General features: G+C 37.9%; 1 protein-coding gene and 1 pseudogene across 1 annotated transcript; one reads left to right on the plus strand and one right to left on the minus strand.

Annotated features, from left to right (window-relative positions):
• Positions 1-10871: 10871 nt before the first annotated feature.
• LOC149196480 (uncharacterized) lies at positions 10872-11705 on the minus strand. The gene has a single exon (XM_089408298.1). It carries the CDS (start codon positions 11703-11705, stop codon positions 10872-10874), a length of 834 nt encoding a protein of 277 aa, XP_089264424.1.
• Positions 11706-13092: 1387 nt separating this feature from the next.
• Positions 13093-104868, plus strand: LOC149196481 (kinesin-like protein KIN-14R; annotated as a pseudogene).
• The last annotated feature ends 39311 nt before the right edge of the window (positions 104869-144179 follow it).

Consider the following 144179-nt stretch of genomic DNA (forward strand, 5'->3'; position numbering starts at 1 on the left):
CTCCTAATCTGAGTTTTACAATTAATTCTAAAATCCTCTCATCTCTCAATTATCCTAAATCCCTCATGTTCTCCTACATTCAAGAAAATTTACAAATATGTCTCACTATATTCAATTATATCCTATTCCCATTAAGATCACTTAAAAGCCTAAATAATTACATTAATTCAAAACATAGGAACCCCAATTCCTTAAAACAAAAGAATCCCTATGTCTAGTAAAATATAATGATTTTCTCTGAGCCGAATGCTCCTCCATCAAGTAAGGAGAGGATGAACCACGTCCTACATGCATGCAAACCAACACTGGTGGGAAGGATCCTATTTGTGGGGAAAGGTTCACCACATCTTGCCTGCATGTCAACCAACAATCGTAGGGAATGAGCATCCTACATGTGGGGAAAGGATGAACCACGTCCCACTGACATGTTAATAGATCACTATATGCATCTATCACTAGGGTATCCACAAGAGAAGGTGAACCACTCATCCTGCTCATATGAAATAGGGGAAGGTGAACTACTCATCCTGCTCATATGCCATAGGAGAAGGTGAACCACTCGTGCTATGCATATGCCATCAATAGTAGGGCAAGGTGAACCACTCGCCCTACAAATGTGTGATCTTACACATGTCATTTGTCATAGGGGAAGGTGAACCACTCACCTTTTTCATTGTGCATCTATAGGGGAAGGTGAACGACTCACCTTATGGTTGCACATAGTTCAATAAGAACCCCAGGTTTTCAAGAGCCCCCATAGCTCAATGTTCCATCTTATCCAAAGATCCCTTCATATAGGGGATAGAGCCAGACTACTTTCTGAAAATTAAGACTAGATCTAGGTGATGATATTGATGACTTGATCATTAATGGAAGCCTCATAGCTTCACCCAACATCATATATCTTTTAATAAACATATTGATTACTCCTTATTGCTCAGGAAGATCACAAGCCTAAGCTTTTCTATCCAAAGTGCAAAGTGTCCATTTGACAACTTGCTCATCATGAGATCCATCTACTTTGTAGATATAAAGGAGGACCTCAAGTGATACACCACTTAGATCTGCCCATATTATCAACCCAGCAAATTCCTGTGATCAATTACGGATCATCTTATTTTAATGAGCAGTTGTACATGAAATTTATTTGAATCAAGGAATATAATTTATAAATGAGAGGAAACATCAATAGCTGTATAGATCCTTTGAATATTGAGAATGTGACCAACTAATATTAATTCGGGGACTTTATGACTCCCTCTTAAGGTGATCTTCTAATGATCTTCTCAAATGAGAGATGAGACTTATCATGAGGTTACAATTTTAGGGGAGTTGTACCTCTTATTTAAGGTGCTACAATATATGTTTCTGGAATATCATTGAAGCTTCTTCTTAATAGGCAACTCTCCAAAAGATAAGCGGTCTTGTTCACAACTTCGATTGTGAACAAAACCATAGCTATAAGATTGTAAAGAAAATGTTCAAAATACTAGACTGGGAGGAGAGCATAAATGATGTTGATATCATATACATGACAGAAGATTATTACTCCTTAGGAGATTCAGGTTAAATTTTGACCTTGAATTGTTATGCTCTCCTCGTATTGCAATTTTTACCAAGATATTGTCACAACATTGCTTCAGGTGTACTAAGTTGATGTCAATAAGATCACAACCATATAACCCAAGATCAATCATAGTTCATACTTTCCTCAATCACTCGCTTCATCATTGAAATTGGCACTATTTCGCTTGATTGCATGATCCATTGTTGGTAAGATCTTTGTTTGAAAATAGACCACACATAAGGGTATGCAGGCCTATTGTCTTACTATCCATGAGCATCCCTAAAATATAATCCCTTCATGGGTATAATTTGTGGCCTTTACTATATTGGAGATTAGTATTTGCTAAATTAAAGATTCATTTTTGCAAAGGATAGTGAGTAATTTCATTGCCTTTTTTTTTTTTTTCAAAATTTGATAAATATTCCTCCCAAACCTATAGCTGGTGAATAATTTGAAGAAGTTCCTTGGTGTCACCATGCTCAAACTTATGGAACAGAACAAGAAAGTGAAAGAGAGATGTAAAATTGGTTAGAACATAGATTTGTTACTGATCACTAAATCTTTAACTAATGATCCCATAATGTTAGTAGATAATCGTTCCTTCAAATAATGATCCTCATATGTCTTGGGTTATTTTTGTTTTATTCCACCTTTCATGGCGCTGATCTGTAATGTGGAAGAATTTTTTTTATGAAGGTTGGCCACCAAATTCATAGGACTCCAATTGATGTCCTTCTATCCAACTTCTAATTTCTAGGCTTTAAGCTCTCTCGCAATGGTATACATATATTGATGGAGTGTCCACCAACTTCATACGGCTCCAATTGACACCCTTCATTTGAACTTCTAATTTCTAGTCTTTAATCTCTCTCCCAATGTTATATGTATATTGATCAGCTTTTTTGGACTATCTATATAAGCAGCTAATCTTTCACTTGATAGACAATGGAGTTAGCAGCCTGAAGTTTTCTATTGCATTATTACTTTAAAAGGAAGTCACATAAAAAATAGAAACAAATTCCATGATGAGGTCTGTTAACAAATGGGTCCCATCTATTCCAGGTATTTATTAATATTAAGCAAATATTGTCTCTGCCAAATGCATTCCACATAGTTCTACACATACTCATCTCTTAGAATCAATACTGAACCATATTCATTCAATTCTTCAAAGGTTGATGATCTAAGAGCACACTTGGACATCAAGTTCTCAGGTTGAAGTGTCTGATTAGATATTCATTTAATAATTATTCTAGGTATGAAGGGGATCCTTTGAGTCTAAATAAAAAAAAATATCATAGAATTTCGACCACTGAATAGATTTCTATCTTCACAAGATTTCAACGGTCTAACGTTGCTACTGAATAACTCAAAGGATTAGGAAAATCAAATTGATCTGGTTGCTTCCTCAATGAAATTCTCCAGATAATGACTGTGTTGTAAATAAAATACAAGAGTTCCTTGATGTGACAGTGGATCTTAAGAGATGCCAAAAATGATCAATGAGCCTCTATTTTTCTTCTTTAAGGGATGAAATTATAATGCTCGAGAACTGATCAAAGAGGATGAAATAATTCAAGTAAATGTTATGAAGGTTGAAATGTTGTTAGAAAAGGTCTGACACAACCTTTCCCCTTTTATTTCTTTTAGCTTGCATATCCTTAGAATGTAAGCAGCCCTGGATATAACCTAGTCTTGCATAGGGTTTCTTAGAGGCATGAATAGATATCTTTGACCACCATCTTTGTTCTTAAATATACTCCTGACAAATCTAAATATTAGAAAATAAGAGTAATTCCGAGGTTTTTCCTTTGAAGGGCCACAATACCTAGAGTAGAATAGCACATGCTACCAGAGGAAATTACTTCATGATCGCAGGGATCTTGCCAAGTTGCAGAATTTTGCCTTAATAGAGAGTTCAGTTTCCTCCTTGGGAATTTGGAAACTTCCTTCCAACAATATGAAATTTTAGTGACAACTTCTTAGTTAGAGAGGGATGCAGACACTAGCCAGCAAGAATTAATGCCCAGCAAAAATCCGTTACGCAAAATAAAGTTAAAGGAACCCGAATGTTGCCTTAAAAAATATTTAATTGGTTTTTCATCAATTTATCCCACAAGTTCGTAAATTTCATCCTTCACTCTATTTCTAATTAATTTGAGAGATCTTCTTGAATCTTTACCTTCATATTTGCAGGGAATGAATGCATGGATACTTGTCAAAAACCTTCTTTTAGTGATTTCTCCTTTCTTGGGCTTGTCCTTACCTGTGCTCTGATACCATGTTAAGTTTGGTTAGCATGTTCTTTGCATGGGATAGTTACTTCAATTTTACACATTAGCTTGATTATCAATTCATTTCTTATCATAATATCATAATATCAGATTGACAATGACTAAAGAAAAAATATAAAAGATAGATGCAGAGGACAAGCCAAGAAAAGAGTACACACGAATATGGCTCAAGCTAGGGAAAATTTCCAAGATGGGGAAAACCCTTAATCAATTCTTCAATTATTAATATCAAATTTTTAAAAAAGGGAGAGTACAATACTTTTAAGGTCAAAATGCCTTTCCAATGAGAAGAACTCATGATACTGAATTTAGATGCATAGCAGTGCAGAAAGGTGCGATTTTGGAAAGACAAATATTCATGATGAAATTTCTATGTTCTGGAGTCATGGAGAGGGTTTGATGGAAAATGGTCACATCCTTCTACCATTTCTCATCGATCCTTTCTTCAGTTGTGCCTTCCTTTCTTATGCAAATCTGCACATATATAAAATTCAATGGATAGTGTAGGAATGATAACTGATGAGGGTTCCTTCTTCACACAACAACCTTCCTTCTAACACCTTTCCTCTGACTAGCTGTTGGAATGGGAAATGATATTGTCCCCTATCTAAGAAATTAAGTCCTATGACCTCCTATCAACCTTCCAAACCCTTGTCTAAGATTGAGAAGGCCTGTGGCTCTCTTGGAGCACACAGCTAGGGTTGCGGCCTATTGAAGGATAGAGATACCCAAACATAATGAGCCCAAAACATTAAACAAAGCTCCTCTGAAGTGACCTTGATGGAGACACAAGGATACCCATATAAATAGTCCTAAAACCCTGCAGCTGATTATCTGAGGGAACTCATCCCTTATGTAGAGAATAAATCAGAAACAAACCTTCCTCAAACCTACAACTTTCCTACTTGGAGAGACTCGGTCCTAGAGTAGAAGATAACCCACAAATAATCCTCCCTCAGACCTACGGCTGCCACAAACATATTTTCCAGCAAGTTGTTGTGTCCAAAATGAGGGAGAAGGCTCCTTTATATATACAATTCGATGTGGTTGAACATATGTGACTCTTGGGGTTTATTGAGTAGACATATAGGAGGCCCACCTTGTTAATTTTACATAAATTGAAAATCACACTTCTCCTTAACCAAATTTGATGATCTTTCGATCGATTTTGGTTCTCTCGATTAGAGGAATTCAATGCCACAATTATCTTCCTCAAAGGAGCTTTCCAAAGTGGTATTTGGCCCTAGCTGCCAATTTTAACATAAACATCCTTGACAAGGACTGAAGAATGATATTTATGGAACAACCTCCATTCACTCGAAAATGCGAGTATATATTTTTTAAGAGCAACAAATAACTCAAATCATAATTGTAAATAGTTCAAATCATATTATCGTTTCCTTTGTTTATTTTCTTTGAATAGGTATTTCTGCCATTCACTATCTCTGAATTATTGAAGTAGGGCATCATAGCTTCAAGTTGTTCCTTTTTAGGATTCTTAATTCCCTTGTGATTCATTTCTTCATTTCAACCATGTTGAGATGATTGAACAGAGTTAGGGTCCATTTGTTTCATATGAGTTTTGTTACCTTGGATCCTCCTCTTATGTGGATTAACATGGAAGTGTGATTCACATTCTAGATGCAAGCCATCTGTAAGCTATACATTTTCAGCTAAGACCCCTGTAACAAAGCCTAATGTGTTGTTGCCACCTTCAGAAGTTTCAATCAGAGAACCTAAATCCTCCAATATGTCACCCTGAACCTTTGTTTCTGGAATCTCATCCTTCCCTTGTAATATTTTAGCTTTAATCAGCTCTTCAACAACTTCATACTTCTACATAGTTAGGCTCACTTCAGTAGTCTTTGCAATCTCATTCTTCCCACTTACAGGTTCAACCCCATTTGGTTCTTCAACAACTTCACAATTCAACAAAGTTTCACTGTCTCTGTCATTAGTGGTGTTTCTAATTCGTATATTTCCATCTAAAGGTTTTGTTTCCTTTTGATCTTCAACCACTTCAAATTTCTACAGCGTTAATCCATTCACATGACTTCTTTTAGAAGAATTTTTTGAATCAGTTTTTGTGATTTAATTACCATCCTTGGTAGATTCATCAATAGGTTAGTCTTTTGGATTGTTTGAAATTTCTTGTTTGAGGCTAAAAGGTCTTTCACTAGAATTTTACATAAATATTTTTCATAATATACCTTTTTTAATTATGTCCCAACAGTTCTCTCTCTACCCATGTACTTATCTATATTTGCCTTCATGTTTGCATGTACCAATTTCTCTTTTCTTGGTAAAAATTAAGGTGAGATGTTGTACAAACTTGATTTGGATCACTTTCGAATTCTACACTAGCATAGCTCTTTCTCCTCCCTAACTTGGGGTATTTTGCATGAGTAAGAGGTATCTTCTTCAGCTCAACCTTTTAATGGAGTTGCTTCATGATAGAATGATGGCATGGAAGATGCTTTAAATGTCAAACTTTTCCTAAGAATCTTTATCTCAACTTATTGCAACTCCTTTCATTTAACTTGCAATTGGTTTTTCTTCACTTGATTTGCATTCAAATTTTCCTCTAATTCTGTGAAAAACACTTTACACTTCTCAACTCTCTCATTACATCTAAAGTCAAAAAACAACTCTAGAAGGAGAACATCTTGACTTGCCCTTAGTATTTGATTGATTTTTCACTTGCAGTTGAGGAAAATGTGGAATGAGCATATTCCTCCTGGGTGGAATGAGCATCTTCCTCTAGCTTTGTATTCACTTGCCTAGGAGGATTCACATTCTAGTCATGTAGATGCATATTTTCATAGAGAAAAGGATTGCAGGAAGCTTGTGTGTCTACCTCACTGACATCTTTCCCATTTTAGAAACTGAAGAAGATGGGGTATAAGAACCAAAACATCCTTATTGCAATTGTTATATTCTTGATTTGCACTATGGAAATCAAAATCTATTTATAAGATATATATTTTTTTTTTGTGTAAATTTGACTACTGCTATTATATTATACAAAAATTGTTACAAAAGAGTACATCCGCCATGCTAAGATGGCCGCCACTGAACATTTGAGCGCGCTATGACTGAACATAAACCTGAAAACTGTGGAGCTAAGGAGCTGTCCACTGACTCTAGACCCGGACACATGACAAACTAGTTACACGCAGATAACAAACTAGTTACACGCAGATTGCTTTCTGTCCCTGCCAAAACGACACGGAACTTCCCAACGATCCAAAGACAAGACACGTAACAGACATTGAGCTATGCTACCCGCTCCCATTACAGACTCAGAGCTACCATTCATACCCGTCCCAAGACACTTGACCGACATTACATACGATGATAAGTATCATGCAAAAACCATGAAGCCACCATTCTGGAACTGAAAGCACAGCCAAGCAGAGGACTTACTCATCCATGGAGGTGGACGGTTGTTCCTCCACCACTCGGCAGGCGTAGGGATCAGAGGCGCTCGAATCCGTGTGGGGAGGTTCATTGCGTGCAGGCTCGCTTGTTCCAGCCGTTGCTCCCGCAGTCGCACCCGAGGCTTCCGCAGCCGGGGGTAGAAGGTCCTGATTTGCCAGAGAAAGGCAATCCTGTTGAAGTTGAGTGTCCTTTGATTCATTGAGATGACCTGAGAAGGGTGAGCTATTCAGATTAACTCCTTGGTTGGCCAGGCGATCTGCTACCTTGTTGGCGGATCTCTTAACATGTTGGAAGATAATGCTATTGGGGCTCCTGAGCCTGTCCTCCAGTGCTTCAAGTCTGCTGAGCAATCTCCAACTGGAAGCTACTTTGGCAGCAGGTGATCCTGCCTGAATTCGAATGGTTGCGTTGATGAGGATCAATGAGTCGCCTGCAGCTACCAGTGGATAGTATCCTTATTGATCGGCTATACATATGCCTTTCCATAGGCCTTCCAGTTCTGCAACATTGTTGGTTTCATTGCCTATGGAGCCAAAGATAATGTGCTGAATGATACCTTGATCATTTCGAATGACACTTCCGTATCCAGCTGGTCCTGGATTTCCTTTTGCTGCACCGTCGAAATTAAGTTTGAAGACTGATGATACTGGGGGTGTCCAATGAACAGGGGAGCCAATCTTGGGAGGGGATGAAGAGGGGGCAGAAGGTGGGCAAGCAATGTGGAGATCCCATAATTTCCAGACCTGTAGCTCTTGTGGAGAAGAGGGCCAGTCTGTTTCTTGCCATGTTCTTATCGCCAAAGTTTCTTGGATACTTTGTTTGAATAGTAGCCAAAGGATGTCAGGAGGGCGCTTTTTATTGTTGAATACTCTGTTATTCCGTTCCTTCCATAGGGACCAATAGAGGAATCCTGGGATGAGAGCCCACAAAGAGTTTAACAGCGGACTTTTATACGGCGATTTGTGCCAGGTTCTCAGCAGGTTTGCGATATCTCCCTGACGGTGTACTCTTCGATGATTGCATCGTTCTATTTGATTCCAGAGATGGGCTGTGAGGGGGCATGTCTCCATGAGGTGCAGTATGGTTTCCGACTGGAGAGCGCAATTTGGACATATTGATGGCCCAATGAATCCTCTTCTCTGCAAGTTGTCCCAAGTAAGGATGCGTTTTTTGCTCAACAACCATAGGAAGGTTGAAACTTTGGGCCAAAGTTTGGGCTGCCATATATTATTCCATAGCGGATCTCTGTTGTTTTGAATTGGAGCATATCGCAGTATATAAGCCTCTTTCGTGGTGAAGGTTCCCTTTGTTGTGTTCCCCCATCTCACCTTATCCTGCTTATTTGACTGCTTGATTTTCCTATGGTTTAATTCTTCCTCAATATCTGCGTGGGTCTCTTCTTGCCATCCCGGTTGCCATGAGCAAGCTGGCTTCCATTGTTGGTAATCGCTGTTTGCCTGTTGTTGCCAGAATTGGGAGATGCGAACCAAACTGTGGCTTTGCATGTAAGTCTGCCAAAGTGGTTTGTGGAAAATCGTGGCAAGCTTTGGAAGTTGTTGCCACGAATCTTCCCAGAAACGCGCTGAGTTACCGGAATGAACTTCCCAGAAACTGTACTCCTGTATGAATGCACTGTGTAGCTTAGTCGCATTCTAGATCATGGAGCCAGAGATGCTTGGACTTATTCTGATGAGATCCTCCCATTGACTGCCAGGTGCATACTTGGCTTGCCAGAGTTTTGCCCATGGAATTAGAGGTTTGACCAGCCAGTTCCACCAAACTTTCACGCCCATGGTATGATTACTTTGCATTGGATCCCGCAGGCCTAATCCTCCTTTTGATTTAAGTTGGCATACTTCTGACCATTTAACAAGGGCCCATTTCCTGTTGAGACCTGTGGATCCCCATAGAAAGTTCCACTGAAGATTTCGAATGGCTTTGAGTACCCACTTGGGAGCAGCTAATATGGAAAAGAGGTAAAGAGGCATAGCCTGGAGCACGGACTTGATCATTACAAGTCGACTGGCTGTGTTTAGCGATCGGTATGTCCACGATGAGAGTCTGGCTTCCAGCTTGTCCAGGAGCGTGCGCCAGGATGCATGCTTGAGAGCAGAGACCATAAGAGGAGCACCCAAGTATTTGGACGGGAGCACTGCAATGGTGAAGCCAAGGATGCGCGCTATATTCCTTTGAATGGAGACAGGGGTATTGAAAAAGAAGAGCTGAGATTTAGAAGCATTGATGGAGGTCCCTGAGGCTTCAGAGAACAGCTCGAGCAAGGCTTTGAAGGATTTAGCTTTAGAAGAAGAAGGATGGCCAAAGAGCATGGTATCGTCGACAAACTGTTGATGAGATAAGGGGGAGAGGCCATGAAGCGTTATGCCTCTGATTGCTTGAGAGGAGATAGCATGGTGTATAAGGCGGCTGAGCCCTTCCGCCATCAAAACGAAAATGAAAGGCGAGAGGGGGTCCCCTTGCCGGATGCCTCGTGAGGAGCGGAAAGGCAAAGATGGGGAGCCATTGAGAAGAACCGAGAAACAGGGAGATGAGATAAGGCTCATGATCCATCTAGTCCATGTTGCATTAAAGCCAAAGGCTAGCAGCATCTTCTGAATATACTCCCAACTAAGCTTGTCAAAGGCTTTAGATAGATCAAGCTTCATAATCATACCAGGTTTCTTTAGGATTTTTAGGGAGTGGAGCACCTCATTAGAAAGGATGATGCCATCCATGATTTGGCGACCTTCGACATAACCCGTTTGTTTCGGAAGGACAAGAAGCGGCAGGAGGGGTTTGAGCCGATTGGCCACTACCTTGGAGATGAGTTTATAAATAACATTACAGAGGGCTATGGGCCTGAATTTGTCAGGCGTATTGGCTTCTTCCCCCTTGGGAACCAGAGCAATGAACGTGGAGTTGAGAGAGGGGAGGAGCTAGTGCATGGAGCGAGATTCTTCCACTAGTTCCCAGACCTCTGCGTGTATTAGTTCCCAGAAATCATGAAAAAAATTTGCAGTAAAGCCATCAGGTCCAGGAGCCTTACCATCTTTTAACTGTGCCATTGCTTCCTCTACCTCTTGCTTTGTGACTGGTTGCAACAAATGTTTGTTGTGTTCTTCTGTGATGAGCTTGGGGATGTGCCTAGTGACCTCTTGTATTGCTGCTGTTCTGCTTCTGGTTTGTTCCTTGAGTGCTTCCTGAAAGTAATCCCTTAGATCTTTTTCCATATCTTCATGCGTTTCTAATTTCTCCCCTTGGTTATTGTTGATGAAGGTAATGTTATTGTGCATTCACCGTTGAATGGTAGATCGATGAAAGAATTTTGTATTTTTCTCACCTTCTTTTAACCATTTTATTCTGGATTTTTGGCGCCAGAGGATTTCCTCTTGAGATATCCGAGCTTCTAATGCTGTCCATGTGGCTTGCTCCTTGTCTGCCAATTCCTCTGTTCTGCCTTCTAGGATGATTGTTTGCTGTATTGTGCTCATTTCTTGTTCCAGTTTTTGCCTGGATTCCGTGATGTTCCCGAATTGAGTTTTATTCCACACCTTCAATACTTGTTTGAGATGTCAGAGTTTCTGTTGAAATATGAACATCTTTGCGCCTTCTGAAGGAGAGAATGATTTCCATGCCTCTTGGACCACCTCTTTGAATTTGGGATGACTGGCCCAAAAGGCTTCATATTTAAATGGTCGATTGCTGTGTTTACCAGGTCTCGTCCATTGCAACATGATTGGCCAATGGTCCGATCCCCCCTGAGGTAGGATGGAAGCGTTAAAGTCTCCGCCCAGGTGGATAGCGTTGTCTGAGATGAGAAAGCGGTCAAGTCGCGAGGCAATATTGTGTACTCCCCTGCGCTTGTTCGTCCATGTGAAGGTGCCATTGGAAGTTTGTATGTCTATAAGCTGATTACTTCGAATGAAGTCTTTGAAACCGGCGCTGTCATCTTCTAGCTTCATGCGCCCGCCTTTTTTTTCTCCCAGATGAGTGATAAGATTGAAGTCGCCTCCACTTATCCACAATGGGAATTGTCTGGTTGAGTTTAGATCTGTTAATGCTTCCAGCACATCTAGCTTGTGGTGCATATCTTGTGGGAAGTATGTATTGGTGAGGAGTCCATGAATGTCCGTTCCAAGAAGATGAAAATTAGCTTGAATGAAATGGTGGGTTGCATGAAAGTCTTGTAGCTTCAGGATCTGCGGATTCCATGCAATGGAGAGCCCGCCCGACGCCCCTACTGTGTCCACGGAAACTGATCTAATTCCGCTCCAGGCTTTGCGAAGGATCTTTTCAAGCGCTGTACTAATACTTTTTGTTTCTTGAAGGAATACCACTGCTGGTTTTTCCAACTGTATCATATTCTTCAACATTCTATGTTTCGAAGGACTGTTGAGCCCACGCATGTTCCAGGAGATAAGCTTCATGGGGAACTTTGGGGGTGGGGCTTGTAAAACGTGGTCAACTTCGGAAATCTCCCAGATTCCATAAGTATTTCTCCTAGAATGATGGTTCTTTGCAAATCGGTTTTGCGTCCCCTTTTCTTGGTTTCTTTTTGGATTTTCTTGCCGTCCCATGGACTGCCTGCTTGTACTCCAAGACATTTGTTGTGCTGAGCTTTGGCAAGGACTCCTGCAAGTCTGTCTATTTCCCATGGGGGAATTGAATTATATTCTTTTTGCTTGCAGGCCTCTTCAAGTTTAAGTATATCCAGACCATCTATACTTACCATTTCTTGATCTTCCTCCATAATAATGGGGATGTTCTGAGGGTCTTCTGTAGCCTCCTCATGCAAACTGAGGGCTAGTGCGGCATCAAGATCCATGGATGAGGGGTGTATATCAGCTTCTATGGTTGGCATTTTGGCATTCGAGTCAAGAGGAGCATTGGCCATTATAGAGGAGGAAGGATCCGAGGGGTTTTTTTGATCCTTGGATGATGATGGCTGCAGAGGCGAGGCGGGGGATACATTTGGCTGTGAGATTGAGGGATCTTGAGGAGCGAGGGCTTGAAATCTGTTTTGGGAGGCTAGCTTTTTGGGGCTTGAGGTAGTAGCAGCCTGTTTTTTAGTATGTCTGCGTCGAGAAGGCACTTTAATGAAACCCTCAGAGTCTTTGCTGGGTTCATTAACAGAAGATTTGAGCTGGGAGGTCAGAGGGCAGTCTCGGAACAGATGACCATGTTCATGACATTTACGACAGCGGAATGGAATATGTTCATAATCAAGAGGTTGAGTCCATTCATAGTCATCGTGAAAAAGACTTACCGAGTCTGCAAGGGTCTTCTTGAGATGCATTTGGACGCAGAGCCTGGCATATGAGGTGAATCTTCTGTTCTTGGTTTCCTCAGCAACTTTTATAAAGGTGCCAATGCGATCGTTGATGTCCTTCATCGTTTCTTCTCTCCAGTACTCCGTGGGGAGACCATACATGTGAATCCACACTGGAGCGTGACTTAGATCTTCTGTGTCTGGATTGAACCTCGATTTCCAATCTCGCAGGAAGAGACCTGCGGAGTTGAAGAAGTAAGGGCCTCCTTCAAATACTCTTATTTTGTCCTCCAGGCAGGTGAATATAGTAGTGAAGAAGCCTTTAGGGCCTAGTAGCAGCGATACATGCCCTTTGGGTTTCCATTTGGAGGCGATCCATCCATATAAAGCTTTTTTTGTTGGCCAGAACCCGAGAAATTTTCCAATGAGTGCATGATCTTGCATGTATTGGATTTCGCCATTGATTCTATGGCTGGGAAGCTCAACTTTGATTCGTTCTTTTGCCTTGGGGATGCAAGTGGCCGATGTTGCCTTTCGCTGTGACGCTCTTGGAGTATTTGTCTCTTCCCCTTCCGTGTCTGGGTGTTGTACTGAAATGTCAGGCTGTTCGGAACTTTGGCCTTGTTCTGGAAATGAACCAGGTGGAGGCGAGGAGAACACGGGTGCACCGCCATTCCGTTGCTGTTCAATTGAAGGAGGGGGGGGCTTGAGATCCCGCCCCTCCCTTCCGAGAGGACATGACGCGATGTCCTATATATTCCAGAACCGTTACTGCTAGCTATTCCGAGTATGATGACGTTCTGAGAAGGTCCTATTTATAAGATATATTCAACTGGCTAGAATTTTTTAAAAGAACTTGATTTCTTGGCCCTTGAAAAACTCAAACAACATTGAAATGATTTCCTTCACTTGGGGAGATCCAACTAAACCTTACTACCATTATAGATTTTATCATTTGGGTAAATTGATCTGATATATTTAGTTATTGTAATTTGATGATGCGGTCCAAAAATCAAATCACAGATGGTAGTGTTATGAAACCAGCTCAAGAAAAGATAGAAAAGATATATCAACGCCTTAGAATTTAGCCTCTTTGAGGGGGCAACCTCCTTTACATTACATAAATGAACAATTCTTGGATGATACAAATGATAAAACCTCCTTTCTATATATAGGAGTCTAAGGAGTCACAATATAACCCAGCCGACCTAACAATAATAATATAAAGCCACAAAAATAACAATAGAGGGATTCTATGGGGCACAGTAATAACAATATGGGGATAATAGGGGCACAACAATATTAATAAGGGGTACAATTACAATAGTAATGGGGTAACCACTAGTATTATAGGGACTCAACATGCCCCTCTCTTTCAAAAAAGTGTTGTCCTCAATGCTTGAGTAGTTCTGGATACTTTTGTATAAAATTCTCATGCTCCCATGTGGAATCTTCAGCGGATAAGTTCTTCCACTTGATAAGATACTCCAAAATAGATCAATTTCTTAGCTGTCGAGTTCTTGTTTCTGTGACTGCTTTCGGTTCCAATATAATTTTTCCTTCCTCATTAAGTTTTGGCAATATTGATTGAACTGGGAGCTTGTCGCTTATAACCTTCTTTAAACATGAAACATGGAAAACCGGGTGCAATCGAGAAGCTGCAGGAAGCTCCAATTTGTATGCCATAGTACCAATCTTTTGCAACACCTTGTATGGACCAGAATACGTTGGTGATAATTTATTATCCTTCTTAGCTTGCTTGAGGGACATTTTCTTATATGGTTGTAGCCGTTGGAATACCCAATCAACTACATCAAAAATTCTTTCGCTACGATGTTGATCTGCCTGTTGTTTCATTCTATTCTGTGCCAACACGAGGTTATCCTTTAAGAGTTGGAGGACTTGTTGTTGATGTTCGATGTGATGTTCCACTGCCTGAACCTTAGAATTTTCTCTTAAATATGATGTCATGGATGGTGGGTGATACCCATAAAGTGCCATAAATGGGGTCATTTTTGTTGTTGTATGGAAGGAAGTGTTATACCACCATTCAGCCAGAGGTAACCATTTGACCCATTGTGTTTGTTTATTAGATACAAAGCAATGAAGATATCCTTCCTAACATTTGTTTACTATCTCAGTTTTCCCATCAAATTGAGGATGATAAGATGAGCTACAAGCTAAGTGAGTACCAAGAAAAGAAAATAATTTTGTCCAAAAATTTCCAGTGAAAATGGGATCTTTGTCACTTACAATAATCTTTGGGTTTCCATGTAGCTTTTGAATTGTTTCCATAAATGCAATAGAAACTGTGCTGGCTTTAAATGGATGTGATAATGCACAAAAGTGTTCATACTTGGTAATTCTATCAACTACCACCATGATGACACTCTTTCCCTCAGACTTGGGTAAACTTGTGATAAAATCCATTGAAACCTCCTCTCAATGTTGGCTTGGAATGGATAAAGGTTGTAATAGTCCCGGTGTCTTAATTGTTTCAACTTTATTTTGTTGGCAAACCAAACATTCTGCCACAAACTTTTGAATATCTGATTTAAGGCCATCCCAAAAAAATTCCTTCTTAACCCTGTGGTAAGTTTTTAAAAATCTTGAGTGCCCTCCTAAGGGAGAAGTGTGCAATTCTATAAGAATATTTTGTTTTAGCTGGTAATTCTTGCAGAAGTATAAGCGATATTTGTACCATAACGAATCATTTTGCCAGCTAAATGTATCAGACGTACTGGAATCTTGTTGTAACTTTCTAATAAGTGCCCACACTTCTTCATCATTCTTCCATTCCTCCCTTGCTTCGTTTATCCAATCTAGTTGGATAATAGAAATGGCGCACAACAATGCTTCGACATCCTCATCCTTTCTTGAGAGTGCATCTGCCACCACATTTTGCTTCCCTTTTTTGTAGATGATTTCAAAGTCATAACCCAACGTCTTTGTGACCCACTTTTTTTGCTCTTTCAGAGGATAATATTTGTTCTAAAAAGTATTTAAGGCTATCATGATCCGTTTTTACCTTGAAGTGTCTTCCCATTAGGTAGGGTCGCCATTTCTTAAGTTCATGGAGTATTGCCAGCATTTCCTTCTCTTAAATATCTTTGTGTAAAAACTTTCCCTTGATTGGACGACTTTCAAAAGCAATGGGTCTTTCATCTTGCATTAGAACAACACCAATTCCATTTCCTGAAGCATCACATTCCACAATAAAGGTTTTTGTGAATTCCAGTGTAGCTAAGACCGGTGCTTGGCACATTGCCTCTTTAAGATGTTCGAAGGCCTTTGTTGCTTCCGAAGTCCATGAAAATGCATCTTTGTTCAAAAATGTTGTTAGAGGTGCTGCTATTCTCCCATAATTCTTAACAAACTTGCGATAACATAGAAAATTTTAGGGGCGAATGTTCGCCCTTTGGCGAAATTAAGGGGTTTTAATTTTTTAGTGGGCCAATATTTTGTATCATAGTACATTTTTACAAATCACCTCAAATAGCCCACCTTATTTTAAGGGAGAGGGTAAAAAAGGTAAATTTAGCCCTTGAAATTAGGAGTTACAACCTTCCATTCGCCCATTTTCAAGAATAGGTTTTATTTAAGTGAATCCTATGGGCCAAAGGCCCAAATACCATATTTATAAAAGAGGTATGGTAAATTAATAAAAGTATAAATAAATGAGAGGTATGGTAAATAAATAAAACATTTTTTATATTTACTCCATAAGTCACCTTATATACATGCAATGGTGTAAACAAATAAGAATATAAGTAAAGTGGAGGTATGGTAAATAAATAAAACATATTTTTATACTTACTCAAAAGGTATGGTAAATAAATAAAAATATAAATAAACTAGACACATGGTAAATAAATAAAACCTATTTTTATATTTAGTCCATAACCCTCATTCTATTTATGAAGGCTCAAGAAAGAGGTTTTATTTAAGTGAATCCTATGGGCCAAATACCATATTTGTAAAAGAGGTATGGTAAATTAATAAAAATATAAATAAACAAGAGGTATGGTAAACAAATAAAACATTTTTTATATTTACTCCATAAGTCACCTTATATTTACGAACACTCAAAAAATGCGTTATATTTAGGTGAAACCTATGGGCAAAATACTATGGGACAAATACCATGGACTAGATTGTTATTAATACCATGCAAAAAAACATTATTAACCCTAATATTAGTATTAATAAAAATAAAAATGGCACATGGTATTGACCCATGGGATTCACCAAAATGGCACATGGTATTGACCCATGGTATTCCCCTGGAATGTAGCCTATTTAAATGGGGGAATTAAACCAGCATAGATCCATCTTTACTCTGGATCTACTAACCCCCGAGAGGTATCAAATATCGTGATATGCAAACTAGCATAGAGTGAAAAAATATTTGATCTGATCAAGAGTAAAAATGGATGTTTTAATTTAATGTACGTTAAACATTTTAGCTTGGTTAAAATAAAAAATAAAATAAAAATCAACTATTAATTTTATTAATTTTTATAAATTACTAATAGTGATTTTTAAGCTCCACGTCTATGATAACCCATGGTATTGACCCATGGTAATACCGTGGAATTCATGTGAGCATAAACTATTTAAAGGGAAATTCTATCATCCTAGATCCATCTTAATTCTGGGTCTACCAAGTGCTCAGAAGGATAAATAGATTTCATCCCCGTAAGAGTGGTAGATGTGGAGTTAAGATGGATATAGCTTGGATTTTATGATAATGAAGATATTAAATAGACTTAGGAAATTATATTGTAAAAACATCTTAAGGTGAATGGTTAAACCATAGACATTGGACAAGTATATTTGTATACTTTTGTTTTAAACTGAAACAAATCCAGGGCTAAAAGGAATGGATTGATTGCACTAGTCATCCTTCTATAACTTTCCAACATATGCTGGAGTAAACAGATTGTAATTTGGGTAATTTTTCTAATTGCAAACAGGAACATACTTGTGTATTGGAAGGGTGGTTACGAGGTCCCTAGATGTGATGAATTTGAATTTTTCTTGGTTTTATATATAGTATTAGATTTTTTCTCATGCTTTCTGTGAATGGCACGGGTGAATTTTATCCTACACCCACTAGGTTATCGATATGTAATTTTGGTAATTTTGATTTCAAAAGATATTTTAAAGAAATGCAATGATTTCATTTGTGTATTCAATAGACACAAGATTTTATAATTGAGTAAAATATTCGCCATGCCTGGTGAGAGATTCGCCAAAAAATTATATATACATATCATATTATTGATAAAATCACCTTCCATTTTTCCTATATACCATGGAGATTCACCCATTTATTATACATGTAAATTTGGGGGGTTCTTAAAATTTTCCCTCTGCGATAATACCCTGTCAACCCGAGAAATCCTCGCAGATGCTTTATGGATGTGGGGATTTTCCATTCCTTAATGGCTTTAATTTTGCTAGGGTCTACCTTAACCCCTTCATGAGATACAATATGACCCAGATGTTCCACCTGTTGGACTCCAAAGAAACATCTGGATATTTTTGCATATAATTGTTTTTCCTCCAATAGTTGTAGCACACTGTGAACATGTTCAACATGATCCTTCCAAGACTTGTTGTAGATTAGTATATCATTAGAAAATACTAACACAAATTTTCTAAGGAATGGTTTGAAAATCGAATTCATCAAACCTTGAAATGTTGAAGGTGCATTGGTAAGGCCAAAAGGCATGACCAAAAATTCATAATGACCCTCATGAGTTCTAAATGTTGTTTTCAGAATGTCTTCAATCTTCATTCTAATTTGATGATATCCTGAATGAAGATCCAACTTGGTGAAGTAAATTGATCCATGCAATTCATCCAGTAATTCATCAATGACAGGAATGGGAAACTTATCTTTAATAGTGAGCTTGTTGAGCTCCCTATAATCCGAACACATGCGCCATGATCCATCCTTCTTGTGCAGCAATACTACTGGAGCAGAGAAAGAAATTTGACTCGGTTGAATTATACCAGCCTCTAGCATTTCTGCAACCATATGTTCAATTTCACTCTTTTGGGCATAGGTATATCTGTATGGCTTGATGTTTGGAGGAACACTTCCTGGAATCAGATGAATAGCATGATCATGATCGCGCATAGGCGGGAGACCTTTGGGAGTCTCAAATACCTTGGAATGATTGTCCAAGAATTTTTTGAGGTCTGGAGAAATAGATGATTCCAATGTGGAAACATCTAGCGAATATAATTGTGCAATTACACCTCTTTGTTCCTTTTCTAGAAGCTTTTTCATACCATTAGAGTTGATTATCTTTCCCGGTTTCCCTTCAATACCCCTTAATTCAACTTCCTTTCCTTCCTTAGAAAATTTGAACAAAAGTTCTTGAAAATTAAAAGCTATTGTACCCAAGGATTGTAGCCATTGGACTCCTAGTACAACATCAGCACCTCCCATTGGAATGGAAAGCATTGGACTAGTCAATACATATTCTCCCACGGATAGCTTGATATTATGGCACTTTCGAGAGGAATTTATTGTTTCTCCATTTTCAACCATCACTTGACACTCTGGTGCTGGATATAAGAAGCAATTCAATTCTTTTGCTACCTTACAATGAATAAAATTGTGGGTACTTCCTGAATCAATCAACACTATTACCTTTTTCTTCTTGATTTGTCCTTCTATCTTGATGGTTTGAGGAGTGGTAATTCCCACCAATGCATTACAAGATATGGTCGGATTCATTTCTTCTTTATCTAGGCTTTGTTCTTGGAGTATATCCTCTTCTTTTGACCCTTCTTGCTCATTTTCTTCTTCCTCTTCACAATCTATGTAGAATAATTTCTTCTCAACACACTTATGACCTTTAGGTTCTTTGCTATCACAACTATAACAAAGCCCTTTTGCTCTTTTTTCTTCCAATTGTTGTGGTGTCAACGTTATAGGTTGTGGAAGACTAGGGGCAACAACACTTCCGTATTTATAGTTGTGAGTGGTATGCTTCCTGGTTGCCATAATTTTTCTTTCAATTTTTCTTGCTAACCTAAATGCCTTCTCTAATGAATCAGGTTCCCAAAGGCGAACATCATGTTGGATATTATCCTTTAAAGACGCTATGAACACATCAATCCTATGCTCCTCTGGAGTATTTTTTACCCTTATGTTCAATTTTTGGAACTCCTCAATGTGCTCCATTATTGAACCCTTTTGTTTGAGACTTATCAATTGGCTAAAGGAAGTGTTTCTTTTTGTATCCTCATAATGTGCTATCAATTCTTTCGTAAAAATTTCCCAAGTGATAAATTTTTTACGAGAGAAAAGCCATTGACACCATACAATTGATTTGGTTCAAAATATAAAGTTGCGATACGTACCTTTTGTGTGTTTTGCACATTACTGAGATCGAAAAATTGCTCCATCTGTAATATCCCTGTTCCAGGATCCTTGCCATCAAACTTCCTCATATCGATTTTTGGAATATGGTGGGTCTTCAATCCAACATTAGAGTCTATGGAATCATGATTAACATTTCTTTTATTCTCATCATGAGTTTCCTTTACTATCCTTTCACCATTAGTAAGCATTTCTTGTAGAAACTTTGTTAAATCTGTCTTCAAATCTTCCATGCTTGTCTTCAAATCTATCTTCAAATCATCCATCTTAGCTTCCGCGTCAATCATCTTAGCTTTTACGCCTTTCCTTAAACAGTCCATCTTAGCTTCTACACCTTTCTTTAAACCATCCATCTTAGCTTCTACATCTTTCTTTAAACCATCCATCTTAGATTCTGTTCCTTTTTGTGCAAGGGACAGTTGTTGCACTTGGTCTTGTAATTTTGATATATCATGTTGAATTCTTCCTCTTCTTCATGAGTCATGCTAAAGCTTTCAGGTTCCTTACTAGGTGTTTGCATTTTCTTTCCTCGGGGCATTAGTTACCGATAATAATGCTCTACCATGCCCTTTGAATTCATTCGAAATAAATTTCAAACCAATCTGAAGCAAAAATTTAAAAGAATCTACACACCTTTTTTCACTTTGTAGGAGCTCGATATTGCCTCTGATGTATCTTTGTACATTCAAATCATCTAGTTCTGAAATTGTGACCTGCAGTAGCTCTCTTTGTCCTTTTTCCAATGCCACCAGTCTGATCCAAATTGGATTCTCCAAGGAAGAGTTATGTGAAATCTCCCACAGTGACCTGATTATAGACTAGTTCAGTAGAGTGAACTTGTACGACATGCCAGGAGTCACTGTTTCAACCTTTGGCTTGCAAAAAATATATAAGAAACTACAGTCTGTGCTCTTTCTATAACTTCTTATGAAATTTGAATCCAATGCTGAGAGAGAAAGTTATGATGATTTTCCCCAGGTCACTTGTTTGGAATGTAATTTAGGAGTCTGAAAAAATACCAACTTCCTCAGATCATATCTTCGCAAATATAGCACGAAAAGCTCTGCAATTTGGAACCAAGCTTTAGCATGATGTATTCTCAAATGGGTTTTTTCTTAGCTTCTGTGATGTCGCAGAAACAAATTTATAGCGAAAATTCCACGATGACTTGTTTGGAGCAGCAAAACCCTAAAATCCAAAGCTCTGATACCAAATGTTATGAAACCAGCTCAAGAAAAGATAGAAAGGATAGATCAACGCCTTAGAATTTAGCCTCTTTGAGGGGCAACCTCCTTTACATTACATAAATGAACAATTCTTGGATGATACAAATACAAAACCTCCTTTCTATATATAGGAGCCTAAGGAGTCACAATATAACCCAGCTGACCTAACAATAATAATATAAAGCCACAATAATAACAATAGAGGGATTCTATGGGGCATAGTAATAACAATATGGGGATAATAGGGGCACAACAATATTAATAAGGGGTACAATTACAATAGTAATGGGGTAATCACTAGTATTATAGGGACCCAACAGGTAGGAAGACTTGAGTATCTCAAAAGTAGTCTTCATGCGGCTATAGGCAATGCAAATGGAGGATTTTTGAATTCTCAAATAGTTTTGTTGATTGGTTTGTAGATCAGAAGGAAAACTGCCAAATGTATAACAGAGTATGGAAGGAGGATTGAAGAGCATACTAGGGAGTATGAATTGAATAAAAATGAATGCCACAAGGCCTTGATGTGCCTTAACGACCATAATTTTCAAAATGAAAATCTGAGGGCTAAACTCGATAAAATGTCATTTCATGTTGAAGGTCTAGGTCGAACAAATTGATCTTTTTGTTCCCATTACTGATAAGCCAAAGAATTGGAATTATCTAATGCAAAAATTTCCTTGTTACAGATCAAGTTATATAAGGCTAAACTTCTCAATTAAGGGAGATTCAAGACACATATCAAAGGCATAATTAGTTTTGGGCTTCATCAGTTGAAGGCATGAAGGCTAAAATTCAAATAACTTTGGTATTGAATAATACTGGCATACAAATTTAAGTTGAGTCGTCTTCCTGTACTCCACCTCGTTCGATGTTCAATGAATAATCTTGTCTAATACTTGGTAGCAAATACTAAAGAGATATTATGATAACCTTTCGGAAGGGGCACATAAATGTGTCAGTGTTATCCCTGACATTGCTGGGATGACATCTATTGTGCAATCTCTGTGTAAGTGTGATAAATATTCTGTTTTTGAGATAAAATTTTATTAATTTTTATGAAGCTATTAAGTTTTACAGTGTGAAGATCTCAAGAAGAAGCTCAAAAAAGAGACAATGTAAAGGAAAAAACTTTAAAATAAAGTGTTGAATCTTACAGGCAACTTGTTGATTTAATTCGTTTTATGCATTGCACAAGGATTAACAGGTTAGATAACGTGATTTTTTGGTCTTTGTCAGGAAATATCAAAGCATTGTGTAGATGTTGTCCATTGAGTGATGGAGAAATATTAGCGAGAGCTTCTCCAGTGGTATAATTTGATACAATTATAGACAATGAACCAATCATCCTGTTAATGGTTCTTCAAAGAAAGTATTCAAATTTGATCGTGTTTTTACCATTTAGTACTTACTAATCGAGAAAATCAAGGTAAGATGTACAAAATAATATCTTTTGGATCTGAAATTTATTAATAATAAGTTCACAAATTCATTGATTAGAGCTATTTCTATGGGCAATGGTTATTTTTGTCAATACTGCACCAGTTTTCATGTCAGTTTTGGATGGCGATAATGTGTGTATCTTTGCGTATGGGAAAACTGGAACTCGGAAGACATTTATCATGGAGGGAAAACATGACAATATGTGACTAAACGATCGAACATTGGAGGAGTTATTTCATGTACCTAATGATAGAAATGGATTATTTAAATATGATATCTCAGTAAGAGTATTGGAAGTTAACAATGAGCAGATTCATGAGCTACTTTCATCCCCAACTCATCCAAGGCATACTATTAAAAAGTAACTTCTACCTTTCTTTGTGTTTATGTTCATTTCTAGTTTCCTAAAAAAATATGAGATAGATTTGATATATATATTGTTCTATTCTACGAAACAATTTTAGTATATTTGATTGAGAATGACTTAGTGGTCTGTTAGGCTTGAAGTAAAGCAAGGTAGCGAAAAGTGTCCATCATGTTGCAGGTCTTGTTGAAGCATAAGGTCTCTCTGCCAGCTACATGGTGGGTGGAATTGATCCTAAGGATATCTTGAGATCGACAAAGGAGAGGTCAATATTTATGAAGAATGGAGGAATAATTTTCAATTCGTAATTCAAATGAAATCCTGTCATCAATTTTATTGTTAGTTATTTGTTCATTTGTTTATGTTTTTTAAGGTTTAATGAAGTTAAAAATTGGAAGAAGTTGGTCTGTGAATTTGGTTTCAGAACCATGGGGATTTTGAGACATTTAGGGGCCTTTGACTGTCATTTAGGGCCTAATGTTGCAATGATTCAACACCTCTCTTAAAGCCTCACTTTGGCTTAGATCCGGTAGTCATTTCCAATCAATTTCTAGATGTTGCTCTTATACCATGTTGAAAATTGACCCTAGTATTTGCACTTTGTTAGCATGCTTATCTCAAGATGGGAATCCTTCCAACAAAAACCACTTTCCAAGTCATTTCTGTTGGGAGAAAGTTTGGAGAATGTTCCATGTCACTAGAACTAACAAAACCTCAGTGATAGGACTTTTCTAGATAGCATGTACCACACTAGGAACCAAAACATTTTTTTTAGCTAATAATGGAAGTAGAATCAATGCCTTATACAGTTTAACAAGTATAGTAGATCAAACTTACCCAGCAATTGAACCTATGAAACATAGTTGTGTAATTACAAGTATGATACACACAAACAAACAAATATATATATACATATACATATATATATATATATATATATAGAGAGAGAGAGAGAGAGAGAGAGAGAGAGAGAGAGAGAGAGAGAGAGAGAGAGAGAGAGAGAGAGAGAGAGAGAGAGAGAGAGAGAGAGAGAGAGAGAGAGAGAGAGAGAGAGAGAGAGAGAGAGAGAGAGAGAGAGAGAGAGAGAGAGAGAGAGAGAGAGAGAGAGAGAGAGAGAGAGAGAGAGAGAGAGAGAGAGAGAGAGAGAGAGAGAGAGAGAGAGAGAGAGAGAGAGAGAGAGAGAGAGAGAGAGAGAGAGAGAGAGAGAGAGAGCTATCCCCTCAACAAACTCAGTGATTCAATGTTTTTTATTCTTTTTTTTTTCAACTATGCTGCTCTCCATAAGGAATTTGAAACAGGAGGTACACACACTCTCACATTACAGATTATTGTTTTTTTCTTTCAACCTGCACAACTACAAACCTTATGAATACAAAAATAAATATTGTAGTAGAAATGCAATAAAATGTATTTTATTATCAATGCTGAAACCATTGGAAGATGTCATTGACAAGGACCAAAAGAATGACATTTAGGGAACAACCTCCACTCACTCCAATATACAACTAGGTATTTTATAAGAGCAATTGAGAACTCAAATCATGACTATACGTAGTTCAAATCATATTATTGTTTGCTTTGTTTATTTTCTTTGAAGGGATAGTTCTGCAATCCTCTCTCTTTGAATTCTTGAAGTAGGGCTTAATAGATTTAAGTTGTATTTTTTTCCCATTCATTTCTTCAGTTGAACCATGTTGAGATGATCGAACAGAGTTGGGGTCCATTTGTTTCATATCAGTTTTTTTGCTTGGATCCACCCCTTACGTCAATTAACATGGGAGTGTGATTAACTTTCAAGATGCAAGCCATTTGTAACCTACAAATTTTTAGCTAACACACATGTAAAAAAGCCTAAACCCTCCAATATGTCACCATGAACCTTATTTTGTGGCATCTCATCCTTCCCTTGTAATATTTTAGCTTCAATTGGTTCTTCAACAACTTCATACTTCTGCACAGTTAGGCTCACTTCGGTAGTCTTTGAAATCTCATTCTTCCTACTTATAGGTTTGGTCCCATTCAGTTTTTCTTAAACAACTTTAGAATTCAGCAAAGTTTCACCATCTCTATCATTGGTGGTGTTTCCAATTCCAATATTCCCATCTAAAGGTTTGGTTTCCTTTTGATCTTCAACAACTTTAATTTTTTGTGTAGTTAATCCATTTATGTCACTTCTGATAGAATAATTTTTTCAATCAGTGCTTGTGATTTAATTACCATCCTTGGTAGATTCATCAACAGGTCAGTCCTTTGGATTGTTCGAAATTTCTTGTTTGAGGCCAAAAGGTCTTTCACTAGAATTTTACAGCAAATATTTTTCGGAAGATGCATTTTTCAATGATCTCTTAGCAGTTCTCTATGCATCCATGTCTTTATATGAAGTTTTCTTCATGTATGCACGTACCCATTGCTCTTTTTCTGGTCCAAATTAAAGCTAGATGTTCTACAAAACTTGATTTGGATCACTCTAATATTCTACACCAGCATAGCTCTTTCTCCACCCTAACATGGGGTATTTTGGGTGGGTAAGAGGTATCTTCTATAGCTCAACCTTCAGTGGAGCTGCTTCACAATAGAATGATGGCATGGGAGTTGATTTAAATGTCAAGCTTTTCCTAATCATGTTTACCTCACCTTCTTGCATCTCCTTTAGTTTAACTTGCAATTGGTTTTTCTCTGCTTCTTTTGCATTCAATTTTTCCTCTAATTTTGTGCAAACACTTCATGTTTCACTCTCACATTACATGTAAAGCTAAAAATAGCTCCACAAGGAGCACTGCTAGAATTTCCTTTAGAATCGTTGATTGATTTTTCACTAGGAGTTGAGGTAAAAGTGGAATGAGCATCCTCCTCCTAGTTGGAATTAGCATTTTCCTCTAGCTTTATATCTACTTGCATGGGAGGATTCAGATTCTAGTCATGTAGATGCACATTTCCAGACAACAAAGGATTACAGGCAACTTGTGTATACAATTCACTGACATATTGTTCATTTTAGGAACTAAAGAAGATGGGGTATAGGAACTAAAACATCCTTATTGCAACTGTTCACTTAAATCTTGGATTTTCACTATTGAAATCAAAATCTGTTTATAAGATATCTTCAATTGGCTAGATTTTTTTAAAAGAACTTAATTTCTAAGTTCTTGAAAATGTCAAACAAAAGTGCAATGATTTCTTTTGCTTGGGGAGATCCAACTAAACCTTACTACCATTATATATTTTATCATTTGGGTAAATTGATCTGATATGCTCAGTTATTGTAATTTGATGATGCGGTCTAGAAATCAAATCTCAGATGGTAGCAAGTTCTGATTGTCTCAAAAGTAGTCTATAATGTGGCTACAGGCAATGCAAATAGAGGATTTTTGAATGCTCAATTCTAGATATTGAGGAATGATGAAAAGTGGGAACACGACATATCAGAGATGTTGGTAGAGCCATCCTTGTACTTCTTTTAAATACTCTTGTGATGGATTAACATTAGTTTTGTTGATTAGTTTGTATATTAGAAGGAAAAATCACAAATGCTTAGTAGAATATGAAGGGAATATTGATGAGCTTCCTAGGGAGTATGAATTGAAGAAAAATGAATGCCACGAGGTTTGCATGTCCCTTAATGACCCTAATCGTCAAAATTAAAACTTGAGGAATGAACTTGATAACATGTCATTTCATGTTGAATGGCTAGGTGGAACAAACTGATCTTTTTCTTCTTATTACTGATAAGCCAACGAATCAAACTATAAAAGGCCAAACTTCTCAATCAAGGGAGCTTCAAGAGACATACCAAAGGCATAATTTTTTTGGGCTTCATCAATTCAAGACTTGAAGGCTAAAATTTAGATAACTTTGGTATTGAATAATACTAGCGTACAAATTTAAGTTGAGTCTTCTTCCTGTACTACACCTCGTCAGATATTATATGAATAATCTTGTCAAATACTTGGTAGAAAATACTAAAGTGATATTATGATAACCTTTCAGAAGAGGCACATAAATGTGTTAGTTCTATCCTTGACATTGTTGGGATTTCATCTACTATGCAATCTCTGGGTAAATGATAAATCTTATGTTTATGAGAAAACCATTGCTAATGTTTTATTAATTTTTATGAAGCTGTTAAGTTATTCAGTTTGAAGACCTCAAGAAGAACTTGAACAAAGAGACAATGTAAAGGAAAAAGCTTTAAAATAAAGTGTTGAATCTTACAGGAAACTTGCTGATTGCATTCATTTTATGCATTACACAAGGATTAGCAGGTTAGATAACGTGATTTTCTGGTCCTTTCTAGGAAACATTGCAGCATTTTGTAGATGTTTTCCATTAAGTGATGGAGAAATATAAGCGAGAACTTCTACAGTGGTAGAATTTAATACGAATAGAGGCAATGAACTGAGCATCCTATTAAAGGTTCTTCAAAGAAAGTGTTCAAATTTGATCATGTTTTTAGTATTTATTAATCAAGAAAATCAAGGTAAGATGTACATAATAATATCTTTTGGATCTGAAATCTATTATTAATAAGTACACATATTCATCGATTAGAGCTATTTCCATGGGCAGTGGTTGTTTTTACTGATACTGCACCAGTTGTCATGCATTTTTGGATGGGTATAATGTGTGTATATTTGTGTATGGGGAAGCTATAACTGGGAAGAAATTTACCACGAAGGGAACACATGACGATAGGGGAGTAAACTATCAAACATTGGAGGAGCTCTTTCATGTAGCTAATGAGAAAAATCTATTATTTAAATACAATATCTCAGTAAGCATATTGGATGTTTACAATGAGGAGTAGATTCATGATCTACTTGCATCCCCAACTTAGCCAAGGCATACTGTTAAAAAGTAACTTCTATTTTTCTTGATGTTTAAGTTCTTTTTTAGTTTCCTAAACAAATATGAGATATATTTGATACATATACTATTCTATTCTATGAAATAGTTTTAGTATATTGAATTGAGAATGACTTAGTGGTCGGCAGAAAATGGAATGCTCTGCAAACTAAACTAGGTTTTGAGTTAGGTTTGGAGCTGGTAACCATGGTGGGTCATGGATGAGGGAGTTCTGCTCCCTCCTACAGTCAAATATTTATGAACAGAAGCAAGGGAACTGGTCTACATCACTTCAAGAAACCACCGAAGGTGATAACTAAGGATATTAACACAAGAAACATCAAACCTCACGAACATAAAGAAATTCATGAGGAAGATAGTAGGGAGAAGAGTAAAGAGGGTAGGAGTTAGAAAGCTATGCCCACGAGCACGACATGGGTCTATAAAGCTAAGTCGAGCATAATTCCTTGGTTTGTTTTAAGTGACCTAGTGCTAGAGGTGCACAGAGAACACATGGCAGAACGTGCGGTCATCTGCAAATTTATGGGGATTTGGCTGATGGAGAAAGCCCTACATGCATGGATAAGGAGCCACTGGAAACCAAAGGGGGAAATAAAGCTTCACCTTAGATCCAAGGGCTTCTTTACTATGGTGTTCACAAGCCTAGAATATAAAGACAGAGTGTTCGAGGGAGGACCGTATTTTTACCCTGTTGCAGGCCTTTACATGTGACCATGGGTGGTGAATTTTGTCCCAGAATGAGAAACGTTCACTTCAGTACTGGTATGGATAAGAATATACTCCCTTATTTTAGATTATTGGTTGTTAGAAAATATCCCATAAACAAATTAAATGGTGTGTATAATATCCCATATACAAATGATACATAGATACATCCTATAATAGTATCCATGTCCACAATTGGGCAGTGACTAATTTTTAACTGGCTCAGATTTGGGAAACCCCCATCTGGGTTTAATCACGCAGATGCCCTTTCTCTTTGGGTATAATTAATCACCAAGTGGACCTTTAGAATTTATGTTTTAAATTGGGCATCTGCGTGATTAAACCCAGATGGGGGCAGTCTTTTTCTTATTCTTCTTGTTCTTAAGACCTAGCGACTCTTATAAACATCATATAATAATGTATGTTTTTAACTGATATACATTATTTTGGGTGTTTCCTTTCTTTGATTTGTATTTGTCCTTTGGGCAGTGACTGATTTTTAACTGGCTCAGATTTGGGAAACCCCCATCTGGGTTTAATCACGCATATGCCCTTTCTCTTTTGGTATAATTAATCACCAAGTGGACCTTTAGAATTTATGTTCGAAATTGGGCATTTGCGTGATTAAACCCAGATGGGGGTTTCCCAAATCCGAACCAGTAAAAAATCAGTCACACTTGATTTTGGGTGTTTCCTTTCTTTGATTTGTATCTGCTTTGATTTGAAATTACATGATGCCGAATTTGCAGCCATCAAATACAACATAGGTGTAAAGGACAGATACAAATCAAAGAAAGGAAACACCTAAAATCAAGTGTGACTGTTTTTTAACTGGCTCAAATTTGGGAAACCCCCATCTGGGTTTAATCACGCAGATGCCCTCTAATTTATTTTCGATAGCCTTAGAAGGCTATCGAAAATAAACTAGGCAATTTTATAAAAATATCATATGTGACTCTAAGAGGAAAATACACTTCATTTGCCCGAATATGTGTGGAATTGGACTTATTTGGAGCACTTCTAGATGAGATAATTTTAGAAGTGCATGATGAATAATGGGTGTAGGTGGTGTACTATGAAGATCTCCCATTTAGGTTCCATAAGTTCCATGAACACAGGCATCTATACAGAGACTACCCATCAAACAAACTTGACAACAACACAAAAACCACCACAAGCAAAGATCCTGAGGGTTTCACTAAAGTGGGGGGCAAAGGGAAAGGAGGAAAGAGGTACCAAAATAAAATCTACAAGGCCGGGAAATGAAGCCACAATAATTTCAAAATATTAGAATAAAAAGTTGGAAACAACGGGGTAAACTAGGAATCAGAGACTAATATCAATGAGAAGGATAGGGATGCTAGCATTGAGGACATTCCAGAGAACAACCAGAAAAAGGATGATCTACTGAACATTTTGGAGCTTAGTAGGGACCATGAGATGAACCCAAGTGAGGCAGGAATGGAGGACAATGAGTTGTAGGAGATTCTTGAGAGGGAGAACTTAGATCTAGAAAAGTTTCTGGAGCAGGGTATTGCCAAAGGGGTTGACTCCCTGCAAAAGGTGGAGTTTCACAGGGTTCAACAAATCTTCCTCTAGAGATCCGAATCGAAGGGCTTTGGAGTCAAAAGAAACCATGATAGCCAGGAGAATAGAGGGATGAAAACAATGGAGGAAACACCGAGACACTCTTCCAAGAATCTGTGTAGGAAAACAGGAAGAAAAAGACAGAATGAGAAGTTGAATGAATGTGGAAAACTCATGATTAACTCAGGTAAGATGAGATATCTCACCTGCTACTCCTTTATAAAAATTTCTTAATGAAGCTTACAACCTGGAACATTAGGGTCGTAGGAAGTAAAAGGAAACAAAGAAATCTGAGTAATAGAATAAAAGAAGAAAATGTAGATATGGTTTTTATTCACGAAATGAAGTGTTCGATGGACAAGATCAGAGGAATACATAGAAAATGGTTAAGCAAGTATGAGTATCTAGAGGTTAAGGCAGATAACTCGGCAGGAGGAATTCTTACGCTTTGGGATACCTAGACCCACACCAGGAACTATTTATCGCTGGTGATTGAACCTTTGGGTCGGAGACTTACATGATTACAAAAGTCTATGGTCCTCAAAAACTAGAAGAAAAACTCAACCTTCTCACCTCCCTAGAGGAGCTAAGAGATAGATATCATTATATGCCCTGGATTCTGGTTGGGGATTTCAATATGATTAAATATCTTACAGAGAAAAAAGGTGGCACTAGAGCACTAGGCATAGACTCCATTGCCTTCTAGAAATTCTTAAACAAAATGAGAGTAGTGGATGCTGAAAGAATAAATGGCACTTTCACCTGGAACAACAAGAGAGGAGGGGCTTCTCAAGTTTCCTCTGAACTACACAGATTCATAATCTCAGAGGACCTTCTTCTCATAGGCCTTGACATGTCAGCTGTAATCCTTCCATTTGGAGGCTCAGACCACTATCATGTCCAGCTTGAAGCCACTTTTATGGGTACACTGAGGAACAAACCTTTTAGGTTTGAAAATGTCTAGCTCTCTCACCCTAACTTCACCAGCAATATTGACAAATGTTGGATAGAAGATTTCCCCATTCAAGGCACAAAAAAGTTTATGTTGCAACAAAGACTTAAACATTTCAAATCTAGACTCAAAGATTGGAACAAGAAAGAGTTTGGAAATATTTTTAAAGCCAAAAAAGAAGTTGAATAGAAAATCCAGGGGATTAATCAAATCATAATCACATATGGTTTTACCAAGGAAAGGAAAAATCAAGTTGAGTCTCTTCAGAAGGAATGGGAAGATAGGTTCATTCAAAAGGAGATATTATGGAGGCAGAAATCAAGAGTGCAGTGGATTAGAGAAGGGGAGAAAACACAAATTTTTTTCATAAATCAACATTTGATCATGGGGCATATAACAGACTTTCAAAACTCAGAGATTTTCAAGGGAAATAGCTTGTCTCCCACAAAGAAATGGAATCCATCCTAGTACAACACTTCCTTATCATTGAAAAGGAGCCTCTCTTGGATAGGTCATGGTCCATTAGCAGTTTCACAAAGTATATTCCCAAGCTTGTAACAAGGGGAGACAATCATAATATTAACATGCCAGTGTCTGAAGATGAGGTCAGTGAAGTTATCAATGAGATGCAAAATGGGAAAGCTCTTGGTCTCGATGGCTTCAATGTGGACTTCTTCAAAGCATGCTAGAAAATAGTCAAACAAGATATCCTTGATGTAGTGGAAGACTCCAGAAGATCCAGAACGATTTTGAAGGCTCTTAATGCCTCCTTCATAGCTTTGATTGCAAAGAAGGAAAAAGCCATGACACTAGACAGATTCAGACCTATAGCTTTATGTAATGTGGTGTACAAGATTATTTCCAAAGTGGTCGCTAACATACTCAAGCCCCTTGTTCCAACTGTTATCTCAGAGGAGAAAATTGGTTATGTGGAAGGAAGACAGATTGTCAATAACATCATATAAGCTCATAAGGTGGTACACTCACTTAAGAGCAATAAGTAAGATGGCATGATCATACAGCTTGACCTAGAAAAAGCTTATGACAATCTAAGCTAGTCTTACATCAGGGCAGTGCTGAGAGCTTATGGTTCCATCCACAACTGGATTAGATGGGTTATGGCCCTGGTATCCACAACTAGTTTTTCAATCCTGCTTAATAGATCACCCTCAAGGACCTTTATGCCTTCCAGGGGTCTTAGACAAGGAGATCCACTCTCCCCCTTCGTCTTTGTGCTCATGATGGAAGGGCTAGGTAGAGCGATAAAAAGTGCAAGCATTGAAGGAAGAATCTAGGGACTGAAACTAACCATAGATGGAGCTGCTTCAACTCACCAACAATTTGTGGATGATACTATGCTGCAAGGCATTCCCATGGTCAAGGAAGCCAAATCTTTAAAAAAAATATTGAATGAATTTCCTATGGCTACTGGAACAGCGGTAAGCCTTGACAAATCAAAAGTCTTCTTTTTTAACAACTGACATTGCCATTCAGAGAAACCTCACGAGAATTCTAGGGTTTCAAAGGGACCAGTTACCTCCTAACTACCTTGGAATGCTTCTTACGGAAAAACCTCTGAGCAAGGGAGTGTGGGAGCCGGTAATTTACAAAATTAGAGACAAGATCAAGAAATGGACTTGTAGGCCTTTAAATTTGGTAGGGCATCTTGTGATTACAAAGGTTTTCCTATAGGCCATACCCATTTTCATGTTATCAACTCTTCCTACTTCTAACGCAGTTATGCAACATATCAGGAATATTCAAAGAGATTTTCTTTCTGGAAAAGGGGAAGAGAAAAATAAGTGGGCTTTGGTAGCTTGAGACAAGCTTTGCAAACCTAAGGCCCATGGTGGTTTGGGACTTCATGACCCTGAAATGCTCAGCAGATTATCAGGAGCCAAACTTTGGTGGAGATGGCTCAAGGAATCAGCTACCCCTTGGGCTAAGCTTTGGAAGCAAAAATATGTAAATAACTAGCAGGAGAGTGATCATATCAGAAATTCAGGACTTATCAATGGCTCCAACATTTGGAACCTTGCTTGGGAAAATAGAGCCACTGTCCAGCAGCATAGTTTCTAGGAGATTCGAGATGGGAACCTTACATGGTTTTGGGAGGATAATTGGTAGCAGGAACCAAATTTGTTTATAGAATAATTAATCGATCTCAAAAATGATAATGTTAACAAAGTTTTAGTTATGGCAAGTGACTTCTGGGTTCAAGTATGAGATAATGATAAATGGAGAATGTGGAGGAATCTTGGTTATAGTGAAGAGAGTCCTTTGAGGTCCCAGGTAGATTCCCTTGCTCTAGACTTGGAGCAAAGGAAGATTTTTGTGTCTTCCATGTCTGGCCAACTAAGATGGGGTCGAAACATCGAAGGCACTTTTAACCTCAAAGTAGGTAAACACATGGCCCTAGGTTTTGATTATCCAAAACATGATTAGATTTGGAATGACCTTTGGAAGAACCTGCAATGGATGAAAATCAAATTGTCTATGTGGTTGGTTCACCAAAAGAAAATTCTCACATCGGAGAATCTTCTCAAAAGGGGATTTGTTGGCCTATCTAAATGCCATCTATGTGGCATACAAGAGGAGATGATGGAGCATTTACGAAACCTCTACCCCTTTACCTCTATAATGTGGCATTGGGTGACCTTAGTCTTCAGGAAAACAGACGGGGATAGACTCAGCATCACAAACACATTAAAGAATTGGAGGAAACACTTCTTAAGTAATGAAACCATTAACAAGTCTTGGACTCTCATTCCAGGCTTTATTATCTAGGATGTATGGAAAGAATGCAATGGTAGGATTTTCAAGAAAAAAATAGGTTCGACCCAGAGTATCATTATCAAAATTTTATAACAACTTAAAGATACAGTAGCAACCATTATTTGGAAAATTCTTGAGGAACTCCCTTTGCCCCAGGATGCTGACATACTGATGCAGTTGGGTCCCCATTCTCTACTTCCCCAAGGCACTGACAAGGGTGTGAGCAAAACAACTATTGGCAAAGATATTTGGCAACCTCCTCCTCTTGGTTCTGTGAAAATCAATATAGATGGGGTCTCTAAGGGAAACCTAAGGATGGCTAGCTATGGCAGTGTCATAAGAGATGAGCAGGGGCCCATAAAGAATATCTTCCATAGTCATTTGGGGACTGTCACAAATAACATGGCGAAGCTTATGGCCTTAGAGCAGTGCCTAGAAACCCTAATGGAGGCAAATTTACACAATGCGAGATCTCATTGAAGATGACTCTGAACTGGTCATTAATGTAGCCAGGGAAATGTGTAATGGAATGGCACAAGGAAAGTGTCGAAACATTGGAGGCTCTAACAGGTCTTTCTGTTGGCATTATGATTCAAGTGTTGTCCTTGATGGTAACTCACTCAGAGGTTGGTACAGGTGATGGCAACTTAATCAGAGGACAGATCTTAGTACAGCAGGCCAAGAAAGTTCATACACGCAGGTTCATTAAGCCCAAGTCCCGTATACACGCGGGTTCACTATATACCAAGTCGCGTGTACGCAGGTTCGCTATATACCAAGTTGGGTATACATGCAGTTTCATGAATAGAAAAGAGCGTACATGTCGGAAAGCTTACTTTTGGTCCGTGATAGTTAGTCCTTGGAATTTGTGCCTATGGTTTTGGACCATGGAGTCTCGACAGACGTGTTGATCCCTAGTATTGAGTTGATGGTATTGGGTTACTATGGTTTTGGACCGTGGTATTGTGAAGGGCCTAAAGCTATATAAGGAGAAAGATCATTAGGCCAAAGTGCAAGAGTCTGTGAGTGATGAAGATCTGAGGAAGTATAAGATCCAAGTGCTGGTTATGGGTTGGTGATCTGAACCAAGGTTTCACTCATGTGGAAGATGACAAATAATGGAACGAGATCTCAAGGCTTGGAATGATTATCTTCATATGGTATGGCTATGGATAGATCAGATCTATTGACGCATGTTTATTGTTATGATCTAGGTATGTTTTGATGTCTGATATAGCTGCGGAGTTATAAGTTAGAATTTGCAGATTTGTACGCGGGTTGGTTTTGGTAAAAGAGCGTATACACGCAGGTTAGGTTCATCCAAGTAGCGTATACAATGTGAAGTATGATATTTGAAGATGGAGTTGGATCTGGTTGTTGTTATGTTGTCTGGTTGTTGTTGACAGGGTTACAGTGATTCAAAATTGGGTGTTTCAGTGATTGATGATGCAGGTTGTACTGCCATGGTGATTGACTTATGGATCCAGTATGAAAATGTATGAAACGTGGTCCCAGAAGATCGTAGGCCGGCACCTACGTATTGGTAAACATATCAGCCAGTACAAGAGCCAGGGGGTTGTAGCTCCCTTCCAGGAGCAACTGGAAAATGAGAGAAGGTTGTAGCCTTCTGTAGGGTTGGCACCTACGTACTAGTAAATGGATCGGCTAGTACAAGAGCTATCAGGGTTGTAGCCCTCTGCAGGTTGTAGCCTGCGTGCTGGTAAATGACTGCACCAGTACATTGTAAAAGAAGTTTCTTATTAAAGAAGAAAGAGATGAATTGCAGCAGGTGGTTTTCACCCACATTGGTTTTCCACCTTATATCATGGTGTTCATGTGTGTGCCTTTTGTGTGATGATCTATTCTGTTATACTGCACCTGTTTACTGTTAATATGGTTAATAATGTTCTGATGCACTTACTGAAGATAAGCTAACTAAATCATAAGATCTCTGGATATACGCTAGTTGCTTTAGACACAGTGGCGTGTACACGCGGGTTCACTTAACTGAAGTAGCGTATATGTTTCTGAGTATGAAATTAGAAAAGGTTTTATTGATCTGATAATACTGATTCACCCCCCCCCCCCCTCTCAGTATTATTTCCAACACTTTCACCGTATTCATTCCCACTTGCAAACCCTGAGAACAGCTAGCTTTGTTCATGTGAGAAGGAAAGCAAATATTTTAGCTGATTGTCTGGCGAATGAAGGGGTGCTATGCAAGGAAAGATATATTTGGTATAAATGGAAGTCTATGCCTTCTAGAAATCTATGCAATTATTGTCAACGACATGTAGAAAAAGACATGGTGAATCTCCAGACCAATGAAGAATGAGCAGGAGGAAGACCACTGGGAGGTAAAGGAATGGCACAAACCTGAAGTGAAGAGAAGGATGAAGAGGTAAGATGAAGGAATGACATAAACATGAAGTGAAGAGAAGGATGAAGAGGTGGGGTAACTATGCACAGGAGTTGTTAGATCATGGAAGATCAACAAACATCCTTGAACCTAATTGAAGTGTCGCTTTTAATCCTCACCATCGATCGTATTACTTGGCACTGATGTCACGTGCCTTTAAGGGGGTTCAACTACCTATAACCTACATGCTAGTGGAGTAGGCATAGACCGTAGGTTTTAAGCACCCCCGATCATTGAATGGATATCGCATTTTAAAGTGGAGGGAGGTTAAGTCTTAAGAGCATACCTGAAAATTACAGACAAAAGATTTATTTTCTTTTTCAGGTCCGGATTACAGTTAAGTGGGGTGCAAGTCTATAGAACGATGCTTTTATATTGGATATCAAGTTTCAAAGAGGAGGAGGTTAAGGCTAAGAGTGGACCCAAAATTTTATAGACCAAAAATTCATTGATGATATCGGGTCTGGATTGCGGTTTAGTGGTGCGCAAGCCTCCGACGTGTTGCCTTTTGATTGGTTATCAAGTTTCAAAGTGGAGGGAGGTTAAGGCTAAGAGCAGAGTCAATATTTTATAAACCAAAGGTTGATTGGCATTATCGGGTCCAGAAAGCAGTTAAGGGGTGCACAAGTTTCTGAAGAGATGTTGTGTCAACCACTAGATCAAGAACTAGGCTGACGACAAGGATTTAATCACAGTTAGTCTTTCCGTAAAAGAGGGTAATTTTTTTTTTGTGTGTGATTTTTAGTGTATTGTTGACCCTGTTGTTTGTTTTCATCAACAAGTCTGTCTTTTACTAGTCTTTACACTTGCAAAGATGTGTATTATATGTAATCATTTTTTCAGTTAATTGAAGGCTCGACTCTTATTTGACAAAAAAAAAAAAGAGAATGACTTTGTGGTCTATTGTTAGGCTTGAAGTAACAAAAGGTCGCAAAAGGTGTCCATCATGTTCCAAGCCTTGTTGAAGTACTAGTACACACTATCAATGAGGTTTGGGATGTTTTCCAAACTGGAAATAGTGCAAGGGACGTTGGCTCTACCAATTCTAATAAAAATAGTAGTCATTCTCACTGGTGTGCATTCTTTCATCATGGCTTACTTCATACTGCTACATAAAATGGATAAATCAAGATAAATTCGGCAAAGAACATATAATAAACCTGGCCCTATGCTAGAACTTATTGGGAAATTTTGTTGAATAAAAAATATTGACTAAACTGAGCTGAACTGTACCAATTTGTAAATTAGTTGATAACTTGCTTGAAGCAATTATCAAAATTTATCTTATAGTTTATGTGACAGAAAGTACTTATTTGAATAGTTTAAGACCCACTCAAAGAAAATTACAATATTTTGTTTTTTCATGTGAGAGTTACTTGATTTATATAACAATATAAACCAGTGAGGCAGTTTTGATTTGTTTGTGTTGTTCGCTATGGTAACGAGTTATTGAAATTTTGTGATATACCGTGCACAATGTACTTTGTGTGACGGTAAAGGGAGAAACCTTAATGAACGGGGAATGTGCCAGGAGAAAGTTGTGGCTCGTTGATCTAGAAAAAAGTGAGAGAATAGCAAAAACAGATGTTCAATGGGAGTGTCTTATGGAAGCTCAATCTATCAACAAATCTCTTTCTATTGTTGGTGATCTTATATCTACGTTAGCAACCAAAAATAACCACATACCCTATATTTTTGTTGCATTGCAACTATCTGAAGGGTTCAAAAGAGTTTCACTATTATTTATTTGTCACTTCCTTTTGCATATTGTGCCTCTTTTTGAACTAATATTTAATAATGACATGACTATTGTTTTTGGTGACTTTAGGAATTCTAAGCTTACAAATTTTCTCCAAGATTCATTAGGTTCCATTCCAATACATTTTCTCTTCGTGTGCTTTTTCCTTTAAGTTCATTGAAATTTTCCACTAGAGTGAGGGGAATACAACCAGGTCTAGCATGGAAACAATTTGATTCATGTGAGACTTTGAAGTATAAACAATTGGTACTTTCAAATAAATTGATTTTACATTTCTAGTTAGCATATAGTTTGAATTATTTTGCTGCATCTTTTCAATGAGTATTATTATTGAATTCAAAATATTCCCTATACATTATGTTGGTTAGGCTATTCCTAAAAGTGTGAATGCCTTTGTGTAGTTTGAGGAGGCCAAACAAGAAGGAAAGGTAAAGGATGACATGATGTAGAAGATGGATGAGGATAGACAGAACTTGGATGTGAAACTAAAGTCTTGAAATTATAATGCTCGAAAAATGATCAAAGAGGCTGAAATACTTGAAGTAAAGGTTAAGAAGGTTGAAATGTTGTTAGAAAAGGTCTGACACAGGCTTGTCCCTTTTATTGCTTTTAACTTGCATATTCTTAGAATGTAAGCAGCCCTGGATAAAATCTTTAAGAGATGCTAATGCTTATTTTCATTTTTTATTTAACTTTCTTTTTAAGTGCTAAAGCTTTCAGTTGTTTGGTTCAGTGTATTAAAGTAAGATTCTGCCTAATATTACTAGCCATGTAGGTAAAGCATCTTGAAGCACAACTTGAGGCAAAAGTGAAAGGGAAATGATTATAAACAAAAAAAGAACTACAAGAACAAGTTGAAATCAAGCTCAAAGATCATAGACAACAAGTAGAGAAGGAGAGATTGCAATATCTGTCAAAAGTTAAAGGAAAAGAACATATGTGTAGAAATCTTCAAGAGAAGGTAATGTGGAAACTTTATATTCTATTTTCGGCTTAACTTTACGTTTGAGTCCAATGCACTACAGTCTCATCTGCTAGGGATATTTATTTGTTATGTTGTATAGCCTTAAGGCTTTGGCTAATTTTAAATGTCATTCAAGTAAATGATCTCGAAGCATAGCTAGAGGCCAAAGTGAAAGAGCGACAATCACTACCAGACATAGTGTTTGAGAAACCACCACCACTCCATCAGTTAGGGGGCTTCATAACTTGCAACATATGAATTTAGAGAAGGTAAAATGTTGGATAACTACCTAACTTAGCCAAATTGGATGAAAATTCAAATCCTTCCTCCCTCCTCATTCTTTCCATCCTCCTTGCACCAGAAGGAGAGGACTTAAGACTTTAAACAGAAGAAGGTCTTACCATTTATTTTCCTAATCAATAGAAAATATTATCAAACAAAGGAGGCCAAAAGACAATTTTCTATTTTTCCTGCAAATCAAATAATCAAAACAATTCTCAATATATCTAGGGAAATTTCAATCAGGTACGCAATGCAGGCTCAATAAAGCACTCGTTCATAGAGCTACAAATGTAAGATATATGGCTAAACCATGAGGAAGAGATCAAGACGTTTGTCAATGGGGTTACCTCAGAGGCATTGGATTCGGAAGACAGTGATGATTTCCCCCTATTGTCAATAGAAAAATTAAGGATAACAGAAATGGAGTCTGGATCTAGTATCCCTAGTGCAGTTTTTAATCTGGAAACAACTATAATTGGTGCATGAATTATTGCACTACCGAAAACGATGAAAGTTTTGGGTTTTCCATTATGATTTGTAATGATAATCCTTATGGGCATTCTCTCAAAAGTAAGCATTGAGTTATTGGTCAATTTTTCTATTCGCCTGAAGACTTCTAATTATGGTGAAACCGTTGAATTTGTTTGTGGGCACTCTTTCAGGTTTTTATCATAGATTTGTATTATTTTAAACAATGCATGGATTAAGATTGTTTATTTAATTATCATGGGAGATGTGATGTCCAGATATTTGCATCACCAAGGGATCATCACCAGGAGCGACAAAATTAGATTTTTAGATCATTTTAGTACTGAAGTTTTGAAGATGTGGACTAGATTTGAGCTTTGGCTAATAGATATACATAAAACTCACAAGTTTTTTCTACACCAATCCCCATACTTCTCAATAGTTCCAATGATAGAAATGCAATATTTACATATTACTACACAAAGGGTTGTTTAAGAAAATTATTTAAGATGAAATTAACATTTCATATAAATAATTTAATTAAATTAATTTGGATCTTAGGTAATGTATGAGACTTTTCATTGTTTTCATTTTTATATTAAAATCAATTGACAAATATGTAAAATCGAGGTTTTCATATATAGACATGGTAGGGAGGAGCATAGGTTGGGCTAATCAGTTTGCTAATTTAATTTTTCATAATTTTTCTAAATGAAGTTTTCATAGACATGAGTGTTCAAATGGGTTAAAAGAAATATTCATTTCGCTGCAATCAATCAAACCAAGTGATAATGGTGTCAATGAAGATATTTGAAGCCTTTGCGGGACCCTTTTTGTATTTCTTTATCGATAAAATTTGATGCAGAAAAGAATATGAAAGTTAATTGTTGTGACAAGATATTAACAAATTCTATTAATTCTAGTTACTTTTGTTTGTAGGACTAGATTAAATTATCTATAGATTATTGTGTATTATTAGCTTCTTGTGTGGGTCATGCTATAAGGGTGTGAAATTTAGGTAACTCAATTGAGTTATTTTTTATTAAGTTCAAAATAGGTGTTGCATGATTATAGATTTAATTAATATTGTGATGTGTTGAGCATTTAAAAAAAAATCATGCCTATATATGCAATTTCAAGGACTGTTATAAATTACATAATTTTTTAAAGTGTGCTAGATTAATGGAAAAGCACCTACCTTATAAGCAGGAGGCTGGTGGTTCGATTCCACTGTGCACAAACATGAATTAATGAATGATATTGTGTTTTATTTTTAAATTAGGTATTTTGTATATTGATTTATTTCAATGGTGAGATATTTTCTAGATTCATTGTTTTATATTGTATCTTAAGAGACAAAAGTGATATTGTATTGCTTTTAAATTTAATTTTTTATTGTGTGTATAGAGACAATAGCTAGGATTAAAGACTTATTGTCTCTATAAATACAATGTATTTAATCCCAAGTATTTTCGTTGGAGAGACGAAAATGAAATTGTCTCCCAAGAGCCAATAATGTTTGTGTTATATATTGTTTTTATAGAGACAACTTGTTAAGACAATTAATTTGTGACACAACTTTTTAATACAATTAATTTGAGACACAAGTTTTTAAGACAATTAATTTGAGACACCCACTTAAAGACAATATTTAATAGAATACAAAAGTTTGTTTTTTTCTCATGTTGAGGAAATTTACTCAAATATTGTCTTAAACACCCCTCATGTGTAGTAGTGCACGAAGATTGAACAAATCTACCCTCAACTACAAACGAAATCCCATATTTATAGAAAATTATCAACACAACGGGGAGTAACAATGATACAGAGGAAACCCTCATTGTTTCCGTCTGTAAAGTATATAGCCCCATATACCTAAAGTTGATATATTCAAATATAGATTTCAAAAGTGGATATTATCATAATATAATCAGGGAAAGTGATCAATGGAAAATAACCTTTATGATCAAGATAGGATTTTTGAGTGACCATATATCACTATTGGTTTAATTAATGCACCTATTCAATTCATGGAATTAATGAATAAATTTTTTAATCCCTTTCTTGTAGGCTTTTATTTTTGTATCTTAATAATATTTTAGTTTCTAGGAAATTTAGAGAAGAAAATTTTCTTCGTGTAAAGTGCTATCATGGTTGCAAGAGGAGAAATTGTTTATAAAATTTAAGAAAGTCTTGTTTTTGCTTGAAGAAATGGGATATTACATTTTTTTTGTTTCACAAGAAGGTTAAAAACTAGATAAATATGGGGTAACAATTTTTGTTTAATTACCTACACCAGAGAGAATTAAGGAATTATTTTCACCCATAGACTTATTTACTAGGATTTTTCTCAAATATGATTCAACAGTTCCATTTATTCTAAAAAAAAATCATCGAATTTCATTGCTATAAAATTATTTTACCTTAAAATCACCAAAATTCTATAGAAAATATATAAAAACCTTAGAAAATTGAACATTTTTATGAAAATATCACTAAACATTTTCTAGCTTGCATATTAAGGACTAGTAACATTCACTAAGGTTGATACACATTAAAGGAAAGTTCCATCCTTAAAATCCGCCCCAAGCTATACTAAAATATACTTTTCATGTTATGAGCTTTCATCGCATATTAGGTTTCTCTAGGAAGCTTGTTAGAACATTAGTGAAATTTGTGCACCACTGATTACATGCATGAGAAAAGGGACTTTTGAATGGAAAAAAGCAATAAAGAAGAGTTTTGAAATTTTGAAGAAGCAGGTTATTGAACACCAAATATTAACACTTACCAATTTCAATATACTATTTCAAATCGAACATGATGCAATTCATTCAATGAGGGAGCAGTTTTATGTCATCAAGGTAATTAAGAACCTTTTACAATATTTCAAGATTTGAAGAAATAGAGATACTACCTATTGGAAAAGGAACTTGTTCCAAACCATAACATCAAGTTGTTCAGTATATAAATAGCTAGGGCCTAGAGTAAAATGAGGCAATAGAATTTGACATGTGTGTGTGTGTATATCTATCTATCTATCTATATATATATATATATATATATATATATATATATATATATATATATATATATATATATATATATATATATATATATATATATATATATATATATATATATATATATATATATATATATATATATATATTATTTTACTATAGTCCCTAGCTATTTATATACTGAACAACTTGGTGTTATTGTATGGGACAAATTCCTTTTGCAATAGGCAGTACCTTTATTTCTTCAAATCTTGAATGATTGTAAAAGGTTCTTGATTACAAATGTAATACTGAAACATAGATTGAAAAAGTCAAATAAAGAAGTTATTGCATTAAGTAGAAGAATAATGTTGTTCAACACTTGTTTAGTCAATTTAGTGTCCTAAATTGCTTTGCATAAATTATCAACCAAGGTTCATAAGCTGATGAAGTGTAGTGCATTGTATGTGCTTAGTCAACCCTTGTTACTTCGTTGTTTTGTATTTTATATTATTTTGGGGGTTTCTGTTCTTTGATTCCTAATGATGTACAATTTTAAATATGAGAAACTGAATCTAAACTTCCTAAAGGTGAACGCAAGAGCTTAAAACTAGTCAAAATCTAATTTAAAAGAAGGAAATAAATAGAGCATCTATCTTATCTTGTCATCTAACCATAATTCATGCATCTAATTCTTCAAACCAAAAGGTAAAGTTGTAAGTCATGTTAAAATAAAGACAGGGAACGAAATTAACTGAAGTACTTCTAGTTACTCTAACCTTCAATTTTGAAAGATAACCTACTTGAGATGAAATTCAAGCAACTTCTCTACTTCATGATATAGAAAAAACTAAATAAAAGCATGGAAAAGGTAACTGATTGGTTTCAACCCTTATGTAAAGTGAATGTTTAACAATTTAGTTTAGGAAGGATATCAGCTTGAAATGGTGACCAGAAACATTCACTAATGCAGTGCATTGACAACCTGAACTAGGAAATAAATAACAAAAATAATGAGTAAACTAATCAACAATGCATCCTCATTACTTTCAATCTTACTTTGTTTAGAAACAAAGTCATTTCCTTTATGAAATGGATTGGAGAAACAAGACTACACAATTGAATTCTAACATTATGCTACTAATCAAAACTAAAAGAAATCAAACTACAAGAAATGAACCTAAGTTATAAACACAGCTAAAAACAAATGATGAAATTAAAACTTAACAAACAAAACAAATGAAAAGAAAACCTCCTTCGACGTAGGGGCCCTCTGCATCTGACTGGGTTGAGCTTCTAACTTAATTCAAAATTCTCTTTCAAATGATCATCAGTCAACACACGGCTTTGTATTATAAAACAACAAAAATCCAAAATTACGGAGCTGATAAGTGTAAACTTAATAGATCAAAAACATTAAACCCTTTTGGGTTCTGTACAACTGGTACTTAAAAGAATATATTCATAACTATCTTTTGAGGAAAATTAGCTACAGGTGGTCTACATGTATCACAATCGGACTGCGTAAATGTTTGATCAACTACAGGTGACTTAAATTTGAACAAGGTGGTTACATAGAACCATTGACACAGGTGGTTGATCTGAGTTAATGCTTCAACAGAACTGCTGGATTTATTAATTAATCATGAAAGGGTAGACAAAGAGTCCTATTGCTTTTGGGTTTCATATGATTGACTCCACCATTGACTATGGTCTTGAGCTACCTTTTTTATCCATCTGGGCTGGGTAACTAGGATAGGATCCATGTCGAGACGATTCTAGAGATGCCCATGTGGCTTGTTTCTTCATTTGACACCTGTAACCTTCTAAACCATGGAAGTAGCTACAGAACACACAGTTAACTACAGAATAGGTTGTGTTCCATAACTAATTTGCGAAAACTTATTCAAATAGAAAAAACATAAAAGTATAACATGTCAATCATTTAGTGTCCTCATTGAGACAAATCCTATCATTTATCAGTGATGGGGATCTGTCTTTTTACGGAAAACAAGGGAAAGAAGTGAGAAAAGTTGTCAAGGAGAGGGTAATTCTGAGGTTCAACAGCACTATGTTGGTTGAGTATTGGTTTGCACAACGTGAATAATCTATATGAAGATGACATTGATTTCATATCGGCCATGTAAAAAACAACAGATTATGGACTCGACAATAACCAGATGTTGTTTAAGAGAAAATCACATACAAGAGCTACATAATGGAGGTTCCGGTGACCATTTTGGGATAGAGAAAAATGAAATATAGGCTAATGAAAGGTATGAATGGTTTAGTATCAGTAAAGTCGTAAGAAATTTATTAATTTTTGTATGATTTGTTAATTGATGAAATCTAGAGGATGAAACACTAATTTCAGTACTCCTTTATTTGTATGAGAAAAAAATTAAAAAACTATGGATTTCCTTCACGATTTACAAAAAACAAAAATAAATAATGAATCAAAGCTATTTATACCAAACAAGTTTTCAAAAATATCTCATTGAGAAAAAAAATACTACTAATTTTATTCATTTTCAATAAAAATGTGAAGTTTCATAAAAGTATCATTTGAGATAGAGATACATTATTTGTGGAAATTGTTAAAAAAATTATAAAAGGAACTGCATTGTACACTAAAATTAGGTTATACATATCATCTTGAGACAAGTACTTGAAAATAAGTTATAAGAAAAAGGCTTTATAACACGTTGATGTGTTTGGTAGTTGAGAAGCCACTTAGCAAGACCTGATTATATTCTCTTAAAGAAAATATGATCAAAATATTGACCTTATAAATAAATTGTGTTAGGTCCCTATAATATAGTGTGTCCACATTATTGTTATTGTTATTGTATCCCCCTATTATTATTGTTGTGCCCTTACATTATTATTGTTATGTAGGCTCCGATTATATTGTTACCCCTTGGACTCCTATATACACCAAGGTGGTCTTATCATTTGTATGATCTAAGAATTATTCATTTATGTATTGTAAAGGAAGTTTTCCCCTCGAAGATAATAATTTTTAAGTCATTTATCTATCTTTTTTTTTCTTTGTGAACTGCTTGCATAACATTTGGTATCAGAGCTTTGGATTCTAGGGTTTTTTTTGCTACAAATAGGTCATCTTTGAATTTTCTCTATAACATTTTTTCTACAAAGGTTTGGATGTTGAAATTGTGACCATGTGGAGTTGAAATCTAATAATCCCATATGATGAAGTATGTGATTGATCCAGGAGGATCCTAAAAGGATAAATTTTTGAAGTGCTCAAAACTCAAGCGAAATCTATTTCAAATTGAATATCTCCTCATTATGAATCCAATGACATGAACAAAACCTAAATGTGACATTGTATGTGAAAGTAATGGCCCATTGAAGTTTTCATGAAACAACTAAATTTTTTGCAGGCGGGTTCCATAGGCTGCCACATGGCAGCTTTTGTCAGAAATACGGATGTTGATGTCATCTATATAGTTGTTGGTCAACATGATGATGTGGTACTATAGTGAGTAGGTAGTCAACCAAAGGATGCTACATGGAAGATGATGTCAACATGATCTCAATAGCCCATTCCAAAGTACAAACAAATAAAAATGCACCACATGGGTCCTAGTTGCAAGACGGTTAGTTTTCTTGATGGAGCAACATTTTGGACCTTTGTGGTCACAAAAGCAACTAAATGATTGCTTACTTAATTTTCCCAATGACCACTAAAAATCTGGTGACTGTTTTTTTAGCATTATAAATTTAAATTCGAAAAAGTATAAAAAAAATCGATTGATGGGAAATGAAACGTCGCTAAGCCAACCCTGCCACACACACACACATATATATAAATGATAGTACTAGTGGGTTTTGAACCCATTGAACAGATTAATCGAACGGCCTGCTAACTGTACTATAAGAACAGATGACCAAATTTCATACAACAATGACAAATTAACAACAAACAATTCCAAATAATACAAGTTGCAGGTTTGAACGCATGTTTATGAGGACCTAGTCTGCGCCACTTCTAACACACCATAGGTGGTGCGATTTTATAGGTCCACCCAAACACCAATACTCTAAATATAATACCATCAAGGTGAGGGAAAAGGTAGAACAACATACAAACATCGAAACCCACAAGCCTGTGGAACCTCAACCATGTCAAAACTACACCTTGATGGGTGCATTTTTCAAGATAAATTCAAGGGGAATCTACAAGGAATTTTTTGTATAGAATCTTGAAGTGAATCTTTAGAATCCCTAGAGGGTCTAGAGTTATAGTCAAATTTCACAAATTTCTCCACAAATCCAACATTGTTATCCTTCTTCTCAACAGGGTTGTGCATTTTCAGGCTGTCCCCAGAATTAGGGTCATAAGGTGTATTTTTTTCATGTATTCATTTTTATTTTACTTTTGATGAATGAAAATGCCTCCCTACTTTGAGCAAGGGTTGGAGACATAGCGCACTGTTGTGAAGGTAAATTGTTGGAAATAATACTGAGAGGGGGGGGTGAATCAGTATTATCACATTAATAAAACTTTTTCAATTCCATAATCAGATTCATATATGCTACTTCCACAACTTCTTAAGATTAAGTTAATCGATCTTCAATGAGTGCATTAGGACATTATCAACCATATTATCAGTTAACAGATGCAGTAACATAAAGTAGATCATCACACATAAGGCACACATATGAACACAATGATATAAGGTGGAAACCCAATGCGGGAGAAAACCACCTGCTGCAAGTCATCTCAATCTTCTTCTTAATAAGAAAATTCTTTTACAATATTTGTACTGGTGCAGCCTTATACCAGTACGGGAGCTACAACCCCCTTTGCTCTTGTACTAGCCGATCTATTTACTAGTACGCAGGCTACTACCTGCTACAATGCTCCAAGATTTCTTTTAGCTCTTGTACTAGCTTAGATATTAGTACGTAGGCGCCGGCCTACAATCTTCTCCCTCTAAGTACCACGTTTCATCAATTTTCATACTGGATACATTGAGGCACAACTCATAATCTTGAAAGGCCACATTTCATCCAATTTTCATACTGGACCCAACAACAACATTGAAGCTCAAACAACCTTCTGAAACACCCAATCAACTGTAGTAACTAGATCAACAATAATAGGACCAAACCCAGGATGCAACAATGATAAACAAAGATTTTAAGAGAAGGAAGCACCCTGCTCAACTGCTAGCCTGAGTCCGGACTCACCCTGCTCAACTGCTAGCCTGAGTCCCGGACTCACCCTGCTCAACTGCTGGCCTGAGTCCCTGGACGCACCCTGTTCAACTGCTAGCCCGCGTCCCGGACGCACTCTGCTCCACTGCTAGCCTGCGTCCCTCGCTCTGAGTCTTTTGAACTGCCTGCGTCTCGGCGCACCTGAACCCTTCTGCGCCTGCGTCCGGCGCACCTGAACCGGTTCGCTCCTGCATCCCGGACGCACCTGAACCCTTACTGCACCTGCGTCTCTTTAGATATGAAAGATATAAAGACTTCAAGACTAACCCAAACAGTCAGATCTACAGATCTGATCGTGCGCCATAGCGATCATAGTCCATTAGAAGATTCGCCTTCATAGATCTGGACTAGATCTCACCAAAAGATATTCAACAAAGGTGGTGCTTAATCCAAATGAACTCCTTTGCTTTATATAGGCAAGCTTCTCCCCAAAACATGGAACAATACCACGAGCCGACACCATAGAAACACAAAACCGTCGGCTAGATACCACACAAGAAACCCCCACGTGCTTTTCTCTGCCTTGAAATGTGTGCACTGGGTGGACGCACCCCCTGAACGGCTGGCCTGCGTCTCTGGACGCGGGTTCTGCATGGATTACCTGCGGGGACGCACTTTCTGTAAGGTGTACCTGCGTCCTTCATAATTTCAACAATATTTGAGCCTCTGCTTACAAAGAGCTTGCCATTTGATTCCTTTGAGCTATCCTGTAATATGTCACATCTGATATCTCTTCTGTAGATTCATCTGAATGTATATAAGTGAGATGATCTTCTATGAGAGTGTTGCCATCAAGTACAACATATGCATCATAATGCCAACAATCTCCCCCTTTGGACTTGATGGCAACAACACCGAATCACTCTCCCCCTTTGACATCAAGGGCAAAGGGGTATGCTCCCCCTAAGAACATGCTCCCTTTGACTATGAGCCAGATCTGCTGAAGTCTCTGAATGAGCTCCCCCTTTGTATATGTCATGGTGCTCCAATCTGATAATGGTCTTTCTGAGAACAAGCTGAGATGTCTGCTTTGCTGTATAGTGCTTGTTCATGCTCAAACTCCCCCTGACAATAAGCAAGGTCTGCAAAAAGATGTTCTACAAGAAGAACATGACTCTATATATATCATAAATGACCTTCCTATCACCAAAAGACTCAATACATACATCCATCACCCATCACAATAAGGATCATCCATCCAACCAAGTGGGAATACATCAGAAATATGAAAACCAAATACATTACATCTTCATCCCATGCATAGTGGGGGGGGACAAAGGCCGTTACATGACCTGAAGAGATGACTACAATAGACCATTACAACATGAGTTTTGCTATGACCTTTCAAATGACAAACATCATCAACAACACTGTATAATCTGCTCCATAGTATCTGTCAACATCAACTCACAACCATCCAGATCTACATGAATCAAGAGTCATCAAATGAGAGTATCAACATCAATCAACATATGTATGAATAATCATCCCTGTATGTAGCCAACAATCCTTATCCATTTGTGCCAAGAAAGAAATCATGCATCATGCACATGTCAACAGCTGCATATGAGTGACTCATCATCGTCATGTCTTCAACAATGCGACTTTGAATAATCATCCATGAAATCAGCCAACCTCATCTATGTATGTGCCAAGGAAAATAAAGACTCCATGCAAGCATCATTAGAGAATCAACCATAAATCTGATCATGTGATCAACTCATAACCATAGCAAGATGAATCATAAGCATTGTCACCAAGGACCATAATGCCAACAATGCATTCAGTACATATGCTCCCCCTGAACCAGTGCCATCTGTTAAATTTGATCATGCATATCAAGAAGAATCAGCCAATAGATGCTTTGAGACGGGTACGCACTTCATCTTCTGCTGCGCTGCGTCCTGTTGCTGCAGGGACGCACCCAAAAACACTATCGCGCTGCGTACTTTTACTCAGGGACGCACCCAAAATTACTATTGCGCCGCGTCCTTTTGCTTCAGGGACGCACCTGATCCTCAGTCGCTCTGCGTCCCCACGCAGATTTTCAGTTACTGAACTGCGTCCTGGACGCACCTGGACTTGGTCTGGCCTGCGTCCGCACGCAGGTCTCCTGTTACTGCACTGCGTCCTGTACTTTCAGCTTCCTCTGATTCTGGTATGTCTGTACATTGTACTGTGCCACCCTTTTCTGACTGTACTTCCTTTTTCCTCCATATCTTCAAGCGTGATGATGACATTTTCTCCTTTTGATATGGTGCCCAAACTTTGTTCCTGCATTCCTTGGCTATATGTCCAAGCTTGTTACATGCATAACATCTTACATGTTTCATATTCCTCCTGTAACAATCAGTAGCTTTGTGACCAAACATATTGCAAGCAAAGCAATATCCATAAAAGTACCTTGATTGAGATGACCTTTCTACATAATGGTCTTGAACTCTTCTTCTTCTACATCTAGCTGCAACATGTCCAAGATTATGACATACATAACATTCAACATTATTCATAGGAGGAGTAAAGGATTTTCTTTGAGGAATCTCTTTCCTTGGTTGATGATGAGATTGATCTTTCACTTCTTCGTTGATCACTTTAGATTTCCTTTTAGAGTTTCTTGCCTCACCTTGTGAACTAGATTCACCTTCAACAGATTCATGGAAACCAAGACCAGTCTTTATAGCAGGGGACCTTTGACTACTAAGAATATCATCCAATACTTTAGAGCTATCTTGAAATCGTAAAAGCTTATCCTTTTCTTCTAGTTTACCTTTCAAGATATTTACCTCAACGTGAAGTTGTTCTTCCTTTTCAAGAGATTTCTTTTTCAAAACTTCTTCAGCTTTCCTTCCTTCTTCCATTTGTTCCCTTAGTTTGAGAACTTCTTTTTCATGTTCTTCATACAGATCCTGCTGCATTTGACGAACTCGAAAGGCACATTCCAGTTGAGATTTTAAGCTGGTGACTTCGTTTTCTTGTTTTGCAATAGCTTGGAGTAGATCTGTATTCTGCTTCTTTGATTCTTCAAGATCTCCTTTTAGTGAGAGGATTGTAGCTTCAAGATTTTCATAGTAGCTAGATCTATCTTTGAGTTTCTTGATGGTTGTGCTTCTTTCGTTGACTTCTTTTCTTAATGATGTCACTTCATGCTGCAATTGGTCTTCCTTGTCCTTGAGTAGCTTTCTTACCTTGTTTCCTTCTTCTAGTTGGGCCCTTAGTTTGGTAGCTTCTTCTTTGAAATCACATTCCCTTTTGTTCAATAGATCTTGTTGATCTCTAATTTTGTCTGTCAGCTTTTTAAATTCTGCCTCTATTTGATATCTTTCTTGTTCACCCATAAGAGCAAATTCAATAGTTTCGCTATCACTTTCATCTCTTTCACAAGGAAATATAGCTGGAACATCAGAGGATAACACATTCATACCTGATACTGATTCTGAATCTGATTCTGAATCTGAAGAGCTTCTTATGCCTAATCCCCAATCGATTCTTCCACTATCATAGTTCTTCTGAGATGACTTCTTTTTCTTATGAGCTTTCTTCTTAAGCTTCTTTCCCATTGTTCCACGGATCTCCTTCAAGCGATCAAGCTTTTCTGAAGGACCTGCTCTGATACCAATTGTTGGAAATAATACTGAGAGGGGGGGGTGAATCAGTATTATCACATTAATAAAACTTTTTCAATTCCATAATCAGATTCATATATGCTACTTCCACAACTTCTTAAGATTAAGTTAATCGATCTTCAATGAGTGCATTAGGACATTATCAACCATATTATCAGTTAACAGATGCAGTAACATAAAGTAGATCATCACACATAAGGCACACATATGAACACAATGATATAAGGTGGAAACCCAATGCGGGAGAAAACCACCTGCTGCAAGTCATCTCAATCTTCTTCTTAATAAGAAAATTCTTTTACAATATTTGTACTGGTGCAGCCTTATACCAGTACGGGAGCTACAACCCCCTTTGCTCTTGTACTAGCCGATCTATTTACTAGTACGCAGGCTACTACCTGCTACAATGCTCCAAGATTTCTTTTAGCTCTTGTACTAGCTTAGATACTAGTACGTAGGCGCCGGCCTACAATCTTCTCCCTCTAAGTACCACGTTTCATCAATTTTCATACTGGATACATTGAGGCACAACTCATAATCTTGAAAGGCCACATTTCATCCAATTTTCATACTGGACCCAACAACAACATTGAAGCTCAAACAACCTTCTGAAACACCCAATCAACTGTAGTAACTAGATCAACAATAATAGGACCAAACCCAGGATGCAACAATGATAAACAAAGATTTTAAGAGAAGGAAGCACCCTGCTCAACTGCTAGCCTGAGTCCGGACTCACCCTGCTCAACTGCTAGCCTGAGTCCCGGACTCACCCTGCTCAACTGCTGGCCTGAGTCCCTGGACGCACCCTGTTCAACTGCTAGCCCGCGTCCCGGACGCACTCTGCTCCACTGCTAGCCTGCGTCCCTCGCTCTGAGTCTTTTGAACTGCCTGCGTCTCGGCGCACCTGAACCCTTCTGCGCCTGCGTCCGGCGCACCTGAACCGGTTCGCTCCTGCGTCCCGGACGCACCTGAACCCTTACTGCACCTGCGTCTCTTTAGATATGAAAGATATAAAGACTTCAAGACTAACCCAAACAGTCAGATCTACAGATCTGATCGTGCGCCATAGCGATCATAGTCCATTAGAAGATTCGCCTTCATAGATCTGGACTAGATCTCACCAAAAGATATTCAACAAAGGTGGTGCTTAATCCAAATGAACTCCTTTGCTTTATATAGGCAAGCTTCTCCCCAAAACATGGAACAATACCACGAGCCGACACCATAGAAACACAAAACCGTCGGCTAGATACCACACAAGAAACCCCCACGTGCTTTTCTCTGCCTTGAAATGTGTGCACTGGGTGGACGCACCCCCTGAACGGCTGGCCTGCGTCTCTGGACGCGGGTTCTGCATGGATTACCTGCGGGGACGCACTTTCTGTAAGGTGTACCTGCGTCCTTCATAATTTCAACAATATTTGAGCCTCTGCTTACAAAGAGCTTGCCATTTGATTCCTTTGAGCTATCCTGTAATATGTCACATCTGATATCTCTTCTGTAGATTCATCTGAATGTATATAAGTGAGATGATCTTCTATGAGAGTGTTGCCATCAAGTACAACATATGCATCATAATGCCAACAATCCCCTCTGCGGACAGAGGCGATCCCTACTATCCCAGATGGGGTCTAGCAACAATCAAACAACGCTATCACTCAGGTTCCTAATTGCAAATTAAAGACCAATGATGAGGGCCTACCTGGATTCCAACGCTAATATTTGTAGAAGAGTCGGCGCTCCCGCTCCTTTGCTCCGGTCGGTCACAATCCCCACGATCTCCGTGAATGGACACCTACACATGCAAAGAACGACACAAACACAAGCATAAAATCCAATAGATGCAACTATATATCAGTCAGAAAGGATATAACTCATCATCATCACAAATAATAACAAGAGTGGAACCATAATGATAGTCGTCTATTATTGATAAACAAAGAAGAATACAACCATAGTTCTGACGTCAAATCCTTCTTTGGCTGGGTGATCAGCAGCACATGCCTTGCAAAGCTTGTTGGGAATGGGGAACAAGCCTCTCTCTCCTTGGTTACTTGGACAAGAATCTCCTCACTTTAGATTTAGCTTCATGGGAATGAAGAAGGCCTCTTGTAGCATGAGCTTAGCAATTCTCAGACTTTAGAATTTGGAACTTGGAGACTAACTTGTCAAAGGAAAAAGGACAAGCTTTTATAGATAGAGAAGAAGGAGTTGGGGTTATCCACAATATGCATGGGATTGGCTTTATCACTAAGAAGCTTGCATGGGAGGTGGAGAACTACTTCCCTTCTATGGAGATTCGAAGCCCAACTGAACTAATTCAAGATGGAATCAGTTCATGAATAGGTTAGGAAGAACCTTCGTAAGTTTGTTTGTTAAAAACTTTACCCAACTGGGTTGGCGGGAGTGCCGCTCTGAGATAGAGCGCCAGCTGGCGCGCCCTCTTTGGAGGATTTCCCCCATTGGCGCAAGTGATAAATAGTGGAACCAGACCAATGGAAAAAGGGCTATTTTTATGGGTATTTTGCAGAAGGTGTCTTCAGGGCATATGAAGTACATACTCAAGGGGATAAAATGCAATTGTTTTTAGGTTATGTCACTTCTCACAGGTCCCGAAATAAGTCCTCCAATGTGCGGGAAAAGGGGTAACAGGGACGGTGACAAATTACTGTGTAACAGATGCCCCCTAAAGCATGAGGCTCGAGAGAGAGAGAGGGGTGAAATGCTTTACAAGAACATGGCCAACTGAAAACACTGCCGCTGGAGAACCTACATGAAGAAGTATGACTGATATCTCAAGTACATGATGTATGTGGTATGGGTGTAGCCATCAATTGCAGAGTACATAAAAATCTAGATCTAAGGTATGGGCGCAGCCATCCAGTAAGGATCGATAAGTAGACTCAGGCATGGTCGTAGCCATCTAGTGAATGAGTCATGTAATGATCATAATAATCCACAAAATTGCAACCTGGATCTCAACAGACAAAATCCAGGGTCTGCACTCCATCTCGACCCGAACAAAGTACAATTTCAAGCATGCGAATATGGGAGTCGAAGTCGAACATGCAAGAACATCGTTTGATTACCAGTCAATGACGAAAATTGTTAACAGACGTGAGAGGTACCACCAATAATGACAATGGTCCTCAAGGTACTATAGGTACAATCTACGGTGTGCGAATCAGTGAGCCGGCGTCGAACACCCGTAGAATCATTCGATCGGAGGCCAATGATGAAAACCTCACATCAAACAGGAAGAACCTGCCATTGAGGCATGCAAGCTCCAAGGCACCTGAAGGGAGTCTCTAGGTCAACTTCCTGGATAATGAGCTGAAGTCGACAGGAAGTGACCTTGATCGAAGGTGGGCCATAATGTTTCCCACATCATCGACACGAGATAGAGAAGGATAAGATGTTTTGTGTGAGGTATCAGAGGGAGGTTGAGTATTCTGCAGAGGTCAACTTCTCTTGAACATATTGGCAACACGACAGTGGACTTGGCAGTATTTGACATTAAATGATCAAGGGTCATGGTGACGAGGTAATGAGCAGATAAGAGGTCAAACAGGATAACCCAAACCCATGGAGGCAAATGTAAAAACAAGATGAGATGTCCCCACCCAGACACGAATGCAGACAAGTGCCATGTTCAAGAGCGACATACTGCCGACACGACAATAATTATGGTTCCATTTTCCCCACCATTGCTGGCGAGTACCCCGGTTATTTTTCGATGACAAGCTTGATGGGGATAACATATGTTTGAAAGGCATCATTTCGATGGAATCCGATGTCATTAAGTTTTAATGAGTTTGACAAAGGAAAACTCAGCGTCTTTTCATGTTTAGAGAGTTTGAAAAGACAGCAGAAAAGTAAACTCCAGGGGGGTCCTTTTTCATAAAGTTATGTCTCTCGACCCTGAAAAAGTATAAAACAATGCTCGAAAGAACTGCCCGATCATTACGATCGAGGATTACTTTTCATGAGTAGTGATTTCGATCTGAAAAAAGTAAAAAAGTGATTGAAACCACGTCACTTCGTAACCGTTAATGAACCTGAAACGACAAGGGTCCAACGATCTTTTCGTCTTTACACAGTTGGAAAAGGGTTTAAAGATGACCACCTCTCATTTAAATTTTACGAATTGAGAGGAAAAACTCGGCATCTTTTAATATTTAAATGGTCAGAAAAGCGCTGAAAGCAGACCTCCATTTTTATTCTCTTTAACGAGTCAAAAAGGAAAAAAATACTTGGCAATCTTTTCATATTTTACGAGTCAAAAAAGAGCTTAAAGGTGACTCGTCCTAGAGGAACGAGTGGTATAAAGGGTATCAACTGGTTCCGGCAATGGTGGAACTACTCAAAACATGTAATGGTCAAGAGGCTGACTAATAAAACCACTCATCGCTGCGGTTCCTCAGGAAAGGGAAAACAACCAAGTGAAAGCATATGATTAGCCAAGGAGATGGTGGCGATGGAATGAAACAACCAAGGCTCATCTAACAAAATTTAGCGAATAAACAACAATCACGAGATGTAAATCGGGTATGGGCTCATTTTTACACAAGCTTGAACCATGGAGAACTTTGCTTGGATTCGGTTTCATGTATACACAAGCTTGAAAAGAAAAAATATGCTTGTTATGAGTTCACATGCCCCAGCATAATAACGCAAAATGAGGTACATGCCCCCCAAGCTTCATTGCATTCAACAAAGTGGATGGAATGAAGGTTCACCTTCGAGATCTTGGAAAGACTCGACTTGGATTTTACGAGAGCTTAATCAAAAGACTCGATTTGGAAAGGGAGTTGTTTCATTTTTTGATGAGGTTGACACAATAAAAGAACTATCCTCATAACCCTTGTTTCATTTTTTTAACGAGCTTGACACAAGATCAGGAACTATGCTCGACCAGATCCAGTTTCATTTTTTAAGGAGCTTGACATAGGAAAGTGAACTATGCTCTGACCAAACCCAGTTTCATTTCTTAAGGAGCTTGACATAAGAAAGGGAACCATGCTCCGACCAAACCTAGTTTCATTTTTTAAGGAGCTTGACATAGGAACACAGACTATGCTCCAAACGAACTTCATCATAATGAACAGGAAGTCGTTGCTCCCAAGAGTGGCACTACCGGTGGAAGGACAACATCTTGGAAGTCATGACCCAATGCCCCCAGGACACTATGCACAACGACATCATCATGGGATATAGGCACGGGATAAGCAGCCACATAGTTGACTTGCGGTGGGGCATATAAAGACCAGTGGATAAAACCCAGGAGGGGATGACAACTGCGCAGGAGGCATCGGGGGACTAAAGAACGATAATTGATATATAGTGACAATTCTTCTGTTGTGTGGAAAACAAACCACACGGAAAAGTGAAGAGACAAGGGCCCCCATGGCATAAACATAGTCACGGCCAAGGAGAAGACTGAAATCTGGAGCACCTTGGGTAACCAGTACGTCTATATAAACGGTTTTGCCTCCCAAAGTAACAGGAAACTTCAGGAGGATCCCTAACAGTTGAACGGTTCCTCCGTCAAATGCCAACAGATTTTGTGCAACTGGCACAAGCTGTGGGGAGCCCAAAGCTTTCCAAGTAGTGAAAGGCATGAGACTGACAGATGCACCCTCATCCAAGATAGTGCCAGGTACTGCCTTATCATAGGCATGTACTATAATCTGGAAAGGCACATGGGATGGAAGGCAGAATGTAGTCAAATGACTCCAGTCGAAGGAAACGACCAAACTACTTGGTGGGGGAATCGTATGATTGCCCCCCTGCAGTACAGGAGACGAAGAAGGACCGCCTTGATCAACTGAGACAGGAGGGTCATTCTCGGACTCAGGAGAATCTGATGAGACAAGAAGAACATGAGCAGTAGAATCATGATGCTCCTCTGGAACAGAGTAATCAACAACTGGTGAACCCAAGTCAACACTCTCTCTGACCAATGGTTGGTCTGGAGCAGGCTTGGCACAGCCAGGTTCGGAAGGATGAGGACAGACAAGAGAAGAATCTAACTCAATCTCTTTGTCCACAGGGAGGGGGTCAGAAGAGAGCTTCTGATATGCAATAGGAAGTTAGGGTGAAGAAGTTGTAAGATTTTTCAAAACAGCGGAAGTTTTATCCATGAGCGGACAAAGGTGAAGGGGATGATTGCCTTCACATAGTCTACAGGGGATTCGAATCTTCCCTTTCTTCTGAATGTTGTCAATTGATAGGGTGGCATCGCCATGAGCTTCAGAGGATGATGAGGGACGAGCTAGATCACGATACCATACTTCAAGGATGCTGGGAATACCAGGACAATCACGAAGAAGATGGTCACCCTTGCAAAACTTAAAAGGAAACTTAACCTTCCGTGGGGGGGGCAGAAGGTGTTTCGACCTGGGATGGATTTGGAGCAGTAGCTGCACCTTTAGCCTCTCGCTTATGAGACTTCTTCTTCATCGTCTTCTTCTTCTTTTTCTTAGCCACCTAGTTACTTGAATCCAGACTTTCACCAGGCGAAGTACAAGATGAGGATGCAGAAACAGGCGAAGAAGGGGAGAGGTCCACCTTAGAATCAACATGATGTTGTTCGGGTGGAGGAGACAGTGGAACAGGAGTCATAACACTCGGGACCACCGAGGTTGAAAACAACCATATGGGCAAACCGATGGTTAACCCAGGCAAAGACAAAGTTTCCATATACGGAGCACCGACATTTCCAAAAGAATGAAATGGACTAGGGTTTCCATCTGGGGGAACACCTTGGCCGGTAGACTCGGGGAAGGTTTCCATAGAAAACGAGAAAGAACCCTACTCAAGCTAACTCAAACAATAGCTAACAGGGTAGATGTGAACGTAGTCAAATAAATTTTAAGACACAAGGACATAACTTGACCTTTTCATCTTTAAAGAGTCGAGAAAAGGACAAAAAGATGACTCTAGTCGCCTTCAAATGTTTAATGAGCCTAAAGTGACAAGTGCTCAGATGGACCTTTTCTTTCAGGGAGTCCAAAAAGGAATGAAAGTGACTACTCTGGAGAAACTAGGCAAAATGTTTACTAGACAACCCGTAAAACTGCATATACACCTTGGCAATCATATGAAAACCAAGGACTTTCCGTACGATAGTCAATCTTCTCAAATGTTGTGTTCGGTGCGTTACGGCTTGTAAGGTGGCAGACATGGTTTCCTATGGATAAAGGATGATAACCTAGTGGGGTCTCCCCATATACTCGATAGTACGTGGGAGCACAAATCCATGTTAGACCACAATTGAGTCACAAAAGGAGGAATCTCCCAACCTTGAGTGGAAACAAAAGTGACTAGGTTTAACGACGGTGGAGCACGTCTCTAGCCTAGACCTCTAAAAAGTGTGTGTTATGTTCCAATGCGTTGTTAGATTTATTCAGTTCATTTTAAAGTTGATCTTGTATTAGGTTTCAGTTTTCAGGCCTTACAGTATGTAATCTCTCAAAATTCCCTAAATGCAAACTATATGCCAAAATATGTCATTTCATTCGATGAATGCTAGTTACGAGAGGTTTTGAGGGCTTTCACGCAAACGAAATGATCACAACACAACAAAGAACTCCCCTAATGCAGCTAATGGAAATTAACAAACTTTTCTTCGAGATCACTAATCACTAATCAAAATGAAAAGTTCTAATTCTCATTAACTAATAAAAAGCAAAAGAGATTTTTTCCTTTTTGATGATGGCAAAATGCACTAAACAACTTTGAGAAATGACAACAAACAAATTATATTCAATACAAGCACATTCAGTTCCCTAAATCACGAATCAAAACTCCAAAGAACAAGAAAGATCCCAAAGACACGAATGAGCCGTGTAATCTAGGCTCAAAGTGAGACGAAGCGGAATTCAAGTGAAGACAAAGCAAGTCACCCAAATAACGCAACAAAATGATTTACAACCACTGAACAAGTGCAAGGGAGCAAACAAAGAGTTGACTAGACCACTAGAGGATCAAAACACCTGAGGAAGGCTCGACACACAAAGCCACTAGATGTCCTAGGGCTAGAAATGTGAAATCGATAGAAAAAAACAAACACCCAAAGGGGATCAAAGCCAGTCAAATCACACTCCAACACACTCAAATAGTCTAAAAAAAGGTACCCAGAACAAAAACCAAGCTCGGAGGGCTCAAAGACAAGCAAACTTCAAAAGTTCCCAGTCCTGGCGCAACTGTCAGGCTGAAACTAGTGCCTTTCAGGGATTCACGTGGGTTGTCAATGTGCAACTAGCGCCAATTGGCGCGACTGTAATGCTATAAAAGAGCACCAGCCGAGTTTTCTATGGAAAAATAAAAAACAAACGAGCCAAAGCTAAGTCAATAGTACCCAGGTACACCAAAGAGCAAGAAGCAACACAAGGATTCAACCCAGAAGGCTAACCAAGTAGGAGAAACCAAGAAACAAGACAAGTGCCAAGCCTTTCAGTTCGTAAACCAAACTGTAGATGGACTGAAGTGGCGTTGATCTACTTTGCTAATGCGGAGCAATAGCGTTTCGAAGGCTAGCTGGCCATACTTTAGGCTCCATCTAAAGTTTACAAATCAAACAACAAGACAAAACAAACAACAAGGCAAAAAGCCAACTCCCCAGCGGAGTCACCAAATTGTTGTGGAGGTAAATCCCCTCTGCGGATAGAGGTGATCCCTACTAGCCCAAATGGGGTCTAGAAACAATCAAACAATTCTATCACGTGGGTTCCCAATTGCAAATTAAAGACCAATGATGAGGGCCTACGTGGATTCCAACTCTAATATGTGTAGAAGAGTCGTTGCTCCTATTCCTTTGCTTCGTCCAGTCACAATCCCCATGATCTCCATGAATGGACACCTGCACATGCAAAGAATGACACAAACACAAGCATAAAATCCAATAGATGCAACTATATATCAGTCAGAAAGGATATAACTCATCATCATCACAAACAATAACAAGAGTGGAACCATAATGATAGTCGTCTATTATTGATAAACAAAGAAGAATACAACCATAGTTCTGACGTCAAATCCTTCTTTGGCTAGGTGATCAGCTGCACATGCCTTGCAAAGCTTGTTGGGAATGGGGAACAAGCCTCTCTCTCCTTGGTTACTTGGACAAGAATCTCCTCACTTTAGATTTAGCTTCATGGGAATGAAGAAGGCTTCTTGTAGCATGAGCTTAGCAATTCTCAGACTTTGGGACTTAGAATTTGGAACTTGGAGACTAACTTGTCAAAGGCAAAAGGACAAGCTTTTATTGATAGAGGAGAAGGAGTTAGGGTCATCCACAAGATTCATGGGATTGGCTTTATCACTAAGAAGCTTCCATGAGAGGTGGAGAACTACTTCCCTTCTATGGAGATTCAAAGCCCAACTGAACTAATTCAAGATGGAATCAGTTCATGAATAGGTTAGGAAGAACCTTCGCAAGTTTTTTTGTTAAAAAATTTTCCCAACTGGGCTGGCGCGAGTGCGACCCTGAGATAGAGCGCCAGCTGGCGCGCCCTCTTTGGAGGATTTCCCCCATTGGCACGAGTGATACACAGTGGAACCTGCCAATGGAAAAAGGGCTATTTTTTTGGGTATTTTGTAGAAGGTGTCTTCAAGGCATATGAAGTACATACTCAAGGGGATACAATGCAAGTGTTTTCAGGTTATGTCACTTCTCACAGGTCCCGAAATAAGTCCTCCAATGTGTGGGAAAAGGGGTAACAGGAACGGTGACAAATTACTGTGTAACACCCACATCGGGTGAACATCGTTATCAAGTTTTAGCGTCTCTTTCTCTTTATGGTTGTCTTTTATTTCCCTATTTTTTATGTGTATGGACTTTTGGTTACATGTTCTTTTAATTGTAATTTTTTATGCATCAATGAAGTACAAAAATTCAGATAAAGTTTGGTATCAAGCTAGTCTTCTTCTGATGTGAATTGCAAGTGTATGAAAACTATGGGAAAACTCCAAAAGGATGAAGGTAAACTTAAATCCTTTGATCAAGAAGTAGGGTGTGTAGCATGATGAAGGAAACTTAAAGATGAATATGCTTAGTAGAAGGAAGGGAAAAATTTTCATAAGGCCTTTTACAATATGGTCAACAAAGTTAACAAAATGTTTGTGGAGTATGAGAAGGAAATGGAGAAGAAGGAGAACAAAAAACCACATAATCATGCCTCAGTAAATCAAGGAGGAGGAGAAGAAGACCCTCATGAAACCCATGTCTCCATATTCCTGTGAATTTTCAACTTGTTCCTCATCCTCTCATCTTTCTTAATGTAGAAAAGATCGTAAAAATCAGTTTTAAAGGATGTATATCAAGTTTTATTTTTCGGTATTTAACAGAGAGTCCAATGTCGAGAAGTTGAATAACTAGATCAGTTAGATTGAGTTGTATTTCTAGATTTGATACATAGAAGAAGATGAGGCCAAGGTTCAATTAGCATCTCTTCGACTGGGAGGCACCACTTTTTTATGGTGGGAGAGATAAATTGAAAAAGATAATAAGAATGTGGGTAAACTCCTATCTTCCTCATTTGAATTTGTTTTTTCTTTGAAGGATAGTTTTATCCATTAGAATATTGGCAAAGGGCCATAATAGAATCATAACATTTGAAACAAGGGAAAGGAAAATATGTGCAAAGTTTCATAGAAGAGTTTCGAAAACAAGCTTTAACATTGGGAATTCCTCTAGATCCACCTGATACTCTAATGAAGTATATTGGTTCTTTAAAATATTATATCATACATTATTTATTTTTGTTTCAGCCTACTAGCATTCATGTGGCTATTGTAAAAGACATTCACCTTGAAAAGAGGTGAAAGTATGAACAGGGAAATAATGAAAATAAGGCAATGACAACAAATAAAGAGGATGCAAAGACCTCTTGTACTAATTGTGAGAAATAAGGGTATGATGAGGAGCATTGTTGGAAACTACATGTGGAATTGAGGCCAAACAGGAATGGTAGAAAAGAGATGTAGAATATAGTCGCTACTGCACAAGAAGACTAAGAATTTGAATAAAAAAATGAGGAGAAGATCACAACTATGATATTTGTAGGTGTTCGACAGATTGGCCTTGGATTTGACTCAGGTGATCAGATGAAGATTACAACTCTTGGGATGGAAAGTGATGGACTTATTAACATTGGTTTTGATTTAGGTGATGAGATGAAGATTACAGCAGATGTTGTGCCAAAGATGAAGAGAGCACCAAAAAATACATGGCTCGGGGAACTTGAGGAGAACAAAAAAAGAATTCAAGAGGGGAACAATGATATGAGGAGACTCCTACAAGGAGTGAGAGACAAAAAAAATGTGCAACATCAATTACAAGACAAAGAGGAGGCCTTGGAAAGGTTGCAACATGACAAGCCCTCATCACTAGCAACTAAGGTAAAAAGTGACTCTTTAGTTTCATTTCTTCTTTATGATGATGATTTCATTGCTTTTGAGAAACATACTACAATAATTAATTCAACGTTGATGAATAAAATGGGGTATAAGGTAAGGGCCTTGACATTAATGACCAAGGCATTTCCAATCCCATCAAAGTGGAGGAATTTCCTCACTATACAGGACTTGGTTATGTTAGAAAGGAGGTTGGAGAATTATCCAAGAAAACCAGTGACCAATCTACAATGGATGATGAAAGTAAATCACAACATTCTAGTGATAGTGAGGATTACACAAGAAGTTCTCCTCATTGGGGAAACACCAGGACAAATTCTTCAAGGAAGGTCCAAAAATTTTATAGGAGAAAGAACTTTTGTATCCATTTCCACAAAGGGGGGCATCAGAGAGCCATATTTTACGATCTCCATCCAGAGTAGTGATCGAGGGATTACTAGAAAGATCCTGTGAAGGAAGGACGACCAATAAAGGAAGTTAATCAACAAGAAATCCATTTATAGGGAGAGATCCATTTCACTTTATTAGCTAAGAAATAGGTAGCATTTTGAAGTAGTTGAACATGGCAGCATTTTTGTAAATCACATGTTGTGAAATGATTTTAAAAGTGATGAAGTGTTTTCCATCGCTTATGAATGCAACATGATGATGATTTTGGAATTTTTAATAATAGTTGCGGTATTGGTTTGTGTTATGATATGATTTAAAATTGACCAGTGAGTGTGTTATAAGCTCTTGGAAAGTATGGGATTTACATGGGTCATGTTTGATCTTGTAAAAGAACATGTATTTTGTAGGTTGTACTACAACTATACATACAATATAGGCATCAGTTCATCAGTTATCACTTTGAAGTATAAAGGTGAAGGAGAAGGAAGTGTGGCATGTTATGGCACTTGTTGTGTGGATGAGATAGTACAATAGATCAAAAATTGTGTTCAAGTTTCTGTAGGGCCAAAAGCTGCTTAGTGGGGAGGAATTATCCAGGAGGATCATAAAAGGACAATGTTTCAAAGTCCTAAGAACTCGGTGAAATCTATCTCAAATGTTAGAGAATTATATATTATAGTGCAATGGAACACATAAAATATTGCAGAAATATAAACACAGAAAACACATAAAACAATGGAGAATCAGATATATGTGGTTCACCCAATTTGGGCTACGTCCACGAAGAAACATCCAGTCCTTCTTTTTATATGATCCTGTAAACTGAAGAGATAAAACCTACAATAGATTCACTGTAACTCCCTCTTAACTCTCAATCTACTCTCTCTTCCTCACTCAGAATACATATCTACATAGACGCAATAAAATTCCCTCATATATAGTGATGGGTTGCCTTCTAGGAAAAAAACCATAAATTAGACATAACTTCTACCGTCATATCTCTGCCTGATGAAGGACCGAGATTGACTATGAAATTACAACATTTTACAAGGAAATTTTACATTTATTCTTAGCTTCGGTGGCATTGCCACCCCCCCAGACCCCCCTTGCAACGAATATTTTATGGGCGGCATTGCCACCCCATTTCAAACTGGGGTCCAATGCAGCAATACCTTTTAGTACATAAGATAATTAGGCTCCACACCCAACAATATCCCACTTGGAGAAGGATTATAGCAACTCCACCGCTGCTTCATTTGCTGGAAAATGACTCCACTTTGGACCTGGTTGTTTCTCATCTTCTTCATCATACTTGAAGACCGATTGAAACTAAGCATATTCTCAGTTTCTCCCTGGTTACAAATTTTGTTAACATATCTGCAAGATTCTAGCTAATGTGTATATTTTTAGCTTCAATTGTCCATATTTCAACGCTAACCATATGAAATGGTACTTGAGTTGTATATGCTTATTCTTGGAATGAAATGCGCAGTTCTTTGCAAGATGTATGGCACTCTGTCTATCACTGTATAACCTGCCCAACTCCTACTTCTTACCCAATTCATCTAGAAACATTTGTAAACAAATAATTTCTTTACTAGCCTCTGTAGCAGCAACATACTCTGCTTCTATTATTGAGAGTGCAACAACACTTTGTGGTTTTGAGACCTAACTGATAGTTGTTCCACCTATAGTGAACACATACCTTGTTGTGCTCCTCTTGTTATCTCTATCACTGGCCATATCTGCATCAACATATCCCTATAGAGTAATGTTTGAACCACCAAAGCATAATGCTTGACTTGTGGTACCTCTCAAATACCTGAAAATCCACTTCATCACCATCCAATGTTCTTTTCCTAGATTGTTCATGTACCTGCTTACAACTCCCACTGCATGTGCAATATCAGGCCTTGTGCAGACCATTGCATACATTAAGCTTCCAACTGCTAATGCACATGGAACTTTAGACATATGAGCCATTTCTTCCTGAGTCTTGGGACACTCCTCCTTACTTAATTTGAAATGGCTAGCCAAAGGTATACTAATTGGTTTCGCATTCAGCATATCAAACCTTTTCAACACCTTTTCTATGTACCCACTTTGAGACAATGTTAATTTGTGATTATTCCTATCTCTAGTTATTCTCATATCAAGGATTTATTTTGTGGCACCCAGATCCTTCATTGCAAATGAGTTTGCCAATTTTCATTTGAGCACATTTATTTCCTGCATGTTAGAACTTGCAACAAGCATGTCATCTACATACAATAACAATATAATATAGTTTCCATCATTTTTCCTTTTGAGATAAACACAATGATCAGAGTGACATCTAGTATAACCTTGTTCAGACATAAACTTGTAAAATTTTAGATACCACTACCTTGGAGCCTATTTTAAGCCATACAATCTCTTCTTCAACCTGCACACGAGTTTCTGCGTCCCTTTTACCTCATACCCTTGTGGTTTCTGCATATATATCTCTTCCTCCAAATCCCCATGGAGAAAGGTTGTCTTTACATCTAACTGCTCAAGATGCAAATCTTCATCTGCTACTAGACTTAAAATAGTTCTGACTGAAGTCATTTTAACAATAGGAGAAAATATTTCATCAAAGTCTATACCCTTTTTCTGTACAAACCCTTTCACCACAAGTATACCTTTATAGCTTTTCCTACCTCCGTCTTCTTCCTTCAACTTGTAAACCCATTTATTCTGCAATGTTGTTTTACCTACAAGCAACATGAATAAGTCCCAAGTTTGGTTATGTGCTAAGGAGTCAATCTCTTCTTTCATGGCTTACTCCCACATCTTCCTGGTTTCTATGTGCACTGCTTCTTCATAACATTCTGGTTCATGAGAATTAGTCAACAATACATAATATACTGAAGGAGAGTATCATTCATAGGGTCTACTTATCTTGGTAGATCTTCTAACACCACTTTCAGGGGTTTGAGGTGCTTTTTTCTATTGTGGTTGTTGTTCTAGCCATTGATCATTATGATTTTCAGGCACCATCACTTTTTCTGTGATCTCGTCAAGCACTGTGAATTCTTTGTTTTCTTTTTTTTTTTGTTTCTTTTCCTGCAGCTAATCCTTATACAAAACCTTTTCATTGAATATGACATCTCTGCTCCTAATGATTTTTTGTTTTTCATAATCATAAAAGCAATAACTGAAATCATTGACACCATATCCAATAAAGGTACATTTCTTTGATTTTGCCTCAAGATTTGTTCTATTTTCTTTGCTAATGTGGACAAAGGCTTCACAACCAAAAGTCTTTAAAAAAGAGTAGTTTACCTTTTTACCTGTCCATGATTCGTTTGGAATACCACCATCCAAGGAACATGAAGGCCCTCTATTTATTAGATAAACAACATTATCTACAACATCTACCCAAAATTGTAAAGGAAATCCTGCATGCAATCTCATGCACCTTGCACGCTCCATGATTGTCCTGTTCATCCTTTCTGACACACCATTTCTGTGTGGTGTTCCTAGAACTGTCTTCTCTCTACGAATTCCATTCTCTGAACAATACCTATCAAACTCTTTGCTACAATATTCACCTCCATTGTCTGATCTGAGACACTTCAACCTTTTTCTTGTCTCATTTTCAACCAAAGCTTTCCATTTCTTAAAAGTATCAAATACATCATATTTATTTTGAATACAATAAATCCAGGTTTTTCTGGTTGCATCATCAATAAAAGTAACATAATAATGAGAGCCACGAAGAGATGATACCTGAACAGGCCCCCATACATCTGTATGCAGAAGCTCTAATTTTTCGCTCTTCTTTTCTTTCCCAACTCTAAGGAATCTGACTCTCTTCTGTTTTCCATAAACACAATTCTCACATAATTTTAAATCAACATGCTTAAAACCTAGCAAAAAATTTCTTGACTAAAGAATCTACATCCCCTTCTCACTCATGTGCCTGAGCCGATGATGCCAAAATTCCATACCTTCTCCTGTAGAGGTTAAATCATTAATAAAATTAGAAATGCCATTGCATAAATACAATGTACCAAACTTTCCTTCTTTCACTATTACTAGGAATCCTTTAGTGAACTTCTAGGTTTTATTTGTGAAAGTAGTTATGCAACCTTCTCCTTCCAATTGCCCTATTGAAATCATATTCTTCTTTAGATATGGAACATGCTTTACCTCCTTCAATAGCCACTGATTTCCATTTTCCTATTTTATGAAAACTATACCCATTCTAATGGTTTTATAGGTTTTATCATCACCCAATCAAACCCGTCCAAAATCTCCTTAAACATAATCATAAAAGTGTTTCCTATCAGGTGTGGAATGGAATGAGGCCACTGAATCTACCACCCATGCATTAATAATCTTTTCTAATGAAAGAATCAAAGCATCTTGCAACACATCACCTGTTACATTTGCTTCATGATTAGTTTCTTGTTGCACATGTCCTTCTTTTGCCTTTTGAGACTTGCGATCTTTCTTTAGGTGTTCTTTCTTACTGCATTTCTAGCACACTATCCCCGATCTAGACTTGGATCTACCTTTTCTTGACTTACTTCGATATCCAGGGATGTTTCCTCTTTCCATTTTTCTTCCCCTAGTCTCTGCAGTCAAAGCATTACCTTATGTCTCACCGGAGCTTTTCCGTCGCATTTCCTCGCTAAGGATTGCACCGACAACATCATTAAACTTTAATATACTAGATCTAGAGACAGAGTTACTAATGGCCATAACTAAACCACTCCAACTTTCTAGAAATGAGCACAGAAATAACAGAGCCCTAACTTCATCATCAAAAGCTACCCCTATAGAACTTAATTGACTGGTAACTGTATTAAATTCATTTAAGTGATCAACAATAGATCCACCTTCTCACATCTTCATATTAAATGAACACTTCATAAGAAATACCTTATTTGAGGCTGATGGTTTTTCATATAGTTTGGCCAATGTTGACATAAACCCTTTGTTGTCGTTTCCTTTGAAATATTAAATGCTACCGACACCTCTACGCACAACCGTATTGTTCCAAGAGCCTTTCTATCAAGAATATCGCATTTTGTATCTGTCATACTCGTCGGCTCCTTTGTCTTTCCGCTCAATGGTTGGTACAAATCTCTCTGATACAGATAATCTTCCATCTGTATCTTCCACAGTTGGTAGTTTTTGCCTTTGAATTTTTCGACCCTAAACCTACCATATTTTGCCATTGTTCCCACTCGAACTAGGAACCCTTCTCTCCTGCAAGTTTATCAGCCAAATAGACCTTTAGCTCTGATACCATTTGTTAGAGAATTATATATTACAGAGAAATGGAACAAATAAAATATTGCAAAAATATAAACACAGAAAACACATAAAACAAGAGAGACACAGATATACGTGGTTCACCTAGTTTGGGCTATGTCCACGGAGAAACAGCCAGTCCTTATTTTTATATTATCCAGTAAACTGAAGAGATACAACCTACATTAGATCCACTATAACTCCCTCTTCGCTCTTAATCTCCTCTCTTTTCCTCACTCAAAATACATATCTACATAGACAAAATACAATTCCCTCATATATAAAGATGGGTTGCCTTCTAGGGTAAAAAACCCTATATCAGACATAACTTCTACCGTTAAATCTCTGCCTAACGAATGGCCCAGATTGAATATGAAATTACAACATTTTACAAGGAAATTTTACATATATTCTTAGCTTCGGGGGCATTGCCCCCAATCCCCCCGCCAGGGGGGGCTCCCAAAATGTCGTTGTCGTGACCCCTAGACCCCCCCTGCAGCGAATATTTTATGGGCAGTGTTGCAACCCCATTTCGAATTGGGGTCCATTGTAGCGATACCTTTGAGTACAGAAGATAATCAAGCTCCACAGCCAGCATCAAATTTAAGAGCTTTTTGCTCTAAATACAATGGTGTGAATGACACCTCAATCTAACACCATATACAAAAGTTATGACATGCTGAAGTTTTCGTAAAACAACGAAAAATTTTATAGACAAGACCCATAAGATGCCACGTAGAAGTTTACACCAGCTAGTATGAATACTAATGTCATCTATATGGTTGTTGACATCAACATGATGAGGTGGAAGTATAGTCAATAGGTAGCCAATAAGGGGATGGCATGTGGTAGATTATGTCAAAATCCCAATCAGTAGTATAGACGAATCAGAATGCATCATGTGCTACCCAGTTGGTATCAAGTGGATTTTCTTAACAAAGTGATGTTTTGGACCTTTGTGCTGACAAAAGTGACCAAATTTTCACCTACCTAATTTTCCCAATGACCCCTAAAATTCAGCGATAACTTTTGGCAGCATTATAAATTCAAATTCAAAAAAATATAAAAAAAAATACAAGTAGATGGGTAGTCAAACCCCGTAGGACCGTCCCTACCACACACACACACACAAACACAGACACATATATGAATGTAACGGTTGGTTTTGAACCCACCCAAATGATTTGTTGGTTGGTTTTCCTGTGATGCCACAAAAAATGGTGGCAACATTTCATAAAATGATGACAATAACCAACAATGCCAAATCGTAGATGTTGCGGGATCGAACGTAGGTCTGGCAGGACCTAATATGGGCCACTGCCAACATGCCATAGTTGGAGGGCTTTGATAGGCCCTCCCAAGCACCACTATTTAAAATGCAATGTCATCGGGGGTGAGGGAAATGATGGAATAACATGTGACTGGAGAAACCCACATGCTAGGCATTGTGCGTAACTAGGCACATTCTTCAACAAACATTCTAAGGGAATCTTTGAGGAATATTCTACAAACCATATTATAGGGAATATTTAGATTCCTTAGAGGCTCCAGAGTCACAGTGATAGCACCAGGTCAGCTTTATAGTCAATGTTTGTAGGAATTAGGCTGTAGATTGGAAACTGCTCATAAACGTTACTAAATTGCAAGACTGGAAGCTACTCTATTGCTATGTAGAATTCAATTCATGGTCTAGAAGATAAGTCATAGACTTGAAAAAGGAAACATCACACATGCGCAAAGGTTTATCCAGGGGAAATAAACTACTCAAAACCACTTCCTATGTATATTGAATTAATCAAAGAGTATAGATGAATACATATTCTTGTTGAGGCCTGAGCACAACTTGCAAGTGTATAGTCTATCTCTCTACCCGACTAAATAACTCTTGCCAACACTTAGCCAATTTTGAATCCCTCCAAACTCCTATTTCCTTACGTTATTCCTTGAGGAAATTAGCCCCTCTTGTTTATGAAATTTCGTCAATTTTACTTTGCAATTCCTTTAGGATCATCCTCTAACTACATGCACCACCTGTACACTTTGGAATAGACTACAATTATTTGCATGTATTAGTTATTTTTGTTGGGTGTGGAGCCCGATTATCTTCTTTATTTAGAGGCATCACCACATTGGATCCAAGTTTGTAATGTGGCGGCAACACCACCCATAAAATATACGCTGCATAGGGGTCCGAGGGGGTGTCTGCCTTGTAAAATGTTGTAATTTTGTAGTCAATCTAGGTCATTCATTAGGTGAATATCTGATGGTAGAAGTTATGTTTAATTTAGGTTTTTTTTCCCTAGAGGGAAACCCCTTGCTATATATGAGGGAATTGTATTGCATCTATGTAGATCTGTATTCTGAGCGAGAAGAGAGAGGAGATTGAGCAAGAGAGAAGAGGGAATTACAATGAATCTATTATAGGTTGTATCTCTTCAGTTTGTTGGATAATATAAAAGGAAGGGATGGTTGTTTCCCTATGGACGTAGCCCAAATTGGGTGAACCACGTATATCTGTGTCTCTCTTGTTTTATGTGTTTTCTATGTTTATATTTCTGCAATATATTATGTGTTACAATGCTCTGTAATATATAATTTTCTAACAATTTTGGGTTGATTGATTAGTTAACTGGTTGACACTAAGTGTGGTTGAAGTTACACTTCCACAACTTATCCTTCCACTAGTTCCTCCAACAGTGAGAACTAGTTTAACTGGTCATAACTCAATTTAATTAAAATAGATTGCTACAAATTAACAATCAATCATACTGAACTAAGCTAAATATTCCTCAACTCAAATTAAATGAGTTAACTGAGTCACAAGTTCCATGTCACCTCAGTTAACTACCTCCAAGATTTTTGATAAAATGAAAACTGAAATTTCTCTAGTTTGACCAAGGCAAAGTCAAACTAATATTTTCATGCTACATTTTCAACACTCCTTCTCAGTAAGAAGTGGATTATCAACCACACCTATCCTGCACTTGTAGAACTCAAACTTCCCTCTTGACGAGGTCTTTTTCAAAATGTCAGTGTCCTGTTCCTTTGTCAGAATGTACTGCAACAACATAACTCGTCTCTACAAACAATCCCATAGATGTTAATACCAGATATCTATATGCTTGGATCGATCATGAAAAACATGATTTTCATAGGGCTTGAAGAAACTCTGATCATCACAGTAGATCACAGTTGGATCCATCATCTGACAAAACAATCCAACAAGAATTTTCACATCCAGATCACCTCACATGTTGCTTGGCTCGCAACCATGTAATATGCTTCTATTGAGATGAGTGCCACAGATCTTTGATTCCTATTGTACTAAGGAACAAATGCAGACCCAACACTACACATTCCACCTAATGTACTCTTTTAGACTCATGGACTCGCTGCCCAATCTGCATCTATGAAACCACATAGCTTCACTCCATCTTCCCATCTATACCAAAGTCCAAACTGGATAATACATCTAAGGTACCATAGAACATGCTCTACTACCCTAAAAAATAATCTGGTTGGCCTAAACATAACTTGGATAAACTAGTTCAGTGTATAACACATTTATGGTCATGTGTTTACAACGTACATTAATGAACCCACTAGCTAATGGTAAATAGTAGTATCAACTTCCTCACCTGAAGAGGCATTGTCGTTCCTCTAGTTGGTCTCTAGAGGTGTCTCCATGGGTTTGCAACTATCCATGTGGAACTTCTAAAGTATCTCATCGACATACTTTCCCTAGGAGACAAACAATTCCACATCACCTTGTCATTCTTCCAATCTGAGGAAGTAGTACATGAGACCCATGTCCTTCATTTCAAACTGTCTTAAAAGGTCCTACTTGCAAGATCTAATGAACTACTCATCACCAGTTGAAATCAAGTCATCAACATATAAGAAAATAATAGTTAATTTACCTTCTAGTGAAATATGATAGAGGTTTGCATCCGCTTCACTTTTGGTGAAGCCCAAACTAATGAGATAATTATTAATACTGGCGTGCAAAGCACAAGTTTCTTTCTTGAGATTGCACAATGCTCACTTGAGTTTGCACACATGAAAATAATAAACCAAAAGTCTCAAAGCCTTCTGGTTGCTCAATATACACCTCCTCCTCAATAACTCCATTTAGGAATGTTGTTTTTACATCCATATAATGGATCTTCCATCCCATCTGCATAGTGAGAGGAAGAATTGATCTGATGGATTATTACCTTGCTATAAGAGCAAAGATATCCTCATAGTCAATCCCCTCAACTTGAGAGTACCCCTTTGCCACAAATTTATACTTGCACTTTTCTATGCTTCTGCCTACTAAATTCTTTACCTTTAAGATCCATCTCGAACACACAACCGATTTTTCTATTGGTCTTGGGACCAATTCCCAAACACTTTTGTTTACAATAGATTCATATTCCTCCACCATTACATCAACCCATAAGATTTTATCTACTCCTTTCTCAAAGGATGATGACTCAGTCTCTACAAGCCCAGTCATTAGATGCATGTATCCAGTGTACCAATTGGGTGACCTTCTCTAACTGTGCTGATTTGAAGGAGCACCAACATTCTCCCATGCATCATGCTCAAGTCTCTCACTTCCAAATTCATTTTCCTACCTTCTCTGGATGATTATTCTTGGGTGGTTGTCTCCACTCTTTGCTCCTAAATTTGTGGCTACTTCACAACATCCTGAGGTTCCTCCATTGGAGCTAAAATATACGATTTTGGTGGGATCTAAAGTTCCCTCTCAAGGGAGAATGACATGGTTTTGTCTTCATCAAATTTTACTTCCCTTCGAATAATTGTCATTCTGTGTTATGAAACCAGCTCACAAAAAGATAGAAAAGATAGATCAATGCCTTATAATTTAGCCTCTTCGAGGGGGCTACCTCCTTTACATTACATAAATGAACAATTCTTTTATGATTCAAATGGCAAAGCCTCCTTTCTATATATAAGAGTCTAAGGGGTCACAATATAACCAAGCTGACCTAACAATAATAATATAAAGGCACAAAAATAACAATAGAGGGATTCTATGGGCATAGTAATAACAATATGGGGGCAACAGGGGCACAACAATATTAATAAGGGATACAACTACAATATTAATGGGGGCATCACTAGTATTATATGGACCTAACATGCCCCTCTCCTTCAAAAAATTGTTGTCCTCAATGCTTCAGTAATTATGGATGCTTCTGTATAAAATTCTCACCCTCCCATGTGGAATCTTTAGTGGATAAGTTCTTCCACTTGATGAGATACTCTGAAATGGATCGATTTCGTAGTTGTCGAGTTCTTGTTTCTATGACTGCTTCCAGTTCCAATATAATTTTTCCTTCCTCGTCAAGTTCTGTAAATATTGTTTGAACTGGGAGCTTGTTGCCTATAACCTTATTTAAACATGAAACGTGGAAAACTAGGTGCACTTGAGAAGTTGTAGGAAGCTCAAATTTGTATGCCATAGTACCAATCTTTTGCAACACCTTGTACGGACCATAATACTTTGGTGACAATTTTTTATCCTTCTTAGCTTGCTTAAGGGCCATTTTTTTATATGGTTGTAGCCATAGGAATACCCAATCACCTACATCAAAACTTCTTTCACTGCGATGTTGATCTGTTTTTTGTTTCATTCTATTATGTGCTAATGCGAGGTTATCCTTTAAGAGTTGGAGAACCTGTTGTTGATGCTTGATGTGATGTTCCACTGCTTAAACCTTAGAATTTTCTCTTAAATATGATGTGATGGATGGTGGCTGATATTCATAAAGTTCCATAAATGGGGTTATTTTTGTTGCAGTATGGAAGGAAGTGTTATACCGCCATTCAGCCAGAGGCAACCATTTGACCCATTGTGTCTGATTATCCGATTCAAAGCAACGAAGATATCCTTCCAAGCATTTTTTTACTATCTCTATTTTCCCATCAGATTGAGGATGATAAGATGAGCTATGGACTAATTGAGTACCAAGACAAGAAAATAATTCTGTCGAAAAATTTCTTGTAAAAATGGGATCTTTATCACTTACAATAATATTTGGGCTTCCATGTAGCTTTTGAATTATTTCCATAAATTCCATAGAAACTGTACTAACTTTAAATGGATGTGATAATGCAAAAAAGTGTGGATGCTTGGTAAGTCTGTCAACTACCACCATGATGACACTCTTTCCCTCAGTCTTGGGTAAACCTGCGATAAAATCCATTGAAACCTCCTCCCAACGTTGGCTTGGAATGGATAAAGGTTGTAATAGACCTGGTGTCTTAATTGTTTTAGCTTTATTTTGTTGGCATACCAAACATTCCACCACAAACTTTTGAATATCCAATTTAAGGCCATCCCAAAAAAATTCCTTCTTAACCCTGTGGTAAGTTTTTAAAAATCTTGAGTGCCCTCCTAAGGGAGAAGCGTACAATTCTAGAAGAGTCTTTTGTTTGAGTTCAGAATTCTTACAAAGGTATAAGCGATCTTTGTACCATAATGAATCATTTTTCCAGCTAAATGTATCAGATGTACTGGAAATGTGTTGTAACTTTTGAATAAATTCACACACTTCTTCGTCATTCTTCCATTCCTCCCTTGCTTCGTTTATCCAATCTGGTTGGATAATAGAAATGGCGCACATCAATGCTTCCACATCCTCATCCTTTCTTGAGAGTGCATCTGCCACAACATTTTGCTTCCCTTTTTTGTATATGATTTCAAAGTCATAATCCAACATCTTTGTGACCCATTTTTGTTGTTCTTCAGAGGATAATCTTTGTTCTAAAAATTATTTAAGGTTATCATGATCCTTTTTTATCTTGAAGTGTCTTCCCATTAGGTAGGGTTGCCATTTCTTAAGTGCATGTAGTATTGCCAACATTTCATTCTCATAAATAGCCTTTTGTAAATACTTCACCTTGATTGGACGACTTTCGAAAGCAATGGGTCTTTCATCCTGCACTAAATGAGCACCAATTCCATTTCCGGAAGCATCACATTCCACAATAAAGGTTTTTGTGAAGTCTAGTGTAGCTAAGACCAGTGCTTGGCACATTTCCACTTTAAGATATTCGAAGGCCTTTGTTGCTTCTAGAGTCCATGAAAATGCATCTTTCTTCAATAATGTTGTTAGAGGTGCTGCTTATTTCCCATAATTCTTAACAAACTTGTGATAATACCCTATCAACCCAATAAATCCTCACAAAAGCTTTATGGATGTGGGGATTTCCCATTCCTTAATGGCTTTAATTTTGCTAGGGTCTACCTTAACTCCTTCATGAGATACAATATGACCCAAATGTTCCACCTCTTGTACTCCAAAGAAACGTTGGATCTTTTTGCATATAATTGTTTCTCCTCCAATAGTTGTAGCACCCTGTCAACGTGTTCAACATGATCCTTCCAAGACTTGTTGTAGATTAGTATATCATCACAAAATACTAACACAAATTTTCTAAGGGTTTGAAAATGGAATTCATCAAACTTTCAAATGTAGAAGGTGCATTGGTAAGGCCAAAAGGCATGACCAGAAACTCATAGTGACCCTCATGAGTTCTAAATGTTGTTTTTGGAATGTCTTGAGCCTTCATTCTGATTTGATGATATCCTGAATGAATATCTAACTTGGTGAAGTAAATTGATCGATGCAATTCATTCAATAATTCGTCAATGACAGGAATGGGAAACTTATCTTTAATAGTGAGCTTGTTGAGCTCCCTATAATTTGGACACATGCACCATGATCCATCCTTCTTGTGCACCAATACTACTGGAGCAGAGAAAGAACTTTGGCTAGGTTGAATTATATCAGCCTTAAGCATTTCTGCAGCCATACGTTCAATTTCACTCTTTTGGGCATAGGGATATCTGTATGGCCTCATGTTTGGAGGAACACTTCCTGGAATCAAATGAATAGCATGATCATGATCGCGAATAGGTGGGAGACCTTTGGGAGTCTCAAATACCTTGGAATGATTGTCCAAGACTTTTTGGAGATCTGGAGAAATAGATGATTTCGATGTGGAAATCTCTAGCGAACATAATTGTGCAACTACACCTCATTGTTCCTTTTTCAGAAGCTTTGTCATACCATTAGAGCTTATTATCTTTGCCGGTTTCCTTGCAATACCCCTTAATTCAACTTCCTTTCCTTCTGCATAAAATTTCATGAAAAGTTCTTGAAAGCTAAAAGCTATTGTACCCAAGGATTGTAGCCATTGGACTCCTAGTACAACATCAACACCTCCCATTGGAATGGAAAGCATTGGGCTTTTCATACATATCCTCCCATGGATAGCTCGATATTATAGCACTTTCCAGAGCAATTTATCGTTCATCCATTTGCAACCATCACTTGACACTCTGGTGCTGGATATAGGAAGAAATTCAATTCTTTTGCTATCTTACAATGAATAAAATTTTGGTTACTTCCTGAATCAATCAACACTATTACCTTTTTCTTCTTGATTTGTCCTTCAATCTTGATGGTTTGAGGAGTGGTAATTCTAGCCAACGCATTATGAGATATGGTCAGATTTATTTCTTCTTTATCTAGGCTTTGTTCCTGGAGTATATCCTCTTCTTTTGACCTTTCTTGCTCCTTTTCTTCTTCCTCTTCACAATCTATGTAGAATAATTTCTTCTCAACACACTTATGACCTTTAGTGTATTTGCTATCACAACTGTAACAAATCCCTTTTGCTATCTTTTATTCCAATTGTTGTGGTGTCAACCTTATAGGTTATGGAAGGCTAGGGGCAACAACACTTCCATCTTTATAGTTGTGAGTGGTATGCTTCCTGGTTGCCATAATTTTTCTTTCCATTTTTCTTGCTAACCTGAATGCCTTCTCTAATGAATCAGGTTCCTGAAGGTGAACAACATGTTGGATATTATCCTTTAAAGTCCCTATGAACACATCAATCCTATGCTCCTTTGGAATATTTTTTACCCTTATGTTCATTTTTTGGAACTCCTCAATGTGCTCCATTATTGAACCCTTTTGTTTGAGATTTATCAATTGGCTAAAAGAAGTGTTGCTTTTTGTATCCTCATAATGTGCTATCAATTCTTCTATAAAAATTGCCCAAGTGATAATTTGTTTATGAGAGCAAAGCCATTGATACCATACAAACTAATTTGGTTCCAAATATAAAGTTGCAATATGTACCTTTTGTGTGTTTTTCACATTACTGAGATCGAAAATTTGTTCCATCTGTAATATCCATGTTGCGGGATCCTTGCCATCAAACTTCCTCATATCGATTTCTAGAATATGGTGGGTCTTCAATCCAACATTAAATTCTATGGAATCATGACTAACATTTCTTTTGTTCTCATCATGAGTTTCCTTTACTACCCTTTCACCATTAGTGACCATTTCTTGTAGCAACTTATTCAAATTTATCTTAAATTATTCCATCTTATCATCCATGCCATCCATTTTAGTGTCCATGCCATTCATCTTAGCATCCACACCATTCATCTTAGCTTCCATGCCATCCATCGTGGCTTCTACACCTTTATTTAAACCATCCATCTTAGATTCTGTTATTTTTTGTGCAATTGACACTTGTTGCACTTGGTCTCGTAACTTTGATATATCATGTTGCATTTCTTCCTCTTCTTCATGAGTCATGCTAGAGGTTTTAGGTTGCTTATTAGGTGTTTTCATTTTCTTTCCTCAGGGCATCAATTACTGATAATAATGTTTTACTATGCCCTTTGAATTCCTTCAAACTAATTTTTCAAACCAAGCTTATGCAAAAATTTAAAAAAAAACTACACACCTTTTTTCACTTTGTAGGAGCTTGATATTGAATCTTATGTATCTCTGTAATTTCGGATCATCTAGTTCTAAAATTGTGACCTATAGTAGCCCTCTCTATCCTCCTTCCAATGCCACCAGTCTGATCCAAATTGGATTCTCCAAGGAAGAGTTATATACAATCTCCCAAGATGACCTGATTATAGACCTTTCCAGAAGAGTGAGCTTGTAGGAAGTGCCACGTGTCACTGTTTGGACCTTTGGCTCTGAAAAATATATACAAGAAACTACAATCCATTTTATTTCTATACCTTCTTACAAAACTTTAATCCAATTCTGAGAGAGAAAGTTATGTGATTTTCCCCAAGTCACCTGTTTGGAATGTAATTCAGGGGTCTTCAAAAATACCAACTTCCTTAGATCATATCTCCACAAATATAGTGCGAAAAGCTATGAAATTTGGACCCGAGGTTTAGTGCAATCTCATCTCAAATGGGTTTTTTTTTCTTCTCTTCTAAAACGTCGCAGAAAAAAAAATTTATAGCAAAAATTCCATGATGGACTATTTGGAGTAGCGAAATCCTAGAATCCAAAGCTCTAATTTCAAATGTTATGAAACCAACTCACAAAAGGATAGAAAAGATAGATCAACACCTTATAATTTAGCCTCTTCGAGGGGGCAACCTCCTTTACATTACATAAATGAACAATTCTTGGATGATTCAAATGACAAAACCTCCTTTCTATATATAGGAGTCTAAGGGGTCATAATATAACCAAGGCGACCTAACAATAATAATATAAAGCCACAAAAATAACAATAGAGGGATTCTATGGGCACAGTAATAAAAATATGGGGCAATAGGGGCACAACAATATTAATAAGGGATAAAACTACAATATTAATGGGGGCATCACTACTATTATAGAGACCTAACATTCTGAGGGATGACAAGCACACACAATAGTTTTGGGGAGTTTCTTTGTAACCCACAAATACCCCCAACTTGGTTGTGAGCTCTCGCTTCTTCCTTCATTCTTTGGAGACATGGCAGTGGAAAGAGGCTCCAAAAATCCTAAGGTTTGACACATCTGACTTTATCCTCGACAAAGACTCCTCCCGTGTAATCATGTCAAGAATCTGATGATGAATTCGATTCTACAAATATACTATTGTGTTTCATGCCTTGTCCCACAAAAGAAGAGGTAGGCCTTGACCATGCAACATCTCCCTTGTTGTTCCAACAATGATATGGTTCATCCTCTCAGCCTCCCCATTTTATTCTAGGTTGTGGGGTGTTGTCAGCTCTCGTCGAATGCCTTCTTTTTCGCATAAATTTTTAAATTCATTCGACACGTACTCACCTCCATTATCTCATGAGAGCCTTCAACTTATTTCCTGTTTCTTTCTCAACTAGTGCCTTGAATTATACGAATGTGGATAATGTCTCATCCTTCTTTGAGATGAAGAATATATAACACTTCCATGAAAGGTCATCAGTAAAAATGAAAAAATATTTGTGCTTGGAAATGGAGGTTTTCAAGAAAGGTCCATAGACATTAGAGTGGATTGTTTCAAGTATTGCATGTGTTTTTTTGTCCCAATCATGGAAAGTGGCTTTTGTGTACTTCCCCAAGATACACCTTTTGTATGTATCATGTTGCTTTAGTTCTCCTTGGGGGAGGCATGTAGTTATCTATTTCATAATCTTAAAAGTTTCATAATCTAATTGCCCAAGTCTTCTATGCCAAATTTCACTGACATCATAGTTTCGCAACTTCTGTGCCTTTGTGGTAAATACAACACAATCCTCCACATCTAGCTTGTACAGGTTATTCACACAAACCCTGATCTGCTTCAACTGTCCCATGGCTATGTGTCTTGTGAATTCTCTCCCTTTTTTGGATATCACATCATAACCATAGTCTTTAAAAACTGCAATGGAGATGAGATTTTTCTTTAGGCCTAGAAAGAGCATCACATCCTTGAGTCTTAGATGGGATATTGACCCCCTTTGAAAGGTGACTATACTAATCCAAGTCTTTTTGTAACTTCCATCATCTCCCATCTCTATGTGCATCTGGAGATCTTTCTTGGCCAAATCACTGAAAGTTTCTCTATTCTACGTCATGAGGAATGAGGCATCATGTTCCAAGTACCACACACTCCCCATCATTGTGCTTGCCATGAATGTAATGAGAGTGAACTCAAGCTCAAGTTGTGATGCCAAAGCTTCACCTACTACACCTCTTGAGGTCTTGTTTCTTGTCTTCTTGTTTTGACACTTCGTTGCATAGTGCCTGAATTCATGACAGTAAAAGCACTTAATTTGAGACAAGTATTTCTTCTTCCCCCTTGACTAGATTCTAGTTTGGATTGGGATTTCTTCCCTTTTCCCTTCTTTTCCTTTCTGTCCAAGGCACAATTTTCTTTATCCTCTCCCTTAGATGAATTCTCATCTTTGATATTCTACCTTATTTCCTCCTATACCAAATCAAACCATAAGCATTCCCTATTTGGTAGTTTCTCCCTCCATTTGTTGAGCCTTGGTAGTTGTGCCAGCTCTAGTGAAGACCTCGAAGGCTAGGGTTACCAAATCATCTTATGCAATAGTAACACCAACTTGACCAAGTTCATCACGACATTATGTGAACCTGCTTAGGTACTGCAGAATAGTTTCATTCTTTTACATCTCAATATTTCAAAGTTTATGCCTAAGTGCCAGCTTCCTATGGTGACTACTATTCTAGAAGAATTTAGTCATCGATTTCCACATTACATATGGAGTCTCTTCCCTGTGGATATTTGAGGCAATGTGGTCTCGTACTCCCTCCAATATGATTCTCCTCACCTTAGATACACACACATTCCATTTTGCTAGATCCTGAGTATCTACTGTGTTATCGAGAAATCTAGTGTCTATGCAGAGCTTCTAGTCCCACTAAGGCTGGTAGCTACCTTAGAAACAAACAAACTAAAACCAGTTTTGTTTTCCTTTATGAGAAGTAGATAAGAGGGGAAAGAAGGAGACCAACCTTTGTCTTGCTCTTGGTTCCTCGCTTGATTCCTCTCCCTTTTGATAGATATTTGCCACTTGCTTCCTCATCTACCCAGCTTCAAAGAGCACCTATAGAATCAAAGCAGCATAAAACTATCCAAGAACATAGATCTACTATCATAAACAATATAGGACTAGATATATATTGACCACACAAATTCATATATCATCAATCATACAAGAATGTGGAGGAAAACTTGAATAGCTTTATTAATAATCAAGAATAGCAAAGAGGATTACAACCAATTGTTCTGACCCAGCATCATCCTCTCAGCAAGAAAGCCCTTCTTCACCTCATGAAAAGCTTATATCACCCAAAACTATGATGTTACACCAAGAAACCAACAACACTTCCTTACAAGATACAAAATTCCGGCCTCTGGATCTCTGGGATGAGGGATCCATATATAGATGTTTGCAAGGGGGGTGAGTCAGCTTTTGAGATTTGATTAGTGTCCTCTCTCTGATAGTTCTTGATTCCATTTGGAGATTGATGATCTCTTACTCATCCCCGGGCGAATGCAGAGAGGCAAGTGTCACAAGAGAAGTTTCTAGAAGATTCCATGATCCTCCACCTTGCAGATTGACCCTGCCATTTGTCCACTCTCGCCCATCGCACCCCATAGAAGGGATTTTCAGTATGCATCGTACCTCCCATGTGTATTTAGGTGGGATGCAACGCACTTTGACCATGGAGCAGGTGAGAGGGTCCAATTTTGACCAATTCTGAGTAATTTTTCATGGAGAACTTCTGGGAGATGCTGTAATCAGTTGACCTTGGTTTTTTAGGGGTTGGAATAACACTTTTAGGGACTTAAGAGCCCTTATTTTATGGAAATTTGTGATTGGCGTTGCAGTGCCCAAAAATGTTTATAACAATTTCCCCCTAAAGTATGAGGTCATTAATCTTTTTTGATGTCGGGTGAAATGCTTTATCATGAGGATCTTAAGTTTTTCAAGCTGGAAGGTGACCTGTAATAAGATACAATACAATACATTATCTTCATAATGTTTTCATGATCTAGCTAAGGTGGGAATTCCCATGCTCAGCTTTATAAATTCATTTTCATGTACATAAGACAGACAATCGTCTGTGTGCAGACTGATGACTCTAGTAGAGCCATCATCCCTTAGGTTGTATGATTATCTGTGCAGAAATGATGTACATTTGATGTCTTTATTTTCCTAAATATATATCGCATCCCGGATGGATGAAACTAGATTCGGGGTCTTCAATCTCATTCAATCTTCACTCAAAGTACAAGTCGATCCATGTGAGAGATGTTCTGGGGTCGAACATGGAAAGACATTTTCTAATTACCAGCCAATGATGTAAGCTATTAATAGGCGCGAGAGGAATCACCGATAATGATGATGACCCTCAAGGTACTACATTACAAATCATGTGGTGTGAATAAGGGACTTGGCATCGAACACCACACAAAATCTGTCGGTCGAAGGCCATTGATGTAAACCTATCACCGGAAGTGAGAAACTTTCCATTGAGGCATCCAAGCTTCAAAGTACTGAAAGGGTTGTTCCTAGATCGGCTTCTTGGATAATGAGCTAATGTCGAGAAGAAGCGATCCGTCATAGGAGGGCCTTAGTGAATCCCACATCAATGACACGGAACTGAGCAAATGATTTTAATGGAGGTGAAAACGATCTGATGATATAAGGTTCAGGGTGGTGGTCATGAAAGGATGGAGCGTAAATGTATTGTAGTGGATGAGACATAGGTGAATTCTCTGAGCGACTTCTCTTGAACATATCAGCGACACTGACATGATGGATTAGTAGTGTTACCCCAAATATGGATGGTGTGATGGACCCATGGTGATATGACCAGTGAACGGAACAACCCAAACATGCTCGGATGTGGAGTGAAAGTGTCATGTTCAAGAGCGACTTGCTACCAATAAAGTTTCTTCAAGTTTTCTTCCCAATTTTTCCCCAGTCATTGCTGACCATTACCTATTTATTTTTGTCAAGCTTAAGGAGGATAACATATGCTTGTTCTATAATTTTCCCTTTGGGCAAACCCATCGCTATGTTTTAACGAGCCTAACAATAGTGAAACTCATTCTTGTTTATATGGACAAGTTTGTCGCTGTTCGGTTTTAACGAGTTTAACGAAAAAGATAACTCGGTCCTTTTCAATTTTAGAGAATCTGAAAAAGGTACATAAAGAAAACTCCAATAATCCTTTTTCGTCATATAATCCCTTGAGTCCAAAAAAGTATAAAATAATTTGAAAGGGATGAATTTTTGGTAATTTTAACGAGCGGAACAAAACAAGCGCTCGATCTTTTTGTGTAATAATCCCTCAGGTCCAAAAAGATTAAAATCTAAAGGAGGGATAGCACTTCCGGTCACTTTAACAAGCTGGAGAGGCCAATTTCTCGGCAATATTTTCATATTTCATGAGTCTGTTGAAAAGCACTTAAAGGAAACTCATTTTTTGAGGAACGAGTGATAAATTCGGGTAGCAGCTAATTCCAGGTAAGGTTTGGAATTTTCCAATCACGGCAGTGTCATAAGGATGGCTAACAGGATCACTCTTCGTAGCTATTCCTCAAAAAGGGTAAACAATCAAATGGAGGTGAATGATCAGCAAATATAGAGTGGAGGTGATGATGAGAACACGAACAAGGCTTCAAAGGCTGATGATAATACATTCACGATGGTTATTTACCAGAAATTGGTTCATTTTTTGATGAGCTTAAACTTTGGGGGAACATTTACTCATTGCTTATGTTTATTTTTTAATGAGCTTGAATTCTGCGTTAAAGCTGCTCGATATAATGGTCATTGATTACCTTGATTTTACCATTGACAATTTTGTTCCTTCAAAGGTTGTACTGCCTGCTCAATTGCTTCATCAAACTAGTTAGAAACGCACAATATATGTTTGAAAAATGAGTTAAAAGACTAATATTTTACTTGAATTACGTGAAAAGTAATTTAAAAGTGTTTTTTACCTCTCACTTTACCATTTCATTTGAACTTTGGTTTTTTGGAGCTTTGGAGGTGCTTTCCCCCTTGATTTTCACCAGCTGGTTCCGGGAGATTCTGTGGACGATTCTTGGCGCTGTCTGGACCAGGTAGGAGCTAAACCTGAGTTCTTCAATTTCATCCTTTCCTTTTTGAATTCTGAGCATGTTTTCTGGTTTTTTCTGAGCCTCTGGGGTTTGAAAAACTCACCCTGGCTCCATCGCACGTCTTCTATATCGAAAGGTATGATGCATGTTGGCTTGGCCATTGCCTAGTCAGCATGCATCCCACCTAGAACACTGCTCGGGGTGCGATGGGTGCAAAGAGGGAAATTTATGCATAGTTTTTCATGGAAATTTTCTCCTGTTTTTCACCAAATCAGGATCCTGACTCTTCTCTTGTTTGTTTCAGAGATTCATTGGAGCAAAATGCTTGTTACATGGTGAGAACGTGAGAATGAAGAAGAGGACATGCTTGCTTTACATGATCCGGTTATGGGAAATGCACTGTAGAACTATGGCCTGTTCAAGTTTTTTCGCATCTCTAGCATGAGGCAACAAATCTATCTGTTGCAATATTTTCTCAATGCATAGGATCCTACCACCCAGGTGTTCCATATTAGGGGCAAGTCCATCCCCTTGACTGTCATGGACATTATTTTTTGACCAGCTTATCGAGGCGGGGTGCCCCTATCTCATTATCAGGTTCGGCCCGTGGGGGTGAATCTGTGAGAGATTACATTCACAGGTATTGCATAGAGGGATCTCAGCCGAGTAAGGATGACAAGATCAATATTTGAGATGTCACTAACAGGTCCCTGAGGACCATTCTATTCACTTTTGCTAGACTGGCTAGTAGTGCGGAACTTCACGTGGCCAACAGGTCTTATATGCAGTACGCCTTGGAATGCCTTGAACCAAAGGTGTTCAACTGGTGTGATGCAATACTCTCTGTGATGAAAGAACAATTGACCAAGGTGAAAAATGGAAGATTGAAGAACTTTGGATATGGTTCTATCTTGACAGCTTTTGCCTTGGAAAAGATCCCGCTGATGCAGCCGCAGTATGTTTCACTTGGTTTACCTCCATCGACTGAGCCACGGATGCAGAGATGGGTCGACCTTATGGCCAGACATGCTGGTCAGTCCCAGGTTTCCTTTTCTGATACCTTTTTCGAGTGGTTCAACCATCAGGAGATGGTTTCTTCCGAGTATCCATATGCTGGTATGGATTTCCGAGGTGACCCAGATTTGGTACTGCCGGTTGGCGAGCAGTGGGGTGTCATTGGTAAATTCTCTGACCATATCTTTGTTTATCGTTTCTTTTTATAATGTTTTTTTTCTTTCTTCTATCAAGAATAATCAAAACTCATGTGCTCATGCAGATGTTGGACCAGTTCGGCTAGTAGTATGCCTGAGAGTGCCCGCTGCCGCTCCAGCAGGAGAGGCTGTGGGAAGGGCTATCTTTCGTGACCTTGATGTGGCCGAGACTCTTTCAGCATTGCAAGATCAGGTCGAAGGCCTCACTCTTGGTATTACGGATGTGAGGACTGACGAGCTACCTCTGAGGTTGCAGCGACATACTACCGGCGTTCCGAGTCAATGGACTAGGCTTTTACGCGTGATTGCACAGGCGGTGACTTGTTATCACCAGCATCATTAGACTAGGGTGCCCCCTAGCATTTTGAGTTTTGGGTCATTTGACCAATTTTGTCTTGGTTACAAAACATTATGTGTAAACCATAAACAGTTATATATATATATATTTTTTGATTTTCGAAGTTTTATTTTGGTTAAGTTACATGATCCTAATGCAAATACTGATGAAATGCTTCTTTTTATAAATGTTGCAAATGTCTATCTAACACATATTTTTCCAACGAATCTGTTAATCTGTTTAAGTTTCTGGAAATATGTTGATATTGAATAAAATCAAATTGCCTTTCCAAAATCTTGACCCTTAGGAACATGCGATAAATAGCTGGATTTCAGATGGAGTAGATACCAATGAGTTGTAGTATGACGAGTTGTGACTCTAGCCTGACGACAAGTCAGCTTATGCCATGTGTGATGGCATTAGAGAGAAGTTCTATCAATGCGCTATATTCAGCGATGTTATTTGTTGACCTACCAATACATACCCCTCTGAAACTTACTAACTCGCCGCTTGGATCAAAAATGGCCCAGGCTGCAGAAGATAGGTTCCGTGAACTACGACTCGCTCCGTCGGCATATCCAACAAAAGATTCCAATAGGTTCGACATCTGCCACAAATATAAAAAGTGGATTGCTTGACCAAAACAATTACCCTTAGTGAAAACAAAAATGTAACAAAAGCATATGGGTTACCACACTGAATCACGCGTAGTAACGCTTAAGGTACAACCCGTTACGTGGTTGCGCCAGTGGAATCCCGTCATAATCCATTAACTCGTATGCTCCTTTTGCTAATACACGCTTAACAATATAGGGTCCCATCCATAAAGACTTGAACTTACCTGCTCCCAATTTATCAGATTCTTGGTCATAAAGTAAGACCAAGTCACCTTCTGAGAAGACATCGGGTTTGACATTTTTTTCAAACTGCGTCTTGACTCGTTTCTTATGGGCTTCGTTACCCAAAGCGGCATCACGATGGGTTTCATCCAATTGGATTAGTTCCAAGAAACGAGCCTCCTCTTCTAAATTTCCAGGGAGAAGGTTGACTGCGAGTTTTAGGGATGAGATTTCACACTGAACTGGTATGATTGCTTCTAGGCCATACGCCGGTTGAAAAGGTGTAAACCCGGTTGCATTCCTTACCGATGTTCGGTATGCCCACAAGGCTGAGTACAGGATCAGGTGCCAACTCCTTTTGTGGACTCCAATCATCCTTTGTAGCATCCTCTTCAAGACATTGTTGATTGCTTCAACCTGTCCATTGGCCTGCAGGTAATATGGAATAGAGCTGTCGTGGGACAACTCCAATTTGGCAGCCAATTCGACCATCATGTGATTGTGAAAATGTGATCCATGATTTGTGACTATAGCTTGTGGAACGCCGAATCTAGCGACTACATGATTGAAAAAGAAAAGGCCAGCTATTTCACCAGTGTTATCTAATGTAGGCATCGCCTTGGCCCATTTGGTAAAATAGTCTACTGCGACTATGATATACCCATGCCCCCCAGTCGAGGTGGGGTTACATGTCATGAAATCAATGCCCCATTTGGCGAATGGCCCAACAGAAACTATTGGTTGCAGGGGTGTGGGTGGTTTTCTGGTTTTGCTATCAAAAATTTGACATGCATGGCAACTTCTGACTGCAGTTATGCAATATTTGAACATTGTTGGCTAGAAGTATCCTGCTCATAAAAAATTTTGTTCCGTAGCATAACCAGATTGATGCCCCCCACACGCGCCTGAATGGCAATCATTCAGGACTTTTTCGGCCTCCTCATGGGTGAGGCACCTCCTCAGAACTGTATCGACACCATGACGGTAAAGTGTATCACTGACGATCATGTAGTCTTTTGATTGGTATTGAATACGTTTTTGTTCCGAGCGAGAGGTATTAGACCTATATTTTTGGGTTTGGAGATAGATGATTATATCTCCATACCACGGATTCATTGAAGATATAAAAAACAAAGATTCATCCACGATGGTTTCTTCGGATGTTTCATCGTTGGACGACGACGGGAGATCGCATAGTAATTCTGCATAAATGAGGGATTTCTTTGATTTGGATTTTTATGAACTCCAGATCAAACTCTTGAAGAATTGCTATCCATTTTGAATATTTTCCCCCCAGCAACTGTCGCGACAATATGTAAGTCATGGGGTTGCAATCTGACAAAATGGTAGTTTTTCGAAAGAGGACATAGTGTCGAAATCGTTGTATCACTTGAACAGCTGCGAGAGCCAGCTTTTCAACATAGGAATACTTGTTTTCTGTATCTTTAAGTTTCTACTCAAATAATATATGGGATGTTCAATTCCATTGTCTTCTTGAACTAAAACCATTGCGATGGTTGTATCTGCTACAACCAGATACAGGTTAAAGTCTTTTTGATAATCAGGAGCGTACATTAATGATGATTTCATTAGGGATTATTTTAAAGCATCAAAGGAAGCTTGCGCGACCTGATCCCAGACGAAGGGTACTTGTTTTTTCAATAGACGTGTATAACCTTTAGCAAGTTCGGCATAATTTGGAATGAACCTCGTCAGAAAGTTTGCTTTCCCTTGGAGTTTTTGAATCTGAAGCAAATTTGAAGGTGGAGGCAAATTTATGATTGCCTGAACCTTACATGGGTTGAGACGGATCTCGTCCTTCAAGACGACAAAGCCAACCAAACGACCAAAACTGACACATAACACACATTTGTGTGGATTGAGTCGTATCTTGTAGTGTCGGCAATGTAGAAATATCGCTCTCAAATGTTGTGGATGATCTGTCTGCTTTCTCGAATGAGCCAAAAGGTCGTAAAGATATGGTTGAACGATGTTTTTGATGTCATGGAAGGCATAATTCATTGCCCTCTGAAATGTTGCCCCTGCGTTCTTTAAACCAAAGGGTGATTTGCGATATGCAAATGTGCCCCACGGATAAATAAATGTAGTCTTTGACTGGTTCTGTGGGCGGATATGTATTTTATTATACCCGGAGAATCCATCCATAAATGATAAGATTTCACATCCGGTGCATTCATCAATTATCTAGTCAACAAAGGGTGTAGGGTAGTTGTCTTTTGGACAAGCTTGATTTACATCCCTATAATCGATGCACACTCTAATCGTTCCTTGTTTTTTCATCATAGGAACAATGTTTGATACCCAATCGGTTAGAGGAACCGGGTAAATAAGACCAGCATGGAGAAGTTTTTCAACTTCTGCCTTGACGGCAGCGGCTTTCTTTGGGTGCACCTGTCGTAGCCATTGTTGTAGTGGTTTGACATTTGGATACATCTTTATTTCATGTTCAACTATACTCGAGTCAATGCCTGGAATTTCATCATATGACCAAGCAAAGACATCTACGAATTCGCGAAAAATAGCATTATATATTTCCAGTTCTGAAGGAGAACAAAATTTGCCAACATAAATATTCTCTACAAAATTCGTTTTGGTTGAGATATTTATGGCGATAGTCTCTTCAATATTGGACAAGTTTCACTTGGAATCCACCGTGTTTACACTATTTGATAGGAAATCAAAAACTGAAGGATGATGAATGTCATCGGGAGTATCTTCTTGACAATCTAGAAGATGGGAACGATGGTGGTAATTTTCCCATGGCACCCCGTCAATTATCATTGACTAAACAATTCCTTCGTCGGGGTAATGCACTTTCGACCAAGGATCTGAAGGGGTGCCGTATTCCTTAGACCTATCTATCCAAACACTTGATGAGCACTGATTTGGGTCTGCCTCCCATGCCAAAAACATTGATTGCTACAATATTTCTATTAAACTTGGAGGCAATACCTACAGATGATCCATGTTAATATTGTTTTCTGAGATGTTTTGAATCGAAGATATCATATTGTAGGTTCCTACCGTCGCCACTTCCGCGAGATTGGTTGGAGGTGGGAGTGCAAAAGTTCCCATTAATATAGGGTATTTTAGTAGGCCTACTTCGATATTTTGAAGCGAATGGGGGCTTCCATGGATCATCAGAATCCTTCCCGTAACTTGGGAACTATTGGGGAGAAATGTTTGTTGGTCAACGATTGTAGTTCCTCCTTGAAAAGGAAATGCAATCTTCCTAAATTAGGTCGACACAACCGCAGCCATAGCATATATCCAGGGCCTTCCCAGTAGGATGTTGTAATTGATGTTTCCATCGATTACTTCAACATCTATTTCTACTGTTTTCCCCCCCAGTTCAACTTGCAAGTTACTTAGAATCCCATATGGGGTATATGTTCACCCATCAAATGCTTTTAATGTCGTCGAAGATCGTGACAAGATTCGAGATCCTAAAGTTTTCCAGCAACTCATCGACATAATACATGTAGATGCCCCCTCATCAATAATTGTTCGATGAACAGTTTTGTTGAGGGCTTTCACTTGAATGAGGAAAGCTAGTTGAGTTGGTAACTGAGGAACATATCCTTTGTGATTAAAGGACACAAGATTAGAATCCTCTGGGTCAATCCCACCTATTTCTGATTATAAAGCCTGCTTTTGGGAGGGGAAATTTTGCAGTACCTCAAGCGTTGACATAGCGGATGGCGATTGGGCCAAATATTCCACTATATTATAATGTTGTGCTGCCCTAGCATGAGGATTAACTGTCGACTTGTGTACTACTCCCTTTGGCGGTTTTATTGTTAGCTCTTGAATGATGGGTGGCGCAACTTCCGTCAAAGTTTTTTTTGAACTACTAGGTTGATCTTTATCCTTGCTGTTCGACGGCTGTGGATTCCCGTAATCTTTATTCCTTGTCATTATCAAACCATCATTTTTCTATTTTGAAATCGACAACATCAGTACTTGGGACGGGGAAGCATTGTCACTAGAAACCAGATTTGTTCCTGGATTTGGAAACGGATCAGTCAATACCACCGAGGTTTTTGAATTCTTGAAGAATTTTCTAATCTCAGCTTTATATGGACAATCTCTTATCCAATGATCCTCATCACATATAAGACATGGACGATTTGGTTTCTTATCTCCAGAAGGGTTTGCAGAAGATATTTCAGGTGATGATTCCTCATGCTTCTTCTTCTTCCCTTTGCTTTTCTTCTTGCCTCCTGGTTGCTTGGTTTCTTTGCCTTTATCAGTTGAGACAGGATTTACTTTCGAGGCGAGAAGTTCCTCTTTTTCATTTTGACTAGAAATATTACGGGCCTTTTTAGATGTAGCCTTTTTTGATTTCGTGTCTGTCGTACCAATCATGCCATCACCGGCATGAGAGTCATTGTTCGATTTAGGAGGAGGAGGAACGGAAAATTCCAGTCTGGGATTTTATCGTAGAGCATGCCAGACTTAGTATAAATCAAGTCTAAATACTGCGCATGAGCAATAACTTGCTCTTCAGTGACGACAACTCCTTTTTCCACATCTTCTGTAATGGAAGGTAATAATGACTTAATAAACCATTCACCTAAAAGCTGATCGGGAACATATGTTTTTACCATTCTACGACGACGTCGCCACTCATGAATATGATCGGATATGTGAGTGGTCGTTGTTTGCTTGAAATTGGTAAGAAGTTCTATTCCCGTTTCGTACCTTATGGGTAACTGAAAATGGGTTAAAAAGGTTGTGGCTAGGGCATTGAAGTTGTCAAACGAAGCTCTAGGTAATTCGATATACCATTTTGCTACCGGACCAGTTAACGTCCTCTGAAAAAGGTGAAGCCTAATCGGATCATCATTTAGGGTGTTTGATGAACACCACAGATGAAATGTCATCACATGATTTGATGGGTCTTCACCCGGATTTCCATTAAATTTAGGAATATTTGACGGAAGTTTATGCGGAATCGCTCGCCGCCAAGGGGTGTAAGCAATTGGATCGTTCGTTAGTCGATCTAGATCTGGTAACTCTAAAGTTTCCACGAAGGGTAACTGCTGATTCAGGTTTGGCGAAGCATACCCAGGATAGGATGGAATTTCCTGAGCAGTTGGTCTTTGGATACCAACATAATGCATTTGATGCTGGTAACTTTGGTAAGGTTGATGGGTATAACCATTGTAGAATGGTTGATTTTGACCATTTTGAATATACGACTGCCCATTATTCGCAAAGATTTGTTGCTCAGATCCTTGGTATACTTGTTGGAATTGCGGTTATTGGTATTGCACTAGCCATGGTTGTGAAGCCATGTGTTGTTGTCCAATACTGACCGTTTGACCAAGATGAGGGGTAACTGTACCCGTTTGGGCCTGTGTCATTCCACTAGTTGGCGATTGTGGTTGAGTCGCAGGGACGAGAGGCTGTTGCATTACAACCTGAGAAACCTGAGGTTGGCATACAACAGGCAACGCTTGTACTTGCGACACTGTCACAATAGCCAACATAGTTGGTATATTTGACATAGGTAAACATTGTTGCATCGAATATACAACTCTTTGTTGTTGAGTCAGTATTGGCACCCAACCGCTAGATGTAATTCCAACATAACCTAAATTTTGTTGTGAACTCTCATATGGTTGTCCTCCCAGAGGGGACAATGAAAGGGTATATTGCCCCCCATACGGTGGTAATCCGGTACTCAAAGGAGTTGTTTGTCCTTGAGGACCAGACTGCCAAAATTGACATCGTGAAGGATCAATTTTCTGAGACTCAACATAAGAGTTCCCGGATATTATTCCGGATGAACAAACGGGAACGGACCATACTGTCGAAATAGCCCCTGGGTGGGTTCCATCTAGCGATTCAAAGCTAATTGAGACAGATGGTATGCCGACGAACATTGTTGGAGTGATAGCAGGAAGTTATGTTGTTGTTGTGTCGGATGACACAGTCCTAGATGTTGACAGTTGTTCAGACATTTCTAGTCTATCCAAAAGATTCCCTAGTGATTCTAGAGTAGCTTCCGATAACGGTAGACTAATTTATGATGAAGAAGGATATAGAGTGATCCCGACTCCAAATTGCGATGGAGTACTAGATGGATGATCCTCCACAATCTCTTCTATAGCAATCAGACCAGGTGGAAGAGGTAGACCATCAAGTCCGTAAAATATTTCTGGTGCTGAAGAAGGTATAGAATCTGCATCGAGAGATGTTTGGGGAATAACACCTTCTGAATCAGCTATAGATGGACCTGGTTCAGTAATACGAGTGTTTACCTTCACACTAGGATCAGCTCTACTATGCTTTGGTGGCTGCGGAACTTGTTCTGTAAAGGCAGGGATACCAGAAATGTTTGGAGTAATCGGGGTCTCCGATGGTGTTGGAAGACTTGTTCTAACTTTACCAAGGGATTTGTAACCAGTTAAACGAGTTCGCTTTGTCCATAACAGTTTTGATTCTAGAGACAAAGACGGTTGACTCGTAAGCCTCTGCGAATGACGGGGTTTCAATTGACTTTCTTCCACAATTGCGGATTACTCGATCAACTAAAAATCAAGGGGAAATATTTTTCCGAATTAAATGAATTTTAGATGCTTTGACACAACTTGTTTTTTCAATTTTTAAGAGTCAAGAAAAAACAAAAGATGACTCTAGTTGCCTTCAATTTTTAATGAGCTTGAAGTGGCAAGTGCTCAGATGGACCTTTTCCTTTAAGGAGTCTGAAAAGGAACGAAAGGGACTACTCTGGAAATCTAGACAGAGGGATTACCAAACCAATCGCAAAACTGCAGAATACTTTTTACTGTATGGCAGTCAATCTTCCCGAATGCTGTGTTCAGTGCATTGCAATCGATAGGGTGGCAGACACGACTTCCTATGGATAAAGAATAAAGCCTATTGTGGTCTCCCAATATATACTCGATGGTACGTGGGAGCACAAGTCTGTACTGGCACTTATCGTCTCAAAGTGGAGGAATCACCCAACCAACAATGAAAACAATAGTTACCAGGCTTTACGACGCCAGAATACGTCTCTAGCCTAGACTTCTAAATGTTGTGCGTTAGGTTCCAAAGCATTTTTAGATTCATTAAATTTATTTTACAGCTGATCTTGCTTAAGAAATTTTCCTTTCAGGTTCACCACGTGATGTAGATGTACAATTCCTAAAATGCAATCTATGATGATAAACAATTGTTTAGTCTTCTTTTTTTCAATGAAAATCCTAGCTACTAAGGAAAGAGAGACGATATTCTTTCAACATAGAGCAGCGATCACACACTATATGCACTGTCCTAAATCAAACCAACAAACAGTCTAAATGCAAATGCACATGCATGTATTTGTTTTCAGCCTTCTTAATGTATGGATGATAAAAAGAAAGCTAAGCACAAATCTGAATTATTTTTTAAAGCGACATTACTAACAAGTTCCTTTTCAAGACAAAATGAAGGCAATGACGACACTTTGCGATTTGGAATTGAAAACTTGCTTTTGACAATTGAAAAACTACTAGTTCAAATCAAATACAAGAGTAACAGTGTAATCGACTATCAAGAACAATCAGATTCTCTTCTATGACTGAAAATGACACTTGCGACACTTCCAAATCAAGAAACGACAGTTAAATTATGCTACTTCTTTGTAAAGAGAACTGAAAATGGATCACAATACATAAAAACATTTACAGTTCATTACACAATGGAGGCGGAATAATGGAAAGGAAGGGGGTTTCAACAGAGGTATACTGACTACAGACAACAAAACTCCTGAATAGAGCTGAAAAGAGTGAACACAGAAACCAAAATCTAAGAGCAGAAGAGGCCTTGTCTGATCAGTTCACCTGTAACACAGGGAAAGTGAGATGTAGTGCACCTACTACACTCGGGAAGTGCGATGAATCCAGATTCCAAAGAAGAGACAGTGTGATGGTCCAGGGACGAGACTTCAACTGGGTTCCGGGTCACAGTTTGTAGCTCAGTTCAGGGATTTAGGCCGAGCAAGTGGTAATCAGTAAATAAATCACAGGGGTAGATCTAAGGAGGTTACTAGAGCCACCACAAGGGCAATTAGAGAGCTTGCAAACCAATTGTTCAATTCATAAACAAAACCCGGAGATAGACTGAAGCAACATTGATCTACTTTGCACTTGCATAGCAAATGCAGTTTGAAGGCTAGTTGGCTTGACTTCAGGCTCCGTCTGTAAGTTTATAAAGCAAACAAATCTAGACAAAAAAACAATCTATTCACTCCCCAGTCGAGTCACCATTTTGTTATCGGGAAATCTAGTGTCTATGCAGAGCTGCTAGTCGCACTAAGGCTGGTAGCTACCTTAGAAACAAACAAACTAAAACCACTTATGTTTTCCTTTATGAGAAGTAGACAAGAGGGGAAAGAAGGAGACTAACCTCTTTCTTGTGCTTGGTTCCTTGCTTGATTCCTCTCCCTTCTAATAGATCTTTGCCACTTGCTTCCTTGTCTACCCAGCTTCAAAGAGCACCTGTAGAATCAGAGCAGCATAACACTATCCAAGAACATAGATCTACTATCATAAACAATATAGGACCATATATATATTGACCACACAAATGCATATATCATCAATCATACAAGAATGTGGAGGAAAACTTGAATAGCTTTATTAATAATCAAGAATAGCAAAGAGGATTACAACCAATTGTTCTGACCCAGCATCATCCTCTCAACAAGAAAGCCCTTCTTCACCTCATGAAAAGCTTAGATCACCCAACACTATGATGTTACACCAAGAAACCAGCAGCACTTCCTTACAAGATACAAAATTCCAGCCTCTGGATCTCTGGGATGAGGGATCCATATATAGATGTTTGCAAGGGGGGTGAGTCAGCTTTTGAGATTTGATTAGTGTCCTCTCTCTGATAGTTCTTTATTCCACTTGGAGATTGATGATCTCTTACTCATCCCTGGGCGAATGCAGAGAGGCAAGTGTCACAGGAGAAGTTTCTAGAAGATTCCATGATCCTCCACCTTGCAGATTGACCCTGCCATTTGTTCACTCTCGCCCATCACACCCCGTAGAAGGGCTTTCAGTATGCATCACACCTCTCGTGTGTATTTAGGTGGGATGCAGTGCACTTTGACCATGGAGCAAGTGAGATCGTCTAATTTTGACTAGTTCTAAGTGGTTTTTCATGGAGAACTTCTTGGAGATGCTGTAATCAGTTGACCTTGTTCTTTTAGGGGTTGGAACAACACTTTTAGGAACTTAAGAGCCCTTGTTTTATGGAAATTTATGATTGGGGTTGCAGTGCCCAAAAATATCTATAACATACTGCTGCTAGTTTCAAGATGTCATTATCGATAAATTATTTCAATCCAATATATTCCAGAACTGCCTCCATGTGGTCCTTCCAAGAAACATAATTTGAGCTTCCCTCGAGGGAATACTCAAGTCCTAGTCTATAAAAATCCTTCATTATATGTCTGAAGAATTTATCCCGCAAATTTGATCCTCCTGTAATAAAAACTTAGAAGTTTATGCTCTACTCTAAATCTTGTTCTGATACCATGTAAAATTTAGGCTACAGATTTGGAAATTCTCTTAAAATTTACGAAATCACAAGCTACTCTACTTCTCTGAGGAATTCAATTAATGATCTACAACATAAATCATAGACATGAAAGATGAAACGTCACACATGCACAAAGATTTATCTAGGGGAAAAAAACTGCTCAAAACCCCTTCCTATATGTATTGCATTAATTAGAGAATAGAAATGAATACATATTCTTTCTCAAGCCTAAGCAAAACCTACAAGTGTATAGTCTATCTCTCTACCTAACTGACTAACTCTGGCAAACACTTAGCCAATTTTCAGGCACTACCAGCTCATATTTCCTTGCATTGTTCCTTGAGGAAATTAGCCCTTATTATTTAGGAAATTCCCTCAATTTGGTTGTGAAATTACTCTAGGATTATATTTTGACTTCATGCACCAACTATACACTTTGGAATAGCCTAAAACTGATAGTACACTGCCTTGGAATCTCCATCTCAACTAGGTAAATAAAATTCTTTGTATGCGTCATTTATTTTGGGATGATTTATTAGTTAACTAGTTGATCATTGAGTGCAGTTGAAGTTACATTTCCACAACTTTACCTTCCACTAATTCATCTAACAATTAGAACTATTTTAACTAAGCATAGCTCAACTTGACTAAAATAGATTTCTACAAATTATAAATCAATAATACTAAACTAAAATCAAGCTTCCCCAACATGAATTAGCTAACTGACAAGTGCCATGTCACCTCATTTAACTACCTCTAAGTTTTTTTGTTGAAATGGAAATTTGAATTTTCTCTATTCTTATGAAGACAAAGTCAAACTGATATTTTCTTAGTGAGTCTGTTTCTTCAGCAGAGTTATACATTTTGAGGCCATCCATAGAAGTGGTGGTGTTAGGTCTATTTTTTCCATGTATTCATTTGATTTTGTTGCTGATGAATGAAAAGGGCTTCCCACTTTGAGAGGAGCTTAGAGACGTAGTCCACATCGTGTGAACTCTGTTATCAAGTTTTGTTTCCTCTTTCTCTTTCTCTTTTCCTTTTATTTCCCTATTTTTTTATATGTATGCACTTGTGGTTACATGCTCTTTTAATTGCAATTTTGTATGCATAAATGAAGTAAAAAGATCTAGATCGATGATTCTTTAGTGTTGGATTTTATAAAAACAAACATTAGATGACAATTTTATGTGTAACATATAAAAATCTAAATCTTCCAAGGAAGAGTGGAAGATCCTAGAAGCAAAATTTAGTTCAAAGAAAAGTGGCATGCAGTAGCAAGTTGTGTCACAATCTATTGAAGAATCAATAGAGAAGTCAACCACATATTTGAGAGTATATGAGCAAGAATTTGGGAGGAGAACAAAGCTTGGAAAATTCCTCTCAAATGTGGATGATCACCATGAAGATTATAAAAGGGAAACCCATTATGTAGACATGCATATGGATGAAGAATTTGCAACAAATATTGTAGAGAGAGGTTGAAGCCTTTGTCTATCAAGAAGAGCAAGAGCATATTTGCATGGATGGTGAAGATGATGGTGAATCCCACTGTGATGAGACACATGTGAACGATGATTTCAAAGTGATATGTGAATTGGTGAATCAAACCGCAACTAATGAACTTGGTCAATATATCAATGAGAACATTCATGCTCGGATATGCCACCATAGAGTGGATGAAAATTTTGTTAATGATAGTTATAATCTATTTTTTGAAACAGGGACTACTCTGGGAAATATGGAAGGTGTCATGTTTGATGAGGAAATTAAGGTTGAAGATACCACTATAGCATCAAATTATGAAGTAGTTTGAACTACTTATGAAGTAGTGTGTGATCTAGTAGCAACTGATGGCTAAGAAGAGGATAAAGTGATTGATGATTTTTTGAAGAGAATATCCACTCACTACATAATAGTGGAAGATAGTCTCAATATAGTTGAAGAGGTAGAAAAGGAAAAGGGAGAGGAGAAAGCTCTCACTATAGAGCATAATGAAGATGTTTTCAACATTATTTTTTAATATGCAAGTGTTCAAACTAGAATGGGAGTTGAAGTTGAAAGAAAAGTTAGTGATAAATTTGATACATATTTGAAGCTCATTGAAGAATGGATTGAGAAGTAAATTTAACAAATTGATGACAGTCTTAAATCAGTAGTTGGAATAAAATAATTAAATGAAATGGTGAATGAGGAAAACGACAGTGATTATGATTTTACATGTAAGACTAATGGGGATTCTGAGTGTCTAGATTATAGGAAAAATGTAGTTGTACCTGCTGATGAAAGTGAAGAGAAAGACATGAAAATTTGCAAGTAATAAGAGAAAAGTGTTGAAGACATCTTTCAATTTTAGAGTTTTAAAGAAATTACATTTTACTATGCGCTAATATTATGCCATCACATGTGTATGATAATGACCAATTGAATTTTGGTTATAATTTTGATGATAGTGAGCATAAATGGTAGTCATCGATAACTAAGTAGATTATTGAAGAAGAAAGGGGTCATAACATGCTCAAGAAGCCTAAGGTAATTTTCAGAACATTTACAAGCAAATTCAAGAAGAAACTGTAGCAACAAATGGCAAACAAGCATGAGAGTTTAGCAAGAAAGAAAAGCTGAAAATAAAGATGAAGCTAAACCAATTTAGAGGGTTTAAAATTTGGAAAAAACAAAAAACAAAATCCAACATTGTAAAAGATTTGAATCATTGTAAGCCTAGGCAAGACTTAGGCCAGTAGACATGTCTCGGTGATGATTGAGTAAATTTATATTGTAAGCATAGCAGGCATAGTTGAGTCATGTTGATTCATATGGTTGTAATTAAGGGGGATTGTTTATAGTAGTAAATTACTCTCATATGCATGCAATGCATGGAGAGTCAGCATGAGTTAGTTCAAGATCACTCTATATTTGGGAAATTCTAATTTAGAGTGATTTTGCATCAACAAGTTAGATACAGTTAAGTCAAGTCTAGTTAGAAATAACATGATTCCATATTTAGTAAATTAGGTCCTTATATACATGTGGTTAGGTGATTGTAATTTGAGGAAAAACATGAGGCCAAAGGAGCAAAGATCCGTAGTTCATTGGATGGTTGTATGAGAGAATTTTTATGAATAGAAGTGTATTTTTTGTGTGAATTTAGGTTTCTCCACTCCGCCTTTACAACAAACTAGCCCTAGAGATAATGAATATTTGGTTGCAATTGCTTAAAAATTATCATACATAGGCAAAAATTCCACTCACTCAAGACCATGCCAAAGGTGTCTCTATTTTGGATTGTGGAATGCAAGGACACTATCCAAAGAAATAATTATCATGCATAAGGTCCATCTGCACTAGTATTTACCATCATAGCCTTATTTTACATAAAGGTTTACACCTTTAAATTGTGGTCGCTCAACCTTCAACTACTTTCGATGAACCAACTCTTGCCAACATTTGAAACTTGGTAGACTTATTAACCCTTGATGCTAAGTGTTTTTTTTTTTTTGTAAGCTAGGGAATTTCTATTATCTACACCAAACTGAAAAATACATACTAAGGAACCTCAATCCACCCATATGGGAAACCGGATCTGTTGGTTCCTCTTCATCAAGCGTTCAATACTATTTTTGTTTTACATACTGTCTGAAAAAACTTAGAAGACATTAAACTTTTGTAATCAGAATGTTTCCAGAGACCGTTCTTTCTAAGATCTACTAAAAGACCTATCTTCACTACTCTTTGATGACCCTTGATGTTAAGTTTGAACTCACCCATTGCATATATTTGAAAAGTCCTCCCAGTAAATTCTATAAATCTACATATGATAATTATATTTGACAATGGTTTGCATGGAAATCTCAAAGCCTACAACCCAAAAAATAAGTAACTATTAAAAAAATGCTTGCCTTTCAATTCCAACACAAGTGAGTGTTACTCTTCTTCATAATTTGTTATTAAAAGCCAATATCAACCCTTCCTGTCAAAAATGTTATTAAAAAAATAAATCAAAAATAGATGAGTGTTGCAGCTATAAAACCATATAAACTCATGTACAAGAAATAAATACCAATTGCTCCACACATATATATATTAATGAAAAATTAATGCTGAAAGCATTGAGTTTTTTCTCCTCTTTCTTGATAGTCTCCAGCTTTGTTCTCTAGCATTGACCTCTAGATGTCACTAGATGTCCCTAACTGCCCCTATTATTTCTTCAATTATGGAGTACTGCAAAGGCCACGCTCTCTAGATGTCACTATTTGCCCATACTATTTCTTCAATTATGAAGTATTGGAAAGTCTGCGTTCATCGTTTTGTCATCTCACTTTCCATCTAACAAGGAGTGTAGTTTAAATTCACTGATTAAATTATATGATATATGAATAGTTGTTTAACAAGCTAGTTTATTTGATCAATATGTGTGTTTATCGAAGTACTTATCTATTATTTATTTGATCAATTAGTTAAATTTTATATATTTTCCACCCAACTTTCTTTTATTTAACTTTTCAAAGTCTCGAAGCTCCATGGCACATCGAACTTTTCATTATTTGTGTGAGGTTTAGTTACAATTTTTAAAGATTTGGAGGATTTTATCTACTGTATATGGGGGGCAGAGGGAAGCTGTAATTTTCCCAATAGAAATGTCTCTGCAAAGCGTTGTCCAAATAACGCACCTTCACTTGGGTTGTACATCAAAATCATTATTAATTTTATTATCAGAAAATAGCAATGAGAATATAGTTATGTACAACAGAATAACAAACACCTTCAAACGATTGTCAGCAAACTTGAGGTGCTCGGAGGTTGATACAATTTCAAAAATAGCTTTTTATCTCCTTTTCCAATTATATACCGCTTGTATTTTATGTTACTATGGAGTCCGAAGGTTTTATATTGAAATATATACCAGCTTTATGTTTGCAATTGACTTTGGCATTCTTACGATTTAGAGTTGAAGGTCGCAAGGTTTCTTGTGCGTGCTAGAATGGAGATAGAGAATTATAATCAATAACAGAATGCAACAATTTTTAAGTGAATAATAGTTTAGGTAATTTTTTTATTTTTTTCCCACTAAAATTTAAATATAAAATTGTGTTTTTTTAATGGTTACATAATCTCATAAAAATGTTGAAGATTGGGATAAGACAGACAAATAAATTTTAATGTATCCTAATTAATTATTTTTGTTTTATTTATTTATTTATTTATAGTTAAATTAATTATAAAATATAGTTTTATTTTTCTTTTATCTAATAAATTGGTTAGCTGTAATGTAGATTTAAGTTTGTCATCCTTTAAATGCGGGAAAACTTTTTATCATTGAATTTTTAAATTAGCAATGGGCATAAAGATCCATGACTATTATCCATGAATGCAAGCTCACTCAACACTATTATTCAAAGAAAACCTAGAATTATTAGCTAGTGGTCTATAAGAGACCATTTGTTCACTCGTGTCATGAAAACAATATCTTAATCCACCCAAATCAGTCTTAGAGCATACTCCACACACACACACACACACACACACATATATATATAATTCAATGTGTGTTTATCATGATTTTAACATCTCAATATTATCATTAAAATATAATAGATTGAATTCAATTTATGAAAATATTAGTTTTATTTAAAGATTTCATGTATTTTTCAAAATATATTATTAAATAATTTTTTTCTGAAATTTAATTAGAGAGTTTTAAGAGGGCATATTTCACTTATTAAATTTATACACATTAAATATCTTACATATAAATTAATTATATGATTTTTTTTCAAAATTGTGAATTAAACAATTATTTCATGAACAATTGTATTAAAAGTTGGATGACCAATTTATTGTGCCAATAAGAATATCTATTTTGGAGTAGGATTTCAAATCTTAATTTATTTTGCAATAGGGTATTATGTTTTATTTTAGTTATAGATAATTAGGGGTAGGGGTGTCCTTTTTGGAATAAGAATTTTACAATTTTAATTTAATTATTAATAATTATTAAGTGGATGGTAAGGATTTAACCTCCATAGAACATTTAAAAATATTTTTAATAGTATATACAAATCAAAAATTAAGATTTTTTTCCAAAATAGTTATGTCCTTTTTACCTTTTTAATTAAAGTCATAGTTTTTTTTATAATTAAAGTCATTAACTTTTTAAAAAGTTATATGGACAAGTACCATATGAAATGACTTTTGGCTTTTTGGGCATTTGTTAACATGGTATTAGCCTATGATATTGTAAAAAAACCTATTTACAAATTAAGAATATCAAACTAAAGTGGAAGTGAATCTTTATGCTTAATAATGATAAAGACTTAAATTCAGAATATTCTACATTATTTTTAGTAGTATTGACTAATCAAAAGTTCATTGTCTCCAAATAATTCTGACTTTTTGTAAAAAATTATATGAAAATTTAGACTTATGATATTGATAAATAATAATATTTTTTTTTTTTTCTCGGTAAAGACTAATTCTATTAAGTAGAAAATATAGTACAATCAGGAAAAGCAAGAGACCGGCAGACCGGAAATGATGTATCCATCAACCTCGGTCCCGGTGAAAAGATTTAAACTAATGGCAACAGCAGATAGCATGTAATCACAGACATACCAAATGATCTTTACCCCATGGGGGTAGAAGCTACAACGCATTGTTTTTTCCCTTTCTTTTTGTTGACTTTTGTCCAGCCATCCTGGGGAGGATGAGCTAGGACAACTTGAAGACTGGGAAACTCTGACATCTGGAATTCCTTTTCAGATTCTGAGGAGGACTCATGGCTGCGCTTCAGGGCGATTGCTGTGTCCGGGGGATGGCCCATGGTATCCATGGGAGGATCCATCGGCTGAGGCTCCTGATCTGGTTCTGAATCGCTATCCCCATCCTTCGAACCTGGGGAGTTGGGGCTCCCAGTCGGCGGAGGAGGGCAGGGAGCCCAACGCTTGGGCTTGGATTTTGCGTTGAATCCCTTTTTCGATCTTGCTGTCAGCGATGGGCAGGAGTTCTGCAGGTGTCCTGTAAGGTGACAATGGCGGCACCGAAAGGCAGTGTTCTCGTAGTCTAGAAGCTGAGTCCAAACAGAGTCCTTGATCTTGAGATTGATTAGCTCTGGCAATCCCTTGCTTAAATCTAGCTCCACACAAATTCTGGCATATGTGTAAAGACCCTGCATTTCCCTCTTGTAATCTCCCATTAAGAAGCAACCCAAAGTGTTGCCTATTTGCCTGTATACCTCTGTGCGCCACAGGTGAATTGGGAGGTTTGGAAGTCTGATCCAGACAGGGGCTTTTGTGATAACTGCAGAAGCTGGATCAAAGTCTGGGAACCATGGAGTTAAGAAGAGGCCTGCCGAACCCATGAACCAAGGGCCTTCTTCTAAGGCCTCTTTGTAGTCCTCGAGATTGTCGAACAACACTATAAAATATCCCTTTGCACAGAAGTAAATCTTGCATCGGTGAGTCCAGGTGTCCTTGATCCAGTCATAAAGATCCTTTGAGCGTGGCCAGAGACCATTGAATCTGCAGATGATGGCCCTTTCAGCAAATTGCTGGGTGTCATCTGCTAAGTCAGGGTAAGAGATCTCAACAGAGGGGACCTCTTCCGATTTGTCAACCAGAAAGGGTTTGGGAGGAGCCTGAACTGGCGGATCTGTCTTTTCAGGCTTATTAGCATGGACTGCATCTTTATAAGAAAAAGCCTTAGCTGAGGAAGACTCTCCAGCAGCTCCTCCCCTCAAACGAAGGGTTAAAATAATGCATGCATCTTTCTCAATGCCGAAAAAAGAAATGGGATAGGGATCCTCAAGTTGTTTACCTTCATGGAGAAGCCGTTGAGCTGCAGAGGGGATTCCCAGTTTGATGCTCAGTGTATGCTTGAGATTCTGCACTAGATCCGTCTGGTTAACCCATTGTAGCATAGTTTTGCCTGTAATGAGCTTGATTTGTATCTGGAATGATGCAGAAAAGTCTGAATGCCTCTTTCCATTGCAGATCTGTGCAGAGAGGCTGCATGCGTGAAGATTGGTTTTCGTATCTTGGATTTGCCTCATTTGCGGGGGAGGCATACCGCCCATCGAAGCAGGCTTTTCCTTCCCAGTATCCAAGATCAGTGGATACGCTGCGTGGGGTTCTGCTGGAGCGCCCTTGGCTGCTGCGCCGACAGGCTGAGGATGGCTCCATGAGTTTTTTGCAAAAGCGGGGAGCTGATGCCGTGCTACTCCAGGGCACTCTGCAAAGAGATCCGCGCGAGTAATCTTGTTTGCGGCCACAACATTCACAAAATGAGCATCCTGTGCATCTGCAGTGAGGGATATATCCCTTGATCTGTGCCTGCGGTGCTCGATTCCATTCGCGGCAGGGGCGATCTGAGAAACTATGGTGGTGGCTGCAGAGCTAGGGTTCTTTCAAAATCCTTCCGAGGCCTCAGAATGATATGTTGATAAATAATAATATTAATTCATAATATTGTAAAAATTATTTACAAATTACCTCAAAGCTGTCTTTCTATAATTAACAATAACAATAAATTAAAATAAATTTATAATTTATTTAAATTTTGTAATTTCTTTATTTTAATAATATATTCATGTTTAATTTTAATTTTTTTTTAATAAGTGATTGATGTTTATAGCATTTACCAATATTTAATTTTATTTAATTTTATATAATTGTTGTCTAGTATCAAAATAAATTAAAAAAAGACAGCAAAAAAATAACTAAACCCTCTCATTTAATACAAGTTTCATTGTCAAATCTCTCTGGTCACAAGATTCTCCGTAGTCGCAGTTCATGCTATTGTTTAAGACAAAACCATGTCAAATAAATGAAAGAATAAAAATTCACTAAATTAAAATCATGGCTATTTGACCAAGATTTTGTGATCCATGAAAAGCAAGAAAGTCTCTCAAAAAGAGATGCTTTCAAAAGCAATTCCGTGTGTCAGGTGCTTTTTAGTTTTTTTCCACTCATATTATTTTTTATTAGGTGTATTGATAAGGAAAAAGAAAAAAAAAATTATTTTAAAGATAGTTTAGGAAATAGATTGCTTTTTCATATGCTTGATATATTTGACATTTTTTATGTGAACCTTTGAAATAAATGCTCATTATAAATATTTAGCTAAATAGATTATCCCAAGAGCTAGTTGTGTCTTTGAAAGCTTCACATTGTAAAATGAAATGTTTTTCTGTTTCCACTTTTCCTAAAGAACAAAAAATGCATAATCTTTCATCCCACACTTCTTTTGGCCTTTTCTAGTGCCCTCGTTCACAACTGAGTTGATGAGAATTAGTCCTTAACTAAGCAATACAAATTTTGGCTCTCCAAGAGATATTGGCCTCTATGTGTGTTTTTGGATAATGACTATAAGTGGGATTAAACACGTCAATATAGTAAATTTTCTTTCTTCCTAGCTCCTTATCACAGATACCCTTGTGGAACTTTTGCATAACAAGAGATTTAATCTCTTTGTTGTTTATAAGACAAAAGTTCAAACAAATACCCCATCATGTAGATGGCAGAAAAGGTCGAAAAGCAACCACTAGTAACTATAAATAGCTACACCAAATTTCAGGAAGTTTCCCTTGGCATCTACACCATGCTTCATATCTTTTTGAGAAATAGTTGTATGGTGTATAAGTTTATTGATATTTGTGGCTAGTTCGATCCTTTTTGAATGCATGTTTTATAATAAAACTATTTTCTCTAAATTATCAATTTTCGACACTTTTAATTATTTAATTACATCTTTATCATGTTGTTCCCTCATTCTTTTTTTTTTAATACAAATGTTTTTTGTCGGTTTCAAACAAAACTACAAAACTATATTAGATTCAATTTTCCTATTTCAAATAGCACTTAGATTAGACAATTTGATCAATTTTTTAGTTTCTTTATGTTTTTTAAAATCTCTACATATAAATTAAAATTCAATACTTCAAAACTTATATCTATATTTATTTTTAGATACACATGGATTCATCTCTAAATATAAATTAAAATACATTACTTCAAAATTTATATTTATATTTATTTTAGATACACATATTGTTTACTATAGTCCCTATTATTAAAGCTTTTTTGTTATTGATGATAGTTTAGATTTACACAGCATTGAGAGTATAGTTAAAACACCTTTGCTACGGAGAAATCACATATTAAATTTTCTTGACATTATAAAAGTCAAGATCTATAGTTGTCATTTAAATGTATATGTCTTGTACAAATATTCCATGAACATGATAATATGAACCATTTAAAGAAATAAAAAAGCTTAAATTCATATTTGGAATTTTAAGACAAAAAAAATAAATATATTTTAATAATAAATTCTTAAGATAAGAAAAATAAATATATTGTTAATTTGCATGAAGTATATCACTACTTTATTATTATTTCACAATATAGAACCTATAATTAACTTTATTTGTGAATTTTTTATTTTAAATTTAGTTATATTTCAAATTTTACCTAAACTAAATTATTATTATTTTATTATTTTATTATTTTATTATTTATTATATTATAATATAAAAATAGAATCAAAAATAAATTTTATTTATGAATTTTTTTATTTTTAATAAAAAAATTATATTCCTTAATTCCTATAATGCAGAAATTTTGAATAATTTGATATCAAGTGAATAATAACGATAATGATTTTATCCCCTGTCTCGGCTAGAATAGTCTTCCAAAATTACCCATTACAAATTAAGTTAATAAAAATAGAAAAATAGTATTAAATTTTACATAGATAACTCCAGTATATTAGTGTGGTCCTCATAGAGATAAATAATATATTTTTTCAGATTCCCAATCATGGATGAACAAATCACGTTTTTAAGTCTACACTCTTCATTGTAGATCCCTCTTATTCTTTTCACTCTACATAAATGAAAAAATACCTAATGATGGTTAATCTTTTTTTCTATATTCTTATTTATGGAGTTTTCGGTTTTTCAGGTCATAGGTTTTAATGGGATTAACCTAAAAATAATAGACATGAACAAAATGAGAAGCCATGGATAATTTAAAACCCGAATCGAGACTAAATTATTGTATAACAACACTATGTTATTGGGAACTCCATTGTTTTTTTGGTTAAACTATTTTTTTAATCATTATCTGTTCAGAGGGTGAGATGCAAAAGAAGTGCATCTGTGTGAAAGATGACATAGTTGGACAATTTTCTTTCTAAATGATATTTTGTATAAGAGATAGGTTAACTTAAAATGAAAATTCAAAGTTGCATTTATTTGAATTAAATGTTGATATTATTGTACCACTCTAATTTAAATATTATATCATTTATGTTCAACTAAAATTATTAATGTATGGGTTGTGGTTATTCAAAATTATTTAATATAATCTGTGTTAAAATGTAGCAACAAAATTCTTCATTTGACTTGTTTTTTAGTCAAACGGAGAAATTTGAATTTTCACATCAACAAGATTACTTGAATTGCAGTTAGCAAGAGTGACATAACCAAGCCACTTAGTTAAATCACTCAATTTGAGGTTGTGGGCTAGAAGAGAGTTGTGCATGAGTTGATTTATAAAATGTAGCAATCTAGTGGAGTTATAGTTAGTGAAACTTAGTTATCTGTGCTTTAGTAATGAATAGAGTTAGTAGGAGTTCAGTTGAGTAGTTGTAAATGTTGTTAACTCATTGATCTCTCAATTAACTACTCAATTTATTGAAAATAGCCCTAGTCATGCATGCAATTCAAATTGCCTAGTTAAGTGGAGGAAAACGTCATCATTATAATTATCAATATATATTGTTGAGTGTACATGTTTTTCATTGGAGCATATGAGCAATTTCCTCAGGAATTGCGCAAGAAAATAGGAGGAAGCTCGAGGCCTATTTTAGCTAAGTGTTGGTCATGAGAGGTAGGGAGAAGAAGATCAATATTGCAGTGCGAGTGTAGCTTCAAGGATTGCAATTATCATTGTAATAGATCTATATTCTCATCTAATTTAATGCAAAAGAGAGGAGAGGTTTTTCCCAGTTTGGCTCCCTAGTAAAAAATTTGGGTTCATTGTGTTTGAATGGTTGCATTTTATTGCATGTGTTTCTATTGTATGTTTTCCTTTCAACAAATTCAGTAGAAAAAATTTGTGTCTATTATTTATAGACTAAAATCATTAGCAGTTCCAAATTTCGAGTTATTTCTACATTGTATCAAAGCTATTGAAGACTACATAGAAACGAGTTTCCACATCTTCTCTTAGAGAAATTTCTAATTGCAGAGTTTTTGGTGCAAATTTTCTTCGGTGTAGGAACAATGTCTTTCAATGGATTGAGGCTTGAGTATGCATTGAAGGGAACTTCGAATTTCATAGCTTATAAAGACAAAATGGAAGTTGTGCTAGATCACAATCGAGTATTAGAGTACACACAAATTGATATTCCAAACCTAGCAGTATCAGATGCACAGCAGTTGGCTCAGTGGAAGAAAGATACAATAAAGGCGAGGAAGATTATCCAGGAGAGAGTCAAAGACCATGTGGTTTCAAGTTCTCATAGAAGAAATACTATTTATGGAATGTGGAAAACCCTCATAGAGTTATTCGAAAGGAGCAGTGATGCTAGGAAATTGACATTAAAAGACAAGCTCAGGGATATTCGAATGTAGAAAAATGAAACCATTGTTTAACAACTATTCACTCATGTCAGAGATGAACTCGGAGGAGTATGATAGATCATGTCACCATTTGATCTTGTGAGATTATCACTCGGTCTTCTAAAGGCCTGACACATTTATAAGGATTCAGTTAATAGAAGGGAGAAGCTCCCAAATTGGGAGAAATTTTGGTATGACTTGGTTTAGGAGGATATTAGAAGAAACACTAGAGATGGAGTCTCATCCAGATCTAATGAGGAATAAAAATTTTCTCTAGTTGGAAAAGGAAACAATGCTAAAGGCAAGAAGGCCCAAGGCAAAGAAGAATCTAGTGAGAACCATGCCAAGAAGAAATACCTTTAATAAAATTAAATGATTTCACTACCATGACTATGGACACTATGAAACCAAGTGTCCACACAAGAAATCCAGTAAGGAACCTATAACAACAGTAAGGGAAGATTCTCCCACATCATAATTGGAGTTGGATATCACCCTCATTACTTCCATAACAAGCATAGTAAAAGGGAGTGAGTGGTACCTAGACTCCGGTGCTTCATATCATATGGCACGAAATAATTATTTCTTCAAAAGCCTAGAGGAGAAGGACCTACAATTACCCATAGAGCTTGGAGATGATGGGAGATATAGTACGAACAAGATTGACACTGTCATCTTTAAGAGGGAGCCAGGCTGTCATCTTCACCTAGAGAATGTAATGTATGTACTTGGCCTGAGAAAAAATCTATTTTCTTTTAGTTTTACTTGAAGACATAGGATATGATGAGGTGTTCATTTGAGGGAAGGCATATCTGAAGCATGTTTCTACTACACAAGTAGAACAACTTGGTGTTTGAGTTAAAAATATCTACAATCTAGAGGTATATTTCACCATGCATGCAGTTGTATCTTTAGGAGTGAGGTGGAGCAATGTAGATCCTTAGTCTCGTAGTTGCAAAGATTTGGGAAGGGTCCAGAGGAAAGAAACAACAATTGTAGTATACTCTTCTCATGGATCATTACCCTTGCTAAAGGGGCTCACAATATTTAGTAGTACAAGTATCAGTGCCAGTTGATGCAATTAGATCTTGACAGAAAGTTTCGGGCTAGTAGTAGTCAAATGCTTAGGAGATATTTGCAACTCAAAGACATAGTTGGTTCAGGATTTTGGATGCTTGTCAATTGCAGTTGTTGTAGTAGCAACAATAGTGAGAGGGAGTGTTAGATGTGCTACAATACATTCCTTAGCATGAGTAGGATTGGGGTTGCGCAGAACCATTTTATTGCTAAGAGGAAGTGTTAAATTGTAGCAAGAAAAGACTTCATTTGACTTGTGCCTTACTCAAATGGAGAAATGCTAATTTCCACATCAGCATGATGACTTGAGTTCTAGTTAACAGGAGTGAAATGGCCAAGTCACCTAGTTAAATAAGACATTTTGAGTGTGTAGGATAGAAGTAGAGTTGTGCATGAGTTGATTGCTAAGATATAGAAATATACTGGAGTTGTAATTAGTGAAGCTCAATTATATGAACTCTAATCATTAATAGAGTTAGTACGAGTTCAGTAGAGTAGTTGTAATTGTTGTTAACTCACTGATCTCTAAGTTAAGTAGTCAATTTACTAAAAATATCCCTTGTCATGCATGCAATTTTAATTTCTTAGTTGAGTGGAGGAAAAAGGAATCATTTTAGTTATCAATGTATAATATTTGGTGTAAAAGTTTTTTATTAAATGAGGTGAGCAATTTCCTCAGGAATTGTGCAAGGAAATAAGAGGAAGTTGGTAGCCTATTTTGGCTAAGTGTTGGCGAGAGAAGGTAAAGAGTAGAATATCAATATTGCAGTGAAGGTGTATCTTCAATGATTGAAGTTATCATAGTAATAAATCCATATTCTCATATAATTTAATATAGGGTTTTTCCCAGTTGGGTTCCCCAATAAATGTGTTGTGTTCATTGTGTTTGAATGGTTGCATGTTATTGCATGCATTTCTATTATACATTATCCTTTCTACAAATTGAGTAGAAGAAATTTTCGTTTATTGTTTTCAATCTGAATTCATTAGTAGTTGCATATCTTGAGCTATTTCTACAATATGTGGTTCATGGTAAAAATCCATAAAATCTCCAAGTATGGTTATAGGTAATCCAAATAAAACCCAAGATGATGATTAAGGATGATTTAGCGGGAGTGAAAATGTTTGTGATTGATGAATTTTTACTTAACCATGTATAAGACCAACAGTCCTAGAGAAAGAATGGATACAATGGCTAACAACCCATGTATTTTGATAGACGGTAACTTTTCTGATATAGAATTCAACAAGGAAAATGCTTATGTTTTGTAGCTATATCATGAAAATTTAAGATAATTGAGGACGGGGAATAAGAAGACCAAATATCACAAACAATAGAATATGGAGACAAAGAGAATCATATAAATGAATCGATGAAGATGAAAACGAAAATGGGAGTAGTTGAAAAGATAAAGATAATTAACTGGGTCGAAATGTAACAACACTAGTGAAAATTCCATGTAATAAAAGTTAAAAACAATTGCCATGGTTGATGGGACACTTATTTGAAGATGAATGTTTGGCAAGACATCCTAGGGGGTGTTCACTTAGTTGTTTATGCCTAAGGAAATTGGAAAAGGAAATGGCTAAGGCTTTGGAAAGGTAAAATGGAATTTTTGGCACATTTATTTATGAAAATAATGGAAATTAGTGAAAACGGAGGTGAAAGGTCACAAGTTTCATGTGAGGAGGAAATTGAAGGAAAATAATGAAAAATGAAGAAAATAGAGGCCTCATTCATAAAAGGGCTTTTGAGGATCAGTTGGTAACCTTTTTTTGTTTAGATTTGGAGCTCTCTCATTATTCTCTTTCTCTCTCTCACTCTTGGACACTTAGAGTTTCTTGGAGCACTTTCGCATTGGAGCAAGAAAGGAGAATAAAGCAAGAGGAAGCAAAGATCAAGTAGGGAAAGGCAGGATCAAGCAGCTACAACAAGCTTCATTGCAGGTATTAACTTGCACATGTATTTTCCTTGCTATACTTGGAATGCATGGGATTGCATGTGGTTCTTTTATATGATGGCATGGGTTTTGTCAGGTGTGATAGCATACTTCAGAATAGCATTGGCATTTCATGATGCTTTCATGATATGGGTTTCTCATACTCAGTTAATATGGGATGGCTGAATGGATTCAAAGTTGAGTGGGGTGGATCTCCAAAGTGACAAACACATGGCCTTATGGTCCCTAAACCAGGTTGTGGATCACGGTAAATACACTAGCCTAGTAACCCTTGAGTAGAACTGTAGGTTTCAGTAAAGCCATATTCTATGCCTCGGTGGGCCTACGAATCCTTGCTGGTGAATGGAAAGATATACGGTAAAGCCAAGAGGTGGATCTCTCTCTGTTGGGCCTAGTTGTTATAGCTCCAAATAACACCTTACGTTTTTTTGGTGCTTGGTTTATGGCCTAGGGCAACCCCTCCTTCCATACTTGGTCCAAATATTCAAAAAAACAGTGTTTTACTCCCTATACGTGACTTTGCCTTGTATTAAACCCGTGTACACACGGGTCAGTCTATACCCAACTCACGTATATGTCTTAAAACACTTAAAAAAATTAAATTTCCTTTATTATGGACAAATATCATGGGTTTTACCTGTTGATTACCAATTAGAGCCCGTGGCCCAACTATTCCCAACTGTTTCCCAACTAAAAAACTACTTTGGGAGAAGTATAAAAAGACTTCAATGGGAAGGCCTTAAGGAGGAGAGAAATTAGAGAAATACTCTACTGAGACTATCCCCTAATCAAGTTTGAAGATCCCTGTGCTTCAAGCACTTCCCCAAGTTCAGGAAACGCTTGTTTCCTTGAGAGTTGATATCCTTTCAATTGTTGGAGATATCCTTGTGTTGGTTATGGAAGGAGCTTTTTGAAGACCGAGACTGAATAGAATTGGAGGATGGTTCTGCTTGGAACCGGAAGTGGAAGACTTGGGTGAACTCCTTTTATGTTTTGATTATAGTTATCTACAATAAAAGAAACATTGTCTTGTTCCTGATATCAACTTTGTTCATGCATCTAATGTTGTTGTTATGGTTTATGTATGAATGACTATTTCAATGTATAACTAACCATCTACTTATATGTTATAAAGTTAATTTCACTATAATGATTTATCTATATGCTTTTGTGCATCTTTGAATTGGTTGTTTTGCAAGTTCAAAGATCGCGAGGAGTTGCGGAGGGTTTGAACCTTGGATGGAACTACCTGAACGAAGGACCCCCGGGTATGTACATCCTCACATAGTTTTCTCGTTTAAGCATTTTGCCTTAGTTATTTGCTTGTTTCTTGTTGTAGATTACTCTTGATATACTAGGGTTGTAACCCAAAGCCCTAGGGTACTTCATCCCTTAACACTAGTAGTCCTCAGATGGAATGTATGGTAAAGCCTAGAGAGTGTGTCTTGGTTTAGGGCCTAGTGATCCCTCGATCAGACTATGGATTACAGTAAAGCCTAAGAGACTAGGAGGCACTCAAATTCCTCATGGTGTAGGTAGAGAACTCTTGTGGCATCCATGCTTGTTGGTGTTTTCATTTTTTGTGTTCTATGAGTCCCACATTCATGCTTGGAATATGGCAGGGGGGTGATTGGCTGAAGAGAGACATGGATCAGCCAATCTATGGTTAGGTGGAATGTGGTAGTCCCATCTCCAGTTGGTTTATTGCATTCATTAATGAGAACTTCATTCCCTTGATTTTCATGTGTAAATATATTGATGCATATGTGGATTCTATGACTGATAAGTTTATGATATTTATGTCCCTATTATGTTGGCTATGTGTATTCTTTATGACAACAAATATGTATGTCTCTCATCATGTTTTTATTTGTAAATGAATGGATAATGTATCTATGGCCTAAGAGACGATAATGCAAGAATTGACATGAGGGAACAATGGTTCATAGAGATTCTGAGATAATTATGAGATCCCTACACTTAATTCTGTTGTTTACACCTATAGGTTACATGTTGATGATATGTTTGAAGAAATTCCTGTCATGGATATTAGGGGTCTCGTTAAGGTCTTGTTCATATTATATCTTTAGCATCATTGTTTTCCCATTATTTTACCGATCTTAATCTATCACTCCATTATGGGCAGTGACCTACGCTCTGGACGTGAAAAAGTGGCTTAAATCCTGGGGTCGCTGCAAGGCAAGCCTGTGAGAGAAACTTTGGGTTTATGGATGCTCTCTTGGTTATAGCATGAGAGTGACTGAGGCCTAAGATGTCTAGAATAGTAGTGGGACCCAGGGACATGATGTCTGAGTGGTTGACATGTCTCATGGAGGTTTTGTTGCTGATGTGGATAGGTTGGTTGATGTGTTCTGTCTACTCCACTTCCTTAATGTCATATAGGAGGTTGAATCCAATCATAGTAGCCTATCATCGCATGTTTACCCTGTTGGCATGGTTACTTGGGAAGATGTGGGAGAAGGGTTTTACAGAGTGGTATTAGAGCATGGTTCACCCCTCGGACTGGATGGGAAATGTGTGTTGGTAATTCATGCATATTAGTTGCATGTGTGTCTTTTACACTTGCATTCCATTTGCTTGTTGCATTTTCTTAGTGATTGATTATGGTTATAGTAAGGTTTCCATGTTGAATTTTATGTTGATTTTGTGGAATGAATTTGTCACGATTATATGATTGGCTACATATTGTTATATGTCGCATACTTGTCTATTTTTTGTTGCCTACACTGCTCCTTGTATGTTAGGAAACATTCTTGTGGATTTGATTATATGTATTAGTCTTATAGGTTGATTACAAGAATTGATCGCTTATGTTCGACTACATGTTTTTTTCCATAGGTGTAGTTGATAGGCATTGCTTATGCATTTTGTTAGTTTCATGTGGCAATGTGTACAATGGAGTAATGGTTTTTTTCATGCATGAGGTCATAACATGCATTCTTGATATGGCCTTACATTGATGACTAGACCCTAACTAGAACGATGTTCATGTGTTGATACATTTATTTGTGTATCTCTATGTGTTGTTATGTTTATGTTACACATGTATCACGTTTCTTTGTTGATCTCGCATATGACGTATCCTCCCTGGATTATGCTAAGGTACGTGGATTTATTGTGATTTGGCTTATCTGACATATTATGTGTTACAAGAAAGAGAATAAATGGATAGAAAGGTGGTAGACTACATAGAATCTCCTGATACATCAAATGAGCAGCATGATGTGGGGCACACTTCTGATGTGGAAGATACATTGAGGAGCTTGAAGGAAGAGATAAGGAGTTGTAATGCAGATAATGACTGGATCATATAGGCACAAGAGAAGCAAGCAGAGGTTAATGCAATACTTCTTCAAATTTTGTTAGACATGCAGCGACAAGGGAAACTTTGGATCAGTCATGGATAGGAGGATAGAAATAATGGGGCATATGGCATTAGGTCTCTTAGTAGACACAGGTCAAATTGATCTGATACAATGACAGATGGTAGGTTGTTAGATACTCTAGATAGGACAGGCGATGACTACAGGTACTATTCGAGTTTTTGTTCAGATATACATCATGATTTTCATCACTATCATCTTTACAGGAGGAATGATAGGGGATACTTTTTGGATGAATTCAAGAAAGAAAAACCACCTACTTTTGATGGATATATGAAGAATCTGGAAGATGAAGTTTGGATACTTGGGATGAACAAGTCTTTTGAGTTGCATGAGAACACAGATAACATGAAGGCCAGAATATCTATCTTCATCTTGAATGGTAAATCAAACATCTGGTGGGAAGATTTTTAGTGGGTCAGAGACATCAGGATAGATGACTTGAGCTGGCAGGAGTTCAGGAGGCTTTCCAGGAAAAAATTCCTTGTTAGAGAGGTACTACGAGAGTAATGCCAAAGAATTTTATGAGCTAAAGATGAGATCAGTTATAGATGAAGAGTACACAACCAATGTTTTGGAGGTATTGAGGTATGTACCATATCTTACTGATGACAAGACTAAAGTTGAAAGATTTGTCAGTGGTTTGTTCAAAATAGCAACAAGAAATTCTAAATATAGAAATGCTAAAAATAGCATTGCTATAAATAACATTACGTGATACATTCAAATTTTAGTTAGTCCCTGAACTCAAATTGAGAATTAAAATTTGAATTTGATCTTAGCAGATGTTCGAAAAATAATTAATTAATTCATCTTGAGTTAATTAGTTGGAGAAAATCAAACATGAAGTCTATGTGAAGACATGCAACAGTTATCCCTTTGATTGAGGAAGTTAGAGACCTAGTTGAGATCGAAGGAAGGGACAATGTACTATCAGTTGCAAGAATATTCCCATGAGAATATCTCTTGCATGCAGAAGGAATTCATTCCTTGAGGATTGCACAGTTTAGTCTGAGGACAGTGTTGTGTGTGAGAGGAGAATTCACACAGGTGGCAGTGAGAGGACCCATGAGAAACTGTGCAAGGAAATAGGAGGCTTGGAGGACTGAAGGAAGGCATATATGTTTTCTATTCTATCTATGAGCAGTAGTGGGGGATTGTACTGAGAGTTGTATAGCTTGAGAGCTAAAGATCTGTGTAATTCTGAGATATTTCTGCTTGTATGATAATACAGATAGCCAGGTTTTTAGCTAAGGCTTTCCCAAGAGTATTCTTCTGTGTTCATGTGTGATTAATTTCTTATTCTCTATTATATGTGTTCTATTTGATCTTGCTGAAAATTTATTAAGCTTCTGCAAGTTTGTTTGTAGAAGTAGATCAAGTATTTTGCTTTAGTATATTGCATTATCAGGTGATATACAGTGAGAATTTATACATGGTATCAGAGCAAAGGTGATCAAAGCAGAGAATAGTATATAAAGAAGGGAGAAGTTCGAAGGTTGAATTTCTTGATTATAGAAATCGAATTCTTATCACGTCTCAAATTCCACTAATGGAGTTCAATGGTTTGAGACTCGAGTATGCCCTAGATGGCAGCTCAAATTATATAGCTTTGAAGGATCACATGGAAGCAGTATTAGAGGACAACGGTTTGAAGGACTTCATTGATCAAGAAGTCTCCAATCCATTACCTGCTAATGCCCAAGAATTGGCGGAATGGAAGAAATGTGTGGCTAGAGCGAGGGGGATTCTTCTAGAGGGAGTTAGAGACCACATTGTCTCAAGTCTCCATGGGAAGGAGACACTGTTTTCAATGTGGAAAACATTGAAGGATCTATATCAGAACAACAGTGATCAAAGGAAGTTGGCGCTAAAAGACGAGCTTTAGAAAATTAAGTGTGAAAAGGGTGACACGAACTCTACATATCTAAACAAGCTCACCACCTACAAGAATGAGCTTGGAAGTGTAGGAACCATGACAACTAATGATGACATGGTGAGTCTTACTCTCCTCAATCTTCCTAAGAGCTAGCATAGCTACCAAGACTTAGTAAATGGAAGAGAGAAACTGCCAGATTGGGAACGATTGTGGTTGGGTCTGATCCAAGAGGACATCAGGAGAAGCACTAGAGATGGTTCTTCATCAAAGCATGATGATGAAGAAAATATAGCCTTAGTGAGTAAGGTGAGGAAAGGGAAAGGGAAGGCTTCCCATTCCAAATTGAGTTCTTCCAATGGTGGGAAGAAGATTGAAAAATCTAAAGTGTGGTGCTTTAATTGTCATGAGGTGGGACATTATGCAACAAATTATCCACAAAAGAAATCCAAGAAGGGATGCTCGAAAGGATTAGATGGTGAGGCACTAGCCTCACAGTTCGAATTGGATTTCACCCTCATTGCATGCATGGTGTCATCGATGGTGGGTTGCGTTTGGTACCTGGACAATGGAGCCTCATTCCACATGACCAGTGACAAGAGTTTATTCAGTACCTTGGAGGAGAAGGACCTTCAGATGTGCATAGAGATGGGCAATGATGGAAAGTACCATGTTTCAGGTGAAGGCATGTTTGTGTTTCAAAGGGAGCATGGAGCTCCTCTCACACTGACTAATGTAAAATATGTGCCTGGACTGAAGAAGAACCTGGTATCCATCACTATGTTGGAAGACAAAGGCTATCATGTAGTCTTTAGTAAAGGAAAGGCATTCCTGAGACACATCGACATGGGACAAACCAAGAGGATTGGGATTTGAGTGAAGAATCTCTACAAACTAGAGGTAGATGATTGTGTGCATTGAGTTCCAAAGCAGAGTTAGTGAAAAGCCAGGATATTGGCGAGCTATGGCATAGAATATTGGGCCATTTGCATCATAAGGCCTTGAAGATCATGCATCAGATTTCTACTAGACTTCCCAAGGGTAAATTGGAGAAAGTGGATACATGGAAAGGTTATATCTTGGGTAAGTATGCAAAATCTTTCTTTCAGGATCGAGATAGTCGAGCTAGAGCAATCTTGGAGCGAGTTCATACAAATGTGTTTGGACGATCCTGGATAGCCTCCACTGCTAAACAAAGGTACTATGTTATTTTCATTAATGATTTTTCTCGTAGATGTTGGATCTGTTTCATGCAGAAGAAGGATCAAACACTCTCAAGTTTTTGTGAGTTCAAAGCCTTGGTTTTGAAAGAATCAGGAAAGAAGATAAGGGCCTTACGAAGCTATAATGGTGGAGAGTATGTATCTCAATAGTTTAAGGAATTCTATGCAGTAGAAGGAATTAAACGGGAGTTGATGGCACCCCATAACCCACAACAGAATGGGGTGGCTGAAAGGAAGAATAGAATGATTATGGGAGCATCTCGGGTGATGTTGCATGACCAAGGCCCACCACTTCATTTGTGGGCTGAGGCATGCAATACAACAATATACTTGTTAGATAATCTTCGGCATAATCACATAAGCAATCTTGTGTCGATGCGTTTCGAACCAACCAGTGTGGTTCATCATCAGGACAAGTTGAGGAACCAATCTGGCTTAGCGTGATTAAATAGCGTGTGCAGAGACTCCAACAGTTATAATGCTAACGGCTATTTTTTGACCGAATGATCTTGGTCAAACCCCTAACTTCATTAAATAATATTTCTCGGAATGGTAATCTAAAATAAATAGGTATAATATTAATATTATCCAATTATCAAATTTAGATGGTCAATTAATCTATATTTAATTCTATAAAATACAAGTATAAATCTATATTTCATTAAGATGGTCATTATATTTCATACCATATATTAATTAATCTCTATTTAATCATTATAAAATACAAGTAAAGGTAATAATTATTATTTATAGAATATAGTTATGTTAGGTAACTGTGTAATAATTAATCCATATTATAAAATACAAGTATTAATCCCTATTTTATTTTGATGGTCCTTAATCCCATACTATATATTAATTAATCTATAATTAATTATTAAAAAATACAAGTAGAGGTAATCAATCATTTTTACTTTTAGAATCTAGTTATACTAGGTAATAGTGTAATAACTATTTAATGGTCTTAGGTAATATATCATATATAATATTTAAATATATTGGTCCAATAAAATAATAGGTTATATATATTTATCACATAATCAAATTTTTTAATAATTAATAAATCAAATTAGAATGTAAAACCATTAATCTTCCTAGAATTTAGTTATAATAGGTAAAACCAAAATAACCAAGTCTTGTTAATAATAGTATAACTAATAATATTGTTATATCATCAATTAGGTCTTTATTTATTATAAATTAACCCAGACCTTAGGTCAATATATTATAACCTATAAGAGCTTACCCTAATTTATGGTTGATAGTTTACTACTATACTAATAATATGGTATATCATAATATATCTTAAGGTCAAATATCTAATACCTAATTATTCATTACAAATTTTTAATAATGTTATTAATATTTATAAGGTTGACAAAGGGTTTTTTAGATAATAGTTTAAAGGGAAAAAACCAAATCTAGGGTTAATGAAGCCAAAATCTATGCCCAATAGTATCATACATAAGTAGGTTAATACAGTAATGGCCCGAAACTAATAATAAAGACTCAAACCACCAAATAATGGGAAAAAAACTGCCAAAGGAAAAAATATTTTTTGGAGGGGGAAGATAGAAACCCTCAGACCTAACAAAAAACGGGTGAGGGGGCTAGGAAGACAAGGCTGGGACCCAGCAACTGCTAATCTTCCAGCCATCATCCCTATTAAGGTTGTTCGGCCTTTTCTCAATCTCCAGGGCCTCTCTAAATTTACGATGGTGAAACTGCGCAATTTTGGCAATGACTTGAGCCTCCTCTATACATACATGATGCATCGTCTTTCCCGCATGCTCAGCCAGGGCTGAGGACTTGGTCCTTCCATGCCTTAAGTCAGCCGAATGCTCGCTAATCCGCTGATTAATAGAGCGACCAGTCTCACCAATATAAGGGGTCCCACAGGAACAGGGAATGACATAGACACCCTTCATGTCCTTAGGGTCAATCGGGTCTTTCACAGACCTGAGGGATCCACGGATAGTATTGAGAGGTCTAAAGGTTGCGGGCACATTATACTTCCTCAGAATCCTTGCAATCCTGTCTGTGGTTCCTTGGATGTACGGAAGGTTCACACCCATATATACTTGCAGAATAGAATCCCGCATCATATACTGAGGATGAAGACACCACAGGAGGCTTTCTCTAAGAAGAGACCAGATGTGAGTCACTTCAGGATCTTTGGCTCATTGGTATTTTGCCATGTTACCAAAGATGCTCAGGAGAAGCTAGAGCCAACAGTTGAGTTGGGGATACTTGTGGGGTACACTGATACACCCCACAACTATTGGGTATTCTTGCCTACCAGTCAAAGGACAGTGGTATGCAGAGATCTGAAGTTCGATGAGCAGAAGGCCATTCGAGTTTCCCTTGAGAGGGACCTAAAGTTTCATGTAGAGGAAGAAGTTTTGGTTCCTAAGGAGGAGGAGCCTCAGACTGATGTGGAGCAGCTGCATGCAGAGGATCCAGGAGTGGAGACATCCACTCATGCAGAGTCTTCCAGAGATGGGTAGAAATACTTAAGGGAAGTTGATAGATTGTTGATGGATGTGAGAGAGAATGTGGGACAACCATCTTCTCAGTGCAGATAAAGGAGGTCACCTGAGAGGTACACTGGTTACATGGCCCTAGTTGGGGAATGTATAGAGACTGAACCATCTTCCTTTGAGGAAGTAGTGCAACATCCAGTTTGGGTTGATACTATGGTAAAGAAGTATGACTGCATAATTTGGAACAACATTTGGGATGTTGTTCCAAGACCAAAGAACAAGTCAGTGGTGAGTTCCCGATGGCTTTACAAGGTAAAGCAAGTAGCTGATGGTAGTGTGGAGAAACAGAAGGCGAGGTTTGTTTCCCGTGGTTTCTCACATGTAGAGGGGATTGACTATGATGAGGCTTTTGCTCCTATAGCGAGGTACTTATTTATCAGATCAATGTTGGCACTATTAGCACAGATGGGTTGGAAGATCCATCAGATGGATGTGAAAACTGGATTCCTCAATGGCAAGATTGAGGAAGAGGTGTACGTAGAGCATCCAGAAGGATTTGAGACCTTCAATTGTGAGTCGCATGTGTGTTGACTGAAGAGAGCTTTGTATGGGTTGAAGCAAGCACCTCATGCTTGGTACACTAGGATCAACAGTGATTTCACTGAGTTAGGCTTCACAAAGAGTGAAGCAAATGCGAACCTATACCACATCATGGTAGAAGGTAAGCCATTGATCATTGTTCTATATGTTGATGATCTGATATTGATAGGTGATGATCAGTTGATTAAGTCTCTCAAGGAGTACCTTGCAAGAGAGTTCGGGATGAAACACATGGGGCTCATGCACTACTTTCTAGGCATGGAAGTGTAGCAGAAGGATGGGGAAGTATTTGTGTCTGAAGGCAAGTATGCCAATGAGATACTCAGGAGATTCCACATGGAGGAGTGCAAGCCCATGCAGACTCCTCTAGTAGGTAACTGGAGGAAGGAGGATGCTACTTCGGGTGAGGTAGTAGTTGCTACTATGTATCAGTAGCTTGTGGGTTCATTGATGTATTTAGTGAACACACGACTAGATTTGTTCCTTGCGGTGAAGCAACTGAGTCATGCTATGGTTCAGCCTACCAAGCTATTTTGGAAGGAAGTGAAGCATGTGCTGAGACACCTCAGAGGCACATCTTAGTATGGATAATGGTACAGACGGACATAGGGAGTGAAGCTTCAGAGCTTCACAGATGCAGATTGGGCAGGGAGTCCATGAGATCGGAAGAGCATTTCAGGAGGAATTTTCAACCTTGGTTCAGCTTCAGTTTCTTGGTACAGTAGGAAACAGAGGTTAGTTATAATTATCTCAGCTGAGGCTGAATACATGGTTGCCAGTGATGCATCATGTGAGGCCATTTGGATGCAGAAAATTGTAGTTGGACTGTTTGATCAGAGGATGGATCCAACTGTGATATATTGAAATAATCAGAGTTGTATCAAACTATCTGAGAATCCAGTATTTCATGAAAGGTCCAAGAACATCAATATCCAGTATCATCATCTTCGAGATTGTGTGGTAAAGAGGATCATGTTGTTGCAGTATGTTTCGACGGAGGAGCAAGATGCATACATTTTGGAGGAGCAAGATGCATACATTTTGACTAAGGCATTGTCAAAATGAAAATTCGAGCTCCATAGAGATAGGATCGGGGTGACGGATAATACCTTTATTGTTGAGTGTGAGTGTTGAAAATAGCAAAAATAAATGCTAAATATAGAAATGCTAAAAATAGCATTGCTATAAATAGAATTTTCGGATACATTCCAATTTTAGTTAGTCCCTGAACTAAAATTGAGAATTAAAATTCGAATTTGATCTTAGCAGTTATTTGAAAAATAATTAATTAATTCATCTTGAGTTAATTAGTTGGAGAAAATCAAACATGAAGTCTATGTGAAGACATGCAATAATTATCCCTTTGACTGAGGAGGTTATCCCTTAATTAAGGAGATGAGGATGAGTTGTACTTTGAGTTGTAATTAGTTAGCTCACTTAACTAATTTAAGTCCAGTTAGTTAATTCATGCATGCATGCAACTAGTGTACTTCAGATAACTAAATATTCTCTCATAAATAACTCATGCATGTCAGTTTAGTTAGAGACCCAGCTCAGAAGAAAGGAAGGGACCATGTACTATCAGTTGCAGGAATATTCCCATGAGGATATCTCTTTCATGCAAAAGGAATTCATTCCTTGAGGACTGCACAGTTTAGTCTGAGGATAGTGTTGTATGTGAGAGGAGAATTCACACGGGTGGTAGCCAAAGGACCAAGGAGAAATTGCGCAAGGAAATAGGAGGCTTGGAGGACTGAAGGAAGGCATATGTGTTGTCTATTCTATTTATGAGAAGCAATTAGGGATTGTACTGAGAGCTGGAAAGCCTGTGAGCTAAAGCTTTTTGTAATGCTGAGATATTTCCACTTTTATGATAATACAGATAGCGGGGTTTTTAGCTGAGGCTTTCCCCGTAGTATTCTTCTGTGTTCATGTGTGATTGATTTCTTATTCTCTGTTATATGTGTTCTATTTTATCTTTCTCAAAATCAATTAAGCCTTCGCAAGTTTGTTTGTAGAAGTAGATCAAGTATTTTGCTTTAGTATATTGCATTATCACATGTTATCGGGAAAACTAGTGTCTATTCAGAACTGCTACTCCCACTAAGACGGGTAGCTATCTTGGAAACAAACAAACTAAAGTCACTTGTGTTTTCCTTTACGAGAGATAGATGAGAAAGAAGTAGAGGGTACCAACCTCAGTCTTTCGCTTGGCTCCTTGCTTGTTTCCTTTCCCCTTTGACAGAATCTTGCCACTCCTTCCTTACTTGTCCCGCTTCAAAGAGCACCTGTAGAGTCAAAGCATCATAATAACATAAAAGCATAGAGATCTATCATCATAAAAAACATAGGATCATATATATATTGACCATACAAATTCATATATCAACACAATATTCATAGATATACAAGAATATGGAGGAAAACTCAAATATCTTTAGTGATAGAAGTAGTAGAAGAGAGGATTACAACCACTTGGTCTGACCCAGCACCATCCTCCTAGCATGAAAGCCCTCTTCACCTCATATAAAACAAGATCACCCGACAACGTCTTCAAAAGTAAACCAATAGCAGTTCCCTGCAAATTATAAAATTCCAGCCTTTGGATCTCTGGAATGAGGGATCCATATATAGATGTTTTTTGGGGGGTGATTCAGCTTCTTGGATTTTCATTAGTGTCATCTCTCTGATAGTTCTTTGTTCCACTTGGAGATTTCATGATCTCTTACTCATCCTTGGGCAAATTCAGAGAGGCAAGTGTCAAACGAGCAGCTTCTAGAAGATTCTCAGGGTCTCCACCTAGCAAACTGCTTGTGCCATTTGTCTGCTCTCACTCATCGCACCCTATAGAAGGGCGTTCCAGTATGCATCGTACTTTTTGCATGTGGCAGGTGAGATGCATCACACCCTTAGCACTGGGTAGTTTGTATGGTCCTGCTTTGACAAGTTCTGAGTAGTTTTTCATGGAGAACTTCTGGGAGATGATGTAATCAGCTGACCTTTCTCCTTTAGGGTATGAAAAAACACTTTTAGGGACTTAGAAGCCCTTGGTTTATGGACATATGTGATTGGGGTTGTAGTGCCCAAATATGTCTATAACAGTTGCCCCCTAAAGTATGAGGTCGTAAATGTTTTTTATGTCGGGTGAAATGCTTTATAATGAGGATCCGAGGTTTTTCGAACTAGAAGGTGACCTGTAATAAGATACAATACAATACATTATATTCATAATATTTTCATGATCTAGCTGAGGTGGGCATTCCCATACTCAGCTTTGATAAATTCCTTTTCATGTACATAGGACAGACAACCGTCTGTGTGCAGACAGCTGATTCTGGTAGAGCCATCATCCCTTAGTTTGGATGATTATATGTGCAACAATGATGTACATTTGATGTCTTTATTTTCCTAACTATATCGCAACCCGGATAGATGAAACTAGATCCGGGGTCTTCAAAACTCATTCAATATTCACGTGAAAGTACAAGTCGATCCATGTGAAAAGATGTTCTGATGTCGAACATGGAAAGAAATGCCAGATTACCAGCCAATGATGTAAGCTGTTAACAAGCGCGAGAGGAATCACCGATGATGATGATGACCCTCAAGGTACTACAGTACAATTCACGTCGTGTGAATACATGAGTCGATGTCGAACACCATGCGAAATCTTTTGGTTGAAGGCCATTAATGTGAACCTGTTTCCGGTAGTGAGAAACTTGCCATTAAGGCATGCAAGCTTCAAAGTACTGAAAAGGTTGTTCCTAGGTCGGCGTCTTGGATAATGAGCTAATGTTGACAAGAAGTGACCCGTCGTAGGAGGGCATTAATGAATCCCACATCTACGACACAGAACGGAGCAAATTATTTTGTAGAGGTGAAAACAATCTGATGATACAAGGTTCAAGGTGGCGGTCATGAAAGAATGAAGCGTGAAGGTATTGCAGCAGATGAGACACATCCTGGGTAGGTGAATTCTATGAGCGACTTCTCTTGAACATATCAGCGACACTGGAATGGATTAGTAGCGTTAACCCCAAAAGTGGATGGTATGGTGGACCAATGGCGATATGATCGGCGAATGGAATAACCCAACCCGACTCAATCATGGTGATGGAGTTAAAGTGTCATGTTCAAGAGCAACCTGCTAAAAATAAAGTTTCTTCAATTTTTCTTCCCAATTTTCCCCAGTCATTTCTAACTAGTACCTCTTTATTTTTGTCAAGCTTGAGGAGGATAACATATGCTTGTTCTATAATTTTCCCTTCGGGCAAACCCATCGCTATGTTTTAACGAGCCTAGCGACAGTGAAACTCGCTCTTGTCTAGATGGACAAGTTTGTCGCTATTGTTTTAACGAGTTTAATGAAAAGGATAACTCCGTCCTTTTCATTTTTAGAGAGTCTGAAAAGAGACAGAAAGGAAACTCCAACATTCCTTTTTCGTAGTATAATCCCTTAAGTCCCAAAAAGTGTAAAACAATGCAAAAGGGATGACTCTTCGATAGTTTTAACAAGCCAAACAAGACAAACGCTCGATCTTTTTGTGTAATAATCCCTCAAGTCCAAAAATATTAAAATCTAGAGGGATGGCACTTCGCATCAATTTAACAAGTTGGTGAGGCCAATTGCTTGGCAATCTTTTCATATTTTATGAGTCACATGAAAAGATTTTAAAGGAGAGTCATTTTTTAAAGAATGAGTGATATATTCAGGTAGCAGCTGGTTCTAGGTAAGGGTTGGAACTTTCTAATCACAACAGTGTCAAGAAGATGGCTAACAGAATCACTCATCGTAGTTGTTCCTCAAAAGGAGGTAAACAATCAAATGGAGGCATATGATCGGCTAAAACAGAGTGGAGGTGATAGTAAGAACACAACCAAGGCTCAAAAGCTGATGATAATGCATTTGCAATGGTTATTTACTGGAGGTGGGTTCATTCTTTAATGATCTTAAACTCTGGTGGAACGTATGCTCATTGCTAGGTTTAATTTTTAACGAGCTTGAACTTTGCGTAAAACTGCTTGTGCCAGTCGTATAATAAGGATATCTCATCGATAGGTTCATTTTTTAGGGAGCTTGCACCATTCGAAGTTTTTCTCCAACTCCTTTTATTATGTGACCTAGGAACGACCAATCCTACGAGTTTAAAGGGTTAACAATCTACAAACTAGGAAAATAAATGGTCACTTTTCACTTTCATGAGAAAAGGTTTGCATGCCCCCAGCTATAGTGAAGTAGAGTTTCCAGGTTACCCTTCAATTTGCAAACAAAACATTTGTTTTGTCGGGAAAGGCATACCTTATGACAGTGGTATCTTATTGTGGTCTAATCCAATTTTCCTAAATGGACGGATGTGTTAGACCAATCATATATCCTCTGTGGAAACCTACCCTATACCTGAAGCTTCCCTGTCGAAGCAGACCAGGGTGCATGCCCCTTGGATTTCATTCATAACCACCGAATCACTCGCGCTCATCAAGTGGACGGACTGGAGATTGATGAGACATTCCTTGCACAAAAATACCTATTAGGGATGACATTTGACTACTAGCTATGTGTGAATGGGGGAATGAAAGATGGTCTACGAGCTGGACCACTTTGCCTTCATGCGGAAAACACATCAATGAGAAGAGTGAGGAAATAATAGCTCCCATGCTATAAATGTAGTCACGCCCAAGGAGTAGATTGTAATATAAAGGTCCTTGGACTACCATTACGTTTAGATAAATGGTTTTCCTTCTTAAAGTTATAGGCAGATTTGGAAGGATCCCTAATGGTTGAATCATTCCTTTGTCGAAGCCTGTCAGATTTTGCATCTCAGGAAAAAGTGATGGCGAACCAAGCGTTTTCCAAGCACTTTAGGAAAGGATACTCACATAAGCCCATTCATCTATGATGGTACCAACCATGACCATTCTGTAAGTTTGCACTATGATTCGGAATGGTACATTAGATGGTAGAGGAGGTCTGCCTAGTAGATTCCAATCGAAGGAGATGGCTAGGTTGCTTGGATGTGGGACCAAATAAACGGCCGAATACATCTCTGACAAACTTCCTTCCTACGGTAAAGGAATGGGTAGATTTACCCCATGTTCATTGGAGTCTGTGTTTACAAAAAGAATTTAAAAGATGTCGTTCTCATTCTCTTTGGTGATTGTATCATCTGAAGGTAAATCTTCTAAAGACAAGATGGGGTTGACTGCCGTCTCGACCTGTTGACTTTGGTCCGATCTGGACTTAGAGGGTTTATCTTCAATGATAGGTGCTTTGACCAACAACAAGGGTGTGTCAACCATATTTTCAACTAGTGATGGACTCAGCAAGAGTTTCTTGTATCCAGGAGGAAATCAACGCGGCGGTGATGCAGGACGGTTATCCAAGACTGTTTTAGCTTCGTCCAGGAAGGGACAACGATGGAGGACATGATCGCCTTCACATAGTCTGCAAGGAAATTTAGATTTTCCTTTCTATCCGGCGACTTTGTTTTCACGAGTTGATGGTGTACTCTCAACATGATCGTTAGAGGTTGAGGACACCGAGTTGTGCAAGTGGTGAGACCAGTCCCTTAAGATCCATGGGATGCAAGGACAATCTCGATGATAATGGTACCCTTTGCAGATGATACATGGAGATTTAGGTTTGGATGGTGTAGTGTGTGGATTTCCACTAGATGATGTACGGTTGCCCCTTTTTGTCGTTGGCTCTTTCTTCTTCTTCTCCTTCCCTTTCTTCTTCTTCTCAATTACTTGGTTCTTAGCCTTACTAGCTTCACCAAGCGAAGAGGAAGAAGGAGAGGGAGAGACAAATGAAGTAGATGGTTTGGGGGTAACTCTAGTATCATCTAGTTGTTGATTTGATTGCTCAGGAATCATGGTGCTTTGAATGAAAAAGGTAGAGAAAAGCCATACTGGCAGGCCAATTTTTAGCCCTGGAAGGGACAATGTGGCCATATGAGGTGCACCAACATCTAGCCAAGAGGAGAAATGACTAGGATTTCCACCAACGGGAAATCCTTGGTTGGTGGACTCCATTTTTTCAACCTAAGATCAATGAGGGAACAGTGACGTTATTTCGATTAAAATAAATTTTAGACGCTTTGACACAACTTGCTTTTCCAATTTTTAAGAGTCGAGAAAAAGCTAAAGATGAATCTAGTCGCCTTCGATTTTTAATGAGCCTGAAGTGACAAGTGCTCAGATGGACCTTTGATTTTAAGGAGTCTGAAAAAGGAATGAAAGAGACTACTCTCGAAATCTAGACAGAGGGATTACCAAACCAATCACAAAACTACAGAATAATTTTTATGATGCGGCAGTCAATCTTCCTGGATGCTATGTTCAATGCATTGCGATCGATAGGGCGGCAGACACGGCTTCCTAAGGATGAAGGATATAGCCTATTGTGGTCTCCCAATATATACTTGACAGTACATGGGAGCACAAGTCTCTATTGGCACTTGTCATCTCAAAGAGGAGGAATTACCCAACCTACGATGAAAGCGACAGTTACTAGGCTTTACAATGCCGGAATACATCTCTAGCCTAGACTTCTAGATGTTGTGCGTTAGGTTCCAAAGCATTTTTATGTTCATTGAATTTATTTTATAGTTGATCTTTCTTAAGAAGTTTGCCTTTAAGGTTCACCGCGTGATGTAGATATACAACTCCTAAATATACAATCTAAGATGATAAACAATCATTTACTCTTCTTTTTGCAATGAAAATCCTAGCTACCAAGGAAAGAGAAGCGAAATCCTTTCAACATAGAGCATAGAGCACACACTAGATGCACTGTCCTAAATCAAAATCGACAAGCAGTCTAAATGAAAATGCACATGCATGCATTTGTTTTTCGCTTTCTTAATCTATGAATGACAAAAGGAATGCTATGTACATATCTGAATTTTCTCTTATTTCAAAGCAACAGTACTAACGATTTTCTTTTCAAAAAATGAAAGGAAGACGAGATGACACTTTGCAATTTTGAATTGAAAATTGCTTTTGACACTTTGCAATTTTGAATTGAAAATTGCTTTTGACACTTGAAATACTATTAATTCATATCAAATACAATAGTAACAGTGCAATCGACTATCAAAAGAGGAGGATTCTTTTCTTCAACTGAAAGCAACACTTGTGACACTTCCAAATCAAAAGATGACAGTTCGATTAAGCTACTATTTTGTAAAGGAGAACTGTAAATGGTGAAAAATACATAAAAACATTCACAATTCCTTGTACAATGGAGGCTAAATAATGCAAAGGAAGGGGGTTTCAACAGTGGTCTACTGATCACAGACATCAAAACTCCTGAATAAAGTTGAAGATAGTGAAGAAAAAACGAAAATCTAGAGGTAGAAACAGTCTTACCTGATCATCACACCTGTAACACAGGGAAACAAGGATGCATCCCACCTACTACACATGGGAGGTGTGATGCATCCAATCTGCCAAAAGGAGACAATGCGATGGTCTAAGAACAAGATTTTAACTTGGTTTTTGGTCACAGTTTGTAGCTTAGTTCAGGGATTTAGGCTGAGTTAATGATAGTCAGTAACTACAAAGTCTAGGGGATGATCTAACGAGGTTACTTGAGCTACCTCTAGGGCACTTAGAATGTTTGCAAGTCAATTGTTCAGTTCATAAATAGACCCAGAGATTGACTGAAGTAGCGTTGATCTACTTAGCACTTGCATAACAAATGTAGTCCAAAGGATAGCTGGCTTAACTGCAGGCTCCTTCTATGGTTTATGAATCAAACAAATAGGAAAAGGCAATCAAACTATTCACTCCCCAGTGGAGTTTCCATTTTGTTATCAGGAAAACTAGTGTCTATTCAGAACTGCTAGTCCCACTAAGACGGGTAGCTATCTTAGAAACAAACAAACTAAAGTCACTTGTGCTTTCCTTTACAAGAGATAGATGAGAAAAAAGAAGAGGGTACCAACCTCAGTATTTCGCTTGGTTCCTTGCTTGTTTCCTTTCCCCTTTGATACAATCTTGCCACTCCTTCCTTACTTGTCCCGCTTCAAAGAGCACCTGTAGAGTCAAAGCAGCATAATACCATCAAAGCATAGAGATCCATCACCGTAAACAACATAGGATCATATATATATTGACCATACAAATGCATATATCAACACAATATTCAGAGATATACAAGAATATGGAGGAAAACTCAAATACCTTTATTGATAGAAGTAGTAGAAGAGAGGATTACAACAACTTGGTCTGACCCAGTGCCATCCTCCTAGCATGAAAGCCCTCTTCACCTCATACAAAGCAAGATCACCCAACAATGTCTTCAAAGAGAAACCAACAACACTTCCTTGCAAATTACAAAATTCCAGCCTTTGGATCTCTGGGATGAGGGATCCATATATAGATGTTTGTAGGGGGGTGAGTCAGCTTATGGGATTTTGATTAGTTTCATCTCTTTGATAGTTCTTGGTTCCACTTGGATATTTCATGATCTCTTACTCATCCTTGGGCGAATTCAGAGGGGCAAGTGTCAAATGAGCAGCTTCTAGAAGATTCTCAGGGTCTCGACCTAGCAAACTTCTTGTGCCATTTGTTTGCTCTCGCTCATCACACCCTATAGAAGGGCTTTCCAGTGTGTGTTGCACTTTTTTCATGTGGAAGGTGAGATGCACCGCACCCTCAACATTGGGCAGTCTGTGTGGTCCTTCTTTAACCAATTCTGAGTAGTTTTTCATGGAGAACTTCTGGGAGATGATGTAATTAGCTGACCTTGCTCCTTTAGGGTATGAAAAAAAACTTTTAGGGACTTAGAAGCCCTTGGTTTATGGACATATGTGATTGGGGTTGCAGTGCCCAAATATTTCTACAACATCGGGTGATCTACAGTGAGAATTTCTACATCGTTTTCCATTATAATTTAGAGATCGGATTGAGTATGATGAGCCTCAATCATTTTAGGAAGTCATCGGGAAATTGAAGCATTGTTATGAACAACAAAAGTGTAAGAATGAATCGTAGCAAGCATGGAAAGAGAAGGTAAAATGTAAAGGTAAATGGAAGCTTAAGAGAACAAGGCCTCAGAATGAAAATAGGAAATAAGATATGACACCACAAAAGAAGTTTAATGCAGCTAGGGAGGGACACAAGTCACAACAACAACAACATAGAGGTGAGGTCACTAGTTGGTTGGAGTGTTGGACATGTGGTGAGGAACACCTTTGGACATATTGTCCACAACATCAAGATGGTAGGCCTAAGATATACAATTCATAATTGGCGCAGGCTATTGTGGATGTTGGCTAGAGTATTCCTCATATTTCTGCATCAGTGGACAATAGACAAGGAGAAGACAAGGATTCTATCATTGAGATGGACAGTAAGCTTTGTGACCAAGTTATTTCTATTTTGATTAAACCTAGATCTAATTACAACTATGTTAGGCCTGGCTTGGTGGATCAATGTGGTTTTAGTAAGGAATTGCATGCAGAGTCTTGGTTAGTGTAGTTTTCTACAAGTACAAAGAAGTGAGTTCATCATTGGGTAATAGCTTCTGCATTTGATTTGAATGGTATGCCTACTACAACACATCTAAATATACTACCACTAGGATTATACAGTATGTTGTTTGGCATGGATTGGTTGTATCTTCATAGAAGCTAGGTAGACTGTTATGGCAAAGCCATTGAATGTGTTGATGACAATGGGGAACCAATGGTCTTGGAGGGTAAGAAGAAAGCCACATCAGTTAGGATGGTGATAGCTATGCAAGCAAATTGTAGTCACAGGAAAGGGTGTATGTTATTTGTAGTGCATATTTCTAGTGATAAGGATAAGGAGGTTAAGGATTTGGATTTTTTGAGTAGGTACTCAGTTTTGTAGCAGTTTCAGGGTGCATTTCCCGAGGACAGGACAAATTTTCCACCTAATAGAGAGGTATACCTTTCTATTGAGTTAGTGCTAGCGGTAGCTCCACCATCAAAAGCACCTTACAGGATGGGCACAGCTGAGTTGGTTGAGTTAAAGTTGTAGTTGAAGGAAAGTTTGGACAAGATATACATTAGGCCAAGTATATCACCTTGGGGTGCACCAATATTGTTCATGAAGAAGAAAGATGGTACTCTTAGACTATGCATTGATTACAGATAGTTGAACAAAGTGACCATCTAGAACATGTATCATTTTCCAAGGATTGATGAATTGTTCAATTAGCTAAAGGGAGCAACAGTGTTCTCGAAAATTAATCTAAGATCTAGATACCATTAGGTGTGCATCAAAGAAGAGGACATTTACAGGACTGCGTTCTGGACTAGGTATGGGCATTATGAGTTTGTTATTATTCCATTTGGCTTGATTAATGCTCCAGCTACATTTATGTCTTTGATGAATAGTGTGTTGCATCCATATTTGGATAAGTTTGTTATTGTTTTCGTTGATGATATACTGGTATATTCTAAAATTGTGGAACAGCATGCCGAGAATTTAGCATCAGTGTTGAGGTTGTTGAGGGATCATCAATTGTATCCTAATATAAACAAGTGTAGTTTATTTTAGAGTGAGGTACACTACTTGGGACATGTTGTCTCCAAAGAGGGAATTATAGTAGATCCAGAGAAGATAAGGGCCATCATGGATTGGGCAGCCCCTAAATGTGTGGATGAGGTGAGATATTTCATGGGCCTGGGAGGTTATTACAAGAGGTTCATCAAGAACTTCTCGCAGATTTCTTATCCTATCACATCATTCCAAAGGAAATGTAAGAAGTTTTAATGGAAAGAGGAGTGTGAGGCTAGCTTTGAGAAACTTAAGCAATTGTTAACACATAAACCAGTACTACAGATTGCAGATCCAAACAATGAGTTTGTGGTATGCACAGATGCTTGCAAGAGATGGCTTGATGGAGTCCTTATGTAGGATGGATAGGTGGTATTCTATGAGTCCCAGAAACTAAACGAGCATGAGCAGAACTACTCGACACATGACCTTGAGTTAGCAGTGATTATACATGCATTGAAGATGTTGAGGCACTATCTTCTTGGCAGGAGGTTTGTACTTATGAGTGTCCACAATCGCTTGAGGTGTTTGTTTGACCAACCAAATTTGAACACCAGGTAGGCTAGATGGTTGGCCACGATTAGCGATTTTTATTTCGAGATCACTTACATCAAAGGTAAAAAGAATAGGGTGGTAGATGCTCTCAGGAGATGGGTACAGGTTAATCACTTGGTAGCTATGAGTTCCTATGGGACAAATGTATATGATAAGATCTTGCTCGCAGGTTAGTAAGATGTTAGCTACATTAATATTGTGCAAAAATTGTAGCAAGGTGTTGATATAGGTATAGGTACAGGTGAAGGTACAATTATAGGTAGTGGTACAGGTACTCGTGGTAGTGCAGTTATAGGCACAATTATAGGTAGAGGTATAGGTGCAGTTGCACATGGTATTGATTATTGTTTTACAATGGATGGATTGGTCATGTTCTGAGTGAGGACATATGTTTCATCTAGAAACAAGCTCAAGAAGGTGATATTGACATAGTTTCATGAAAAATCTTATTCAGGTCACCCATGATATCAGAAGACACTGAAAAATAATGAAGAGATTTTATTATTGGCCAAATTTGAAGAGGGATGTAGCCGATTTTGCGATGAGGTGTTTCGACCATCAATGAGTGAAAGCATACTGTAAAAATCGAAGTGGAATGCTACAACCGCTCACAATTCCAGAATGGAAATGGGAGGTTATTTCCATGGATTTCATCACAAAGTTGTCAAAGACAGTGAGAAATCATGATTCCATCATAGTTGTTGTGGATAGGTTGACGAAGGTTTCACATTTCGTTCCAGTGAATTCTATATTCTTAGCTAGTGATGTAGCACAGGTATTCATCACAGATGTGGTCAGGTTACATCGCATTACAAAGAATATTTTGTTAGACATGGATGTGAACTGCACTTCCAAGTTTTGGAAGGAGTTATTTGTAGGTTTGGGCAGAAATTTGACCTTCAATATAACTTATCATCCTCAGATAGATGGACAGACAGATAGGGTCAATAGGATATTGGAGGACATGTTGAGGATGTATGTGATGCATCAATAGCGAAAGGGGGAAAAGTACCTTCCTTGGTAGAGTTTGCATACAACAGCGATTATCGAGATTCATTGAGGATGAGTCCTTTTGAGGCATTTTATGGGCGGAGTTGTAACACTACTATCAGTTGGAGTGATTCGGTTAGTAGGGTATTTATTGGACCAGATATGTTGGCATATATGGAATAGGAAATGTAGGTGATCAAGAAGAATCTAAAGCAAGCACAACATAGGAAGAAAAGTTATGCAGATAGGAACATGGTATTCAAGGAGTTCCAGGTCAGGGAACATGTGTACTTGCGCATCAAATTGAAGAAGATCTCCTTGCAGATTGAATCTTTTGGCAAGTTGGCACCACGGTTTTGTGGACCCTTCAGTATCATTGAGAGGATTGGGCTAGTAGCCTGTCGACTTGCAATACCTTCGATAATGAAAGTCCATCATGTTTTCCATGTGTCAATGCTTAAGAAGTACAATAAAGATCTTGATCATGTGATTTACTAGTCTGTATTGTAGGTGGAACTAGATGGAGAATTCCAATTGGAGCCTCAGTGTATATTGCAAAAAACGGTGTTCATGCTCCAGAACCAAAAAAGAAAGCATGTTAAAGTGCAATGGAAGCACTTTGGGCTTGATGAAGCTACATGGGAGATGGTGGATCAGATGTGGGCTATGTATCCTTCCTTGTTTTCCAGTTGAGGCAAAGCTGCTTTGATATGGTGTTTTGGTATATGGTTTGATATGGAGTTTTGCTATATATTCTTGGTATATGTTTTGGTGATATTGGTATATGTACATATGTATATGGATGTAAATACTGCCATGAGCTATGTTATAAAGCTCCACTAAGTGGTATGGGTTTCAAGTCATTATGATTATGTTTTCATGTTACTATGCTATCATGGTGTTATGATGTCATGTGGGTTGGCACTCAGCAGGATGATCATTGTAAATACCGTAATGAGCTATGTTATAGAGTTTCAATATGTGTTATGTTGTCTTGATGTTTTTCTTTTAAGCAGATCCTTCATTGTAAATAATCCATCGAGCTATGTTATAAAGCTCCATGACCAGTATGTCTTATTTCAGTAGGTTTTTGAGGTATATGTGCAATTCAACACCATGGATAGTGTCCCCCAAGGGGGAGGCTTTTGTAACAACCCTCGTAAAAAAATCCATGTAATAAAAGTTAAAAACAATAACCATGGTTGATGGGACAGTTATTCCAAGCTGAATGTTGGGCAAGCCATTCTAGGGGGTATTCACTTGGTTGTTTATGACTAAGGAAATTGGCAAAGGAAATGGCTAAGGCTTTGGAAAGGGAAAATGGTATTTTTGGGACATTTATTTATGAAAATAATGGAAAATAAAGAAAATAGAGGCCTCATTCATAAAAAAAATTATGAGGATTAGTTGGTAACACTTTTTCAATTTAGCTTTGGAGCTCTTTCATTATTCTCTCTCTCTCTCACTCTTGGAAATTTAGAGTTTCTTGGAGCACTTTCGCATTGAAGTAAGAAAGGCAAAGAAGCCAAGAGGAAGTAAATATCATGCAGGGAAAGGTAGAGTCGACCAGTTACAACAAGCTTCATTGCAGGTATCAACTTGCATGTGTATTTTCCTCGGTAGATTTGGCATGCATGGGATTGCATGTGGTTCTTTTCTATCATGGCATGGGGTTTTCTAGGCGTGACAATGTTCTTAAACCTAGCCTTTGCATTTCTTGATAGCTTTGATCAGATGGGTTTCTCATACTCAGCTAATATGGGATGGTCCAATGTATTCAAATATGAGTGGGGTGGATCTCTAAAATGACAAAAACATGGCCTATTGGTCCCTGAACCAGACTGTGGGTCATGGTAAAGCCACTGGCCTAGCAAACCGTGAGCTGGACTATGGGTTAAGGTAAAGTGATCTGGATTTAAATAGTAATGCAAAAAATTGTAGATATAACCATAAATACAAAGATGTAGTTGAACTAACAGTTCATTTCATTAATATCAAATACTAAAATATCTTTACAAACAGAATGGAAATAAGACTAGCTCGAGCAATGGTAGCTTATCTATAAGAAGATATGTGATGGCTACATGCCTTTGAAATCTATTAAAATGAGGCTCAAAGGAATATTTACTGTTGAGAAATAATGGAAAACCCTAAACATCCAAAAACCTAACCCTAGGAGATGAAGCGCCAAACTATGGGCCCTATTTGGGTAAACTGGTACATCAACTTCCTGGCATCGTAACTTTGGCATACAATCTCTGTTTCACACACACAATACCTCGTTAGAAAGATATATCTGAGGAATACAATGTTTGAGTGATAAACATCATTAGACGAGCCATTTTACTCCTGATTTTCCCAAAAAACGTCGTTTATGGCCTCAAAATGGCTCTAGAAGTTCACCACCCAAAAAACATCCAAAAATAGTAAATTGTGCTACAAATAAGGAAACTGAAATAAACAATGGTGGGTGTCCAAGTAGAATAGGTGGGTGGCCACCAATATCTACCTGGATCATTCCTCCCCCCTTAGGAAGCAATGGTCCCCATTGCGTTGAGATCCTCCATGAGATGAGGAAACTTCTGCTAAACTTGGTCCCTAGTCAGCCACTTGCCCTGGTGTTATAGACATTTTTGGGCACTGCAACCCCAAGCATAAATTTCCATAAAAAAAGGGCTCCTAAGTCCCTAAAGTTATTGTTCCAACCCCTAAAATAACAAGGTCAACTGATTACAGAATCTCCTAGAAGTTCTCCATGAAAAACTACTCAGAACTGGTCAAAACTACACCATTTCACCTACTCCATAGGCAAAGTGCGTTGCATCCCACCTAAATACACACAGTAGGTGCAATGCATGTCAAAAAACCCTTCTCTCGGGTGCGATGGGCGAGAAGGGACAAATGGTAGGGTCAATTCGCAAGGTGGAGGAGCATGGAATCTTCCAAAAACCTCTCCTATGACACTTGCCTCTCTGAATTCGACCAGGGATGAGTAAGAGATCATCAATCTCCAAGTGGAATCAAGAACTATCAGAGAGAAGACATTAATCGAATCTCAAAAGCTGACTCACCTCCCTTGCAGACATCTATATATGGATCCCTCATCCCAGAGATCCAGAGGCTGGAATTTCGTATCTTATAAGGAAGTGTTGTTGGTTTCTTGGTGCAATATCATAGTGTTGGGTGATCTAAGCTTTTCATGAGGTGAAGAAGGGCTTTCTTGCTGAGAGGATGATGTTGGGTCATAACAATTGGCTGTAATCCTCTTTGCTCTTTCTTAATTATCAATAAAGCTACTCAAGTTTTCCTCCACATTCTTGTATGACAAATGATTTATGCATTTGTGTGGCCAATGTACATCTGATCCTATATTGTTTATGATAATAGATCTATGTTCCTAGATAGTGTTATGTTGCTTTGATTCTACAGGTACTCTTTGAAGCTGGGTAGACAAGGAAGCGAGTGGCAAAGACCTACCAGAAGAGAGAGGAATCGAGCAAGGAACCAAGCACAAGACAAAGGTTGGTCTCCTTATTCTTCTCTTATCTATTTCTCATAAAAGAAAACGAAAGTAGCTTTTAGTGTGTTTGTTTCTAAGGTAGCTACCAGCCTTAGTGGGACTAGCAGCTCTGTATAGACACTAGTTTTCCCAATAACAAAATGGTGACTCCGCTGGGGAACGAGTAGATTGTTTATTCATCTACATTTCTTTACTTTATAAAATTACAGACAGAGCCTGATGTCAAGCCAGCTAGCCTTCGAACTGCATTTGCTATGCAAGTGAAAAGTAGATCAACATTACTTCAGTCTATCTCTGGGTTTTGTTTATGAATTAAACGATTGGTTTACAAGCTCTCTAATTGCCCTCGTGGTGGCTCTAGTAACCTCCTTAGATCTACCCCTGTGATTGATTTACTTATTACCACTTGCTTGGCCTAAATCCCTGAACGGAATTGCAAACTATGACCCGAAACCCAATCAAAGTCTCATCCCTGGTCTAGCACATTGTCTGTTCTGTGAACTTCAAATGCATCGCACTTCCCGAGTGTAGTAGGTGCGTTGCATTTTAGTTTCACTGTGTTACAGGTGCACTGATCAGAGAAGGCCTTGTTCCTAAATTTTGGTTTCTGTGTTCACTCTTTTCAGCTCTATTAAGGAGTTTTGCTGCCTGTAGTCAGTACACCTCTATTTGAAACCCCTTTCCTTGCTGATTATTCCACCTCAATTGTGCAAAGAACTGTAAATTTTTTTATGTATTTTTGAGTCATTTTCAGTTCTCCTTTACAAAGAAGTAGCGTAATTGTACTGTCGTTTGTTGATTTGAAAGTGTCGCAACTGTTTTTTTTAGTCATAGAAGAGAATCTGATTGTTCTTGATAGTCAATTACACTATTACTCTTGTATTTGATTTGAGTTAGTATTTTTTCAAGTGTCGAAAGCAAGTTTTCAATTCCAAATAACAAAGTGTCGTCATTGTCCTCATTTTGTTTTGAAAAGAAACTTGTTAGTAATTGTCGCCTTGGAAAATAATTCAGATTTGTGCTTAGCTTTCTTTTTATCATTCACACATTAAGAAGGCTAAAAACAAATACATGCATGTGCATTTGCATTTAGACTATTTGTTGGTTTGATTTAGGACAATGCATATAGTGTGTGCTCTGTGCTCTTTGTTGAAAGAACGCCATCTCTCTTTCCTTAGTAGCTAGGATTTTCATTGCAGAAAGACAATTAAATGACTGTTTATCATCTTAGATTGCATTTTAGGAATTGTACATCTACATCATGCGGTGAACCTGAAAGGCAAATTTCTTAAGCAAGATCAACCATAAAATAAATTTAATGAATCTAAAAATTCTTTGGAACCTAACGCACAACATCTAGAAGTCTAGGCTAGAGATGTATTCTGGCGTCGTAAAGCCTGGTAACTGTTGTTTTCACTGTTGGTTGGGTGATTCCTCCACTTTGAGATGATAAGTGCCAGTACGGACTTGTTCTCCCACGTACCGTCGAGTATATTTTGGGAGACCACAATAGGCTTTATCCTTTATCCATAGGAAGCCGTGTCTACGTCCTTATTGATCGAAATGCACTGAACATAGCATTCGAGAAGATTTACTGCCGTACAGTAAAAAGTATTCTGCAGTTTTGCGATTGGTTTGGTAATCCCTCTATCTAGATTTCTAGAGCAATCCCTTTCATTCCTTTTCAGACTCCTTAACGGAAAAGGTCCATCTGAGCACTTGTCACTTCAGGCCCATTAAAAATCGAAGGCGACTAGAGTCATCTTTTGTTTTTTCTCGACTCTTAAAAATTGAAAAAACAAGTTGTGTCAAAGCGTCTAAAATTTATTTTAAACGGAATAATAATCACCTTTCCTACGTTGATCTTAAGTTGAGAAAAATGGAGTCCACCAACCAAGGAGTTCCCCTTGGAGGAAATCCTAGTCCCTTCTCCTCTTGGGGAGATGTTGGTGCACCCCATATGGCCACATTGTCTCTTCCAGGATTGACAATCGGCTTGCCTGTATGGCTCTTCTCAATTTCTGTTGTTCAGAATACCATGATTCCTGAATAGTCAAGTCAGCAACTAAACGATATTAGAGTTACCCCCCAACCCTCTACTTCATCCAATTCTTCCTCTCCTCCTTCCTCTTCGCTTGATGAAGCTGGTAAAACCCAAAATCAAGTAACTGAGAAGAAGAACGAGAAGAAGAAGAAAGAGAAGAAGAAGAAGGAGCCGAAGGTGAAAAGGGGCAACCAAGCATCGTCCAGTGAAAATCCACACACTACATCGACCAGGCCTAAATCGCCATGTGTCATTTGCAAAGGAGACCACTATCATCGAGATTGTCCTTACATCCCTCGGATATTAAGGGACTTGTCCACTCATTTGCACAATCCGGTGTCATCAACCTCTAACGATCATGTTGAGCATACACCGTCAACTAGTGAAAGTGAAGCCCCTGGACAAAAAGGAAAATATAAATTTCCTTGTAAATTGTGTGAAGGCGATCACGCTGTCCACCATTGTCCCTTCTTAGATGAAGCTAAAAGAGTTTTGGACGACTGTCCGGTTTCACTGTTATGGCTTCCTCCTAGATACAAGAAACTCTAGCCGAGTCCGTCACTAGCTGAAAATCTTGCTGACATGCCCTTGTGGTCAGCCGAAGCATCTATCATTGAAGATAAACCATCTGAATCCTTACCAGATGAAAGTCAAAAGGTTGAAGCGACAGTTGACCTGGTCTTGCCTTCAGAAGGTCCATCCTCAGATGATACAGTCACCGAAGAAAACAAGAATGAGACCATTCAAATTCTCTTCGTAAGCACAGACTCCAATGAACATGGGGGCAGTCTACCTGTTCCTTTACCGCAGGAAGGAAGTTCATCAGAGTCGTATCCGGCCGTCTATTCGGTCCCACCTCCAAGCAACCTGGTTGTTTCCTTTGACTGGAATCTACTAGGCAGACCCCGTTTATCAGCTAGTGTACCATTCTAAATCATTGCTCAAATATATAGAATGGTCATGGCCGGTACCATCATAGATGAAGGGGCTTCTGTGAGTATCCTTTCCTCAACTGCTTGGAAAGCGCTTGGTTCGCCATCGCTTTTGCCTGAGATGAGAAATCTAACAGGCTTTGACAAAGGAACCAGTTGACCGTTAGGGATCCTTCCCAATGTGCCGATAACATTGAGAAGGAAAACCGTTCACATGAATGTAATGGTAGTCCAAGGACCCCTGGATTATAATCTACTCCTTGGGCGAGACTATATTTATTGCATGGGAGCCATTGTCTCCTCACTCTTTAGAGTAATGTTTTTTCCGCACGAAGGAAGAGTGGTCAAGCTCGTAGACCAGCTTTCATTTCCCGGTTCACACATAGAAAATAGTCATAAGCCAACCCTGAATGGTCTTTTCACGCAAGGAATGTCTCATCAATCCCTAGTTCGTCCTCTTGATGAGCGCGAGTGATTCGGAGGGCATGCACCCTGGCCTGTTTTGGCAGGAAAACCTTGGGTATAGTGTAGGTTTCCGCAGAGGATATATGACTATTTTGACACACCCATCCATTTAGGAAAATGGGATTAGGCTGGAATAAGATTCCCTCGTCAAAGTTATGTGAGTGGAGGCATCTACGCCACTCACCTTTTTATATTTCGGTAGACATCACCGAGGAAGTGTTTTGTCTGTGACATGGATAGAACAATCTTTGGTAACTTGGAAATTTTTCACTATACCTAGGGGCATGCAAACCTTTTGGCATGCAAGCAAAGAGCAACCATTTATTTTTTTAAATTTGTAGGTCCTCTAACCCTTTAAACTCATAGGATTGGTCATTTCCTAACTTGCATAAAGAGAGGATGCGAAGCAAAGCTTTGTAAGGTGCAAGCTTCTTAAAAATGGCATCTTAGATGAGACATCCTTATTATGCGACTGGATTAATTGAGCAGTTTTAACCCGGAACTCAAGCTCGTTAAAAAATAAACATAAGCAATGAGCAAGTGTTTCCCCCAGCGTTTAAGCTCATTTTAAAATAAAAAATGAACCAATTTCCGGTAAATAACCATCGTGAATGTAGTACTTCAGCCTTTGAAGCCTTGGTCATGTTCTCATCATCACCTCCACTCTATATTGGCTGATCATTAACCTCCACTTGATTGTTTACCCCTTTCGAGGAATAACTGCGAAGAGTGATCTTGTTAGCCAACCTTGTGACACTGCCGTGATTGGAAAATTCTAAACCTTATCTGGAATCAACTGCTACCTGAATCTATCACTCGTTCCTCAAAAAACGAGTCTCCTTTAAGCTCTTTTCAACTGACTCGTAAAATATCGAAAGATTGCAGAGCCATTGGCCTCTCCAGCTCGTTAAAGTGACTGGAAGTGCTATCCCTCATTCAGATTTTAATCTTTTTGGACCTCAGGGATTATTACAAAAAAATATCGAGCGCTTGTTTTGTTTGGCTCGTTAAAGTTACCGAAAATTCATCCCCTTCAAATTATTTTATACTTTTTCGGACTTAAGGGATTAGATGACGAAAAAGGATTTTTGGGAGTTTCCTTTACGTCCCTTTTCAGACTCTCTAAAATTGAAAAGGACCGAGTTATCTTTGTCGTTAAACTCGTTAAAACCTAATAGCGACAAACTTGTCCATAACAGACAAGAACGAGTATCACTATCGCTAGGCTCGTTAAAACATAGCGATGGGTTTGCCCGAAGGGAAAATTATAGAACAAGATTATGTTATCCTCCTCAAGCTTGACAAAAATAAAGAGGTACTGGTCAGCAATGACTGGGGCAAAATTGGGAAGAAAACTTGAAGAAACTTTGTTGGTAGCAAGTCGCTCTTGAACATGACACTTTCACTCCACATCCAAGTTAGGTTGGGTTGTTCCACTCACTGGTCACATCACCATGGTTCCATCACACCATCCACAATTGGGGTTAATGCTACCAATCCATTATGTCAGTGTCGCCGATATGTTCAAGAGAAGTCGCTCAGAGACTTCACCTGTCTCACCCACTATAATACATTTTCGCTCCATTCTTTCATGACCGCCACCCTGAACCGTAAATCACCAGATTGTTTTCACCTCCATTAAAATCATTTGCTCCGTTCCGTGTCATTGATGTGGGATTCACTAAGGCCCTCCTATGATAGATCACTTCTTGTCGACATCAGCTCATTATCCAAGAAGTCGATCTAGGAACAACCCTTTCAGTACTTTGAAGCTTGCATGCCTCAATTGAAATTTTCTCACTTCCGGCGACACGTTTACATCAATGGCCTTCGACCGAAAGATTTTTCATGGTGTTCGATGCCATGTCCCTTATTCACACCATGTGAATTGTACTATAGTACCTTGAGGGTCATTATCATTATCGATGATTCGTCTCACACCTGTTAACAGCTTACATCATTGGCTAGTAATCAGGCGATGTCTTTCCATGTTCGACACTAGAACATCTCTCACATGGATCAACTTGTACTTTGAGCGAAGATCGAACGAGATTGAAGACCCCGGATCTAGTTTCATCCATTTGGGCTGCGATATATATTCAGGAAAATAAAGACATCAAATGTACATCATTGCTACACAGATAATCATCCAATCTAAGGGATGATGGCTCTACCAGAATCATCAGTCTACACTCAGACGATTGTCTGTCCTATGTACATGAAAATGAATTTATAAAGTTGAGCATGGGAATTCCTGCCTCAGCTAGATCACGAAAA

This window comes from Pinus tabuliformis, chromosome 2_2 (assembly GCF_031772625.1).
Source record: "Pinus tabuliformis cultivar Carrire ecotype Pingquan chromosome 2_2, CPIR1, whole genome shotgun sequence".
In the NCBI taxonomy this organism is placed as follows: Eukaryota; Viridiplantae; Streptophyta; class Pinopsida; order Pinales; family Pinaceae; genus Pinus; species Pinus tabuliformis.

Excerpts from the sequence above, each read along its gene's own strand:
- LOC149196480 (XM_089408298.1), bottom strand. The coding sequence starts at position 11,705 with ATGCGTGGGCTCAACAGTCCTTCGAAACATAGAATGTTGAAGAATATG.